The sequence below is a fragment of the Scedosporium apiospermum genome (assembly GCF_000732125.1).
Source record: "Scedosporium apiospermum strain IHEM 14462 chromosome Unknown SEQ_SAPIO_0143, whole genome shotgun sequence".
Classification (NCBI taxonomy): domain Eukaryota; kingdom Fungi; phylum Ascomycota; class Sordariomycetes; order Microascales; family Microascaceae; genus Scedosporium; species Scedosporium apiospermum.
In genome coordinates this window covers 1517517-1627179 of record NW_015971844.1, presented here as the reverse complement: position 1 = coordinate 1627179, position 109663 = coordinate 1517517, and the positions used below count along the sequence as shown (strand labels likewise).

The window sequence follows — 109663 nt, the reverse complement described above, 5'->3', positions numbered from 1 at the left end:
GACGAGATGAACTGCGTCTTGGCGCTAATCCTCCAATGGGGATGCTAGAATACATATTGTCTGGTCTGATTTGGAAAATGTTCTCAGTGGAGAAGGATCCGGATTGTTGCGACCTCGCTGCACGATATTGTTGCTTCAATGTTCCATTGAACCATAGATTGTTCATGGCTTGTCTTGCCTTGCCCGCAGCTTCGGGGGAGTCAGACTGCCAAGTTCTCTAAGTTGGCTGGGCCAATTGATCAATCATGGGGCGTTGGCTTAAATACAGTCCCATGACACCTCTCTCGCCCTGTAATGGTGCTTGTAAGAGGAACCCTAAGAGCTTTCACTCCTTTAGGCTCCCCGTCCCCTTGATAGCTTGATAGCCTCTTCTCTCGCCGCTCGTTTACTAATCGGCCATTGTACATTGTCCACGGAGTCTGAGAGACCTCTACGACCATGCGCAATCTCAAAAGTTCGGTCCTGGTCTTCCTGACCGCGACGGCCAAGCTCATCGCCGCCTGGCCCGTCGTCTCCGAACACGCCCAGCTCCTCACCCGTGCTGAAGAAGTCGCCGACGAGTACGACTACGTCATCGTCGGCGGCGGCACCTCCGGCCTCACGGTCGGCGATCGCCTGACGGAGAACGGCAAGTACACCGTCCTCGTCATTGAGGAGGGCGTCTTCCACGAGAAGACCGGTTTCGACTTCCAGCGCATGTACGACATCACGTCGCAGCCGAGTCCGGGCCTGAATGACCGGACTTTCTTGGTGGGTATTGGGAAGGGTGTTGGTGGCAGCTCGCTCGTCAACGGCCAGGTGTTCCTAAGGGGTACCTCGGAGGAGTATGATGCCTGGAAGACACTTGGTGGATCTGATGCTGCCGATTGGGACTGGAATGGCCTTCTTCCCTTCTTTAGGAAGGTATGGATATATTCATTGATTCCTCCACTAAATCACCGGACTGTACACCGAGGGAAGTTGGTCTCCAGTGTCTAACGGTTCCTGCTAGGCCATGACCCTCAATCCTCCGACCGAAGACCAGGTCGAAAAGTTCAAGATTCTTTATGACTTGGATTATTGGGGTACGGATGCTGAGATTCAAGTCTCGTTCAGCAATGGAAATGCCAGTGACCAGACTAGTATGTGTCCCCTCTTGTCAAGTTGACGTCTCCATTCCTTTCCGTCGCATCTTTGACTTACACGCCTGCCCCCAAAAGTGATTCTTTACGATGCCATGTCGAAGGTACCCGGCGTGAACATCCCGGTCGACTCGGGTGCCGGTGAGGCCGGTCTCTATTGGTACCCCATGGCCCAAGACAACGTCAACTTCCAACGATCCTACGCCCGCACTGGCCACTGGGACGGCCTCCAGCGCGACAACTACCAAATGATCGTCGGCGCCAAGGTCTCCACCATCCTCTTTGATGACTCCAACGATGTCCTGACTGCCTCGGCCGTGACTTTCCGTTCCGGAAACGACACGTCCGCCGAGCCCATCACCGTCAAAGCTAAGCGCGAAGTCATCCTCGCCGCCGGCGCCATCCACACCCCCCAGATCCTCATGCTCAGCGGCATCGGACCCGCCTCCCACCTCGCTGAGGCCGGCATCGAGACCAAGCTCGACCTCCCCGGAGTCGGCGCCAATTTCCAGGACCACAGCTACATCCCCATCATCGCCTACGAATGGGGCAAGGCCCCGACCAACGAGACCCCCGTCTACGGCCCCGGCGTCGGGCCTGGAGCTTATCCTAACCTCGCCGCCATGCTGGGTCTCCCCGTCGTGGCGCCCGAGGCCTACGAAGCCCTCGCCGCCGAATACGCCGCGCAGGACCCCGCCGAGTTCCTCCCAGCGGACTACACGCCCGAGCAGATCGAGGGATACCGTCAACAGCAAAAGGTCTTCTCCGAGCTCGTCAGATCGCCCAATGTCGTCTTCAGCGAAATGATGCTCTCCGGTCCGGGCGGTTCGGTGCAGAACCTCCACCCATTCTCTCGTGGGCACGTCCGCCTCAACGCGTCCCACCCAGAGGCCGAGGTTCTTGTTGACTACCGCGCGGGCTCGAACCCGCTCGATCTCCGCGTCATGGTCGAGATCGTCAAGTTCATGCGCCGCTTCATGACGACGGGGGAACTTGCGCAGTACGAAGCCGTTGAGTCGAGCCCTGGCCCGGAGGTTGAGACTGATGAGCAGCTCCTCGCGTGGGTCAAGGATAACGTTATTCCTTCCGTCTTCCACCCCATCGGTACCACGGCCAAGATGCCCCAGGAGTGGGGTGGCGTCGTCGACGAGGACCTGTTCGTCTACGGCACCAAGAAGTTAAGGATTATTGATAGTGGCATCCAGCCTACTTTGATTGGTGCTACTACTTGCGAGACGGTCTACGCCGTTGCGGAAAAGATTGCGGAGATTATCCTGGCGCAGGCTGGTGGGGAAGAGCCTGAGCCTGAGCCTCCCCTTTGCAAACGTGGGCTGAAGCGAGCCCGCAAGGCTCAGAAGAGCAAGAAGAAATAAGGAAAATTGAATGTAAGAGGTTGGATCGTAATATGGGCTGATCTATTCACGAGACTAGGGGTAGGCAGATCAGTAATGTATGAGGGATCGTTTGCATGAGATTTTGGGTCATGCGCGCATATACTTTCCATCTTCTCTGTAATACCTCTTGATAGGTTTTCCACCAAAAACCCAATGCGCATTTTCCTTTCTTCTCATGATGATTTTCTCAAATCGTTTGAGGGGTATAAATAATATACATGTTCAGTGAACAACCACTCATCGGCCTAGCCAATCCTCCCGGCCCGACCTGGGCAATTACGCCGTGTCCACACTAGCCTAGTCCGCCATTCCCTCTCGCTTCTCGCCTCTTGCCTCTCAGCAGAAACCCGCCTTTCCTTTAAAATATATAAGATGATGATGAGCTGGCGCAGCAGGGGGATAGACTGACCATTCCGCATGTCTATCAATCAAGAGGGTCATTAACCTGTAAATCATCACGCGCCCTCGTCCTCGCCGTCCTCGCCGTCCTCGCCGTCCTCATCCTCGTCTTCGTCTTCGCCGTCGAGCAAGTCCATATCCTCATCGTCGTCTTCATCCTCATCCTCATCCTCTTCATCGAAGCCCTGCCACCCGGTGGGGCTTGGAGGCGGCACGATAACGTTATCCCTAACATCTCGCGCGAATTTAGAAAAGTTGGACCCATGATGCTCACAAACGGCAACGCTTGGCGGCTCCTTTCCCTCTTCTGATGCTTCGGCGCGGAAGGAGACGTGTCTTCTGGAGGCACCCTCCGTCAAGTAACCGGCTTTGAAGCGCGTGAGTTTTGCGAGATGAGGGTTCTTGGAAAGCTGGGTGAAGACGTATTTCCACTGAGGGTTTCCAGCGAGCTCCGAATATCGCGGTACCGCGTCGTCGTCGTCATCAACCGGTGCGGTCTCGCGGCTAATGTAGAGGCCGATGCGAAATAATTCAAGAGCCGTGAGGGAAGGTGCGAATGCGTTGATGATGCGGACCATGGACTCTGGTGAGATCATCATCTTGCCGAGCTGCAGCTCCTTGACGGTGGATAAATTAGGGAGAGCAGGGCGGAACATGGATTGCATGAGCCTGTACGATAGGTGAGGGTTGCCGCGGTCGAGGTTGAGGCGAAGGAACTCGAGGTTGCGGAAGATGGCCAGGAATTGCGTGAGGAGCGTGTCCCTGGGCTGATGGTCTGGGAAGAGGGAGAGGGAGAGGTGCTTGATGCCCTGAAGGGGTGGATAGAAGCTCGGGCGGAGGAACTCTGGGATGAAGAGACCGCTGATGGCGAGGCCCCCACCAGTCCCGCCGCTCTGGTCAAGATTAAGAGCCTGAAGGGTCGTTCCTGTTCTGGAGAGAGCCGCAACGATAACGCGGAACATGCGAACGTCGAAGGTGAAGAGACGCCGCGCCGCGCCGTCGAAGCGAATGGTGATGGCGCGCAGACTAGGTAAGTTGGAGAATGCGGTTTCGAGCATGTCCCGATCCAGGCCGATGTCAAAGGCGGCATAGTCATCGTCGAGGACGGGTACAGGAATGAAATGGATGCTCTCAGTTGGGGGAGAGAGCCTCGAGGACAAGGATGCTTCACTTAGGTGACGCAGGGACTTGGCGCTGTAGCGGACATAGCGGTGGGTGAAGAAGCGTTTGCGGAATATGGAGAAGGTGACGCGCTCAAGGTCGTGGCAGACTAGTCGGAGGTTGAGGAGGGAGGGTGTGTCCATGAGCTCGGTGAGACGGAGGAGGAGCTCAAGGGGGAATTTTGTCTTGAGGACGTGGATGAGGTGGGACTCATGCTGAGGGTCTGAGACTGAGATGGGGATGGAGATGGAGATGTCGACATCCATGATGTGCGGTCTATGTTTCTTCTTCTCGTTGGGAGAGAAGAAAAGTGCCAGAGATGTCGGGGGGATCTAAGAAGCAAAGGAGAGTATCATGGGTTTTGTAATGAAGAGGTAGTTCAGGTATTTTGAGGTATTAAGAGGTGTTGTTGTTGTTATTGTTGCTGTTGTTATTGTTATTGCTGAGAGGCTGTGACTGATGTCTATATAGGAAGGAGCAGGGAGGGAGGGGGAGGGGCTGCGATTGGGAATTGATTTTGCGCCAAGTTGGGAGTTGGTAGAGTGAAAGAAAGGGTCAATGGATGATTCAGTCGAGGTCAAGACAAAATTCTCAAGTGTAAGAGCAGAGGTGTGTTTAAATAGAAGGGTTGGATGAGGATCTCGAATGAGACTAAGATGGAGCTGGTCTCGGTATGGTATGACGATTTCGACAGTGATGATGCTGGCTGGTGCTGGTGATAGCTTCAGGCACCTGCTGCTGCCTAGTGCCCAATAGACAAGGGAAAGTGACAACGTTGAATTGACATCAGCAGCTTTGTCACTAGTGGTACAAACAAAGGTAGCGACTGCCCTTTGTGCTTGTCAAGTGTCAACCCTCTGCCAACTGCCTGGCACCGGTCGAGCGGACTGGTTGGCGCCAATGCTTCTTTGTTTTCCAGAGGGGGACCAAACTCGACCCTCCTTGTCGGCGTCGAAGAGAAGACAACAGCAATGAAAACCATATCCAACAGGCGACACATCAAGTTTCAAGTCAAGTCATTAAATCGTTGAATCGCGGCGATATACAGGAATATAAGAAAACGGCTAAAGAAGCTAGCTATGACAGTTGATACAATAATGTCGAAATAGAATCCATCAATCTTCCTCTCTCCCCTCATAAATCAAAAGGTCCTCTGGCATGCTGAGGTATTGATCTAACCTCCGCATCCTCCACATCCACCGCACCCACCGCCATCACCGCCGCCTCCATCACCGCCACCACCACCATCGCCGCCGCCGCCACTTCCACAGCTTCCACATGGTGCCCCTCCATCATCGCAACCCCCGGGACCACTGCACCCTCCGGCTGCCACGCCCTCGCTACAAGTCCCGGCAGCGCAACCACCACCACCGCCCGATCCTCCGCCTGAACTTGCTGTCCCAGGACTTCCACCATAGTACAATGGTGGGTAGAAGTACATGGGATAGACGTATGGTCCGTACAAGAGATACGTAGTCCTACAATCTCGAATTAGCGCCTTCTTACGCTCATCTTCCTGCATCCGCCGAAGAGGATGTGTGTACCAGATTGGGGCATTTTTCTGGTCAGACGGAAGAGTGATTTACTGGTTTACTTACCCCCAGTGGTCGTAGTACTCCCGCTTAGACGGGATCGACCGGCCCTTCTGGTGCGCTCGCTTCTGCGCCTTGAGGAACTGCTTTGCTAGCTCCCTGTTGAACCTCTCTTGCGCAGCGGCCGAGACGGCTGTCCGCACCGAGTTGTGCGCCGAAATGTGCGCCGAGTTGTCCGAAGGGCAGAATCGCGCTGCGCCAGATTGGTGGAAGTTCTCGGCGACTGTTTTTAAGAGAGGGTATAAAGTTAGTTATCTTTCCCTCGAGAAAAGAAAATACGAAAAAAAAAAAAAAACTCACTCCTCTCCTGCCCCGACATCCCCAATGTGCTACCAATGGACGAGATATGCCCAACCCTCAACGTCTCGCAGTACCAGCACGTACACTCCGAATACACCTCGCCGTACTTCTTCTGGTAAACTTTCGACGTCCACTCGAAGCCGCCCTGCAACACCGACGTCTCGATCTTGTCGTCGTGGTTGACAAACTTGAGACACTTGGGAACCGTGTAGGCGTAGTACGTGCTGGGGCTCAGCTGCGCCGTGTGCCACGCGAGGTCGATGTCGAGGGTCGGCACGGCGAGGTTGTTGCGGTTGCGGGCCATGATGGTGAGGAAGCGGTTGTATTTGACGATGAGGCGTTCCATGGTGGCCCTGGCTGATGGGCTGTGTAGCCAGTCAATCTAATATCAATAGTAGATTAGAGAAAGGGAGTAAAGAAAAAGCGAACCCCTATGCAACTACGTGGAGGGGGAGCGACAAAGACAAACCTTGTGCATCTTGTCGATAAAGATTCCCTGCCTCAGCACAGCGCTCACGAGGTCCAGGGCAAATATCGAGCAATTCCCGTTATACCTGCTGAGCATCTTCCGAATCGCCATCCTCCCCTGTTTCGGGAGGAAAAACTTGCCAGTCTGAGTCCCAGCAATGCGCGCAATATTGGCCTTATCATCCAGGCTCTTCCCGAATATCTTCCTGACAGGATCTAGATCCTGCGGCTGGTCCCGAGAGTCCCACCCCATCCCTGGAGGGCGGAACAGTTCCAGCAGCGGCGTGCGGAGAGAGTCGCGAATGAGATAGTTGGGAAATGCGTGCAGCGCCGGCTTCGACGGCTCACCGACGGTAGGCACCCCGGTTCCGAGGTCGAGCTGCGTGCCGGGCATGGCGATCTGGTACAGGACCAAGTTCTTGACGTCGTTGATGAACCTGCCGAGGGAGAGACGGTCCTTGGTGAGGGCCATGCTGCAAGCGACGTTGGGACACCACATGAACAGCATGCCGTCGCCGTAGCCTTTCCCCTCGAAGTGCACGTCGGCCGGTTCTTGGAGGCCCTCGGGCCACGAGGTCCAGGGGACGTGGCAGAGGCCGTTGCAGGCGGGACACTGGATGACCTTGACCATGGGGTCGTAGGCATTGTCCCACTGTCGACCCGTTCGGGCCGTCCATAGCCTCTTGGCTTCGTCGGAGACGCGGTAGTTGAAGTCCGTGTCGATGGCCTCGTTGACGATTTTCCATGGTAGGCCGGAGAACCAGAGGCTGCGGAGGCCGGCGCGCATGCAGTCTTCGAGATAGCTTCGAGGATTGAGCATGTGCGTGTGCCAAACCATGAGAACATCTGTGCCCGGACATGTTAACAAACAAGGGATCAAACTAAAAGGAAGGAAAGAAAGAAAGGTGGAAAAGAACAAGAAAAAAAAAAAGAAACGACGATAGAAAGCCTACCCAGAGGAATCATCATCACCTCGTCCCACCGCAACCTTGCCGAATCACCATCGGTAGGAAACCACAAATAGGCAGCACTGTCCTTAGCCTCCATATCCGTCATCGTCAACGGCCTCCCCCCGAAACTCTTCCACCAAGCCTCATACCGATCCACAGCCCTAGCGAGGAAAATAGCCCACCTCTTCTCCCTCAGCCTACTCAGCAGCCTTGCATCCGGAACCCCAAAAGCCGGATCGGGATCCTTGATGCCCCACAGCCCATCCGAATACCCGACATCATCCTTCAGGTTCCGAAAAGCATACAGCAGTTTGAGGTGCGCGAGGCACGTTTGGGCCGTAGGGAAGGCGGGGGGTTCGTTGCTCAGCTGGAGCGAATCAAAGGCCGCCGTGATGCTGACGGGCAGGGGAGGCGAACGGGTTAGGCGCTCTGGCGGTGCGGTTGGCGCGACGGTGTAAGCAGGGAGAGTGTCGGCCGGGTTGTTGCTGGAGGTTCTCTCGAGGAGCTGCTCGAGGGGGAGATTGGCGAGGGATGGGTCGATTTGGGATTTGTCTTTGGAAAGCCGTCGCATCTTTGGCGAGAGTGTTGGGGGATTGCGACGAGAGGCGATGCCCGGAAAATGAGTATAGTGTCCTCGATAACTCTGTACCTCCTCTAGGACCCAAGCTGGGGAGCGAGAGAACTGGGAATCCTGGGAACCAGTTGGACTATATAGCTTAACGCAAAAGGGCTAGCGGAAAATAAGGCACATATTCTCTACACAATTCAAGGTGGAGGGGAGGAAATTGATGGCGCGTGGTTCAGCATTCCTATTTATTTACAAAAAATGAGGGTGCTAATCGGGCGATGCTGAAGATCGCGAGATATCAAATGGAACCGGTGGACATGGCCTCACATACATTGATGCAAGCTTCATTTTTTGGTCGATGCTTGTCTCTCTTCACTGCCTCGGCGTCGGTGGAAGGAAAGATGACGGTGAATCTCCCGCCGCCGCCCCGACCTCGTGCAGACGCCCTGGATCCGTCAATGCATCAACCAAATCGTGCTACTCGCCTGCGCCTCCTGCAACCCTTCCCGCTGTCATCTCGTTGATGTTAGGCTTCCCAGTCAGCCAGGCAAAACAGGGCTAGAGCCAGGGTTAATTTTAGATTGTCCGGGAACTTGGGGCGGAGATTGATTAATTGATAAAGCTGTCCTTGTCTTGTCGTCTCAAACCGTCTGAACTATCAAAGAACCAAGGGTCCATCGAAATCGTCGGGAACCGGATTTTCTGGATGGTTACCTCGATATTTCCCGTGGGGCCGAGCAAGACACTACGCTAAAATAGTAAAGTAGTAACTACTAGAAAGCAGAAGCACCCTGGACTTCCAAGATCTCCCGCAATGTTGATGTCATGGATGATCGCCGACCTACCCGAGCTGAGCTGACTTTGGGAGGCTATGGCAAGCGAGCCATCCACATTCCACCGCGTCTTTATTGTCTGGGCCTCAAAGGTTGTCTCCACTCCTCCCGGCTTCCATGGTCTTCACCGTTATTTTCCCCATCTTCTCATCTCTCATCTTCGATGTAGGATAGTGTCAAAGTACTTGTAGGACTGTAGATTAGGAACCAAATCAGCTCGAAAGAAAAGAGTTCTTGTACCAAGGTACAGGTAGAAACTGTGATGAGAAGAGCAGCAGGAATTATGGCTGAGATATGCTGGTGACACAGACACTCGTGTCTCTGTCCAAGACGCCCCAGTGACCCGACGATGATCGCGATCGTGATCGCACTCGAATACAATAAAGGGTGTTCAACGAGTCCCCGAGCTGTTACCAGCATCAATTGACCCTACCCTAAACATCAATGTTGTGTTTACATTGAATGTTTACAATGCTCTAGCTCAACTTGTTGTGAATCCATAACTTAGTAGAACCATATACCTTCAGCATAACAGCGTTGAATACCCACAATCCCAGAGTCGAATAAAATAAATAGTTAGCTAGGGAGAGCTTCCCCAATGGAAGAAAAAAAAAAGAAAAAAAAGTCGAGGGGTGTGATATGGGCCTGCTGATCCTCGAGGCCATTGGACCTTGGAAAACAAGCGTCAAATGCTTTGTTGGGACTCGTCCAGGCACACACCACTGCGCAAGGATAGAAGGATCGGGTGTAAGTGTGATGATGCTTTAGATTTGATCCAAGCCGACTTCGTAGTTTTCGGAGCGCGCTTAGCCGCCCGAGCACATTAATGTGCTTCGTCGAGTGCCTGGCTAGTGTGCTTGGCGAAGGAAAATACTCCCAAGATCGCCGGTCCGATGGGGAAATCAGAGAAAGTGCGCTGGGCCGAAGGCCGAGAGACCTTGAAGCCTGGAAACGTGCTCTGGTTCCTGGTTGGGATAGGTCCTCGATCTGCAGTGTGCTGGAGAGAGGCTTGGACCCAAAGGATTAAATGAGACCACCGCTGGGGTTCCACCCCGACTTTCTCCACAGACCGGTGCGGAATCGCGATTCCTCGAGGGGTTCTGGATGTCTGTGCTAATTCCGCAGGTGGCATTAGCGCGGCCCACGGCTGCACTCAGTGCACTGCCTCAAGCACCTGACTCGGGGATGGTGGACAAAGTGCAATCTGTGCCTGTCGATGCCGGCTTGGCTGAAGTCTGGCGTTAGATTTAATCTCTCCCTGTATTGTGGAAGATCGGACGAAAACACTTGGAAAATATACCAAACAAATTTTTCATTCATGAAGAACCACACGCTATGAAGACCAAGAAACGTACAAATCCTGTATAGATAGATCCCTAACCTAAATACGACCCGAACCGCGGTATCTCTCTATGTTGACCGGTATCCAGCGAAGTGTTTAAACCCAAGAGATCATCCATGCCCTGTAAAACTGAGTCAAAACCAAAAAAAAGACCAAGCATAGACGGCACATGCGAGCGAGACATCACTAAAAAGCGAGGCATGAGGGTAGAAACGACCCTCTAGATGATGGACAGAAAAAAAAAGAAAAAAAGAGAGAGAAACAAAGGCGGGTATCAAGACCGTGCTAAGCTGCAACTCACTCCGCATGTCACTCGACCTGTAGCAAGTTGCGCTGAATCAATCCCACAAAGAACCGTTCCAGATCCTTCGTCCAGCTAAGTAGAACGACCATGGTATATGTTAATGCTGAACAAGACAATGCAAAAAAAATGAAGTGGGAAAAGGGGGAGGAAACAGAAAGCAAAAAACAAGAACACAGAAATGGGCCCAGCCTCTATGCCCCATTACTACCACTTACACCAAACCCTGCTGCCGTATAAAGTCCATGGCAATCTTATCACCCCCTTGATCCGCCGTCTGCATCCAATGCCAGGCAACGCACATAAGCGCCGGATCACTCCGCACATCCTCGCCAGTGCCCTCATCCCCACCCCCGTGCTGCGCCCCGCCACCCGACGCCCTCGCCCTCTCCCTGTCGCCCGGGTGCGATCTCACACCGGACCCGCCCCTGCCTGTGCCGCCGCCGTACTTCTCCATGATGGCCTGCTTGAACACCTCGCGCGGCTTGGACAGCGGCATCGTCACGCGATCGATGAGTTCCGGGTGCGAGAGATAGAAGAGGCCCAGCTCGCGCTGCGAGGCCGCGTGGCCCTCCTTAGCCGTGATGATCACCATCCTCACGGCGTCGGCGAGCGTGTATTTGCTCGTGATGGGCGGAGGGGATGCCGACGAAGCCGGCTGCTCCGATCCGTCGCTTTTTGACGTGAGTGTGTCGGCCGCCTGCTTGCGCTTGCTCGTGTAGTGCTCTACCACGTTGTCGCTCACTTTGATCATGGTCTGGCAAACTTCTTGCTTCAGCCGCATCGCGGCGATGCCGGCGTCCCAGAACGACTTGCCACGGTCCGTCTTGTCTAGGACGGAAGGCGGCACAAAGGCGGCGATAAACTGCAGGTCGCGGAACAGCGTCTTTGGCCGGATCCCGGCGTCTTTAAAGAGTGATAGTAGAACCTCCATCACCACAGAATCCATACTAACCCCGTTGGCGGCCGTAGACCCCTTGCCATCCAAACCGGTAGTACTGAATTGTCCTCCGGCGGACGAGGTGGGTCCCGCCGGTTGAATCGTCGACTGCGATCTTCTCTCCTTCATGTTGTCAATAGCATCTTCGAGCGGGATCTGCCGCACTCCTTGCTCCTCCATTGCCGCGGCCGCAGCCGCTTGTAGCTCCGAGCGCGCCAAGGCAAGCCGACTTCTCTTAGAGCCGCCCAAGGTCAGGGATGAGAGAATGAGATGCTTGAGCTCGTGAAGAGTATTAAGCTTCACGTAAGGGTTGGGGTGGATGGCGAACATGCGAAGGAGCCTCTGATATGCTTTCTTGTATGGGAAGTCAGGTCCACCACCCCGGTTAGACGTCCCGCTCCGCGCGGTAAGTGTATCGCTCGCGCTCGCCGTGGAGCTCTCGTGTCCTTGACTTTGAGCTTGAACTTGCCTTGGCAGGGTCTCCGTGCCAGTGCTTTCACTTCCGCCCTTTCCACTTCCAGATGTCTCGCCCGCTCCTCGTAAATTACCAAAGCTCTTTTTCTTCTCGATAACCCTGGGACGCGGGGATGGTCCGGCTGATTTATCCTTCTTCGAAGACGGAGTAGAAGCTGCCGAAGAATTGGCAGCAGCTGCAGCAGCCGCTGCCGCAGCTCTCCTCGCTTTTCTGTCTGTCGACTCTTGCAAGTCGATACATTGTTGGCCAAGATCATCGAACCAAGCGTCTGTCTCGGAACCCCGCACAAACACTAGGTTTCCGAGATCGGACAGCAAGAGACTCGTGAGTGTCTGTCGAAGCTCCGCCAAGAACTTCGACTTCTCCTCGGATAGCCGCTGTTGATACACTGTCTCGTTCGAAGAGGTCGCAGTCCCTGGTCTGCCGGTACCGGTGGAATGACTAGTAATAGATGGTAAGGGGTTGTGGTATTGATGGGAAAATGTACTAGAGAGATTGGTGACACTAGAGGTCGGAGAGTGTGCCCGGGACGTTGCGTTGCTCGGAGACATAGTCGACTGGAACGGCGACCAGAATGTGGTCGAAGGGTCAATGGTATGCACCGGTGAGGAGGCGCCGAAATAATCCTGGCCGTCAAGGATATCCGACAGGTTAGCACTGACTCGCGAGAAGCTGAATCGTGATGAGTCAAACGATTGCTGGCTCGAGTTGAAACCCGATAGATTGCGTAGATCTCGCAGGGTCGTTAATGGTCGGGTTCCAGTGCCGAACCTCCTCTCAGAATCCGAGAGGATGCTAGAGGTATCATCTCCGCCCCAGAAGGAGTCCCTGTCGCGTCCCCCGGCGCCCTTGTTGCTTTCGAGGATCTTCCTATCCCGCAAAAATAATTCACTAGACCAGAGAACCGGCGCGTCGACCATACTCTCCCCAATCAGCTTACCAATGCAGTTGTCCACCTCAAGACAGAATCGGTGGATGCGCTCCTCGCCCCGGCAGAACCAAGACTCGATTCCATACTGCTGCAGCCACCTCATCGTCTTTTCTGCCTGATCGTCGCTCAACTTGTTGGGGCCGCCCTGTTCTTCCGTCGCCGCGAGGAGTTCCATGATCTGTGATTCTGTCCGGTAGATGTACGTCGTCGCGCTGGAGCCCCGGGCGTTGTTGGCCTTCATCCGCCATCGCCGCGGCAGGCCCATAGTTTTCAGGGCCACGCAAATGTTGCGGCTGTGCTCGTAGGGCGCCGAGTTGTGCACGTCGGTGACGTACCACATCTTGTCCCTAAGCGCACGCAGCCGCTTCGACATGCCATCGAGGTGGCCTTCCAGGCGTTCCTGGTTTTGTTTCAACCAGACTAGCCAAGCGTCGTAATCCTCAATAGCAGCAGCCGACCGGCGGATGGAGTCCTTGGGGCCCCAAGAGAAAATGTTAAGAAGATGGGCGAAACCGTTTTGGCGAAGACTTGGGGACTTTAGTGAGCTGAGCTGCTGAAGAGTCTTCCAGTATAAGTGCGCAGACACGAAATCAGATTGGGCCTTCGACTGAGAAGAGGCAGCCTTAAGCATGGCCACTAGAGTTGAGGATTCCTGGTCTTCAGCTTCAGGGTTCCCAAGTGGCCCGGCAGCACCGTCTGCCTCGAGAGACCTCGCTTGGGCGTCTGTGCTCTCGCTCCGTTGGTAATAGGGATTTCGGCTACGAGTAGAATTCTCCGATGTGATGATCTTGTTCTTGTGCCGGTACTTCTTGATTCCTGTGGCGCGGTTGCTAAGCTGAGTCCTACTTCCTTCTGGAGCCATGGTCCGGGGGATCTCGTAATCTTGAACTAATTTGATAATGGAATCCCTGAGCTGAGAATACTCCTTGTCGAGCTCGAGTCCTTCTTCTTCTTCATCCTCGTCGGTATCTGTAGTAGAAGAGCTTTCATCCTCGTCAGGATCATCGTCAGGATCAAATGTCATCTGGGAGGAAAGGCGGCTTCCATCGGACGAGATAAACAAAACGGCCCATCGCTCAGCGCAAGGGTGGCAGGATCCATTCATGACTTCAAGCCCTAATGCTTGTGACATTTCATGCAAGGCTAGCCTCAGCCGGTATCCGTCGTCTTCGTAGGTGCTTGTTCGATTAGAGTTGAGAGGGTCGGCCACTGGTGGGGTGTAGCGTAGAGGAGTTCCCGTCCGCTGGTCGAGGCTCGATGGTTCCCTGGAGCTAGCGGCATCACTCATTACGGAAGATACACTATTGCTGAGGACGGATGCAGTATCAAAGCTGCTGCTAATGTTGTTGCTGTTGTTATTGTTGTTGCCAGTGTTGTTGCGAGACGCTATCGAGACAGGCTGGGAAATGGTAGAGAAACCAGAGATAGATGGCGCCCCAGATCGGAAGCTACTCGAAGCACGAGACTGGGGTCGCTGCTCAGGATACAAGGCGTTGACCATGGTTAGCAGGTCCGCAGGGCTGATGACCAGGTAAGGGTGGACTTCCACCGTCTCCCGGAGAGAAGTCACAGACCGGGCAGGCAATAGCTTGGCAGCAGGGGTATAGGAACGTGAACCACGAAGCTTGTTGAAGATGTTTTCGATATGCATTTGAATCTTGGAAGGGATGGAGAGCGGGGCCTTCTTGGTCCAGGACGAAAATTCGGCAACATACTGCATAGCTCTCATGGCCACCTGCCACAGGATCTTTTGTCGTCCATATTCGGTGATGTGGTACTCTGCCATCATGCCATGGCTCTCTGGATGAATGACGGCACGGAGAAGGAAAGTCTGGAAGAGCCATTTACAAACCAAGAATCTCCTGGTACTGTCCGCAAGCTGGGGATCCAGCTGCTTGATGATTTCGTTTCCTAGCTCCAGGAAGCCTTCTGGAATTCCCGTGGCATCATCATCGTCGACTACTGCAAAAAGATCACCCACGGCTCGCTGGTAAAAATCCTCGGCTGCTGTGTTCCCTTCACGCGCCCACCCGGAAATATGGAATCTCGTCCCATGTTGGTCTTCGGCGCGAGCAAGCAAAAAGGCACCATCCTCCAGAATCTTCATGAGATACCACTCCATGTTGGATCTCCCGGACCAGTCCCGCATAGACGACCAGGTATTCAAAACAGAAAGCAAGAAAGGTTCCAAACCGGACTTGGCTTCCGAGATGAGTCTTGAGCACGCGGCGGCCCAAATCTGGGTCCTCCTTCTATCCTCGGCGCTATCGGGGCCAGCAGAGTTCGCGAAGCAAGTATGGATCAGGGCGGAAAGGGGATCGTGTCTTTGGAAGGAGAGCAGGCGGCCCACCGTATTCGTGGTATGAGCAGGGTTACGGTTCGCAGTACTTGTGTTTCCACGGGGCGCAGGAGGTCGGCTAAGATGGGAGGGCAGCACAGATTCGATGGGTTCCAACCCCTGATGGAAGCTTGTGAGAGCTGTCAGTTCAGAGCTAGAGAGAGAGCATAATCTCGCGGCTAAAAAATCCTGGTTCGCTCGGATCTGGGTCAAGAAATTCAAGAAAACCTCCCGGGCAGAAGCGGAGATGTCATTCAAAAACGGGACAAGAGAGCTGGGGGCACCGGGGTCTGGCACGGGATTGTTAGTAGCACTCAGATTCTCGGCGGAGTTGAATGCAGATGAGTTCAGTGAGTCCATCTCGGGTTCCAATAGGGTGTACCGCCGCAGCTCATCACAGCTCTTTCTCACGTCATGGATGGCATTGTACAGGGTCGCAAAAGTCTTCTTGTCATCGGTCCGGAAGCAGTCCACCAGGTTCCTATGCGCCATCTCCCCGCAGCGCGTCAGCCTTGCGGAGAGAGCTGCAGATATCAAACTCCTTTGTAGCCTTATCCTAGTGTTTGCGCGCTTGCGCTCCTGATATTTGCTTAGCCTCACTAGATGGGCAAGCTCTTCCAAAGTGGTCGTATCATTGTCTGGAACGGGATCGGGGTTCGTGTAGAGTGATAGATCGGGCAGGAGGGTGCTCGCAAGGGACGGTGGCGCCTTTTCTCGGTCGTGGTCGTCGGGGACCGACTCTGGGGTCTCGGCAGGCATGGTGGCTTCTTGGGACGGTGGAGTGGACGGGCGAGGGGGAATGGCGGGTTGGGCTATAATGGGCCGCCAGGAGGTAGTCGAAGGGTTCGGCGGCTGCAGGGAGAGAGGTCTCTTCGAGCCATCATCGCTCCGGCGTGTCGTCGAGGGAGGGGCTGCGGTAGTGGTGATAGTGTCGGACGGCGCACGGCTCGGGCTCCGCGACCCGAATCGCGGTTGCGACCGCCGTGGCGCATCGAGAGTATCGTCGATCAGTGGCGGGGTGGGCGATCTAGCAGCTTGAGGTCCAGAGTTCGACGCGTCGGAAGGCTCTACAGGCATCGAGCTCGAATCAGCATTACAGTTCCCTTTGATCTGGCCAGGATCGCAAGAAATCCAATCCTCCTCTTCCATCAAACGTACGCGAGGACGACTGAATGCAGACGGGCGAGGACAATGAACGCTGCATCGAAATCATAATGCGCCCATGGAGTAGTAAGTGGTGGGGAGCGGCGTGATGTTGGGAGTGTGCCTTGCGCTAGAGGCCCGAAGCTAGAGGATAAGGTTTAGCTCTCCTGGCGCGAAGGAGCAGTTGATCAACGGCGTCAACCGAAAGGTTATATGCGCTTGATTGAGAGCATACCAGCTTTCGGGAAAGGATTGAAGAAAGGGGGGGCCAAGAAGGCAGAAAAGGCGTTGGGCTCGAGAATGTTTTGTTAGTGGAGCACAAAGCTGGGTAACCTGAGTGCTGGGGTTATTCGGATTCCTGCCCCCCAGTCGCTCTGTGGGGAGGGGAAGGGGCCGGGATTGGGGCGCCAGGGCAGGAACGTGGAAGCACTGAGGGGTAGAAGAGGTTGGCCTGGCTCAGGTGAGCCAGCAGGAGGGAGAGAGTTGGCACAAAAGGTGCGAGAACAAGTTGCTCATGTCAGTTGTCTAAACCCCACTAGGACAATTACTGGGGTCAAGGAGAAAAAAAGAAGAATAGAATATCTCGGTGAGGGTAGAGAAATGGACGAGAAAGAGAGATCTGCATGTAGATGTAGTTCGAGAGCCAAGGCGGCAAGAGCGAGTTGGGGTTGTCTTGCTGTACCAGAGCAGTGAGTTACAAGCTACGAGGTACTTCCCCCGCCCATGTCGCTAGCGATGCTCCCAAATAAGAACGGAAGAACCGAAGAAGGGAAGTACAATTGTAAGACAACACAGTTCAAGGTCCAAGCATGTCGCGACGATACGACGGATGAGCTGCTGTGCTGGCTGCAGCTAGGGCCCATTAGCACTCGGAATTATATGCCAGCGTCAAGCAGCAAGGGCGCCAAATGAGTTGGCAAGTCGCACGCCACTGCCCTTTTCTACACTCTTCCGGCGTATCGATGATGCAGGGCAATTAAATGGGAATGAAGGGAGCGATCGAATTGTCAATTTCATGCCGGTACGTATCAGTTTGGTTCCATAGTTTGGTATTCGATGGCATTCTCATTGCTTGACAGTACAAGGTGAGATCCAGCAGCCTGGCAAGACGAGGGTTCATAAGGACCAGAAGAAGATCAGGATCCTGACTGGTTCTGATCTTTGTGATGGTTGCGGGGTACATCACCGCCTCGGCTTCTTGGTCTGATCAAGTCTCTATTATAAAGCAACGTGGGAAACATCCATAAAGGATGACGATGCCTACTCTCCTCTACTCCCTCTCCTCTCTCGCCTCTCTGGAGAAGCTGAGACAAGACGAAGGAGATAAAAAATGAAGCGTTGCCACCGACGCCCGGCCTCCCGGCTCCTCTGAGTTGTCCTTGCATGGCAGGGGACAAAACCACGTCCAGTGGCGGCTTGACAAGACAAGGACCCAGCCTGGCCAGGCGACCCCATCCGCCATCCCAGGCGAGACCCATACGAAAGGCCGTCCAATCTCCATCGTCCACGCCTGCCCGCCAACTCACACAGGCAGCACCCAATCATGCCTGTCCTATTTTTCCAATCTCCCCCACCACCTTTTCCCTCTTTCTCTCTTCACTCGCCTCAACCGCGACCGCAACACCCGAGTCTGGACCTGGGCGGACCGCATAGCTGGCCATTAGAGTCTTGTATCTGAAGCGAACGCTCTTCTCTTGTCTCACCCTCCCGACAAATAACTGGGACTTGGCAAGATTAACCCACACCCCCCAAAATCGTCGTGCGATGGTTTTTGGGAAATCCATCACGTGTGTACTGCTCTTCTGCGGGTCGGATCGATGAGCATCCATGCATCCAGGAGCTCTTGGTAGGCGGTCCTATCTTCCGTTGAGATACCCGTTGGGATGCTAGACGATTTCAGCTCATCGACACAGCCCCGCCGAGATCTGTTCCGGAATCTCCCTGATGATTGGAGAGAGAAAGGGAGAGAAAGAGAGCCCGCCTACAGCTCACCGTCGTACCGGCCCAAAGGCACTTTCTGGCATCTCGACAGTTGGGTCAAGTGACCCGGCCACCTGAAAATTGCCTTTGCTGCTTCGTTCTTAATGGCTGTTTGTGGGAGATGTGCTGGGCGCTGACAACTCGAGTCGTACCATGATCTCGGCCAGGTTGCAGGGCTCTTCTTGTGCCCACACTCTGGGCTGAAGTTTACACATCGCTCTGATGAGCTACTCCATATATCCTCGAGACCAGCTTCAGTCCTTCTTTCCTTTCACCCTCTTATGTTTCCCCCAATCTCTCAGCAACATGTCCTCTCTATCTAAGCTCAGTATTCCCGGAGAGCTGTCACATCCTCTGCCATGCCACCAAGCCTAGCACTGCCCATTGCACACAACCTCCACCGCCGTATAAGCTATCCCCATCGTGCCGTGTCACCTCTCCTCGCTCTCGTGTTCTGGAGAACGCACTGCTGGCCCACACCCCCAATAGCCACGGCGCTACTGTAGGTACGGCTGACGGCCATGTGTTCTCCCGTCTATGGAGACCCTCACCTCCCCTCCTACGTCAACGCCTGTAGAGAATATATTCGGGACCCCCCCCCCCCCCCCCCTTTCCTCTGTGGCTACACAAGAGACACATCTACACTATGTATCAAGGATTATGTGCATGATCAGCTAGCTGTGCGAAATAAGGTAGCATTTCATAACGGCTCTGCTTATATCCCACGGACAGAGCTGGAGAGGAGCATAGATGACGTAGGAAGACGTGATGAGTTTTGTTATAGGCCACACCTCCTGAAATACGATCATGCTCACGCGTCGGCAGCGGAAGAAATAGTAATAGCTCGAGGGCGAGGATTTAACAGGAAGATGAAGAATGTACAAAACAAAAGGTATACATTCAATGCGCACAAGATTGATACAGAAGGGTAGCACCAAGTGCTCCCGTTTATACATGTTGTAATGACTATATAGTTAAAAACCTTCGCTGAGACACCAGACCACGCTCTCAACGTAAAGGGTGTTTCGCTAATGTTTCTTCCAGTGACAATAGCCGCATCATGCACCGCCGCCAGCCCGCCGAACCCGTAAAAATAAAAACAAAGAAAGAAAGAAACACGAAATGCTATCAAAAACTCTGCAGTAACTTTTCTATGACCCGACCCGAAGCATGCCCCTGTCAACCCGATTCCCTTACAAAGCAAACACCCTCCAGCACCCCTTCGCCACCCCCTTGCCAGTTGCGCCGCTTACTGCTTGTTGGCACGGAACCTAACATCTAGAAACTTGAGTGTCGTCATGATACTAGCCGCATCAATCTCGACGGCCGGCCGCCCTGGAGGCGTGCTTTCATCTTGGCGCTTGACAACCTTCAGCTTGGGAAGCCATGTTCCAATCTCCTCGAACGCTTGGCCAAAGTTACGGTGGCTCGCGAGCGTCTTGTAGGTATCGGCACAGCTAATGGAGATAGGTTGGCTCTTGGTGGTGGCATTGCTGGCGCCGCCGCCGTTGCTATTCGACTTGCAACAGCCGCCACCGGGACCGGCACCGCCGCAGCAGCCGCCGCCGCTCTTGGACTTGCCTGCGCTGTTAATAGCTGCAAGTGTCCTACAAAACAGCCCAGACTGCGGGTCGGCCAAACATTGCGCACAAGTGCCAGGCCCTCCAGGTCCGCACTTCGACGAAGTCGTCGAAGCGCTGCTCGGAAGCTTTTGCCTCTGACGCAGCTTGATAGCGCCGGTTGAGGTGACCTCCATCGCCATGGGCGGCAGTAGAGTTTCGGGCTCAGGTGGAGGCGACAGACCTTGCGTCGGTTGCGTCACTTGACTTTCCTGGGAGAAAATGGAGGGGAGAGAGCTCGAAGAGTCGTTGCTCTCACCTAGGGAAGAGCCTGAGATGGCTGCCTCTGCACAGACGCAATACGTCCCGTCCTCGCAGAAACCACATGAATCCCTAGGAGGGATAGTAATCCGAGGCGTAAAATCTATCGATAGTTGGCTTGGAAGTTGAGATGGCCTATTGATTACGGGTTCTAAAGGTTCCTTCTTCTTGAAAGCGTTTGTAAAATCCGTCTCGATAGAAGTAATCGGTGTTGCCGAGGGAGCCGCCCGCAAACGCTTACCCGAAGGCCCTGAATTAGACGGCGAAGATGATCGCTTAGGTTGTTGCTGTTGCTGTGGCGGTGGGAGAGATGAAGCGTCGAGGGTCTGGAGGGTCTCCTCCATGCACTGGCAGGTTGTCCCGAGGGTACATTTTCCGCAAGTAGGTTCCTGGACGGATCGTAGCGCCTCCTCTACGCAAGCACAGGGACCGTCGGGCTGGCAGTTTCCGCAGGTAAGGTCCGTTGGATTGCTGAGAGGGTCTGAAGGATCAGGAGGGGAGATGATTTGCGAAATGGCAAAGGCCTGCATGGCCGTCCGGGTCACGGTCCGGCTCTCGCTAGGTGAGCTGACTGCAGCGAGTGGCATTTGGGGAGTTTGGTTATATGGAAGGGTGCCACCGGCCATGAATCTCGACGTGTGCTGGATGCTGGGGAGATTATTGCCGCGGTTGTGGTTATTAGAGAAAGTGGATTCCGAGCGCCGGCGAAGTGTTTCTGCCTCGCTCTCGACACGGATACGCTCCTGTCGCTCGCGCTCGAGCAGATTCTCGAGCAGAGAGCATTTCGAACGGAAAGATTGGAGATCAAGTTCGAGAACTCGGATCTTCTCCTTGAGCTCGCGCTCAGTCTTGTCACGTTCTTCACGTTGCTCTTCGAGCTGCTCTTCGAGCTCGCCGACGCGGGCGGCACGGCGCTCCCGAAATGCTCGTTGCGCTGCGCGGTTCTGGGCCTTCCTCTTCGTCGGCGGGGTATCCGTGGCGGGCTTCCTTCCGGGTTTAGGTCTCGGAGGCACCACCCATTCTTTCGTGGTCATGGAGACCTTCGGAATGAGCTGCGGCGGAGGCGTCGGATCCGGGCTTATGACAGAGGCCATCGACATTTTGTTAATGCGTGCATTGGACGGCGATGCAGTTGTCGGCGAAGAAGAAGTCGAAGTTAGCGGACTTGGTCGGATGGATACCCGCGGGAGGAGTCCAGTCGAAAGCGTTCGGCTGGGTTTGATAGGAGGAGGTTGTGAAATATTGCGGTTTGGAGCGGTGGTGGCGGTGGTAATAGTGGCCTGAGAAAGGTTTTGCTGGGGTGGACCGCCATTAAGTGAGGGGTTTCGGGGGCTCGGCTCAATCTTGGCCTGTGGTGGGTGTGGGCGGGCGGTGTCGTCGGAGAATGCCGCAGCCATTGTGGTGCTTCTACCCACTGCTTTTGCAGAGAGCCCCCAAAGGTCAACACCCGCCTCCGATTCGCCACAGAATTCGGTCTTCATGCACTTAAGACCCCCTCTCAAACGGGGGGATAAATACTGGTATATTTGATATTTCTCTTCTTTTTCTTCCCGTGGTCTGAGTGCTTGCGGCGGGCGTAAGCACGTTGGTATGGGATATATGTGCAGATGTGGATGTACAATCCAGGTAAGGTCTCGGATGGCACGTCAAGACCCGTTCGGGGTTAAAGAAAAATGAGAGATGACAGTCGAATAGACGACAGGGCCCGTTATCTTCTTCTTGAGTCAAACGGCTAGGGTATTTTGGTGATGACAAGTGTTGGAGTGGTGGTAACGAAAAAGAGACGAAACCAAACAGCAAGGACCCAAAGGTCGGAAGGAAAGAAAAGAGTATTTAATGGTTGAGCGAGAAGTCCCAGCAGGAAAGTCGGTTCTGCTGTGGGGGAAGAAAATTCTGGCTTGTGCCGAAGTGGTCTCAAAGCCCGCCTTTTCAAACTTAGCCCTCAAAGTCTTGGTTCTGTCACCGCAGATGGATCGATGGGTCGATAATCTGACAGCTTCAGTGCTCTCTCCAAGCTCCGAATTGGGCTGACGCAACGCAGAATATAGATCGGCACAATGCAAGCATAAACGAAGTTGACGACGATGAGTGCGACCAAAGGCACAGATGGAATTTCATTTCAAAATTGGCATTTCAAAATTGGGGTGTTGGTTGTAATTGTATCTTGAACAAGAGGCTCCGATCAAGGAGTCAACAGGGAACGACGACGGGGACGTGATCGGGTTGGGGGGGTCCTCGACTGATTGATCAGATTGATAAGATTAACCAGCATCATCCAGGATAAGCCGGGTGGAGTGGCGCCGCATCTGATTGGCTCCAGACTGGTCCAGCCCCAGAATGCTGCTCCATCGTCGGGAGCCGACCTGGAAAAAAAATTGCCCACACACTTCAACGTTCCAACATTGGCCCACCCCAACCTTTCACCGAACCCTCCAATCGCTGATGCTGCAAAAGACCACCCACGTTATTATTACTTAGGCTTGTCTTGATTGCCTCTGCTGGCACTTTACGCGTTTGAAATAACTTTGCGTGCGAAGGAGTGTCATGTAGTGCGTTGTGTGGGAGCGAGGTACAGTACGTTACAGCACAGATCAGATCTTATCCGGGATTGGGCGCATGGAAGTTCCCTTTTTCTGTTCTCAGTTTGGGGGGACCTGCTCTGGAGCTCATCCTTGAGCCCATCGGTGGCATTGAGGGCCCCCATTACTGTCTTCAAACTTAGTTCATGGAATCGACGTGGGAGGCGGGTCCTAACTTTCGACTGCTGCAAGGTTCTCCTTCTGTTCGCTCGTCTTCTTGCTCTTGTGACGGAACGGAACGAAAGAATTTTTTTCTCGCATGAGCTCGGAAGCTCGGAGCTCGGTGATGCGAGCTCCACTCCACCGGCAAGGTACACGACTCTAGACGCGGAGGACTCATCCCAGTCACAATGTGCGATTGCCCCCAAGCGACCCACACACCTTGGCCCTTGTTGAAGCGAGCCACCATCCACAATAAAGTATGCTGGTAGATCCTCGTCCTATAGCCCCTCCAAACTCTTGTGAGCTATCCACGACCTGATCGTCTCCGCGGGGTTTTTATTGGCCTTAGAAGCCCCAATTAGGCAACGGTTTGTCACAGGCCCTCGATCTGAAGACCCCAATTTTTGCGGGATGAGAATCCTTCTCATGGTTCAGGGTAGGTGGCGTTCAGCCAATACCAACCGATGTGACTCGTATCCTATCTATAGCCCGTTCCTGACGGGCAGGGAAATCAATCCAACCCATGCTTTTCGCCCTCCTCGCGAGGGGGCGCACATAAATTGTCAATAAATCGCCAAGGTGGCTTGAGAAAGGATGAGAGCATTAGCAAGCGGAGATGAGGGATCTCGGCAGGCGGCTGTTGTCTAAAACATAAATGATGGTCGTACCAGGTGGGGGTCCCTCGCCATGAGTCCTCACTGCTGTGCTGAGTTCTCAGCGAGCCCACCATTCTACGATGTACGAAGTACTAGATTCGTCCCCCCATGGAATATGGCGTTGCCGATATCGCACCTTGATGGATAGTTTCTTGGCATTCGTTTTCGGCCGGAGCACGTGAGGCTTTTTCGTCTATTTATACATTTCACCAGCAACGCATAACATGCAATTATACGATATATGATATATGATGTAATGGAGACTGGCCCACAAGGAGCCAGAGTTGGCAGTGAGCTTCCAGCTCATCTCAAGAAGCCCATCAGGACGGTATATCTGCAATCTGGATGCATCTGAATCGTACGCGAAGTCCATATTTTCGCAACAAGGGCATTATCGCCCTAGTCTTGGAAGCGCCCCAGTGAATGCGGGTATCTGGACGCATATAGTATAGCCCCAGAATCCAAGATGTCGGGCCTCAAAATATCTACCGGCTTCAACTTACCATCGTCATCATCCTCTGAGGATGAGGATGCCCCTCTGCCATTCCCAACTGCCCTTCCCAGGTCCGACTTCCTCACAACGGACTTCCAACCAGCAGAATACTTGTCGTCTCTCCCACAACGGCACCAGACGCTTGAAGACCTTCGCGCCGAATTGCGCGAGAGAAGCGCCGCCATCAGCGCAGAACTTCTGGAGCTCGTAAACAACAACTACACCTCCTTCCTATCTCTCGGCAACGAGTTACGCGGAGGAAACGAAAAGGTCGAGGATGTCAAGGTGGCATTATTAGGTTTTCGACGAGCCGTGGAGGAAGTCAAATCGAAGGTCGGCGCGCGGGGTCGGGAAGTGGAGGCGTTGAACGCAGACCTTGGAGAAGTACGAAACCAGATCGAGACCGGCAGGTGCATGCTAGAGCTTGACGAACGTTTGTCGGATCTCGAGCATCTGTTAGCCATAAACTCCCCTTCCGGAAACCCCAAAGGCGATACCAATAGTCATTTATTCAACTCAAGCGACGAGGAGGAGGAGGAAGATAGTGATGATGAGGACGACAGCGATTTGGAACCCCTTGTCGGAACCAGCCCCACCAAACTTACCGCCTATGTCCGAGATCTCATCATCATTGAACGGCTCGCAGACACTATCGGGCGGGAGACGCCATTTGTGACCCGAGCTGAAGAACGGGTCCTCAAGTGCCGGAACACAATCCTGATAGATCTCGGAAACGCATTAAGAGCAGCAAAGTCGACAGGCCCACGCGCTCAGTCTAGGCTTCTCAAATACCTAGGCTTATATCGGAACCTGGGGGCTGCGCAGGAGGCTGTGGTAGCTCTCAGAAGCTCCAAATGAAAGTGGTGCAAGAAAGGAACCGGGGAAAACCTTAATGACTAGATGGAGAGACACGTCTATTTTGCTTTTATGAGATACCAATAAATAGATAATCTTCAGAGTGATATGACATGGCTAATAGTGTTACAATGAATGTACAGTTCCCAACGCAGATTACATGACTCCCGCCAAGTCCTCCTCCTTCACATTTGGATCCGTCGACTGGAACTTTCCGTTCAAGTTGAATCCGGGTCCGTGTGTAGAGCTCAAAACCACCTCGCTAACGGCCTTCTCAGTAAGATCCTCCAGAGCAGTGCATCGAGACTTGATTTCCTTAACCATGGCGGCGACGTTGTCCGCAACCATTCGAGGCGTGAAGCCAACCTCCCCAACGACCATTCGAACGACGCCCACACGCTCACGGTACTCGCTAGCCCCGGATGTCATGGTCTTGCGGATGTTGTTCGTGATCGTGCCAAGCTTGCGACTAGGCATCAAACCCTTGGGACCGAGGAGCCTGCCCAGATTCGCCTGCTTGAGGGCATTCTCACTGTCTTCGTGACAGAGGAGACGCTCGAACGGCATATCGCCGTTCCTTATTCTCTCGAAGACTGATTCTTCGCCGGCGACGGTGGCTCCTGCTTGGAGAGCCTGCACGGCTATCTCACTGCCCTCGGGACAGATAACGCCGAATCGTTCGCCCGATGTGATGGGATGAGGGAGCTTGATCGTATCTCGGACAACGGGACCGTTTCGCATGGTCTTAAGACGAATTGAGAGCTCGTACTTAACGCCGAGCGGCCTCTTGCCAACCTCGTAGGCTCGAAGGTATCTTGGAGATGAAATGTTAGGGTCTCATGGGAAGAGATGGTTCGAGGAATTCCCCAGTATCAGACTCACCGGATAGCATCGCATAGGGAAAATTGAGGGTATTCAGTAGGGTCAAAAGACTTGAAGTGCTTTGGCAACTTCTTCTTCTCGGCTTTTTTGCTGCTTCCCGCTTTGCTTGCCGTCTTCTTCTTGGACTTTCCGCTCGCATACCGGACCTGGGTGATGGATGGTATGAGAGTCTGGCGAACCTGGGTGGCGAGAGGACGTTGTGTGCTCGAAATCGTGAGCCTTGCCATCGAGGCAAGGCATTGGTGTCCAGACGCCATCGTTCGGGTACGTGAGGTTGGCGTTAGAGGGCGTGGTACATATTCAACCGAGATCTTCAAAAAGCTCTTGGTGGTCTGCTGGTCGCGTTTTCGAAGAAATAATTCCTCACTCCTTAAATCTCAGGCGGAAATTTTCTTATCTTATCGGTGCTGACAACACCTCGATTGACTTTTCCCTTGTACCTTGCCCAATTTACCCCGCCATCCATGAGCAACAACTTTGACTCGAAAACGAGCACCCCACTCGCAAAAATTCCCATTCAGTGTGTGATACGAAGGTGATTATTGAGTCATTGACCGTTTCAATTCCGAAATTCCCGACCTTCAAAGCTATATATTGAAGTCGAAGATCGTCTACGGTTCATTTCCGCTCACTTTCATCTCAGAATAGGTTCGGATTGAGTCATGACCCCAGACGAGCTCCAAGCCCTTGTCCCCTCCCTAGCGGGGGACTTCAAGTCCATTGATGCCCACCTTCGTGCACTCGACAAGCATCTTACCCTCCGCTCATACATCGATGGATACACTCTAGGGGACATCGACACCAAGATCTGGCTTGCGCTTCGAAGCAACCGGGCTGCCCTCGGATTCGTTCGCAAGGGATCGCTCGCCAATCTGTCGCGATGGTTCACCTTCGTCGAGAAGAACCATCCCGAAATTCAGGAAGAGATCAAGTCTGCCGAGGCGGCGAAGGCCGCAAAACAGGCTGCTGCTGGAAAGGCCGGCGGTAGCTACAACATCACTCTTCCGGATGCAGAGAAGGGTGTCGTTACTCGATTCCTGCCCGAGCCATCGTCCGTCCTAACCCATCCCAACCCATTCTTCCTCGTCGTCCCTTGAGATTCCGAGGCTAACAGTAGCAGTGGATATCTTCATATCGGACACGCCAAGGCCGCTCTCCTCTGCGACTACTTCGCCCACCGCTTATATGACGGCAAGCTCCGTCTTCGACTCGACGATACCAACCCCGCGAAGGAAAGCGAGGAGTTCCAGGATGCCATCATTGAGGACTTGCGCCTAATGGGCATCAAGGCCGACTCTCTGTCTTACACCTCGGACTACTTTGATTACCTTTACGACGAGTGCAAGAGGCTCATTAGCGAGGGCCATGCGTACGCAGATGATACCGACACTGAGACGATGCAGAAGCAGCGGTTCGACGGTATCGAATCTCAGCGCCGAAACCGATCTGTCGAGGAGAACTTGCGTATCTTCGAGGAGATGAAGGCAGGCTCGGAGGAGGGGCTCAAGAACTGTATCCGTGCGAAGATTTCAATCGACAACCCGAACAAGGCCCTGCGAGACCCCGTGGTCTACCGGTGCAACCCCAGCGACATCCATCACCGAACCGGCAATAAATGGAAGATTTATCCCACATACGATTTCGCGTGCCCGGTTGTAGACAGCCTCGAAGGAATCACGCACGCGCTAAGGGCCACCGAGTACACGGACCGCAACCCTCAATACCAATGGTTCATTGACACCTTGAAACTTCGCACGATTCATCTTTGGGACTTCTCACGACTCAACTTTATCAAGACCTTCCTTTCCAAGCGCAAGCTTGCGAAGCTCGTAGATACCGGCAAGGTTTGGGGATGGGATGACCCCCGTATGCCAACCATCAGGGGTATCCGCCGTCGTGGTATGACCATTGCTGCTCTTCGAGATTTCATTATCAGGCAAGGGCCGAGTCGCAACATCTCTCTCCAGGATTGGAAGTCGTTCTGGGCCACCAACATCAAGGAAATTGACCCTGTGGCCCCTCGTCACACCGCTGTCCTGAAGAAGGATATCGTCAAGGTAACGCTTACCGGCAAGGAAGCGCCCGCGGAGCCCTTCAAGCAGGACAAGCCCAAGCACCCCAAGAACCCGGAAGTTGGCACCAAGAAGGTCACGTACTCTTCGCATATCGTTCTTGACCAGGCCGATGCCAAGTCCTTTAAGAAGGACGAGGAAATTACTCTCATGTCCTGGGGTAATGCGTTTGTTCGAGAGATCGACCCAAGCGATCCCATCAAGACTCTTACTTGTGAGCTGAACTTGGCTGGAGATTTCAAGTCTACCGAGAAGAAGATTACTTGGCTGTCCAGTGAGGGTACAAACCTCGTCCCGGCCGAGCTCTGGGAGTTCGATTACCTTATTACCAAGGATAAGTTGGAGCCGGATGACGAGTTGGAGGACTGCCTCAACCCAGTGACCGAGTCTATGGAGGAGGCGTTGTGTGATGAGGGTGTAGCTCTCCTTAAGAAGGATGATATCATCCAACTCGAGCGCCGGGGCTTCTACCGGGTTGACAAGGGCCTTGCTGACTGGAAGGAGGGTGAGGCCAAGCGCGTGGTTCTTTTCGCAATTCCCTCCGGAAAGTCGAAATAGATAGGAATCACGCCCTTTCGAGATTTGCAGCATCTCGCCCGGTCGCTTAACTTATCGCTCGTGTTCGACTACTGTACCCTGTCTGGTACTACGGATAGTCCTGGGATTGTTGGAAGTAGTTTGGTCTAGATTAGAGGACCGGCCCTGCATACGAAGGTACCTCTACTCCTTTGCAATATGAGGCTTAGCCGATTCGTGGCAACGGCCATCTCTTTGAGATACCTCCGGACCCGAAGTCCAGTAAGAAGTATGCGGAACCGTCGAAATCACGTCCAGCCAGACTAATTTTGCGTGGCACATGGCTTCCATGCGACGGAAATTATTTACAAAGATGTAAATAGAAGAGAGAGAAAAAAAATAGCCATCCCTTTTAAGCTCAATAATCTGAGTACAACATCTAGGCAAGACTACGAAAGTGTTTGATAGTCCCATGATCCTGGTCCTGATGGCGCTTCTGAGAACTTGAAGCTCTCCTATCTGCTAGGACAGACTAAACCTCGACATAAGTCTCTGGTCCCCCAGGACCATCGGTGAAACCCCCGTCTATTTTTTTTTTTTTCTTTTTTTTTTCTTTTTTTTTTCTTTTTTTTTCCCCCCTTCTTAGGATTCAGCGGCTATAGTTAGTTCCCGGGTACGACCCAGCAGGACGATGGGCGTAAGGGTCGATAAATCGGACGGAGAAACGAACCTCCGTCGCTTGTGCGATAGCTTATATTATTTGGCCATTTCGTCCGCCGATACGAAAAGAGGTCGCCACCGCGGGCGGAAAGTAAGAAAAGAATCGAACGAGCAGAACGCTCGATCATGACGGACCTGCCGGGCCATGTCACCTTCGGTTAAGAGAACGCTCAGGAGGAGTAAACAGTTGACGGCTGTAAGATCATGGTGGGAGAGGAGAGTCCTGACGCAGGCACTCGGCTAATGAATCGGTGAAGGCTAATCCGGTCTTATATCAATATCATTCCGGGTTCCTGGATTGGCAAGCGAACCGGGCGGCAGCTTTATCGATTCTGATTCTAATGTTAGTGAACCCCAGCGATACCTTTCAGCTTTACCATTGAGATATATGCCATATGGGTGGTCATTGAAGTGAAACCGCTCTTGCCAACTCTGAATTAACTCAACATTCGAGGCGAGTCCTGGGCTTGGTATCTTACAAAATCACCCAACTTTTTTGAGCCCAACTCGGATGACATGAAGCCCAGTCCCGGGGTATGAGAGCAACCTATCTCGTCGGGAAGCTCCTGGAATAGGTGCCCTATCAAGCAATATCTACTTACAGCTCGTATCAGCAACTAGCACCTGCAATCCTTCATTAGGCAATAGAGATATGGAATTCGAGAACGAGCCAAAACCTGTATTGTCGAGCCCACTCATGGCTATCCTTCCTGTCCCGTCCCGGCTCACGACATGGCTAAAAGCGGGTGTAAATTCCTGATTCAACACGGGAGGCTTATAGCGGGAATTCTATGTAGCCATTGGGACGAGCCGACGCAAAGAAAAAGGGACTGCTTAGGTTCGGGCGGAGCTCAGGCGATGAGAATAACGAGCATGTTTGCCTAGGCGCCGCTTCGAAGGATTGACACAACGGTCCCGACTTAGAACTCCTTTGACTCGCGTCCTATGGGTTCAGAAAACCTAGACGAACTAACCAGAACTGAAGAGACGGAGTCCAAACAAAAAGAAGTTGGGAAACTTAAAGATGAATATGGGGCCATTTTCCGAGGTTGGCTGAGCAGCGATGGAGAAAAAAAGCGTAACACCTCGAATTACTCAGACAAATCAAACATTCTCCATCACCCAGAACCTTGGTACGACAGACGTATATCAAGGTATTATGGTGCTAAGGGTGGTTGAATTCAATATTAGGCTCGGGATTGACTATAAATAGGGAACAACAAAAACGATAACTGCCATCGACACCGACAGCCGGGATTGGCCGCATGGCTCTGGTGGAATCGTATTTACCCTGAAAGCAGCATCCCGTGTGGGTATATACCAGCATGAAAAGCCGGGTCGACTTGGAGGGTTGCCTTGAGGTTCAAGAGGCTCAGGAGCTATCGGCAGGTTTATCCGGACCACATCCAGCCTCATGCTTGAGCTGATGTGAACAACACTGCTTCTTCGTTCCTCCTTGGCCACTCCGAGGGGCCGGCGATACCGCGTACCTTGCATGATTGCAACGGCATGTAGCTCCGTGTTCAGTGTAACTGGAAGGTCAGTGATGATGCGATGGCTGCTATCCACATATAAAAGTGAGAGCTGAGCGTCTTGCGGCCAGTCTAGCAGGTCAAAGGACTACTAAACATCCGACACGCCTGTGCTTGATTTATGTATATGGTCTGATTAGTTGAGAGAGCCAAAAATCCTGATTCTTGGGAGGAATTCACGGACATGATATCAGGGGCACGTAGCCCTCCGATTCTAACGGCGTCAATTGGTTTCTGTGGAGGAGTACAAGACCTGTGCTGCTTCATGTGATCCCTGTCGTCTAGTCTGCTTCTCGACGCAAAAATCTCTGAAAATAATTTGAGCTCCTGCCATCGAGGCCATGCACCGGGTCCGGGCTATTTCCTTCCTGACAGATGCATGTACTTAGTTCGGGCATACACACACGCACATGCGACGGCGGGTGGTAAAATAGCTATATATTGAGACGTGGCTACTGACGACGTCCCGGCAACCTGCACTAGTGTTCCTGCGTGTTGCGATGTCCCTATGGATCTCCGACCCTCCTTGAGCAAGATTGACTGGGTCTCTAAGACGGCGTCATGCCCTTTCGGGGAATGATCACGAAACGATAAGGCGTATTGCTACCAGGGAAGAGCAGGAAGAATCAGCATCTCGACTAGGACGGAATATCCGGCGAGTGATCCCACTCTTCCTCCCGTAAACCAGTCCAGTCCGGCTCACACCCACTCCATGACTTTTCATGCTCTAGTCTTGGAAATCCAGTCTAAGAAAAGCCTCCTACAGATGACTTGGCCGCGGCACAATATAGCAAAAAGGATATTGGGGCAATATACACATCCAGAATTTCAGACGGCGCGCGGTCTTGGCGAGAGATACGCTCCTTGCAAACGAGGGACTCTAAGTGGACTGAGTGCTATTTTCGTCATCGGTCAAGCCTGGTCATCCTTTGGGGCCCGATCCCGAAAGAGGCAACGACCTGGTTAGCCGAGGGAAGTGCTCTCAACCAGGAATCGGGCCAGGGAAGGGAACGTCGGGGCGATGAGAGACTTGAGCACTTTACCGATGTATATATAAGTCTCGATTCACAATACATCCCGAAAGGTGCGGGCAGCTACCCCTTTCCTCTTGGATTTTCCATTATTACAATTTCCTTCCTAACAAGAGACCAACTCTTGCTTCACTCGTTCCCTTCTCCCTCAAAGTTTCTTTCCGTCTTAGCCAGAACGCATAACATAATAGTAATACTTCATATTTCTTCTACTAAGTCCCAACAACATGAAGACCAACACCCTTATCCTCACGGCCGCTGCAGCCTTATTTTCCCAAGTATCTGCTGAGCCAGGAAGGACACTAACAAACTGGGACTGGTAAGGAGGAGACCCGGTAATCCTCCCACAACCTTGGCCGTCAGAGCTGACAGGATTCTAGCTGCAAACCCGCCTGTGCATGGAGGAGCCTTCTCACGGGAGGTGTTAGGTAGGTTCTTCCAGTCCATTGACTAGACCCGTTTGCGGCAATCTACCTTCGTCACCTCACTAAACAAACAACGTAGTGGCCAAGTAATGGTCTGCAACAAGGACGACCAGCCCTTCAGCAACGACCTCTCCAACTCGGTCCCTTCCTCCTGTGGTGATACTGCGGGCTCCAACCAGGGCTATCTCTGCTCTGACTACCAGCCGCGTCCTGTGGCCGAAAACCTGGCGTATGGCTTCGCCATCACGGACGGTATCGAGAACTGCTGCAAGTGCTATGAGCTTCAGTGGACCGAGGGCCCTGCTGCCGGCAAGCGGATGCAGGTGCAGGTTATTAATGAGGGCGGGAGCGTTACGGATGGCAGGAGGGAGTTTATTATTCTAACCCCCGGTGGTGGTGTTGGACCTAACGCCCAGGGATGCGAGTCCCAATTCGGCTTGGACTGGTATGTCTTGCTCTTGTCACTATTCTCTTTGGGGTGTATGTGGCAATATGGCAATAAAGCGACTAACATGAACCGCTAAAATAACAGGGGCCGACAATGGGGCGGCGTCAGCCAAGCCTCGGACTGTGAATCTATCCCCGAGAGGATGCAAGCCGGTTGCTACTGGAGGTGGAACTGGGCTCGAGGCGACGTCAACACTTGGGGCATCGACTATCATGAGATCTCCTGTCCCGATGCTCTCACTAGCATCTCTGGCTGCCGTGCCTGAACATTTGGACATCTACACGGAAGATGGCTATTAGTTTTTTTCGTTCCTTTTCCTTTGCTCATTTATTTGCAATAAAAAGTAATACTGGGTGGAAGATTTGGATGGGATAATTGGATGCGTGTAAGTGGGCTTCGGCTTAAGTTTTGATTTTCATCGTGAGAGCTTAGTTTAGGCGAGTATTAGTTACAACAAAACCATTGGAAATTATGTCAAAACAAGGAGTTTATTCTTTATTCCAGAGAATCGTATCGTCATTGTTGCGCTGTAAGGGGAGCTCGCTGTCACAAATCTTGAGAGGTGGGGGACGCCTGTGCTAGTCCGGCTTGTTCACTGCATGAGGGTATGGTTAGTTGGGAGGTCTTCGTAGAGTTATGTAGACTTAATTTTCCAGCATAATCCAGGGGAAAAAAAAGGAAAAAAAAAAAGAAACCTTCCGGAGAAATATTTGAATTTCCTCCTAAATGCAGTAGTTGCCAGAATGTTTCACCTGTGCCTCTTGCGCCGTCTCGCGGTTGAGGTTCGGTGAGCTCGGTGTAAACACACTCACCGCCTTCCGTTTTCATGTGCCCCGCTAGGAACAATTAATTTTCTGCCAATTGCCAGAGAAAATTTCCGTCCACCGCCCGCGATTCGACAACTTGGAGCGGAACCAACCTTTTGATACTCCTCCCTTCACATCTTCGACACCAATCGAGAACCAAGGGTTAAAAAACACAAAATGGCGGCGAAACCCACAAAAAAGCGCGGTCTCGACGGCGCCGCAGCCCAGCCGATGAAAAAACGAAAGAAGCAACCCGCCCCAGAGAGCGAATCCGAAGCGTCGGACGAACCCCAAGATTTCGACGCCGTCAACCTCCTCGACTCAGAAGATGACATTGAGAATGCAAAAGTCGACGACGGCGCCGCTACGGACTCGGACGCTTCATCCGACGGAGAACCCCCGAAGAATAAGAAGAAGCAACGTCCCGCGAAGAAAGTAGCGTCTAGGCAAAACAAGGACGACTCGGATTCCGATTCTATCGACGATTGGGGCGACGAGCCCGACGTCTCGGACGATGAAATACCGACGATGGCTCGCGAGAAGAAGCCCTCGAAACGAAATGATCCGTCCGCCTTCGCCACGTCCCTCTCGAAAATTCTATCCACGAAACTCTCGACGACGAAGCGTCAAGACCCCGTGCTCGCCCGCAGCGCGGAAGCTCAATCGGCATCTCGCGCCGCCGCGGACTCGGCGCTCGAGATCAAGGCGAAGAAGCATCTCAAAGAGGAAAAGTTAAAGGCCTTGGAGAAGGGTCGCATACGGGACATCATGGCGCCCGATGAAGGCAGTGGCGCCACGGTGGCCGATGTGTTGGATGAGGAGAGGAGGTTGAGAAAGGTAGCGCAGAGGGGCGTTGTTAAGCTGTTTAACGCTGTGCGGGCTGCGCAGGTCAAAGCCGCTGAGGCAGAGAAGAAGAGCAGGGATGACGGTGTTATCGGAATGAATAGGCGGGAAGAGAAGGTGAATGAGATGAGCAAAAAGGGATTTTTGGACTTGATTGCTTCGGGAGGAGGGAAGTTGAAGAAGGGTCCGCTTCAGGAGGCCTAATGCGGAGCTGCTTTTTATTTTTATTTTTTATTTTTCCTTCTTTTATGTGGGTTTTCGTTCTCTGGATGCGAGTTACAGACTTTTGCATGCTACGGCGTTCAAGGATCTTGTTTTTGGGGGAGATGGCGAGAGAGAAAAGTTATGAACAGTGGAGTATTCGTGGTATATTCATCCGCTCCTTGCACTCCGGTATGCGAGCCGTCTATTTTGATTCCCCCTTGATTTCATAATGTAGTGTACAAGTATATGCCAGGCCGTAAGAAACCGTCACGGCATCCATGATGAGAGTTTTTATGATACATTCCAATCTTCTGGATATGATATAAAGGCCACTCCACTTGGCTTGCTCTCATGGCGCGCTCCCTTAGATTCATTAAAGGATGAGCATGTTCGTGGTGGAGTTTAGTTGAAGTCACTGGCCTGAAGGTTACGGGTCATGGCCGGGAGCTTGACTTTGAGACCGTCTAGCTCCTTGGTCATCTTGACCTGGCACCCTAGCCTGCTTGTCTCGGTAAGGCCGAAGGCGAGGTCCAGCATGTCGTTCTCGTCATCGTCGGGTTCGGGCATGCGGTCGTAGTACTCTTCGTCCAAAACAATGACATGGCACGTAGAGCATGCGCAAGAGCCTCCACAGGCGCCTATTTACCAAAACCCCAGAAGTCAGAGAAGTTCCAAACCAAAAGTCCGAGTCATCGGGAGCGGAGAAAAAGCCGAGGCCGTGGCGGGGAATCGGAGGAGCGGACGGAGATAGCTCAACGGGGCTGACTCACCTTCCATTTCGAGATCGTGCGCTTGGGCGATGTCAAGGAGGTTGTCGCCTTCGCAAACAGCAAGCTTGACTTCCGTTCCATCTTTGTCGATAAAGGTCACATAGAGCCTAGTAAATCGTGAGTACATTCGCTCAAGAGGGTATACAGCCGAGAGCGCCGGTTTAAGAGATGGCGCGGGACGTACTCCTCGCCGGGCTTGGGGGGCGTTATATGGCCATGCGAAAGGGAACTAGACGTTGAGAAGCCTCTAGTGTTCCGGAATGTTGAGCGCTGAGTGTGCCTCTGGAATGCGTGCTGGGGAAGTTGGGGCGTCCGGGAGCTCCACATCGTCGCGGATTGAGCTTGGAGCTGTTTGGAAATTGGTGACCTCGCGCGGGCAATCGAGGAGGACGTGAAGAGTCGCTTCCCCCCGAGACGGGGGGCGAGAGTTCGTAGGGAGGGCATCTGTATGGTATCGAGTCAAGGAGATGGCGATGTCGGAAGTAGAGGGGTATCAATAGATTGGGTTGGAGGAGATGCGAAAGGTACAAAATACAACCAACTCTGTCATCTGGGGTACGGGTTCAAGGGGGTTAAAGAAGCGAGGAGAAATGCGAACCTAAAAAGAAGAAGAAAAAGATAAAAAGATATAAACAAGACGACAGAAGTATAAAGAAGAGCCGAGTTCAGTACTGGCCTAGGCTGAGGAGAAGGCAAGGGATGCTCTTCCTTGAGCTCGAGGAAGGTGCCAGCTTGGGGATTAAAGTATTTTGACGAGACTGGATCGCCGCGGAAAGAAAAAAAAAAAAAAGTTCAATTCCAATCGCAAGGAATCCTACTGGCCTGCGAGTCCCCGTTGGAGAGCTGGAAAGACTGAAAAGTCACTGTAATCACCGAGTGTTTTCTCGCACTGTAGTCCCCTCCGCAGGGCGAGTCCCGACCAGGGGAGTATTCTTGCTGTTTTATTGGCTGGAATGGAGTTGGGAAGGCAAACTTCTGTGGAATGGAACATTTTCATCACCGACCGCATGAATTAATATCAGCACAACGCACTGTGTCACTCTCAGCGGGCTCCAAGTGGCGTGTGCCAATGACGCGTGCTTGCCAGGTGGATTTGATCAATAATTGTACCTCGAAATTTGGGAGGAAAGAGCCATTCTCTCTCTTATCCATGTCGTGATATCTGCAATCCTAAAATCGTCCCAACCGGGAAACACGGGAATGACCCATCCAAGCATGCCATGTTAAACTAGCCGATTCTCCAAAATGTCTTCTTCATGGTCCCTGGGCGAGGAGGAATACTCCGCGAGGCCCTACGTCAAGGCCGCCCGACGCTCTCTCCAGATACCTGATTTAAAAACCGCCTCCACCTCCTCGATACGCGATGATTTCTCGGCCCCATGGAAAAAGTACGAAGATTACTTAGACAAAGAATCCTCGACACTAGGAAACGTGCAGCAGTTGATTGATCGGCTGTTATGGAAGTACCTTTCTGTCCTGACGGCGCAGCCCTTCGAGGTCGCCAAGGTTCTGCTGCAAGCGAAGCTGGGTGATGATCCGGGATCGCTGGCCGTACCCAAGCCGGCCCCGGTGCAGCCCGCCGCCAAAATTGTAAATGTAGAAACCGTCGAACCGCGTTAACCCTCAGATCGAGTATACTCATTGGTTCTCTCTTTAGTATCCCGAATCTGATCCAGGCTCCGACTCCGATGGCGAGCCCGCATACTTCACCACCAACTTCCCATCTACCCCGTCCACATCCAAGGGTCGAAACACTTCCCCCAAGAGACGCCCGTCTACTCCAACCACGCCATCACCACCACCCCGACCTCCGCAACATCAACTTCAAATTTCCAGCTCAGACTCTGTCCTCGATGTTATAGCTAAGAATTGGAACAAGGAGGGAGTCTGGGGCACGTGGAAGGGCACCAATGCCACTTTCCTCTACACGGTTCTTCAGTCGTGGATAGAGAACTGGTCGCGCAGCGCCCTGGCGGCGATGCTTAGTGTGCCCGATATTGGGGTGGAGGAGGACATGCTAGATGCCTTTACGAGATCACCACATCCGTGGACGACGCTCGGTGTTGCGGCGGCGGCGGCGGTGATTACGGGATTACTCCTGGCGCCGCTGGATTTGGTTCGCATAAGGTAAGGCTTGAAACGTCACGTACTGCCTTGAAATTCTGCTGCAGCGGGGACTAATGATTTGTGTTTGTGAAGGCACATTCTGACGCCCGCGTCACGTCGAACTCGCGGCTTATGGGCAACCCTGAAATCTTTGCCCTCCTACATGTGCCCCTCAACCCTATTTTTACCGACTGTCCTGCATTCGCTCGTCCACCCAGTCCTCACCATCCTCGCCCCCGTCGTCGTGCAATCCAAGTTCAAGCTCGACCTGAAGCTCACTCCCGTCGCATTTTCCATTTCCAAATTCTGCTCCGCCTCCGCCGCCCTCTTCGTTCGCCTTCCCCTCGAGACAGCCCTCCGTCGGGCTCAGATTTCGGTGCTATCCGCGAGACCATACCTTGCGCCATTTGATGCCAAGGAAACGTCGCTCCAAACAGTCGTGCCTGTAGGCCCGTACTACGGAATCCTGGGCACCATCTACCATATCGCCGTCGAGGAAGGATCGCGGGCACTTCCTCCTCGCGTGACCGCTGCCGCGACTAAGCGCCGCCGGCCAATAGCCGAGACGGTGTACAAGCAAGGACAAGGCCTCGCGGGTCTTACGCGCGGATGGAAGATTAGCTTTGTTGGTCTTGTCGGTCTCTGGAGCGCCAGCGTCCTCAGTAATAGTGAGGACGAGTTCTTTTGAAGGGAGAAAAGAAACTTAAACCATCTTAGACCGCAGGAGGGGAATGGAGAGTGATGTGTAACTGATTTTGTGTGAGGGAGCATAGAATAGAGAGGCAAAAAAGGAACGGTCATGACTCTTATGTGTTGTATAATACGAGCAGAATACTGCTGCTGTCTTTCGAGTCCCAAGATTTTGAGCGGCTGGTTTCTTTCGACGGCGTCTATGGAATAACTGGGCTTTGATGGCAGTCTCCTCTCTTTTTCTCTCTCTCCCTCTTTTTGCTCTTTTCTTTCGTTTTATCTCTGCTCAGAGATTATTTTCTCTCCATCTTAGCAACGCAATGATATCCCTCTTCTTGGAATTATTTTGGGCATCGCCTGCGTCTGCTTCGATCCTCGCCATATAATCTAGAGTCGATGTGTTGCATTTCTTCTTGGCGTCATCCTCATCTCGTATTTGAATGCTTTGGAAAGAGATGTCCTTGGCCCAAGCATCAACCAGTAACCCCGAGGCACTGATGAGGTCGCAGTATATAAATGCTGGTTTTCTTGGCACGTCACAGCCCGGCCTCAATGACGGTTGGGGACGTTCAGGTTGGTTGGAGGCAGTACCGCACTTTAAGATTGCAAGGAGCCTCTTACCGGGGTAGAGATTGGCCGTATTACGATCGTCCCTATCTTGGTCACATTTGCGAGCGAATCCTCCTTGACGTAATTTTTCAATATTCCAATTGAATATTCAGGAGAGTATCGCGAATACCTGATTTCCTAAAGTTCGATTTCCCAAGATTCATCCAGTGCATATCCGTCAATTACATTGTCCGCCGGCACTCGAGATCGCGCATCTTCAAGCCAACAACCGACCGAGCAAACCGAAGCCACGATGGCACCACCGCTAATACACCAGGCCTTCCTCCTCTTAACCCTCCTCTCACCCCTCACAACCGCGAATCCTCTCCAAGACGCCCGCGTCCGCGACAACCAAGCACCATCGCGACCCAACATCCGCCAAATAGCCCCAAGCCCCCGCGCCCTCCTGCCCCGCCAAAACGCAGCCAGCACCTCCTCGACACGAACGACATCCACGCGCTCGACCAGCACAAGCCTCGTCCCCGAACGCGTCACCGTCGCCGACTACTCTTACCTCGGCTGCTTCCAGGATGGCAGCAACCACATCCTCACCGTGACGTCGGAGTTCGACACAGGCATGACGCCCGAGCTCTGTCGCAACTTTTGCCTCGTGGCAGAGTGCGGCATCTTCGGGCTCAAGGACCAGTATAGCTGCTTATGCGGGCGGCAGGTTGAGCCGTTCGCCGCGACCGCGCCAGAGGCGGAGTGTTCGGAGGGGTGTAGGGGCGCGAAGGGCGCGCTTTGTGGGGCGAGTGCGCGGATGAATGTGTATTCGGCGACGGTGGCGCTTGCGGAGGTTGACCGTATGTCTCTTGTGTTGTCTTTTTGTTCTCTGATTATTTTCTTCTTTCTCTTCATTCTCCTTGGTCGTTGCCTTTTCACCCGAAGCTGCATATCTTGCATGAAAACTAACTACAGGATAGGAGGCGCGGTACCAACATCAGGAGGAGATGCCGGCGATGGGTCTGGCGACAACTCTAACGGTCAAAACGATGGAGACAATGACAACAACAGTAACAGCAACAGCAACGGAGGAGGAGGGGGAGGGGGAGGAGTTAACCTCTCTGGCGGAGCCATAGCAGGCATTGTCATCGGCACCGCCGCCTTCGTCGCCCTCGTCGCGGGCCTCGTTGCCTATTTATTTTTCCGACGCCTCATAAACCGGTTGAAGCCGGAACCTCAACTGGGAGCATCGGACCCCTCCTCGCCCTCGCCAGCCACCGGCGCAGCTGCACTTGCTGGAACCAAAGAACAGACCCCCGAACAGGCCCCTGAACAGGCCGCCGCTATGAAATCAGAGTTTGAGCAACAGCAGCAAGGTGGTCATTTAGCTTACATACCGCCAGCTGCTGCCCAAGAGCCGGGTAGCTTGTATGCAGGGAGCGCGGCGTACGATCCGTCATCTGCGTTTATGAGCCCTGTGGCGCAGACTGGGTCGCCGGCTGGAGGCGTGGCGATTGGGCAAGTACCTGAGGCACATGGGCAGCCTGTTCACGAGGCGCCCGGGATTATTGCGTATGAGATGCCGGGGGATGGGTTCGTTAGGCAGGATGGGTTGGCTGAGCAGCCGCACTTACAACAACAGCACCAGCAGACGTGGTCGCCTCCCCCACAGCCAAGTTGAAAGAACGGTGGAGCGCAGCGAACTTGGCGAGGAGGGGAGGTCGGTTCTCGTTGACGTGACTTATTCGTTGGCCTTAGGAGGTGTTGGGTTGCAATCGAGTGGTGAATCACGGTTGAATACGTCGGGGTTCTATTGCATCTCCGTCTCTATATTCTTAATCGATACCATTTTTTTTTCTTCTCCTTTCTTTCCACCGGAGGGATAATGTAGGCTGTTGGGTTGTCTCGTTGTCCAGTAACCAATATATAGTATATACTCTCGAAGTTCAAATTTCGGGACTCGCACATTGATATCCTCTCCCTCGGGACTGGGAAATCCAGGATCGACTTGGACCAGGACATAAAGTCTCCATTAATATATACAATAATATATACACTAATATATACCAAGTCGGATCTCCCGCAGCGAGATCTTGGTAAAGTCTCTTGAACCTCCGAGGCAGCAGGCTCCACCCTTCCGCTCCCTCTGAAACAAGGAGTCTGGGGCTGAGAAGAAGGAGGAAGAGGAGAGAGGGGGTTACCAGCACACACACTCTCTCACTCGCCATCTAACCCCCATTCTCCATTCTCCACAAGGATTTCCCAGGCGGCACTTGCAAAACGTCAAGCATGCCGGTTATGGGATTTAATACCGTGCCGCCAGAGGCCATGCGGAGATTGATATATTGACATGAAGAACCTCAGCCGGACACCGTGGTATTGAGCTATGCGACTACGACGACGACGATGATTGAGCTGGGTTCTTGATTAGGCATAGCATCTATTCGCCCCCCACCCTCAACCTCGGACGGATGTTCTGAGGGGCATCGGACAACAGCCGGTCGCCTCCCACGACTTTTTATCCTGATCACACCCAGCGGGGTGGCGTTCTTGGATCATGCGGGTCCCAGGATGGTAACCTTGCAGCTGGATTCTTCTTTGCAGAGTCCCCGCCTACTAGCCCATGTAGTATCCTCAGGCGCTTTCAAGGGCCGTATTCCGAATGCCAGGACAGATGGTATGTAACGTGGAGACGGGTGGTGATTTCCCACTGGTAGTGCGGGGTGGTATTGGCGTGGGCAAGATCGGTCGTCCTGGGGTGGATGTCGACGGTGATCTAAATATCCGATATTAGCACAATACTTCCATCAACCAACGATGCGTGGTTTCCCTAAAACTAGCAGAAAATTAAATTCAGACATATAAAACAGATAAAAAACGGAGCAGGATAATCAAGCCCCCGTATTAAGACAGTTCCTATTTTTATTTGGTCTTTTTTTCATCATATTCTTCTTCTTCTTCTTCTTCTTTTTTTTTTTTTTTTTTTTTTTTTTTTTTTTTCTACTGGTGTTGTTTGACGATGATTCGCGGGACTCCGTTGATGCCGTCAAATCTTAATGCGCCCCACATCGGAAGCGTGAACCGGGATTTTCGGAGGCGGCCGAGAAACTCCGCCAATCGCCGGGTCCGGGGCCAGGACCGCGAACCACGCTGAAACCCACCGTTACATTTTCAGATTCCGACCTGTCTAGATCTATCCCCAGACTGTCAAAAATTCGCCCCTTTCAAAAATGGTCAGGGCATGATACCTGCCAATTCTCACAGTCCTAGGTTGTCTCGTGATTTTTATTGCGCCTCCCTCTCCCGACCCCGGCGAATTCTGTTTACGTTGACTTGCTGCGTACATCTATCTTCCTGATCTTTCTTTTCACGTCTACTCCGCCATGGGGTGCTTTCTAAGCCCTGGGTTTGGGATATAGGGTTATGGAGGGCATATGATGGGCGACGAGATTCTGTTCATCTCACTGGCCTTCGAGATCGGAGTCAGGCACTAGCCCATGCACCCTTAGTATACTTCATAGTTTGGGAAACCCGCAGGAAGCCTATGACTGTATTTCGTAAGTTCTTGACAATCGAATCTCTCGGCATTTACCTTAGTTTCTTGCCAGGCGCCTCTGTGTCTCTCTGGTAGCGAATGTGGGAGCTGTGCTATGGTTTCCACGTGCGAACCGGAGTTTTGAAGATTCGTGCCGGCAAGAAAATGGAGAGCTCCCCCGTGGGGAAGTAGGAAAGCCGCGAATACAGAACGCCCACCCATTCTTCCACATATGCAAGTACAAAAAAGGACAACCAGGCGCCAAGAATACGCCAGAGCGATATCCAAATATTGCAACGCACCCGGCGCTAGAGCCTCTTTTGAGAAGAACATTGGGTAACGTCGTACCTCTTCTCCCGGCTACTCATTTCGTCCAACCCGATACAGCGTGAGAGGGCGCATTGGTCCCAACTCCATGATGCTACCCTACCGTCTCCTTGGATTTTATGGTGCGTGGAAGTACTGTTGTCATTGTGACGGTGGAACAGAATTCGCGGAATACACAAAATACTCTTAACTAAATCGGCATAGTGGCCAAACCCTTTTCGCATGAAGATTGAGACAAGGGTCAACTTGCTTCGTGAGATACCATGGACATGGATATATAAACTCACGGTCGCTCCCAGCTCCTTTGCCTCGATATCCAGATCTCTCCCTAGGGTTCCTCAAGGCTCATAACTTCCATTCTCATTTCTTTCCTTGTTCATCTTTAAAACCCCGTTAAAAGACACGACAAACTTGTCGAAAATGGTCAGCGCAAAGTTTTCCTCTATCGTTGGCGCCCTCGCGTCTGCCGCCGTTGTCTCGGCACACGGATATGTCGACCACATCATCGTCAACGGCGTAAAATACCCCGGCTTCAACCCCACCACCCACCCTTACATGAGCAACCCTCCGGCGGTCGTCGGTTGGTCTGCCGACCAGCCTGATCTCGGTTTCGTCTCTCCCAGCGCCTACGGAACCTCCGATATCATCTGCCACAAGAAGGGTGCCCCCGCCAAGGGCCACGCCCAGGTCAGGGCCGGCGACACCATCACCTTCCAGTGGACCACCTGGCCCGAGAGCCACCACGGTCCCGTCATTGACTGGCTCGCTCCCTGCAACGGGCCCTGCCAGAACGTCAGGAAGGAAGACCTTAGGTTCTTCAAGATTGATGGCTTGGGTCTCATCACCCCGGGCGCCGCCGGATATTACGCGGCCAACAAGCTCATGGACAACAACGACCGCTGGGTCCTGAAGATCCCTGAGAACATCAAGCCTGGTCACTACGTTCTCCGCCACGAGATCATTGCCCTGCACGGCTCGTCCGCCTATGATGGTGCCCAGAGCTACCCTCAGTGCTTCAACCTCGAGATCGTCGGCTCTGGTACCGCCGAGTTCCCTGGTGTCCCAGGCACTCAGCTCTACGGCGACAGGGATCCTGGTATCCTCGTCAACACTTACGATGCCACGCTCAACTATATCGTTCCCGGCGGTGATATCATCCCCGGAGGTGTCTCCTCCGCTCCTCAGAACCCGCAGGCCGCCACCGCTACGGGCACTCCCACCACCATTGGCGGCGGTAGCAACCCCTCTCCTACCACGACCACCAAGGCCCAGACTACTAGCGCTCCGGCCCCATCCTCCAGCTCCACCACTCTCGTCACGAGGACCTCTTCCGCTAGTGGTGCCGCCCAGACTCCTTACGGCCAGTGCGGTGGTATTGGCTGGACTGGCCCTACCACTTGTGCTAATGGCGTCAAGTGCGTCGTCCTCAACGACTGGTACCACCAGTGCCAGCCATAAATGGTTTTTAACAATATGAAAACAACGTGAGGTTTCTTGTTTGGGTGAGAGGAGGTGGCTGTTTTGAGATGTGCACATGAGGCCAGTGATTGTACATATATCGATGTCCCGATGGCACATTTTCTCTTACTGGAAAGTATTTTTTCATGTATATAGTTCTTAAGCATCTCGCCCTTTCAATGGTAATTCGAATATGAGCCGAACTGAATCTTCATCATTTCGTGTAAGTGAGAACTGCTTCCGTAAGTGATACTGCTTCTGTAAGAGAAACTGGCGCGGGGATGTGAACCATAAATCTTACCGCGGCCTTTCCCCGTCCGGCCTTTAACCTGATGGGTTTTGCCCCGCCAGCTTGCAGCTCTTTGCCTACGGGAATGGGGGAGTCGGTCGGACTTGTGAGAAGCAACCGTGCCGTAAACTATATAGGACTATTACGGCCACACTGTGAAGAGAATATCCAAGTTCTGAAGATGGAACTACTATCACCATCCACAATACCTGTGTATACCGGGAGAATATTGCGTTAGAGAAGAAGTTGTATTAGATTCCAACATGCATCAACCCAGTTGAAAGAGAAGACCCAATCTATCACGTGACTAAAACGCCACTTTCTAAAGGATGCAGCGCCACATCATTGTGTGGCGAGAAATTGCGCCAGGGGTTCTGGTTTGGGTCGAGAGCACAGCTTCAGTGGGGGGCCTGCCTTCGCTGTCAAGGCCGCCACATTATCCCATTGACGACACCGTCTCTCGATGAGCCGCCTCATATATCGCCAATCCTCCTTTCCCCAGTAGAGGCCGGTCACAACGCCCCCTGCGGTCTCGATCTCGCAAGTAAATCATCTTATTCCTCAGCATCACTGATCTCTACGAATTACCGCCCTTAAGAGCTCCCCCACCTCCCACCTCCTATCTCCCATTCAAGATGGCGTCTGCCGTCTTCTTCCTCGACTTGAAGGGCAAGGTAGGCTATTTATGGGATTGATTTCGCTCTGGGTATTGCTTGTGCTAACTGAGCCCTCCTGGAAGACCCTTCTTGCCCGGAATTATAGGGGCGATATCCCCATGTCAGCCGTCGAGAAGTTCCCCATACTGTTAAGCGAAGCGGAAGAGGAATCGTCAGCGGTCCCTCCCTGCTTCTCCCACGAAGGCATCAACGTACGTGGTAGCCCGGCGTATTGCACTACCGTCGTTGGAGCTCTTGGGAGTATCTAATATCACTTGTTTTTAGTACCTTTACATCCGACATAATAACCTTTATCTCCTCGCCCTTACCAAACGAAACACAAACGCCGCCGAGATCCTGCTATTCCTACACAAGGTTGTCGAAGTCTTTACCGAATACTTCAAAGTTCTAGAGGAGGAATCCATCCGCGACAACTTTGTCATCATCTACGAACTTCTCGACGAGATGATGGACTTTGGCTACCCCCAGACCACCGAATCCAAGATCCTGCAAGAGTACATTACGCAAGAGTCGCACAAGCTCGAGATCCAAGCCCGCCCTCCTATTGCCGTTACCAATGCAGTATCCTGGCGTTCCGAAGGTATCCGATACCGGAAGAACGAGGTCTTCCTCGACGTCATCGAGAGTCTCAACCTCTTGGTCTCTTCCAACGGCAGCGTCTTGCGGTCGGAGATTCTTGGCGCTATCAAGATGAAGTGCTACCTCAGCGGCATGCCCGAGCTAAGGTTAGGTCTTAACGACAAGGTCATGTTCGAGACTACGGGGCGAACGACCAGAGGGAAGGCCATCGAGATGGAAGACGTCAAGTTCCACCAGTGTGTGCGACTCTCACGCTTCGAAAACGACCGCACCATCTCCTTTATTCCTCCAGACGGCGAGTTCGAACTCATGAGTTATCGTCTAAACACACAGGTCAAACCCTTGATTTGGGTTGAATGTGTAGTCGAGTCGCATAGCGGTTCCCGCATCGAGTACATGCTCAAGGCCAGGGCGCAATTCAAGCGCCGCAGCACCGCAAACAACGTCGAGATCATAGTTCCCGTACCAGACGATGCCGACTCACCCCGCTTCAGAACGAACATCGGATCGGTGCACTACGCACCGGAGCAGAGCGCTATTGTATGGAAGATTAAACAATTTGGTGGTTCCAAGGAGTTCCTCATGAGGGCGGAGCTAGGCCTACCCTCTGTGAGGGGAGATGATGAGCATGGCGGCGGTATGACCGGTGGTTTCGGAGGTAGTATGGGTGGCGTTGGTGGCGGTAAAGGCGCGAAGAGGCCGATTCAGGTTAAGTTCGAGATTCCATATTTCACGACGAGCGGTATCCAAGTGCGGTATCTAAAGATTACGGAACCCAAGGTAAGTCCTTTTTTCGCCCTTCTCCAATTTCCTCTCATACAAGCCATATCTAACGCCGCGTAATCTAGTTACAATACCCGTCTCTTCCCTGGGTGAGGTACATTACGCAGTCTGGGGATATAGCCGTCAGACTCCCTGATGCTGTATGAAAGTCGAGTTTAAGAGGTGGTTTTATAGCGTGTTTAATGAAAATGGGAGGCTTTAAAAAAGTTGTCTCTTGTGTATTTCTTGAACCGGCTAAGCATTCTGTGTGTGTGTGTGTGTGAAGCATTTTGAGATTTGCGAGAAAAAGAAAAAGGAAACTCGAATATGGACATTGGTGTTTTGGCAAAACATGGCAGGAGAAATATCAACTATTGGTTGATCCTGCCTTTGACACCGCAATTTCTCAGGCCCGGGCCGCACCTCCTGTCTATCCCCTATAACACAAGACTGGCTGCTGAGTGCTAGGCGCTCCTGAAGAAATGCGCATGTCTCCGGTCCTTGAACCTTTAGCGAGGAGACGAATGGCGCTACTAGTGGTAAGGGTAATGTCCCGAGACGTCCCCCGAGATGTCCGGGACGATTGGGTGCTCTCGTTCAAGCCTACGCAATGCTTCTTTTGTCGAGTAAGGATTCTCGTAGTCGTCAAGGCTAACATGGACGAGAAAGCCTCGCGGTGTTTCTTCAATGGTGGGATCTAGGTCAAGAAGTATCTCTCAGAACCCTGACATCTGATAAGAAGGAAAAGAAAAGGGGAGAGGTGGCTACGCCATTTCTTAGGGAAACGGGGAAAGTGATAGGGAAGGATTTCCTTACATCCTCTTGGTTCGTCTCTGCGTGTCCATACCCCATCACGCCAGTGCGAATCGTGCCCGTAGAACGTGTTTTGCATCCGGACTTGGTGATTATCCCACCAATCGTCCCAGAAAGCCATGAGTCCCAACACGAGAGGCACATCACCACTGAGACCCCTCGATTGTTGCAGCCGGTATTGCGATCGGTTCCGGAACGTATGTGGGACGAGGCTCGGCATCCAAGTTGGGTTACTGCCTACTACGTACGTGCTGCCTTCCGCGTTGCCATTGGCGAAGGAGGTGGCCGGAAACTCTGGCCTGCACTTAAAATGGAGGAGATGCCACTTCCTGGCATCGATGTCGCGATCGCTGACTTCAACCGTCGGGTCAAAATTGCCAACGACAATAGGGAGGTGCGGATTGCAGGAGAATACCGTCTGTTCCTTGTACTTCGTAGTACGGCGTGTCCCAACAATGCTGCCCGCGGTCCCCCATCCACCTTCCCGGTCCCAGCGATAACCCGAAGCTGGGGTTACGCGACCGTCCATATAACGCATCACGACGCTTTCTTTCTCATCAGCGAAGCCATTGCTGTCTTTGGGGGGAATAACATTTCCCCACGCATCAGGGTGTGGCTGCGTCGACGTTATGTCTAGTCGGTTGACGACGAAGAGGAAGCTAATCCCGGTGCCAACGGTGCTCGTACTGCCAGCATTATAGTCGCTGCTAGCAAAATATCCTCGCTGTGAGTACTTGTGAAAGGAATGTCAATTAGTTTCATGGCAGCAGCTGTCAGGTAGAGACTTAGGACTCGTACCATATTGATATCAATGGAGCGTTTTGGGAAATAATAGGACGTATTGGACGAATGTGGGATTGTAAGATGGGTATCATAGGCAGTTTGCATATTAGTGCTAGAGGTAACATGCCCTTGAGCATGGGAAAGGCTCAGGCTGGGAGATAGGCAAGATATAGCTTGAGCGGAGCAGGCAAGGAAGACGACACAAAGAGTGAGACGGTGGGCGAGATGGGACGGCACCACGACTGCTGGTTCCCAAGGTCTCGTCTCCGGGGACTAGAATGAGGCCCATACTCCATGGTTCGTACCAGGCGGCGCAGAGCCTCATTTCCCCCCGGGTTCCGCAGTCGGAAAGGGCTTGCGGAGCGCACAGCACACCAACTCTTCCAACCCGGCCAATACACAAACACCGTGGGAGCCGCGTTCCTTCACCGCCGGAAGGGAGGGGCTACACACCATCTGACGTGATGAGCAGAGCCTTGCAATGAAAGCGATTCGGCAGGGTGTCTGTCTGTCATATCACCCAGGGGAGAGTACCAGCGCCGAACAGGTCCGAGAGACCGGATCAATCGAAAACCCGGCCGCAATTGGCAGATCACATTCCTTTTCCAACATCATTTTGGGAGGTCATGACTTAGGAGGAAGGACCATATCAGGCTCTGTTGCGTGGTGGTGTTGGAGTGGGAAAGGCGGGGAAGGGGGGGCGGGTGAACCCTCTTGGGGACTTACTTCCTGGCAGCCATCGTGGTCCGCATTTATATCAAGGACATTTTCTATTCGCCCTAATGCAAGACGAAATGCGCATAAGGGAGTGTTGTCTCTGACGTCAAACTGTCTGGATGAGGGAGCTGTGGGCTAGATGCCGCAACGCATCACTCGCTCGAAGCCCGGATTCTGATTCATTGTTGGCTCGCTTTGGATGGGAGGATATGTACGGGATATGTTCAATGCCATCTCGTTACCCATTAGCACGGTTAAGCCATCGCTACTTTCATCTCGCAAGGCTATTGGTTTTGGAGACCTTCTCACCGGAGTAGCCCAATCGCCTCGGTATCTTTAACAGGCAAAGGTTAGGAAGAATATATAAGATTTCGACTTAATTGGACCGGGAGTGACACCTATTCTCGCCGCCAGAGTCATGAATACCCTCACAGCAGTAGAAAGGCCAAGACTCGGGTCTGGGACCAGGCTGTGGAGTTGGAGGTGCCGCAAGCGAAGGGAAATGCACGGGGTCTTCCTCCAACAAATATAGCCAACCATCCCCCTCAATCGTAGCAGGGGCGGTGGATTGGAAATCCGGGACATTGGGCAGCCATCATGACGAATGTGGTGGGCATTGATGCAAGTCGCGACAGGTTGAAGCCAGTTTCACACAACGTGGTTACAGTAAGGCCGGCTCGGTAGGTCAAGTGAAAGAGAAGAGATAAATGACATCTTACTTCTTATCTCGATCCCAAAGCCCGTTTTACTTTCTATTGATCAAAGAGAGGGAGGGGGGACGGGAGAGGAGGGAGGGTGGTCAGGCTCTCGGGAGCAGCCGCAATAGGCCATTGAGATCGAAATCAAGCAATATATCCTCTCGCAAATTGAATCGCAGAGACCAATGAAGGATATCATCGTTTGGGTTGTTTCCACAGAATTGTGTTACTATCGGCCAACTCCGTACGTCGGCGAGTCCGTATGTTTCTACATTCATTCCGAGGATGGAAATTGCGGCCGTTTGTTCCATGGCTTCACTGCGTGCGTTCAAATGCGGGTGTGACAGGCAGCCTTGCGAATAATGTTCTGGCTTTAGCTCGAGTGCCGCATGCGAACCCAACCCGCTTCCGAGGGAGCCCAACCTGAATCTTGGGTTGTGGAGAGAGGACGATCTGGCGCCGGGGTGCGTAGAGATGAAAACGAAGGACTTCGTTGATTGGAAGGCCGAGGACTTCGGTAAGCAAAACCTGGCCTCCCGAAGGCAGGCTCACATGGGAAACTCTCCTCCGAATCAACCACAAGTGACGACGACCACGTCCCCGGAGCTTGCGTCGACAAAGTCGGTGGAACAATATAGAGTTTACCACTATATTCAGAATTTAGAATAGACTGCTGAAACAAACAAACACCGAGGCCCGTAGAGAGAGGAAAACAAAAAAAGTTAAAGAACCTTTGTCTTCTTATTTGGCCTGTCGCTCCCGTTTTGATTCGCGTCAGCATCTGACGACGCAGAAGCCGCCGCCAAGGCGAGAGCCTCATGCAGAAGTCTCTTTTCTCCAGCCCGCACCTCGACCGCCATGCGTAATCGTCCGGCGGTCTGAGGATCGGCGAGTACTAGCTCGTCATCGGCAACTGAGGTTTGGTACTCTGCTAGCCTCGTTGAGAGAATCAAGGGTAGGACTCCTCTGCAGGTTTCTTCCCTCTTGCGCTTATCGGGAACAACAGAGGCCGATACTTTCCGGAAAGATTTGAGGATAGTCGTCGTTGCTTCTTCTAGTTCCGAGAGTAACCTATCTGTCCGAATTGGGGCTATTAGAGTCCCATCTGAGTTTGGTTCACCAGAATCCCGCTCCAGGACAATGGACTCTTCTACGTCATCGCCAAGGAAGGACATCTGCAAAGAGATGTCACTCCACGTCAGTATTTAGGAGGATTGCGCCATAGCATCGGAAGGCTTACCGCTTTCTCCTTGAAGGCCTCAGATACCCCAAGCGCCATCTGGACATGAGCAGCAACCATGGAGCGGGGGATCTCCACAACATCATATCGGCGATGGAGATTGCTGACATAGCCATAACGCCGGAGAAGATCTGAGTTCGCCAGAGGTCCATAGTAGTTGAGGATCTCTTCTCCTTCTCTGATGGTCCGTAACGAAGTTACCGTCACAACGTTATCGTCGTGGTCAACATGTGCCTACCGCGAGAGTTAGTTATCGATGCATTTGATGAGGGCTCAAATTGGGGAAATTGAAGGAGAAGAACAGACGTTGAATTCAGCGTCAGAGTTGAGAATATCTGCCATGGGGACCATTCCGAGCATAGACGTCTCCTTATCCTCGACCCATTCATCGTCGGAGTCTCCCTCTGGCAGTCCCTCATCATCATCTTTGTCAAGGTCGAAGGCATAAGCCATGATGATACTGGCCATCCGATGCGAGAGAGCCAGTAGCTCCGCTTCATTTAACGTGGTACGACCCTCGGGATAAAAGACACTAGTGTGGGTGTTGACGCACGGGATGACTTTCGTGATAAACATAGAGTCGGCCTTCTCTTTGCCGATCTTAGATCGTAATGAGCTGGACTGTAACTGATCTAGTTCCTCTTCTGTCCAAAACATGGGAGTATCAAACTCCTCCGGAAAGACATCAAAGTAGGGCTTCCAGGGTGAGTGCTCTCCCTGTAGGTATTCGTAGATGAGAACCAAGATTAAGCCGATCCATGGATCCGGATCTGAGGAGTTAGGTCCGTCGCTGGAGCCATCAGGTAAAACGGCACCATCCTTGGTCAGAATATGTGGTAGTTTCTCCGCCAGAGAAGATGTTGAAGCCGTAATGACAGCTGATCGTGGTATTGTAAAGAGAATGGTGTTTGCTGGAATGTCTACCTTTGCAACTATGGAAATTATGAGTAACGGAATAGTAAATCACCGAGCCCATCTACTACATATGTAAAGTGGTGAGCACAAGTAGTTGCCAAACTCACCCAATCCTCGACCTGCATTACGACTCCTGAGATCAGCCATGCTGAGATCATTGTGAAAAGTCGACCCCGGGATGGCCTTGAACCAAGAGAGAAAATGCTCGCTCGCTGACACGAAGTCCTGGCGATCCATATTGACCAATATCTTCTCCGAGTAATCGGCTTCACTGAAAAAAAAAAATAATAATAATAATAATGGTGCTGATATTGAAAACTCGAGGTCGTGAAGGACGAGTATTCGGGTCTTTCGTGACTTATACAACTGAGAGTGTCAAATTCTGCTTGTGGTCACTCCGTCACAACGCCTGTTATGAAAATGAGATCTGCCCTCAAAAAATACCGGACGAAATCGTTCCCTTGAGGGACCTTAATGACACGAGACCCTCGTCGTATTTCGAAGCACAATAATATTCGACCTCTTGGATCTTTTGAAACCCGTTCATCAGGTCTAGTGGAGGAACGAGAAGTGCGACATCGTGCAAACCAAATCGCAAAATTACCTAATCAGGTAATATCACGTGACCAAACATTGCCCAGCAGAGGCATTGAAATTCGAAAATTCGCAGCAGAAAAAAAAATTCTTTTGAAACTTCTCAACCAACGCGTCCATTAGACAGTGCAGCGCATTGCGTACCACACAACAAGGCACAGCATTCTGCTGAAAGTTCTGACCGTGTGCCATCGATGTAAACTGCGATTTCGTGACGCGAAGAAGGAGTTATGGTTCATTTAAGAGCCGGTCGGGCATTTCTTATTGCTTGGACGGCGTCAGAGGAGCCACACATGTATTCGCTCGGAACGTTCTGTGTGAGTAAAACACATTGCGTCTATCGATTAGACAATGAAGTGTCAGTATCGTACTATCTCGGTGTGCCTAAGTGAAAGGGAACGTCGAGTTTTTCATTGTCAGGATCGCTTTTGCGCCTCCCGCCTTCGAAAGTAATCGATGCCGACAACTGTGTCAAGGCACCCAGCAAATGGATAAATTCAAGCAACACAAAGGTACGTCCGGTAATAGTTGTTCCCAAGCTCCAGGGGCTTCTTCAGGTTCTTAGCCCTATTATCTGGAACAGGAGTACTCAGTACAGAGGTACCATGCCTGTCAAGCTGGCTACTGCCCACGCATCGTTTTCCACTACGAGGTATATTACGAAGGATTTCCCCTGTGCTGGAACCTGGGGAAGGCGCAACAGGCTGATAGCAAGAAAAATCCTTCAAATTGCTCAGGAGCTGATGCTCGGACGGCAGAGAAGAGCCGAATGCCGACTAGGCGGCTTGGCAGCCCAGCAAAGTTGGCATGTGTCAAAGGTCCTTGTCTCTGCTGTTAAGACCAAAAGCCAATACTCCGCAAAACTACTAACAGGAAGTCTGGGGCAACTTAAGCTCGCTTCATCACATGCAAGACGGGACCCTGATAACCCTGTCTGGAGGAAAGCAAACATGGGGCAACGGATCTAAACCCCGGCTCTGACACGTGAACAGACTCTGTTTGTTCGGTCTCCGTACGTACGCTGGTCAGGTCGGGTATGAAAGTGCACAAGCATCCGTGCCACGCTGCCCACGCTCTACGGAGTACTTGCCATGCCACGCTCAACGACGCACTAGTCTTATTGACGCTACGCTTTTGCTCTAAAGTTTTTTGCTGCCATAAGACCTCGTAAAGGGGTGTTGGAGGTAAGCTAAGCTTTTCAACAATATTTGGATATGGGTAACGTAGCCTCTCATACTAGGATGTTGCTCAAAACATGACGCAAGCGGCATTAGACTTGGATCTATCATGACGCATGACCGGGTCCAACAACAATAAGAGGTTCGAAGTCGGCTTCCATCTGAATTCCATTTCCAGCTACTTTTCGCGTACATCAGGAAAACAGTAAAGTGACCGAGGTGGAAACCCTTTCCTCGTCTCGTCCCGACTTTCCTACTTCGTACTTGGTGCAGCCTCTTCGTATTATTACTTCAAGAAGTGGCACTGTCCCCAATGTGACGGCCTGTGATGGGTTGCAAGAGTGACTAGGCTCTCCATATTATGGCTGACTGGTCATTTGCCGTCCGGCGTCGGTGACCTCGATCCAGTTCATGAAAGTAGTGTACTTCGGGGACCGAAGACGGTAACATGCTTTCAACGACAACTCAAGGGATCGGATCTAGCAATTGGCCACCTACTACCCACCTCACCACAGGATGTTGTTCTCCTGCTCCTTTCGAGAACTTCTCATGAGTCGAGTTTGTTTGGATGCCTCGGACCAGAAGAAAACTAGAGCGGCTATTAGTCAGGAGAAAGAGACGACTTTTGCACTATCCTGTTGCATATGCCAATTCCCGGACAGCAATCGAAGGTCTCAGTTCTAGCGATGGAGAAGATAAGGCGAAGCGACAAACACGAGAGAAGAAACCAGGCCCGAACATCGTGTGGCAAGTGCCCACTGACGAAGGAAAACAGAACTCATCCGACTTCCGAGCAAACTCGGTCTCTCGAGGCTGAGAAGTGTACCTGTTTACCTGCGAGACTCATGGGGGAACCTGACAGGATCAGCTTCTGTTGTGTTCTGCTGTGATTTCGGCTACCTAAACCCCGCAATACGCCGGCTCTGCCCGCTAAAAACCGTAAGAAAAGTCGGGCTCTGGCGTAGCACAATTACAAGATGTAGCGTGTCGAATAGTGCATGTGGACGGGACTAAGATATTAGTTGGTCCAAGGATGAAGGATCCAATCGATCCATCAAGATTGACGTTTGATAATTGATGCTCGGGGCAGTGGATTGATTTTGATGGTGAAGGAGTGGATACGAAGTACCAATTGATGCAAGTACCAAGACTCGTCGGAAGTGCGAAGTACACTTCAAAGTCGCATTGATCAATACACTGCGATGTACACTACTCAACGAGAAAGAAGCAAAATTGGTCCCCCACACACCCCTCACATCGCCTAAAAACTCCATTCTCGTTCCCAGTCCAGTCTTGTCCCTCCCTCCATGTCCTTGTCCTTGTCCATGTCAATGTCCCATCGCCCCATGCACATGCTTTGAGGTTTACCATTTTTACCATGTGCCCGTCGCCGCTTCCACCCCGTCATCACACCATTTGACCGCCCGCCTGCCCCTGCGTCTGCTAAAGACCTAGCATAACCCCCCTCTACTTGTAGCCTTGACGTCTCCCAATTTTCGGCTTCGTGATTTCAACTCCTCCCCTGCGAAAAAGTCATCGGTTCCTTCTTTTCCTGTTGTCGCCGGAAATTTCGAAGTTATCACCACTTGAGCCCTTGGCGGGCGGTCCGATCTTGAATTTCAGATTAACACCACCGTAATCCAACCCTGAGACTTTCACCAAGTCTTCGGCTCTCTCAATCGTTGCGAATGGAGCAGAATCACATGCTCCCTCGAACCCTCGAGCCCCGGAGCCACTCCGCCGACTCACCAGAGCCATGGACAAATCCCATCAACTCCCACACCCACACCCATAATACTGGTTATCACATTTCCCAGCAGGGACCCCTCCAATCCCACGATCCTGCGTTGCTCAAGTTTCCGGATGTCCCTACCACCGAGCTCCCGCCGATCCAGTCGCCCTCCCCCGCGAACCGGCAGGAAGGCGGCAACACCCTGCCCTCTCTGTCGAGCGTAACCGGAGAATACCGCCGCGCCTCGTCGCAGGTAACAGACTGCTCGACTAACCGTCAAACCTCTGTGGGCCCTCAGCCATGGTCGGCGTTAAGCCCCCTCTCCAACCATTATTCACGGCTCGCCGACTCCCCTGCCCGGATGGATATCGACGGAAGCAGCAACAGTGTAGTTAGCGCAGCTTCCCCAGACTATTTCCGTGATGGCAGGGCGAGTAGTGTGAGCCTAGATGACCCCGACGTCCGTCTAGCCGCAGAGGCTCTGGGCGATTTGCGCGCAGGTACGTGAAGATGGATTTTAGCGACGACTAGTTGGGGGGCCCTCTAGCCACTAGTAGTAGCCCCTTGTCTACGCGAACGTGAACGTGGATGCTGACCGTGACCGTTTAGATTTCTTATCTTCTCCTCCGAACTCGCACGCGTCTCTCCCTATGCAGTCTCCATCCCACAGCTCGACATCCTCGCAGGCTCGTGCGCAGCAACACAACGCCCAACCGGAGCCCTTGTTATCACTTCTTACTACATCCCACCCTTTGCTTGCGACAACCATCGGCGGTGCTGCATCGGCTTATAATAGCTCGAAGAACTACTCACCGCGTTTCAAATCTGGCGCGGAGTACGTCGAGGGCTACCTGACCCCGATCGCAAATACCGTGGGTTCGGTCGGCCGCGTTACGGGCGTGGAGGGTTCCGTGCGATGGTTTCTTGGCCGCAAGAAGTCGCAAAGACCTGACGTCGAGTCGGGAGCTACTATCTCCCACAAGCGACGGAAAGTAGCAGAACACACGAGCAGGAATCTACCCATAGACTCTGATGAAAAGAATGAGAAAGCATTGGAAGCCTACGGCTTCAAAGCTGATCGTCGATTATCGCAAGCGAGCACGATCGACACTCTCCCGGCCTACGAGAGCTACGAGAAGTCACCCGCGTACACCGAGACCGCTGAAGACGCCGGGACCAAGCGCGATTCGGCAAATGCGCCATGGCAATCGCGGTTGATTATGTCTACATCCGGACTAAGTATAGCAATGAGGGAGGAAAGCTTGCGCAGCTTGAAATATTGCCTGACCTGGCTGAGATGGGCCAATGATCATATTGCCAAGGTTATCAGCTCGTTGAAAGCTGCCTTGGAGCAGTATGAACAGGTGGAGCAAACCGAGAGTGACTCTGCATCTAGAAATGGCTCGGAGAAGACGGCTGCGACGGATGCCCAGGCCAACCGTAGACAGCTAGCCGCCCGAATAGCCTCGCTTCGGGACGATGTCCTGAAGACGCTTCGAGACGTTGTTGAGACCATTTCCAAATATACAGGAGGAGCGCTGCCGGAGAATGCCAGGGTTCTTGTCCGACGTCATCTGACTAGCTTGCCCCGGAAGTGGCAGCTGGCCATGGCTATGGACTCTCAGCAGCACCAACAACAGCAGCAGCAACGACAGGAGCAGGGGCAGCAATCAGCAGATGGCGAAGACGGCGGCAGGCCTCGCGAGAAGAATGTCAAGGAAGGTGCACAGCGGGTCCTCGTCCTGGCCAAGGAGGGTCTCGACATGATGGCCCAGATTAGTGATGTGCTGGATGGTACCATCGTCAGCGCTGAGGAATGGTGCGAACGATTAGGGAAGAAGAGAAGAAGAGAGGGTAGGGATGGCTCTGATCCCCAAATCCAGATGAAGACCGAGGCCCCACCACGAGGTCCTCCCCCGGGCCCCGACGGCGATGTCAACATGTCTTGACATTTTTCCCTTCCCTTCACCGCAATTTGACGAATTTTGACCGATGACCCCATAACATTACATTACTCACAATTTGCTCACTCTATTACTACCATCCAAGTTCCGTGAGCCGTTCCAGGATCCCCCTGGCGGCCCCAACTCAACTCACCTTGAACTGATCAGTTTTCCCTTTTGTACCTCGAACGGAATATCAACACATGCCTCACTTTCGACCGATTTTGTCACTCTCTTACATTTCCTTGTTTTTGTCTTTAATGTTGTCTTTCCTTTTTCTTTTTTTATTTTTCCCTTAACCCGGCCTCGCTTTGTTCGATGGCAAGGAACTTTTACTTGGTTGTATACGGTCTATTTTTGGGGGGCGTTTTGAAAGAGAAAAGACGGCATATCTTTACAACTTCTCGAGAATCCGAACACTTGGCACTGCCATGAACGGATCGAATCAAAATATGAAAAAGAAAGTCTGAAAAAGAAAAAAAATTTGGGACGGGTGGGAAGGAAAGGAAGCCATGTTTCCAGGAGGATATACCTTAGCACAAACAAGCGATATTAGCGGGATTGTGTTTATTATTTGAATCTGGACGGTGTTTAGTTCCGGGCGACGGTTGGGCTGAAGGAGTAAAATATCATACCGCCGATACTGTTTTCTCGCGTCTGCGCGTCCGTTTTGTCAGGTTCCTACTTTTGTCTTTCAAACGTAAACTTCATCTAAGTAGTCGATCGGGAGATATTTCGACGTCAACCATGAAGATGCGTGTACGAGGTCACTAAGAACGTATATATATAACATGCACTCAAGGGATACGTTATCCCTTGACTAGAACGCCGAACCCTAGACCCTAGAACGCCCGACTTCCATGGCACCATGTGCCTTAAACACGCAAGAAGCAGCCACCAAACTCCGAGGAGTGAGTCTAAACCGGAAAATAGAGAAAGAAAATAACGCACATTGCCACTCTCCATCACATCTTTAACGTCCCAAACACCCTATCCAACTCAGCCCCCTCATCCGTCGCCATCTCGCTCACACCCGCCGGCGGTTCCGCAGCGCCCTCTCCCGATGCCTTACCCTCCTCACCGACATGTTTCCTCTCAGGCTCCAACACCCTAACATCGCTATCAAGCCAACCAGGAGCAATCCTCCGTTTCTCAGCGAGTTCGATCTGGCGAATCTTCTCCTTCAGCTCCGCGAGCTCGCGCTCAGCGTCGCTGCGCATCTTGTCGAGATGGGACTGCATCTCGCGGCATGAGGCGATGATGTCCTGGGGGTGGGCGGCGTGGCCAGAGTTGGAGACGACGTAGCGCGGTTTGGGGGTGGATGGACTGGGGGATGCCGCGGTGGAGGAGTTGGCGTCGGCGGTGGCGCCGGTGGAGGACGGCGGGGGGGTGAGGATCGAGTGGGGCAGGGTCGAGGGCATTGGTTGGTAGTTGTATGGGAGGGTTGGGGCTGTTGGAAGGGCGACGAAGGGGGAGACTGTTAGAGGGACTTGTTGGAGGAGAGGATGGGGGCCTAGGAGGCAAGAAGATTAGTATTCTCTTGGTTTGGTAAAGAAAGGATATTGTTGGAGGAAAGGTGGGCGTACGACTGTTGTACATGGTGGTATTGCACGCAATGAACTCGATGATTAGAATGTGGAGGAGAAAGATGGTGTTAATGCCGTCGGTAACTGGGAAATAAGTTCCTTTGCCATCAATGTTAAGTGTTGATGGTTGAAACGGTCGGTGGTTAGAAACGGCGGAAACAGTACGAAGTAGTGTAAATAAGTGGCTCAGGAACCGAATGACGTCCCCGTCGACTCTCAATGCATCAATCCATTGTTTTAAGGTTCTCAGGCTATTTCGAGGTGGCGGCGGGGTTCTCTGCATGAGGCACGTGAAGATAGCGATAAGCATTGCCTGGAACAGCAGCGATCAGAGCTCATAGCAAGCTGCACCAAGGTGGAGGGGCAACAATGAAGCTTCAACACAGCAGTTGTCCCGTCGATCCTGATCTTTCAAACTAGCTCGCTAAGGTCTATTGCTAATCCCCACTATTACATATCCCCAGCTATTCCCTCGATAATTCCTCTCCATTTTACATCTACAGTCCCAAGAATAAAAAAAAAAAGGCATGCCCACAACAACAATTCGAACCCCGCCATTGGCGGAAGACTTCACTCCCCTCGCCGAATACCAGGCTCAAACTCCAGAGACTTTTTTCGGTGGGAAGCCCGTGCTACACTACCATGCGAAGGGCGCAAAGTCCTGGATCTCCAAGGATCAGTGTGGCATTCTGCCCGTTTTCCCTACCGATTCATCCTCAACCTCACCTTCTGGCCCAGAGGCGGCTGCCTTGGGAGCAGGCGGCGAGGAATTGACAGAGCAGAAGCTCGACATTTGGGTAAACACTGAGTAAGTACCTCTCACGGATACCAGGCAAACCTCTAGAAACCATAGGTACATGTCCCTAACTTTAAGATAGGAACTTTACGCTTTTCCACCAGGAGGCGCAAGTAGGAGTGACCATTCCCTACCCAATCATTTCGATCCACGCGCTCAAAGCCATCGGAAGCGGCTCAGACCAAGTTCACGCCGTCTGGCTGCAGATGGAGCTTGGCGATGGAGGCACGGGTGACGACGACTTCAACACCTTTGAGCTCACCATCATCCCTCCAGTCACGGGCGAGCAGACGTCACAGGGAGAAGCTAAAAGGTTATTCGAGGCCATCTCCGCCTGCTCCAACCTCCATCCCGACGCAGTCGAAGAAGGCGATGAAGACGAGGATGAGGACGACCGTATAGTATTTGAGAGCAGCCACGAGTTCGAGGCGCTTGCCGGCTTCACTGGTGTTATGAGGGGCACGAGCAACGGCGGCCTTCCGCCTCCAATGCCTGGCAGTTCGGGCTGGATCACGGCGGAGAATGTCCACGAGTACTTTGACGAGGAGGGAAACTGGATTGGAGAGGAAGGGGTTAGTGGCGAATTAGGAGACGGCGCTGGAAGAGTTCGGAATCGGGAGGAGGCGGATGTCGATAATATCAATGGGCAGGGCACTGAGGAAGACTCGGAAAATAAACGGCCACGGGTCGTGTAAAACCTACGCGACAGTACCTAATACAATTGGCAATTGGCGAATGTGCGCCCCTCGGCTAGGAGGGCCATAACCGTCACAATAAGTAAGTCGCAACTATCTTGACTTAATAAGGCTGGGTACACAGAAACAGCGACTAACAAAATGCAGTTGCCCACGTGGTAATGCTGAGACGATTACGAAGTACAATACACAGATAATTCGAACTAAATGTAAGGCAACTGACTAACTCCGTGGTCTATTTTACTCATTATGTGTACAAGCAGGATAGGGCATGCCTCCCATCGGCCCGTAAATACTTTCTCTTAATGCTTTATCATGCCGTAGTAGGCCTTGTTACCCGGAGCGAAATTCATGGTCTTGGAGCGGATTGACCCCCCTGGACTCTGTCAACATGCCGGGATTCTGGATCCTCCCCATAGGGTGTATAAGTCGTGGGTGCTGAAAGCGATCTCTCCCTCAAACTCTGTCTCAGCGCAGAGTCGACCGGGTCCGACCAAAGAGGCTTCGGCGAGCCGGCCGAATACTGAAGAGACTCATTCTGGTCCGTTGAGCTTGACCCTGGTGGCCACGATATTCTTCGACTGTGGAGTTGACCCAAGGCCACCGGCCTCAACACCTGAGATATAATTCTTGGTGGTAATAAGGGAGGGATTGCTTTTGCGAAAGAAAACCCCTTTTCTAGGTTCGATCTCGCGGGAGTAGTTTGAGCGCTTGTTCAAGTGCTATACTCCTCTCCTTCCTCGCTACAGGGCGTGAGCGGGGAAGAAACCACGCTTTCTGTTGATGTGCTTGCTCTAGGTTTATTTTCCAGTAATAGTTGGATCCCAGGAGGCGATACAGATGTCGATATCGTTGGGAGAGGAGAAGAGGAGCGTAGCTGGGGGTTGCTGGTGGTGAGTCCGGAGACACCTGTTGTAGCATCCTTGGCCCGAAGGGCATGACGCGCACTGGACTTGGTCGGGGTGTTCTGCCGACGTACGATATCTAGGGGCTTGTCACTACAAGTCCCCGTCGCCAGGCGTTGGGCGGTAGATTCAAGGATCTCATCGAGCTCCGCGTCGGTAACGTCGCGCCGGGTTCGCGCCAGGGGAGGAACCCTTAGAAAGTAGGAGGCGCCGCCGTGTCCGAAATCGGAATCGGCCTGGTTAGGAACATACATATGCGGTGGCCACGGTGGTACTCGCCCCGGACGGCTTAGATGTGCTGGAAGACCGGGAAATGGGTGTGGTGGAGATGTTGGGGTCCGTTGTGCCCAGGCTTGCTGGTACTGACTTCGGGCATGTGGACGCGTTTTCCTTGGGTCGAGCGTAAGTGCCGCTACGCCCGCCATCATGGGCGACCGTAATACGCCCCCATCCTGAAAGTCATCGACCTCCAGCATCTGCGGTATGGTCTGCGTCCCACGAGAAGCATTTCCGACGAGACTCTCTCTGTCTTCATCATTATGGCCGTCGTCCACACCACTCCGCCTTCTAATCCGATATCTGGCCGACGTTATGCTCCACGGAGAAGAGGTCCTCGCATCATCCGAAAGCCGTCTGGGAATAAGATGTGGCCGTAGCGATGTCCTCCTTCCTCGATGGCCCCGAATACCAACGAGGACTAATCCGATTGCGAGGAACAAGAGCGTGCTGCCACTTAGAGCCATGGCGAGTATACTCTCTGGAGAGAGATTCCTTCCTCCGTTGTTATCTCTGGGAAGGGGAGACATTGTTTGCCGAAGTCTTGAAGCCACGGAGTAAGAAACGGTGATCTCTACCTCCCTTCACCACGCCATGACGCGAGTGAGGTCTATCTTATCGTGATATGCGAGGACGGCAAAAGGCCGATAACCGAGAAGGTAGAGAGAGAAAAAGAGGAGGCAAGAAGACATAAGCGATGGTTGGTGTTAGTCTTTTCATCCCAAAAACAAACTACAGAAGAACTCGCTTCCGCATCGAGATGCAGACCAGCCTCCATATAAATGGCACTCACCCCATTCACATTTCTACACCAACCCTCCATCCCGGGAATTCGCAGAGCGAGAAGGCCATTACGATCTGATCACAGCTCTCGACCCTCATCTCCCGAGGAATGCGTTACTCGCGTACGACTTAGCCGACCTGCATATATGCGACATTCCAATCTGCGCCCACCCTCCATCCAAACCTGGAACCAGGGCCGCAGGGCGTTGATCCTTTGGAAAGGGACGGCGCAGGAGACACGGCACTTACTATGTGCGTATATTAATATATTCCTGTCGTGGGACGAAGCGCCTTATCTCATTGCCAATACATTCGAGCAATTGAGGGTTCCGTCCGTATCCCTTGACTACCAACTTAATCCTCACGGATGACGTCCACAAGGTAAAAAAGTAGTAACATTACAACACATAAAATCGAGGATAGACCATGAAATAGACCCCTTTAGCTCTGAAGGCCGATGAAAAATAGTGTGTGGGGTGATAGAAGCGGGCAAGTCCAGGTTCGTTTATGCGATATTCATGGCTGCGCTCGGCCAAGCGAGGAAAAGAACATGACGCATAGATTCCTCCAAGCGTAGAGTGGAGGGGAAGAAAAAAAAGGATCGACCGGCGCAGCCCTGTTTGCTGAGGCGATTTGCAACAGCCGAGAAATGCGTTGCCTTCAGGGCATGATGCTTTTGATTGTTTCGTCGTACCTCCAGTCACGTTCAATGCAGCGAAGAAGGTCAGCGGACAGCCGGGGGGTTTTACATGTTAATGGGGAAGAGGAAGTCAAGAATTGCCGAGTCGTCGGGGTGTTTGCCCTTCGTTAAACGAGTCCTTTTATCATTTCAGAAGCGAGCGGGAAAGCACGCGGAACCATCAAGAGAAAATAGACTGCTTCGAATTTCTCATTTCATACTGGTCTTGTCTGACGTGGTGGATTGCCCTGAATCTACCTAGAGTCTTTCGAAGTCATGCATTACTTCATCGGCAATTCGTTTATGTATAAATGGTTGGTATTGATGGACGGGAAAAAGAAGCCGTCTATGATGTTCTAGCACCGCCACTTGAGCGGCATTTTCAAAATAAGAAGATCCTATTTTTTGTTAAAGCTAGAAAAACTAAACAAAATTCTTTCGTTGCCCACCATCAAACGCCATGCAAAACCCCCGTCCAGAGTTTGGACTGCAATGGGTATCCTTCCTCCACGTATGAACCCCGCACTTGAGAAGATAAAATCCTTAAAGAGATGAAATTTAATAGTACAGGAAAGCAAGAAGCAAGCGACCTGGCTCATCGATAGCCGGACATATCATCGGGTCCGCTGGCTGGTTTAGTGGCGGTGGCGGAGATGTCCATGCAGGTGAAGATGCGACCGTCTGTTCTTTCGCGCGGGTGCACTGGGGGTAACAGTGACAACTTCGGCGTCCGAGGCGACCTCTGTGACATAGACGACCTCCTGGACCCAGAGAATCTTGCTCAAAACGTTGCCATTCCTGATGTAATCGGTGCTGTAAAACTCATCATTGTCTTCCTCGGTGACGGCCACGGGAGGTGGGGTGACGACAGGCTCGGGAGTTGGCTCCGGCTCCGGCTCCGGCTCCGGCTCGGGTTCAGGTTCAGGTTCAGGTGCGGGTTCAGGTGTGGGTTCCGGTTCCGGTTCAGGCTCGGGCTCTGGCTCGGGCTCGGGTTCCTGCGAAGAAGCATTAATCGGGCTGGGATCCTCCTTAAAGATACCTCCGTTGGAGGCCGAGTCTTGCGAATCACCACCCCCGAGAGCATCAACAACCCCACTAACGATGTCTCCGAGACCCGGAAGGGATGCCATAGGACCGAAGACATTGTCAGCCGAAAGGAGGCTAGGGGTGTTGAGGTTGCACTGCGAAGCCTCATCCTGGCTTTGGAGCTGGAAAACAGGACAGTCATCAATCCTTCCACTCAAGTTGGTACACTGGTTAACAGCTTGTCTCAGTGTCTCTTCGTCCCAACCAGAGATGAAATCTCCGTGGTAACCAAAGCCTAGGTAAAAGGGGGGGAAATGTTAGTCTTTACCTCAGTACATTCAGGAAAACATAAATGCTAAGAGGGCCGGGGGGGAGGCGTTACCTTCGGTGTCGCCATTGGAAATGACGAAGGCGCCAGCGCGGTCTTTGAATTCGGGAGTATTATAGAAACTCTCAAACATCAGGCCCGGGAGACGGACGGGGAAGCCAGAAGGACAAGGGCCGTCTAAGACGGTATCGGGGTAGGCGACGTGGTCCTTGTGGTTAGCGCTCTCAAGGACGCCGTTGCCAACCCAGCAGGATGGGAACATGAGTTCGAATCGGATGCCGTCGGGGCAGTTGGCATCAAGAAAAGCCTTGTCGGGGAGGTAGTGGCGCATCAAAGTCGGCTCTCCGGGCTTGTTATAGTTAAGACAATTGACGCCGATGGCCAACTGTCGAAGGATGGACTGGTCAACATAGCCCTGCGACCTCCAAGTAGACTTCTCCGGGTCGGGACCGGTGTAATCCCAAGGGGCGGTAAAGTCACGTCGGTTGTTGTCACCAGCAATCATCCTGAAGCCAGGAGGGAAGGGCTGAATATTCTCGCCATTGAGGAAGTAGTAGCTTCAGTTTGTTAAAACCGTTTTATTCTTTCTTGGACGAAGAAGGGAGACCACTTACGCAAGCATGCCTCCGAGAGGCTTCACCTCCTCATATTCGCCAGTGGCAGCATCCTTGAAATAGAGTTGAGGGTGCCAATATGCGGACTTGTCCTGCTTGACACGGCAAGATGTACAATCACCAGCGGCAAGATCCTGGAAGCCGGAGCTGACTCCGAAGCCTTCGATGGCGTTCGTGTTAGTGTTGGTATTAAACTAGACGCGAACTTGAAGGGATGCTCTCGCGCAAGATCTGGCGACATACCGTTAGAACCATAGATGGCATGGGCATGCGCGGAAGCAACGCCCGGGTTGACCAAAGGGTCAATTCGAGCGAGACCAAGTCGGTGAGGGCATTCCATACGCCAGAACGCATCGACGCCAACGGCGCCGAGGAGAGCAGCGCCAAGGGCAGCCTTACTCAGCATTTTAATAGTCGGTCGGAGTGAAATTCGACGTTGACTTTGAAATCTGGGGCCGGTGCAGCTAGGGTTTTGTTGGACCTCACTTTCCTCCACACGAGATCAGATCTAAGTCTGGTCGTTTGTCAAGGTGATTGGGGCTCTGTGGCTACAGATTCATATACTTCCTTCGAGGAGAATGAAGTTGAGATCGGAAATGAGGAGCAAACTCCGTCGTGTCCGTCACTTGGGCTCCGTGAGTGGATTGCGTTGGTATCGGAGCCGATGTGGGATGGGTCGAGGTTCGGGGCGACCAGCGTGTAAGTCGGCGGCTATGGGGCACCGGGATTTCTATATCGAGCAAAGTGTCGCAAAACGTAGTAAAATCGGATCCCGGTGATATTCTCGTGTCTTCCTCTATCTGGACCAAAGAAGCGAATGTGATCAACACAAGATTTTGATTGTGCAAAGCAATGAGCGAAACGAGGGTCGAATTCCTCAAAAAAATGAGAGCGACAGCAAGCAAATGAGCGTTTAGAAAAGGAGTGTTTGCAAAAGAGTGACTGACAAGCGGCCCAAGATCAACTGATGAGGTTGAGAAGAGGCTCGCAAGCTTGAAGGGAGGAATCCACCAGCGAAGGAAGGAGGTGAGGAAGGAAAGGTGAAGACCAAAAAGAAGAAGGAAGAACCAGAGACGATAATATGAAGAGCGCCAGAGAGTGGGAAGGGGCGCCACTGGCGAGGTGTGATCGTGCCTTGGCTGGGTCCAAGTACAAAGGTAGACGCTGTGTGGAGGTACCTCGGATACACAGTGGGAGCAGCGCTCTAATTAGTTTGGGGGGGCTTTACGGGGCTTCCCTGCCGCGCTTGATTCTGCGACGAGGAGCAATTGAACTAGCCAATCCACGGCGGGGACGTCGAGCCTGTTAATTAGCCAGGGACTTTGATAACGCCTGGGAATGTGTCCAAGCCATCAATTGACGATTGACGAGGGTGGGAGTGAGGGGTGCCGGGCCAGGGTAAATTGAGCACGAGCCCTGGTCGCTTCGACTTAGACCAGAACGGTCTCGCGACTTCATCGCCAGCCTGTCGTCACAACGCTGACTTCTAGTAGACTGAGGGAAATCAATCAAGTCGTCCTTAGGGACTGATATACCCGTGAGGATACTGCGGAGGACAAAAATAGTTCTTTGGGACAGCTATCAGCTTCATTCACGTCTGATTATTGGGAGCCGATGGCGAACCCCTGGAAAAAGCGCTTGAGAGATCCTTCCCGGGGCTAGACTATAAATGAATGCGCGGGATGAGATCGTGCCTGGCATTCCAGGGAACAGGCTTAGACTCATTTCCCTTTCTCCACCTTCGGTATTGCAAGGCTTCACGAGAAACCTCACTAACACGCCGTGAAACGAAGGGCAGAGCTAAAAGAAAATGAGAGGCCAGAACGGCCGCAAGGGTTAGACGAACAGCACGCCCGATGCCATCTTGGCTCCAGATTCTGGATGATGAGGATAATGATGAGTCGCTTCTCATCATGGAGCAAGAGGCTACCACAGGCAGTACAGTTAGATATCCCTCGTAGTACACGTTCGTGAGTAACAACTCGCCTGCCCAGCGTTGAACAAACAGTTGGGTAATAACGGGAAAGACCCATCTCTAGCATGTGGATTTCATAGTATGGGCACAAATTGACCACTTGAAGGACCTCAACGGAATTAGTACCACGAACCTGGGGGAGTGCCCGCCAGGCTAGGTAGTTCATAAAGGGGTGTGGGAAGTTGGAGGGCAATATGAAGCTGGTCAACATTCTCTTCGGTCCAAGATCGCCCCTAGGATCGCCCAGATCCAGTCATCCCGGGAAAGGGGGTCTCTCTCCCAGGTTTTCCAACCCACGTCACAAGGGTCATTGATCCTGGCTGATCCTTCCCCTCAGTTCGAACTCTCCCAAGTTGTCAGACCTCGACTTTGTACGTCGACATTCTGGTGGGACGGCATGAGGATTCGCATCGGCGGAACCCGGGCTCGAGACTTAACTTGCATCCCCAGGCAAAGCAACCACGATACAGCAGCAGACATTTTAAACCGCCAATTCTTTGATACTTTGCGTGACCGGATTAGTTTCTCTAGAAGGATATGAGTTACCCAGCAGCTAAAACATAACTCCTGAGATCAGTCTGGCCAGGCGCCTTAGGCCTCACATTCTTCGTCACACTCGGCACGATTATTCGTGGCGCATTGGTGTTTCGACCATATGTAGTGTCCCGCTGGGCAGAATTTGAACACCTTGAACAGCAGAGTTTCCAAAAGCTTCAACTTGTACAAGTAGTGTCGTGTCGTGTTGTGGTGATGTTGCACCTTTTGTGTCGGCGTGGACTGGACATGATCAATTGATCCATGGCTTGGCTCTGTCGTCAGTGGCGTCATATGCCGTTCACTTGGGTCTCCTCGCCTCCGAAATAGCCCTCAATGGCACTTCGTACAAGGAGGTATCTCCCCAGGATAGAATCCCAACAAAATACGACATCAACATCGATTCTATGAATCTGGAAAGGCTCAATCGACGGTTACGCCCGGGTCCTGGAGACTATCCACTCCTTGCCACCATGGGGTGCCAATGATCTCTATCCACTCATAATCCATGCCTTATAGAGGATGTTGATGGCAGCTTTAATCTTATCGATGGGCTAGACCATTGCGAGTTTCCACGACCAAGGCCAGCGAAATTACTTGCCTGTGCCCGGCATGCCTGGCAAGGGGTATTAGTGCCTTGGAGTGTACTGAGGTACAACGAGATCACAGTGTGCGACTCTGATAATTACTGTCAAGTGTAATCTGAAATGGGAAAGTGGGCGTCGCGGATTGGGCCGGGCATGCATCTTGGAATTGACTTGAAACGGGTTTCAGGGTCCCAGAAAGACAAGGGACAGTCTGAAGACCAATCAGTTGCCAGACATTCCTGACCCCAGAACGCCACAGATCATGGGATGCAGAGCGCTAACCAAGTCGAGGACTTGAGATGAACAATCTCAAGAGTTTAATATCATCTCTCCCCCAGATGCGAGGAGATTGATCCTTCGAAGACAATACTTGCACATCGGCTCTGTTTCTCCTGGGGCCCAATAAAGGAAATTCCTTATTGGTGAGGTCATGAATAGCTTCCATGCCATTCAATCCCGCCCCCTTCGAGGCGCCGTGTTGCCACCCATCGCATAATTTTGCTTCTTCAGAGGGACTAGCCCAAAAACCCTCAATCGCCCCTGCAATGTTGGAATATTATTGACTGGTGAGTTAGCGGGTTACTAGGTATCTTTTGGCTGAAGAGGTGAAACACGGCGGGAGAAACTAATAGGACGAGGGGAAATTGGATCAATCGTCCCTTGGGAACAAACCAGTCATTCAACTGTCACCGCCATGTCGGCAATGCGGAATGCAGGTAGCACGAGATCTCACTATTTGGGGAGCAGCAGATTCTGTGTTTCTCGGTATGAAGCTGGGAGAGGAATCAGATCTTCAGTAAGTCGGAATGAAGAGTTCTTAGCCAATGATCGCTACGGTGATCACCCGGCAGCAGCCGATTTCGCCTCCATGAGGTGCGCCTGTTGATAGAATCCTAAGGCGATCAATTTGATTTCTTGTAAGTTGGGTTCGCGGGTTGGTCTTCTGACTTAGAAAATCCATTTCATGTTTGGCTGTTGGCTCTTATTTGCGGGAACTTGAAAAAGTTCAGAGGCAAGCATGAATCAAGACAATAATACCGTTATAAACGGGTGGTGACATAAGGCCCATGATGACTGAGCCAAATTTTCCATGTGCAGCTGTTGACAATTGCTACCAAATTAGCGCCTCTTCGTTTGGTGGATAATATTCAGGGAGCTAAAGCCTCTAATATCGCCATCACAGCTTGGGGCATCAATCGATCGATCCACCAAGAACACCAACTCCTCTATCCTTCTCCTTTTCCCTGGCCGCAAAACCCTCATAATGATCCAATGACTCTAGGAGGATACCAGTTTATTCTCGTAATTCCTTTCTTCCTAAATTAACAACACCATGGATGACCTTGCCGGCCTGAACTGGAACGCCTCCAGTACCCAAAGCTCCAAACCCGCGAACCCCACACCCACCGCCCCGATCGGCTCCTATCCATCCCTGCGCCCTTCGCCCTCCCCCTTCGCCTCGGGGAGGAATACTCCGCTCTCCACACAGGGCTCAGGCTCCTCTAGACCAAAACCTGCTGCTGCGAAGGCGACCGAGGACAGCTTCAGCAACCTCTTTAGTTTCGGCCCCTCGAAACTCAATGCGAATCTCAGCCTAAAGGAGCAACAGGAGCGACTCGAGGCTGAGAAGCGCAGGAAGGAAGAAGAGCGCCGAAAGAACGCCGAGTCGCAGTTCGGTAGCCATTTTCTCGATTCCCTAGGCTCGGGCGCCACGTCACGAACATCCTCTCCCGCCATTCCTCCACCTTCCACCGCATCGAAACCCAACGGCGATGACGACGACCTCTTCGCGGCTTTCCGAGCCGATACTAAAGTAGACAACGCAAGCCACTACCCGCCGCCTCCTGAGTCCAGCAAGCCCACACCCCCACCTGGCCTCGATTTGAGCAACCCAGCGTCGTGGAACCCGAGCCCTGGCGCCGACAATGCTGCATTCGCGGAGGACGACGACGATCCCTTCGGTCTGAGCAACTTGCCGAAGCGGAAGCCCGCAGAACGGGCAAGCGCACCAGTTGCGGTTGCCAGCGAAGATGACGACTTTCTAGGTGACCTCGGCCGGCCTGTTGAGGAAATTCGGAAAAGGCAGGAGGTAGCGCAGCGGGCGGCGCAGCAACCAGAGCCTGGAAAGCCGATAGAACTGGACGAATCCGATTCTGAAGATGAGGTAGATGCTCCTCAATCTCCCCGAACTCGAACCCCCCGAGGTGAAGTCGATCCATTCGACAAAGCGGTTGCTCAATTAGTAGATTATGGATTCACCGATGAAGACGCGCGGCGCGGCTTGACGGAGAGCGGGGCGGGTCTGAACGTCCAGGTTGCTGTGAACTGGCTGCTGGATGACGCTCACAGGAGATCCAAGGAGAAGGCTAAGGGAAGCGCCCCCCAGCGTCCCACCAGAAATACACGGGATGCCTCTCCAGGTCAATCACAACCGCCGTGGGCTCGAGACGGTCCCTCTGGCCCCGAAAACCGACCTCAGGCTAGTGGCGATAACGACCTAGCTAAGACTGCAGCTGCGATGGGGACAAGTTTCTTAAAAACGGCCAACTCGCTCTGGAAAACTGGCCAGAAGAAGGTTCAGAAAGCCGTGGCAGATTTCCAGTACGAAGGAGACCCAAACCAGCCGAAGTGGATGCGCACAGCGCAGCAGGACAGAATGCATGCATCCGAGAAGCAGCCCGATGCTACTGATGAAGCCATGATGCTTGATTCTGGAATGCGACCAGACCGTCGCCCGGCTCGCGGCCAGCAACCTTCCTCGCGCGAACGATCGCCTGCCGTACCGCCGCCCCAGTCCCATCGACAAAGCCCAGGACCACCCAAATGGCAGCAACAACAATCCCGCCCTCTTGACGCGCGATCGCGCTTGAACAGGCTTGCTGCCGAGGATGATGATGTGTCGACGTATGTGAGTCCAAACCGAAGACGAAAGGCGACGCCGGTGGAGTCGCCCAAGCCACCTCCCTCCGAGGAGCCGGACCTTCTTTTTGGCACCACTTCTACACCATCCACCACTACTACCACCCTTCCCCAACGGCCGGCACAAAAGACACCAGCCGCGGCGCCCAAACGAGCTACTCCGCCCATGCCCAAGCCAACACCGCGCCCGACGCGCCAAATCCCCGCCATTACGCCCATCGCTCTTCAAACTTCCACGAAGCACCGACTCGAAGGAACGGCGCATTTCAAGCGTGGCGACTTCGCATCGGCGCATGAATCTTACTCATCTTCCCTCCTCGCCATCCCAGCTACCCACCCACTTAGTATCATCCTCCTTACAAACCGTGCCTTGACGAGCCTCAAGACCGGCGAGGCCAAGCAGGCGCTCGAAGATGCGGACCAGGCCATCAAGCTCATCGGTCCTAGTCTCGGCCAGGGTGAGACGGTGGCAGTCGTGGTTGAGAGCGGCGGCGAGGAGCACCGCGACATGAAGGATCTGTACGGCAAGGCGCTCAGCCGAAAGGCCGAGGCGCTGGAGCAAATGGAACGGTGGGCCGACGCGGGCACGGTCTGGCAGTCGTGCGTCGAGGCGGGTGTCGGCGGCTCAGCCGCTATCGCCGGCCGACAGCGATGTCAAAAAGCCATAGCCCCCAAGCCCAAGCCGACTCCCCGTCCTGCTGCGATCCCCAAGCCGAAACCCCGTACCTCGGCGCTGTCCGATCTCGGCCCCCAGAAGAATTCCGAAGCCGTGGAGAGGCTACGGGCGGCGAACCAGGCCGCCGCGCGCGAGGACGAGGAGAAGTTTGTCATTTCGGAGCGCGTCGATGCGCGGGTTGGGGCATGGCGTGACGGGAAGAGGGAGAACCTGCGGGCGCTGCTTAGCAGCCTCGATCAGGTGCTCTGGGAGGGTAGTGGATGGAAGAAGGTCGGGCTCCATGAGCTTGTGATGGCGAATAGGGTCAAGGTGATTTACATGAAGGCGATTGCCAAGACGCATCCGGACAAGGTATGTTGAGGCCCATCCCCCTTGTTTTACTCTAGCGTTGCACAATAGAACCTAAACTAACCAAACTTCTGTATAGCTACCACAGGATGCCTCGACCGAGGTGCGGCTAATCGCGGGAACGGTGTTTAGCACGCTCAATGAGAGCTGGGACAAGTTTAAGGCGGAGAATGGACTGTAGATTTGGAATTCGTTCCATCCGGTAACCCTAGAAGCTGACGGTGTTATTAGACGACAATGATCGCATAATGATAGAGGATGATTATATTTTGAAAGTTTTCAGTGTGTGTTTTTGTATTATTTCTACATGCCAACTGAAGCGACCGTGATGAACGTGAACACCATGCAATGCAAAACGCGAAATCAAAAAAAAAAAAAAAATCTATCATAATACCCATCTCCCCCCAAAACAGAATACAACCGCAAAGCCGGTCATTCCGCTATGCCTCAAATTACCCCCGCTTGTTCCGAATCTCTCTCTTACAAGCCCAGCATCTTCCTGACATCATCCCTCACCTTCTTCTCGTAGTCCTCCCTCCTCTCCCTCCACATCTTAGCGGCTTCGACGTTGGCGGGACTCTCGTCGTTGGGCTCGGCGAGCATGCTCATGACGCTGATGAGGATCTTCTCGACGGATTGGATGGGGGACCAGCGCTCGGAGGCGTGCTCGTAGTGGTTTGGGTCGTCGCCGGGGGCGTGGAGGATGGAAATGCAGACGAGGCCGCTCGTGTAGACTGAATTTCGTTAGTCATTTTTCCCTCTCTTATTTTTTCTTCTATAGAATATTGAGAGCAAAGAGAGACAACGTACTATTGGGATGCCATATGTCTGTCAGGAAGCGCATAGTAGGCGGGGCAAGCGGATAGTCCTTGGGGAACTTGAGCTCCGCGGGGAAGACGCCGCCTTCAAAGGGGGTTCCCTCGGGCCCTTGGATTAGCGCCTCCCAGTGGAGGAGGTCATCTTCTGAGACGGGGCCGGCGGTGATGCCGTCGGGGGGGTTGTTGGTGAGGGCGCGGTACTCTTGGAGGAGGCGGCGGTGGGCGGTGGATTGGGCCATGGTGGGAGGGGGACCGGACTCTGCGGGTTTCGGGGAGGGGTCGGGTGCGGGGACGAGTATAGTATTTTCTAGGGGCCAGAAAATCGGGATCCTTTTTCCCTCTTCCTCTCTATTCGTGGCGGGCAAAATGCGTGTTTGTCGTCGGGTTGCGTCGTTAGAAAGAGAGGCTGCACAAGGACGCAGTTGCTTGAAGGTGAGGTTGATGGTGGGGCAAAGCCAGTGGCGGAGGCAACGGCACAATCGCTTGGGGAAGAAGAATGCGGCGGGTACCGGAGTACATGCGCAGGGCAGCGCGGTGGGGCTTGGGTCAGGTCGGGAGGGGACAAATGGAAGGAAGCAATCAGAAAGGAACAATGGCGAACATCTCAGGTTTTCCATTTGTCGTCTCTCAAGCCACTCGATCACATTACTGGCCAGACGACTGTCGCTAAAATTCAAAACACCTTCCGGAAGCCACTCTCCGGTTCCTTACAGGCAAACCGGCTTCACTTTCATCGCGATCACAACATTCTTCCACGTTGCCGCGAGACGCAAAAACCACTGAGGGATGGCAAGCACGGCATTGGTGATTATCGACGGTCCCAGTCGCATATGGAATTTCGTTTCCATAAAATCCATTTTACTTCGTAGGGACTCAGCTTTCTCTGCCACGTACTAACACACAAAACCACACACCCCTCCAAATCACCTGCCGGGATTCCTTCTTCAACGAATCAACGCCGCCTTTGGATGCAAGTTGATCAGAGACATGAACATCAGCCCATGATATTCCACGACCTCAAGACTTACATGTCAGGCACCATCCGAATGTTGCAGACTAAAACTTTGGGGGGGTGGCCGTGTGGTGTGCAGGCAGCACTCGTGCTAGTCCCCGACTAAAACTCACAATTCCCTCTTCCGATCAATACCCTTCTACCAATGACAGCTCCCTCGTCATCCGTGCAGGAATTCCAAAGTAATGCCGTCTTCGTTCTGCAGGACATAGAAGCCGATATCCTGGCGACGCTGGCTATGCCATGCATCTTGCTATTCGTTGAAGATTGTGCGTTCGACCCGGATAGCGTGGGAGCCTAAGAGGACGCAGCATCCTTTGGCCAGATGCCATGATTAACATGAACCTCTTTTTCGGGTCTGCCAATCATCGCTTCTGTAGCTTTTTGTCTTTTTTTCCTTTCTCTTTCTCCTTTCTTTTCTTTTTACAATTTCATTGAAAAAGACTGGTCACTGTAAATATCGAGATGCGTCGAAGGTCGAGTAAAGTTCCAAACCTGATGTCGTTACATGTAGCTGTGATGATATATCTTGACCCTCTTCCTCGCTCAACTCGATCTCGGCCTACGTTATTATGCCAAACCATTGCAAACCTCACATACTTTCCCAACATAAAGCCCTTCCCTCTCTCATCACTCTATTCACCCTATACGTGACGAACCTGACCCCGTTTGAAAATGATTGTCGAGGCGTTAGATCGATGTCCCCTCTGCAACAACAAGTCCCATTGCTCCTGCTGGGGCCCACCGTCAGATTACAAGTATTACATTTACAGAGTGAAGCTGGGGTCCCAATGCCCCGCCTGCGGCCATAGGAAATGTCAATGTTCCGAGCTGTGGTGCTTCGAGGGAAACTACTTCGACAACAGAGATGTTAGAGCTTCTTTTCAAAAGCAGCGGAAGAGCCATAACAGGAAGAGTGCGCAGAGCCAAGAATTCCCGGGAGAAGAGCCAACGGAGTCACCACAATCACAGCTGCAAGAGGTTTCAACACAATTTCCGCTTGCGCCAGTGCCGTTCCCTCATCGTTGGTCAGTCGCATGGGTGTCTCACCACCTTGTGCGCAGTGTGTTTTATAAGTGTCGAATTTGGTCTGATGGTAAGTATTCGACAGAATTGCCCTTTCGCCGGGTTTCATATATGACTGATGTTGTTCTAACAACACACTCTCTGTCATCAGGAACACATGAATACCTCCTGGATAGGTCTGACGTCTGCGAGTACGAATCTCTGTTCTTGGTGCCCGTAGCGCCATCTCAAGTTACTGAGGAGGAGGGGTCATCAGGTCATCATGTAAAGAAGAGATCGACAATACCCTGGCAACTGAAACTTTGCGAAGTATTTGCAAGACCAGCGGCGAGCAGACCCTACTACTTCAAGCGGATGTGAGGAAGACATAGCCGCGACGCCAATGCGAGAGGAAATCGGAAGGGCCAACGTGAGGCCCAAGTCTAAGGGGAAGCAGGAGAGGTGGAATTTCTGAAGAGCGAAGAGCGAAGGGGGAGAAAGCCGAGAAGAGAGTCGCCCAAGCTTGGGCTACTTTCTCCGAGAATATCGTGACGGTTGGATTCAGTGTAAGCTTTTGGAGTAAGATAAGAAGGCCTGTTTGTATAGAGAATCATAATTTTGTAGGATAATGAGACAACTCAATGCCAAGGGCACGGATTTCATGTGCTCCCCATCCTCGATTCCGCTGAGGCGACAAGCGAGCTGCAGAACAAGTGAAGATTGATTAAAAAAAAAAAAAAGGTTAACTGTCCCTTCCTAGAGAGTAGCCGTATTTCGCAATTGGAGCATGGTTGTTGCCTACAATAATGAAAGCGACTCATATTCTTCAATCGTATTCGATCCTCTGAAGACTCTGGAGACTCACCGAGGATGATGTTGGCGGCTGCCCAATCCATCTCTCAGAGACAAATTGAGACCTTGCATGCTTACCTAATCAACAACCACCTCGAGATTTCCCAAGCAGACTCCAAGCACAATTGACCAAGCTCCAATTGTGACGCCTTTGAATCGCATCACATCCCAGTTTCCCAGCTCCACCACAACTCCCTTCAGGCCGATTTAAGACACCTCTAGCGCGCCTGTCCCGTATCCCGCCCAAGATGACTTCTACGATCGGAATCCCCATCAAGCTTCTCAATGAAGCTCAGGTACGTTACACTTCCAGCCGACCCCTCAGGAAGGCAGCTTGAGCGGTAGGATAGCCGGCGCGCAGGAAGGCTAACAGGAAGCTCGTGAACTAGGGCCATATCGTGACCCTAGAGATTACCTCTGGCCAAACCTACCGTGGCAAGCTAATAGAAGGTACGTTCTACTCTTTACCCGTCCCCGCCAATTGTTCCCGTTCTCCATGGCCATCTCGCCGCCTCCCAAGTTGCCTAGCTAACTCTTTAACTCTCTCGTGCCCCGAATCCAGCCGAAGACAACATGAACGTCCAGTTAAAAGACATAACCGTTACCGCCCGCGACGGCCGCGTCAGCCATCTCGACCAAGTCTACATCCGAGGCTCTCACGTGCGCTTCTTCATCGTACCAGACATGCTGCGCAACGCCCCCATGTTCAAGAGTAGGAATGTGCGCGGTAGAGGTGTTGGTCTCGCGAGAGGTAGGGCTACGGTTAGCAGGGCGCGTGCGAGCGCGAGGGGTGGGAGGTGATGAATGGGGTTGTTTTTTCCTTCGTGGTGGTCGGGGGGTTGTCGGTTATGATAAGTAGGAGGGGAAGATATCGAGATTTGGAGATTTGAAGCATCTTTTTTTTTTTTCCCTGTTGTTTCTGTCGGAGAGGGAGGGGCTTGGCACGGGTTTTCGGTGTCATTCATGTTGATAATGGCGTCAAGGGATTCAAAAACAAAATGAGCAATACATGTTGGGATAGCAAACCATGAAAAGAATAGGTATTGGTCCAGCAGATACGACTGTCCTCTCGGAGCGTTTTGGTAGAAACCATGAGAAACCATGACCAAACTGTTGCATTCCTTTCTAAGAGTTGAGGGATTCCGATTCCTATTAGAGACTTGGTAGCTCTTTCCGTCTATCATGATATTTACACCCAATAGTACTACATGTTTTATATACATTTCCAAACAACAAATGAAAAGAGACTTGAGACGCTTTTGCTTTGTTTCTATGCCTCTCACTTCATCCGAGCAAGCGCATCCTCAGCCTTCGCCACAAGCTCCCGCACCTTCTCAAACTCTTCCTCTCCCTCTATGACGCCCTTTGAACGGGACTCACCCTCTAGGGCCTCAGCCATACTCTCTTCAGCCGCCCTCACGGCCTTCCTCCCCTCCTCACGCACCTCCCCCTCCCAAAAGTCCCGCGCAGCCCCCCACTTCTTCTGCAACCTTCGCAGGCTCCAAACGGCACCCAGAGCCGCCACGGCACCGGCCTCGTAGATGCTCGACGTCCAAGTAGAAACGTAGAGAAGGCCGGCCAGCGACGTGGTGAGACCACACGTCGTGTAGCACTGGAGGACGAGCTTCTGCGCGAGGGCTTGAAGAGCGGGGATGGTCTCCTCCTGGAGGTATCGGCGGGTGAAGGAGACGTGGGTCGGCCACCTGGTTTCCCTGCGGAGCGGCACGACGGCGGAGGAAGAAGGGGTTGGTTGGGGGTAGATCAGCACGGCGGAGGGTGCGGCGGCCGCTATGGCTCCGCGCACCTGGCCGGAGAGGTAGACGAGGTTCTTCTCGGCTGTAGGGAGGAATTGCTGGTTGAGCATGTCATTGGTAAGCATGGTCACGTCGTCGACGCGCCAGAAGAGTTTCCACCAGCCTAGCTTCCTCCAGCGCTGGCCGGTGAAGGCGAGATCAAGCTGTTCCTGCAGTTCGCCGTGGGCGCTTTGAGCCCATTGAGACAGGCTCCGTTGCAGTGCGATGGTTGAGGGCGATTGAGTCGCCAATCGCAGTCTGCCTCCGAGGAGGCGCGACTCGGCAGCTTCAACTGAAGAGGCCGTCTCTTGGAGGACTGAGGCGATGAGCTGTCGCACAGCAGGCTTCGTCGTGCCGGGTTGCTGCTCGATGCCCGTCTTCAGCCAGTCAGCAATGGCAGGAAGGTTGCTCTGGAACCAGAGCCGTTCGTAGTCCATGGCATGCTTCAGATCCTTGCGGAACAATTCGACGCCTTCCTGAGCTTGAGTGACGTCGATAGGTTGGAAAGGAAGGTCGGCGTCTTTAGGAGGGTTATACCTGGGAATGTTGATCGCTGAATGAATCACACTATTCTCATCGTTGGCCGGTATGGACGTCACGGATCGTACCCCAGTTATACCGTCTGCCACAAGCAGCGCCTTGTGAACAGGCGTCATGATGGGGCTGAACTTTCCCGTGTTGGAAGCGATATCCACGGGCAAGTTAAGAAGCTGCTCCTCAATAGAAGCGTCCTCCTCCGCTGACGGCGCATTCACATCCATCAACAGAAGCTCCAGATTATACCCATCGTAAACGGGTGAAGAGACGTGCACCTCTTCAAACATGCCCTTCCGCTCAATCACCCCAGTACCAGGCACATCCCTCCGTCCAACCTTGACGATGACGGGTAAGCCCGGCCGGCGCTGTGCCAATTGCCTCTCCCACTCTTCTTTTTCCTTCAACGGATCCACGAGCAACAGCTCCAGGACCGATTTGGCAGTATTTCCCGAGCGGTTGCCGTTGGCGACCCCGAGCACGGCGACGCGGATGGATTCCTCGCCTGCGGGCTGGCTGAGGCCCAGGAGCGCGAGGTGCAATCGCGAGAGGTTGACGTAGTTCGCCGCGTGCTTCTTGAGGTCTTGGAGGGTTTGCTCGAGCTCGAGTCGCGCGTCAATCGATGGCTCTATCGTTGGAGGCGCGGTCGCTGGTAGGTTAGTTGGCGTGACGTAGCTCCGTCGAGCTGTGGGACTCTGGAAAGTCACCTGAGCTAGGCGGTGACGATACAGGCATGATGACGGCCGATTGAATGCGTTAATTAGGGATTTCGATCGTAGGCCCGCGAGGGGCCGCAGGGATCGCGGCGGTGGCATGGCCAGAGGTGGTTGTTGGGGTGGGAGGAGTTGAGGAGATCAATCAGATTTACTGCAGTCGAGGTGGGGAGCTACTTTTTTTTCTTTTGCAGGTGCCGAACCACGCCGCGCCTCTAAACATTAATCACGGCTCCATTACAGAAAGAGTGCGCAGATTCGATATCCTTCACCCAGCCTACTAGGTAAAATAAATTCGAGAAATCTTTCTTCGCCAATTGAAGTCTAATAAAAACAGTTCGAGTTTATAGTCCCGCAGGTTCACATCCATCATAATACATACACCGGAAATCAAGTCATGAGTGGCCTGTGCCTGCGCTCACACTCCTGCCGATAAACGAGACAACAGATCATTGCAAGACACATCAATCATCAAATGGTTGACCTCCAAAAACGCCGAATGCAATGCCCATGATGCCAGGAATGCTATGCGTCCTACGTCTATTCAGGTTTTCCCTTTTTCTGCTTCTTCTTGCTTGCGTGGAGTTCCCTCTTCATGTTCTTCCTCGTGATCTTGTCAAGGGAACCTATAACACCCGTCTCCTGGCCACATGGCCAATTGGCTAAGGCCTCGGCTTCTTGCTCCTCAGACCACTCTCGGGGTAAGATAGCGAAGACGAGATAGGATGTATGCGTCTTCAGCTCCACTTCAGGCCGATGAACAAGTCGACCGTCGATCCAAGGTTTTGACGTGGTGGGAGCGTCGAGGTCGGCCCCCTCGAAATCCCCGTTCTCATTCATGTTTTCGTCTTTGATATCGTCTTCAGTGGAAGTTCTCCCTGATTTAGAATGGTATTCCGCCGCCCGCTCGTTTATGGACTTTAATCGCGTGACGGCTTCAAGTACGTCACTAGGCGCCTGGAAAGTTCCTCTCTCCGCTGGGATGTTGAGGCCTATTCTTTCTCGTGTGACATGTAGCTTCTTCTGGGCGATCTCCGCCATTTCAATGTCGACCCAACCCAGTTCGCGCAGCTTTTCTATGGTCCGGGTAACCTGCTCGATGCAAGGCGAGAATGTGCAGAGATATGCGCTTTGGTCTGGGTCCAGAGGAGAGACCCATGGATCAGAGTTTGTGCCGTTCGTAGCCGTGTCTGGGCCGTTCGAGCTCGGTCGCTGGCGCGATAGGTGGTGCAATGCTTCCCACGGTGCTGGTAAATCCAGAAAGATGGCGCTGGCTTTGGGGCTCTTGCCGTCGATGTTGAATCCGTGGTTGTAGACGTCACGATGGGTGATTTGGACGATTCCATCGAGGCCATGGTCCGATATCTCCTGCTTCATCTTCTCGAATCGTTGTTGATGGAATTCGAAACTGTAGACCTTACCCTTCTTATCCCCAGGGCTCGAAGGAAAGCCATTGAAAACGGCACGCGATGACGCATGTGTAAAACTTCCACTACCAGCACCGGCCTCGATGAGGGTCTTGCCAGGGAAGGCCCGAATTCGTTGGAGGACGTAGCTGTAATCTGGCGTATAGACTACTTGGGTCCTATGGGGGAGGGATATTGTCCAGAGTTCGGGAGACGGCTTCAGTATGTGTACGAAACCACTCGCGGCTGTGACAGCAGGCTGGACCTGGGGGGCAGCAGCACCGCTGTTTGAACCAGACCCATTGGCCAATTGCTTTTGCCTCTTCACCTCTGCCTCGCTGGCAGAAGGGTCCTCTACACCGTCCCTCTCCTCCCTCTTTCGCTTCAAGATGGACGAGCCAGGATTTTCAGAAGCGGTGCTATCGTCGGGTGTGGCAGTAGCAAGAGCCAGTTTCTTTTTTCGCCCTCCCCTCGAGCCGGTGTCAACAGTCGAAGCGCGAATCTGAGAGCCCCAGGGAACATCGATAAGGGTTGAATGGGGAAATGAGCCAAAGCGACTGTTGAGCACCGCGCCCTCGGCATAGCCCTCATTTGCGGTCGCGGGGTCTTGGAGGATGACTGGAACGAGGTTATCGCGGGAAAGGTGGATAATGGCCAAGGAGTTGGCCCGACTCCGTGTTGTCGAGTAAAGGAAGGGCGATGACGCCGACATTGCAGCGAAAGAAGGGAAGTCGGTGACGGTTGGGACAGAAGCGGTTGCGAGACGAGACTACGAAGTCGCAGTTGAGAGGTTGAGGGCTGGAAGTTGCTTTGCGCCTAAAAAAAATTCTTATCCACGATAAGAATTTGACTTGGCGTTGAATTGGATCTCGAAGCTAGGCGGGGTGTTCAGTGGTCTCTGCTAGGCTTTAGTGGGGAAGGCGGTGAAAAAAAATTGTAAGGGACGCGGGGCAGTTCCTGGATCAATCAAGGACGCGCTGGCTGAAATAATAATGCCCGGCAGAATCCCGAAATTATCAGTTTCTCCATGAATCATCAAAGTCATAGCCTTGGGCGGTGAACATCAAACGGACGGAATCACTCCCTCTCTTACTCTCACTCTACCCTCTCCAATGATCCCATTCCCCCAAAAGCGACTGACACAGGACACTTGACCATAATCAAATTCCGTCATCTACATTCGCTTTAGTTGATCAATAATCGTTTCCTGAGCTACCCCAACCCCATCCCTTTCCCTCTCTCCATCCTCCGTTCCCGCTCCCGCCTCTGCCCTACGGGTAGTCTGTTTTCCTTCCTTACACCTGCGCCATACCTCACTTTCGTCGTTTATGGGCTTTTAACCCCAAACAGCCGGGCGGTGAGTCGCAAATTCGAGGATCGCGTCTTGGTGGGTGAATGTGATTCGTCCCGCTCGCCGTGTGTCACAGTCCTTCTTTCCGTTTTCGTCCCCTCCTCTTCACTTGATTCATACTCGTTTCTGGATGACTCTTTTGTCTCGATCCCTGCGCTTTTCAACTTTGTCCCTCAGACTTAGTCTACGACCCGCTTTACCAACACAAACACGAAGCCTAGTTCGTCTTCACCATCTCTCGCTTCAAGGAAATCGGCGCTTTTCCACCAGAATGGCCGACTCTCGAGACAGCCTGAGAGTCTACAACTCTCTCAAGCCCGGCGGCCCTGTCAGCTTTGACCCCAAAGACCCGGGCAAGGTGACGTGGTATGCCTGCGGACCGACGGTCTACGACAAGAGCCATCTCGGCCACGCAAGGAACTATGTCTCCACGGACATCATCCGGCGCATCATGATGCACTACTTTAACCTCGACGTAAATTTCGTCATGAACATCACCGACATCGATGACAAGGTATATGCGGTTCTCTTTTAGTTTCACTCGTGCCGTCCGTCTACACTTTTCTTCTTGCTAATACTGAGCTGGACGTCATAGATTATTATCAGGGCTAGGCGTCGTCGTCTCCTAGAACTAGAAAAGAGGAAGGCTCATTCAAAAGAGAAGCTCCAGGAACTTGCCCTTGATGCATTCCGCGCCTATGCCAAGAGCAGCCTTCCCGCCCTCGTAGATGACGGTTCTGAGCTTGACCCATCCAACTATGAGACGAAGAGGGATGTAGCCTATGGGAAGGTCCTTGCTGGTGGAGCTTTGACCGAGGACGGCAAGCCCGGAGAGGCCGAAGCTAAGATCAGGATGCATATCTCCAACATGGACGCTGCCGCAAAAGCAATTAAGGATGGTCAAATATTCCCGGGAGCCGAAGAAGTCCTTCTCCCTTATCTAGATTCTCTGTACAAGGAGACTTTCGATACCACCGATCAGTCTGTCTTCACCGAACTAACACAGACCATGGAGGACCTCTTCTTTGCCGACATGAAGGCCCTCAACGTCCTCCCCCCGGACGTTATTACGAGAGTCACCGCGTTCGTCCCCCAGATTGCCAAGTTTGTCGAGCGCATTGTGGACAAGGGCTTCGCCTACGAAGCCGAAGGATCAGTCTACTTCGACATCGCTGCGTTCGAAAAGGCCGGAAACCGGTATGCGCGATTGCGCCCTGAGAGCCGAAACGACAAGTCGCTGCAGGAGGAAGGCGAAGGGTCTCTCTCGAAGAACCTCGGTGGTAAGCGGAGCCCTAGCGACTTTGCACTCTGGAAGAAGTCCAAGGCTGGAGAGCCGTTCTGGCCCAGCCCGTGGGGTAACGGCAGGCCTGGATGGCACATAGAATGCTCCGTCATGGCTTCCGAAATCCTCGGCTCTTCGATGGATGTCCACTCAGGTGGTATCGACCTTGCTTTCCCCCACCATGACAACGAGCTTGCCCAGAGCGAAGCCTACTTCTTTGAGCCCGACAAGGGAGAGCATACTTGGGTCCGATACTTCCTTCATATGGGACATCTCTCCATAGCTGGATCGAAAATGTCCAAGTCTCTTAAGAACTTCGAGACAATTGAGGATGCTCTCGCTACCACATACACTTCGAGAAGTCTACGAACCGTCTTCTTGCTCGGAAAGTGGCATGATGGTGTGGAAATCTCTCCAGAGATGCGATCTCATGCTGATAGCTGGGAGGCTACTGTGAATGTTCGTATACAACTACCTACTACCACCCCCTTCATTTCGTTACGAATGACCCATGTTCCTTATACTAACAAATTTAGAACTTTTTCACAAACACGAAGTCCCTACTTGCAGAGGCTGCAGCCAAGCCCGCAAGTTCAGGGGTAGCAGCTCTTTCCCTCAATGACCAGACAAGCAAGTCAGATATCGCCACCCAATTCGAACAAGCAAAGAAAGACTTCCATGCAGCTCTTTGCAACTCCTTTGATACCCCCCAAGCTATGCAAGTGATTGCGGGCATAATCAAGGATGCAAACATTCATCTCAAGACCTCCAAGGACCAGCCCGACCTTGCCACTATCGAGGCTATTGCCAGGTGGATCACGAAGATCGTAGGCATCTTCGGATTGGACGAAAACGCCGCACCCCCTTACGATGGCCTAGGTTGGGCGTCTGCTAAGGTCGCCGCCGACCAGGACCCAGCAGTTGCAATCAAGCCATACACCTCTGTCCTGGAGAGCGTCTCTGCTGCTGTACAAGAACTCCAACTCAACTCCGATTCTATCAAGGTGCTCCTTGAGAAGGTCCCCGATGCCGAGTTCCAAGCTCTTGTTGACGGCGGAGTCCGCGATATAGAGCAGCTTGCTCTTCCATATCTTCGCTCAGTGTCCAGCCTACGTGACGAGCTTCGCAAGCTTGTCGGCACTGTTACTCCGGAAGTTAAGAAGAGCATCCTTGCCCTCACTGACAGGATACGCGATGTTGACCTCACCAATCTCGGCGTCTACCTCGATGACAGGCCAGACGGGCAGCCCTCCTTGATCAAGTTCGTCCCTGCCGCAGAACTCATCGCTGCGCGAGAGGAGAAGGCGGCGCGGGAGAGGGAACGCATCCGCCAGAAGGAAGAGGCTAGAATAGCGAGGGAAAAGGCCGAGCAGGAGAAGCTGGCTAAGGCGCGTGTGAACCCCAAGGACATGTTCAAGGATGATAGGTTTTCGGCCTGGGATGACAACGGTCTCCCAACAAAGATGAAAGATGGAAGCGATGTGCCGAAGAGCCAGCTGAAGAAGCTGCAGAAGGAGCACCAGAAACAAACGAAACTTTACCAGGAGGTTGTAGGCAAGGGGTCGTGAACATCTCCCCACTCAGCTATTACGTGGACGGGCTAAGCTAGACTATACTGGCCCACTCGATCCTAATTAGACACAGGGATAACAGGATGTGAATCTTGCGGAACCACCTCCACCGTGCTAAATACACACAAGTCGATGAGATGAATTATGCATTCATGGAACCAACTGTGGCTTGGAAACGGGGCCGAACTCGTCGCCTGATATTAGGATCCCCTTGCTTTCCGAGCCACTTATCCCCCTGCAAGTAATACCCGAGTTCGAACTTCTCTTCGTTGGGCCCATTCACAAGGTCTAAGAAGGCTGGCTGTTTCTATCTCGATAGACTATAAAGCATGCACGTACAGCCGTCCAGGTCTTGAGCATCCCAGGAAGCCATCCCTTGCAGAAGAAAATGTTCAGCTTTAACAGTTCAGGGCAAGGAACACGCTGTCCCCAGCCTCAAGGTGTCACAACATGTTTGTTGGAGATGGTGCGTAGGAGTTTTTACCACGGGGTCTAGACATACTCGTAGAGGAGGTGGTGAAGAGCCCCTGTACCATTCCCGTGATGACTATGAAGACGAAGTGTCCATTCATCTTTACTCAAGACCAGTTGATCGATAGATAGTGCAAAACCCGCCTGACTGAGAGCTACCACATGCATTTGCTGGTCGTCACTTGGCACCCTCGAGGAGGAAAATCCATCCCCGCCTTAGATCGTCATACTTTAGAAACGCAGGCGAGGACCAGCCCCATGTCGGTTAATCCACTCAGAACGGCAGACGTTTATCGATACGAGGTTGTCGAGAGCTGAAGCACGCATAATCTGCCTCCATCAAATTTCCGGGCACTACAGTGCAAGGCATGCTACAAGTGAGAGTGTGCATTTGGGGGCCGCTATGGGGAATGTAGGCTTTTCAGAAGAGAACCCACTCCAGTCCTGATAATTTGTTTTGTGGAACTTGAAGGGGCCGGAGTTTGAGGAATACGGTTTGGGCTGCTCCCAATAATATTATTTGGTGCGGTTACCCATATTAAAAAGATCAATGGCCTTGAGACATGGAAGTTTGTGGAGAAGAGCACATCGAAATGTGTCCATCTTCCTATCAATGTTGGCACTCTGTCGTTCTGCTGCGCCCCGAGGGTCTTAAAAAGCACTGCCTCGTAGTGGAGCATTTTCATCCACTACCAGCAGTGAAACAGCTCCTTGTACAAAGGTAGAGAGGTCTTGAGAAATGGCCCCAATAATCAAAGCATGGAATCCTTCTGGGGGCCGGGGAACGTAGCCCCCGAAGGAAACGCATCCTTTGTACGAGCGGAAGGCGAAACGGATCCATGAGAGGAGGTTGATAATATCGATGAGGTACTTCGTGTACGAAGTAGATCTGCTCAGCTCAACATAGCATTCCTCGAGGAGGTCATCGCTTTTCATTGCATTTAGGAGAACAGTCGGGGACATGCAGGTCAGCCAAGAGCCTGCCTCAAGCAGAAGAGCTTGCGGGGAGACTGTCCTTTCGTCGGGTTAGAGATGGAACGGGTTGGGTCCCAGTCTCGACCAGCCAGCTCGTCGCACGAGGTTGGAGTAATACTGCATCTGCATAGTGGGGACAGCCTTTGTGTGCGTATTATCGCCCACGTCGCTGAAGATGACAATTCCTGTTAAAGCATCGGTGCCAGAATCTAGGTGACGCAGAGTCTGGAATGACAAAGTTTGATCGGACATGTCTTTCATGTCTTAATCCTCGTGAGTCGAGAACGAGTCGGGTTGATGAACTGGCTGGCGGCCGGAAGATATGATATCCCCAGTTGCGCCGGACTAGTTTCTCATCGAATATCTCAATCAATAAAGAGATCGGGTTCCATTCCCCGTTTGGCTTCTGTCGTCGTCGTCGTCTCTGAGGACGGTGATTGGTGCCGAGTGCATTTATCCAATCCTACGAGAAAGCTGCGTCGTTGATAAGCTACGTTGCACACCACATTAGGAAGTACAAAGTGAGAGAACCCAGAACCAATTGGTTCATGTTCTTACTGCCTGTTAGCGGTGCATCAAATGTGTTGTCATCCACGTCTCCGCTGCTTGCGCTACTTGTCCTCGCATGGCATTCTTTACCTGGCGTGGGGCGTCAGGCACCACCCCTCCAGCGGAAATGAAATGCAGGTCCCGGCTCTCTCGATGGATGACCAGCCAACATTGCGAAAGCCTCATTTGCGGATAAGAGATATGAAGTAGCACTAGTGCGTGCCAGACTTGTGTTCCTCTGCAGCATGATACCGCATGTCAAACTCAACTCATTCTACGTGACTCCAAAAGGCATGCTTCTGCACCAGACCGACTTGTGTTGTTCTTCGTACCTCGGTTTTTCGTCTGGCGTTTCAATATTGAAATCAAGTCAATGAATTGAGCGCTGGACTTGCGACATGAGTCTGCCTTGGAACGAGCCGCCTCAGCAACTTGTCTTTCAAACCCATCGGAGATTGGCCCATCATTCCGCGATTGGCCTAAGACTGGCAGGATAGAAGCCCCAAATTCGGATGGAATTAGCAGGGTTCGTCGTTGATCTGAGCTTTTTCTTCCCATGTTGTTGTAACAATGACGACACTTGCTTTGTTCGACCTTCAAGAGGTGCTGGGCCTGGTTGGCAGGGATTTGGACACGATGGTGAGAGGCAGAGCACGACATGGACTTTACTATACGAGGAGATTCTCTGTTTTAAGCAGTAATGTTGCGTCCAGCTCGTATACAATTTTGGACAGAAACAACGATGAAGTACTATTGATGTAGCATTGCTTGTACCTTTTTTGCTCATGGAAATGACAATGTACTGTTTGTACTTCGGACATGACAACGCCAGCGAGTGAGTGTTGTTTTTCTGGTACTGTGTAGAATCTGCAATCAAAGTTATTCAAGCCTACATCGTAGTGCACTACGAAGTACTTGGTACGCAGGTATACTACTGCAAATCTTCAGTGAGTACTTTTGCTACCGGTCTATACAGTATGAAACGGAAATGGGACTTCTCCCGTGCTGAATTACAACATGTACCATGAGCTGTACCCTTTGCCCACCTCGACAGTGATATTTCTCTGCTTATGAAGGAAAGGCACCGCCGAGTACTTCCAAGCTGCCTTCTCGTTGGTCGTCTTCTTTGGAATACGAGGTCGCCTGCAGAATGATCAACCCCAAATTGAAAGAGGTCGATGATAAAAACCAGCTGTGGATTCCAAGACAAACAGGAACGGCAAAGCGGACAAGACTTCCTCGATCCTTTTGGGAAACGAAGATGTGAAGAAAGCCCTGTTCATGTTCACTTCGTTCTCCTTCTCGTCGAATAATGGGTTGAATGGTGAGATCAATCCATTATTCGTGATGCCTATAACCTTCTTCGGGCTAGGCTACAGCCAAGCTCTTAGTACGTACTCCTCATTTCCTCTTATGAAGGACGAAGCAATCCACTCGACAAGCATTCTTTATGGAGAGCATCCCCAGTGGACTGCCATCGTGATGGTCAAGAGGGCAAGGAGTATTTTAGGTCCCCCCTCGTATTTGTTCTCCTGGACTTGTAGTGTACAGGCCCCGTAGTGTATAAGCCTCGAATGTGTGCGTGTCCCGTCAATGAGATCTCTAATAATTACCACTGCTGCCCCATGCCATGCCATGCATGGTCCTTGTCCTCAACGAAGCTTCAATGTTCCCCCACGCCTAAATTAAGACGAATCCGAGAAGTCGTCATCATCAGTGATAAACTGACCATCTGCCCGTGTGCTACGAGGTATTGCCAATATCGATGCGAAGTAAACTGCCTGTGCGAGATTCCGGCCTGGCGTTGCACCAAATAACGACACATCTCAGTATTACCCGCTCCGCTGCACATTCTCGAGACTCGATCGTACTTTCCCGTCCACACTTGGACTGTCACGAAGTACCTCGGTATTCCAGAAGCAGATTGGCGAGTCGCTGTTTCCCCGAAGAAAACGAAGAAATCATCGCGTTAGTCCTTGTCCGTGGACGATTTGTGTGTCTGCGTCAACGTTCAATTCCATCGAGGAATGACAACAAAGACGATCGATTGATTCAAATGACAAGGCACAAGTACCTACGGTAATCGCACAGAAAATCATCACACAATCGACGCCCCAAGAGCCACCCGCTCGGTCTGATTGGTCAATGTGGGCTTGGGTACCCAGCAAGCTTCTCGAGCCTCTCCATTCCCATGCTGCAAGCGAAATTATCCCATCTTCTGCCTGTGTAAGTCATTTCCCGATTGATTCTTAGTGCACGAGTACATTTCCGCCCGAGAAAACTGTTTCTTTTCATTTTATCCTTCCCCTGCCCTGCTCACTAGCATCGCTGGGATTATTGGGCACATCCGCCTTTCCGCCGCTTTCAACTCTTAGCTAGTACGAGGTGACCAGTGCTCATTGCTACGGTACATCGGGCCTAGTGGGCTGAACCCGTACGTTACGAGTCACTCATTTTCCTTGGCTTGCACATTCCCCCCTTGCTAGAGTTCCATTTGCTCTTTTTTTGTCCGAATTTCATATTACCTTTTGTTCCTGAATTCCGTCCTGGGGTCCGCTTTCTCGTCTCTTTCCTCTCTCCCTCTCTCGACCTTTTGACACGAAATCGCCGCGGCACCATGCCATCATCACCAACGTCGGTCTCGCGGCGTGGTTGATGCGACGGAGTCCCTCACAAACTTTCGATTGCGACACGTCTATCCGAAGAGACGACGAAGAAGAAGAAGAAGAAGAAGAAGAGAAGGACGCGAATCTTGGCAAAAGCGAGCAGTTGCCCCGGAAATGGCCTCGGTGTTCCTGTGGATCGAGGTATAATCATCACGGGGGAAAGAGAAGAGAAGGGGAAAAAAGACTTCGTTTGCTTGGCCCTTTCGACATGGATATCGACCTGCATCCATCATCTCGTCTTCCAACGCTTCGTTTCTCGATGCCAACTAGTTTGGCAGCGCACATTCGCACCGTCATTCGCTTGATTTCTTAGTTTCATTCGTCCCGCTCGCAACATTGTAGAGCTAATATCGCAAGCACAAAGCTTAATCCCACCGATCTAGCCACAAAGGCAGCTGCCACCTTCCACTGCTGGTAAAACAGAACCACTCATCATGGCACAGCCAACCGGGGGTCCTTCACTCGTTCAGGACCCCGAACTGGCGACAAACTCAGACGATCATTCCACCGATCCAGATACTACTCTCGCTGAACGTACCAACTCTGACTCGACTTCGGAGAAGCGAGATCTGACCGATTCGAGCGATTCACTCATTACCGAAATCCACCAAACTGTGTCGCTCATTCATGTCGTCCGTCCCGATGGCACCCCCATCGAGATCAAAACCGTCTATTCTCCCCCAACTACACTTCTCGTCGACCCAACGACCGGGAAAGTAGTCGAGGATGTTACAGGTAATGCTGCAGCTGCAGCTGCCGCTGCCGACTCCGTAATACCTACGCCGCCGCTCGTAACTGATTTACCGCCCGGCGACGGCGACCTAATACCCTCCAATATCGAGAGCCTGGTCCCGACCGATCTCAACATCATTTCTCCTCTTTCGAACGATCTCCTTTCCAGTATTATCCCCGAAGAAACGGCTTCCGCCTCTTCGAGCAATGAACTATCGCCCGATACCGCCTCTGCAAGTTCCTCGGCACTGCCTACGATACCGCCCTTGATCGTGCCCAGCGGTAGGTTTTATAACGGCCCCAGGGCGACGCCTAGGGGAAAGGACCTGTGAGTTGCTGATAAGCTATGTTTAGGTTTCCGTAACATTTCCAGCTTCGGCCATTTCAATGAGACCGCATCCTTCCACCACGCGAAATTCCGTTCTACGACGCTTCGATCCTCCGGAACCTCAACTTCCCCAACCCAAGCCCCTACAGTCATCGTCGGCACCGATACGGGAGGAGCCGCCCCGGGTGGCGGTACGGGAGAGGGAGGTTCCTTTGCGGAGGAGTCTAGTTCTAATGGCGATGGACCGACACCGACGAGCACCGTTGTGGGAAGCGTGGTGGGAAGTATTGCAGGGGCTGCTTTAATCATTTTCGTCATCATGGCCCTATTGCGATGGAGGAAGAGACAATCCGGAAGACTCCGACTCGCCGACGGACCACCTTCTACCGACAGTCGCGGGCTCCTACCTGATGCTGGGGGCAGCGGCGGCGATGGAGGGGCAATGGTGCAACGTTCGAATCCTTCGTTCGCAGTCCCCGCTGTACTGGCGACCCTATCATCTTACAAGAACCCGCCGAGCCCCCCGAAGCCGAATCCTCAGGAAACCGGATTTTACCGAATATCTGGAAAGAAGCTCCCCTCCGTGTTACAGTACGGTGGTGATGGGTTTACCGATCCACGAGCGAGCGCTGTTAGCGGCATCTCGTCTGTATATCCGGAGCCGCCCCCGCCGCCGATGACTGATGTCGAAAACGGCAGTACTCCGCGACTGGCCCTCGGAAACCCTATGCGCCCGGTCAGTGGAGTGGCTGTCATGCGGTCGAGCCCGGCCCGGACCCCGGTCACGGAACACAACCCGTTTGTGAACCCTCTGGCCGACCCTTTCGCCGATCCCCGAACTCCGCCTCTACCTCCGCCTCCCAACCAAACCCTACGGCCTGACGCCGTGGGCCGGTCGTTGACAGCCCAAGACGCCTCCCGTGCGTCGTCCTCACGATTTCTAGAGGATGTTTGAGTTTCTACTCATTAAAAGAGTTGCGCCTCGAAGTGATAGAACCTGCTGGATTTCACCCTTCATCACACACCACCATCCGTATACATTTTGTCCAGCCCATGCTGGACTCTTACCTTCCTCTTCTCCTTGCCCGGTTGCGCCGTGCCTTGCACATTTTACAAAACATTCCGAGGGTTGGTGTTGGTTGCATTTCAAGATACATTGGTTCCATTGGACGAACCCCCTCCATCAGACAGCCGCAAAGGCAACGTCTGCCCTATATTTCACTTTGTGTGCTTTCCACTTCTCATCCGTACATATTTGGCCATGAGTAATGGGCTGATTTGGTGTTTTTTTCTTTTCTTTTTCTCTTTTTCGGTCTTGCTTGAATTTCCGATTCCTTAGTACTACACTGGCCAGAACAGGGAAGAAGGGAATTGGGAAAAGGTTTGGAAACGTGCGAGGATCATGGGACGGGACAGGAAAGCCGAAGAAGAACAAGTTTGCATTGATTCAACAGCAAAAGTGTTCATGATCTTTGTATATACCTCGGTAGTTGGTCCCAATATTATATATTTCTCCGGTTGAGAACTTCTTCTCTTTTGTAGAACACTTGACTTCGTTTCTTGAGGTTTGTTTTTCCGCAGTTCACATGCCTTCTCATTTTCTTCTTACTCTGTTTCTTTCTTTTGTCCTTGATTTAAGATGACAGGACCAGATGAAGGAGATCAGGCAGACCTGATCGACCGGATCCGCTGGACAAACCAAGCACAAACCCGAGTTCGCCGGCGTGCTTGACTCTAGATCGGAGTCGCGAATCCGGCTGGCCTTCTCGAACTTCCTTTATGCTCTACCCAGACGTGGAACTGGCGGCCTCCCTTGCTGGCGAGAGATGAAAAAGTGGGCCGATGATCTACTTTGGATTCCATGCCTTGGATCTTTGTCCAAGGGTGGTGGAGTTCTTACTTCTCAAAGGGAGAGTGAGAAGATCACTAAAGTTGGGATTGGAGATCTTCGATGGCTAGATTAGTGAGCTGGACTTCAGGGAATTGGAAACATGGGAGTTGAGATGTCGTCGAGGGGCAATAGCTAAACGGCGAGATGAGAAAGGTTGCTCACTATGGAGACGTGTCTATTAGAACTGCTGTATGGTATTTCTATTGCAGTATTGGCGCTATACAAGCCATCGTCCACATGGTGATATCGTGATGGGCAAGACTGCCTCCCGAAACGGGTGCCCATCTTCATCTTTCGTTCCCCGGATTTCCTCTCCCTCTCAACAACTCCCGTGCCTCTCTACATCGGAACCGGATTTTGGCACAACCCCGAAGGCAAATCGACACTTACGCAATTCGAATTCACAAGGATTTTCTTCTTCTTCTTCTTTTTTCTTTTCTTTTGTCAAAAGCCTGTCTGTCGTCATTTGGAAAACGGGGAGGCAAAGCTGATTCTGAGGAGAGTGATGAGACGTAGATGAAACACGCAGCGGGTGGGTGGAGCCGAAACTCGAGTTTAAAACCCCGTCTTGTACATAACGTCTCGCAATTAACGACAGGGGAAACATGGTTGCTCGAGCCTCCTCCTTCACTTGCTTTGCCTTCGTTTACTTCGGATAACGAGGAAAGAAGGGTTGGGAGAAAAATGACAAATTCAACGCTAGGGGTCGATTGGGCCGAGTGTTTCTTTCTCAGCCCTAGCGGCATCGTAACCCTGACCGATGACATCTACAGCTGTCTTGTTTGGCAGAGCTTGCACTGCCACCGTGGGATGACCGTTGTATTTTAGGGCCAAGAGTTTCTACGAAGAATTGAGAAGAAAAGAAATGTCTACACGTAGTTCGGGATCCTCAGGATGAGCTTGAACTGTTCAAAGCAGAGAACTCGTTGGGGGCTGGAACGGCACGTTTACAGTATAGCTGCGCGGGTACGGCTAAACAGTTATGGACAAGTGTGCTTCATATAGTTGATAGAAGGGTAAGAGAGAAATACAATTAGCCTATCCACCACTGCCGAGGAATCGTGGTCGAAGAGACGCTACCTGGGTCCAAGGATGGCTGGTTTGAGTGAACTTTTTTTGGATGATTGGATTTGATGTCTATTCTATGGAGTAGTGTACTTGAGGCGTGCAATAAGAAGCACCGCTTTGTAGGGAATGATCGACGACTAGGGGGACCCGGAAACAGAACTAGAAACAGTCCGATCTCTGGCCCTCTTCTCTATTCTATGGGGTGGATTTGGCTGGTGGGCTCTGTTCTTCATGCAGATTGAGGCATGAGTCTGGTGAGCAAGGTTCATGAGCTTATTTTACATCAAATGCACAGGACTGATGGTCCTCCCATTTTACTTTGACGCACATCGACGAAGTCCACATCATGGACTACAAGTCTATCAGCATGTGTGTGGGTGTGTGGATCTACTTCGTATGCCATGCCTGTGTGTTCGCTCTTGTCAAGCAGCTTCAGACCCGGGGCAGTTCAGCTTTCGACGGCGAGATATCTCAACATGACCAGGACCAACAATTCAAATACCAGACTCTGCATTGGCGACCCACTGGGCTGGAGACATTCTCAGTATCGTGTTATATGCTAGTGGCCGTTTCCGGGTCCGAACCTAGCCTCCTTGAGGCATAGTCTAGCAGTGAAGGGAACAAACAGGCCCTGTCCCCAGGCCAAAATCTGCAACAGCCAACGCTGTTGCCTAAGCTAGTTGTGTCATTGATGTTTTCCGGGGCATCGGCTCCAGCAAGCCCTACTTCGTACGAAGTAGGCTTCGGCTCCGAAGCTCAAAGTACCAACAATTTGCCAACCCGACCGACAAGGAAGCCAGGTGGATGACAAGTCCGACTACTCCGTACGAAGTAGGCAGGCCGTTCAACTTGACATGCGGTGAGCCCGGGTATTATTCGTAGGAAGGCTTTTTTTCCTTCTTGGAAACCAGGGGTCCTATAACAGTGGACGACGTATTATATGTGGATACAACGGGCATTGTCTCTGACATTAGATGAATGAAGATCATGTTGAGCTGGCTCGGTTGTCGGTAGATGGATGGCCGGTTCCCGTGCCTCCATGATACAAAGGAATCCCTTACAAGTTGCCGATATGCAATGACGCTCTACTTCGTAATGTTCGAGTCTATAGAGAACAAAGCGAGGCTCGATCGGAAAACATGGGTGAACAGCTTTGCATGGCACGACCGGGGACAAGGTGTTAATGCTGATTCCCCGCTGCTGACGACGCTTTTTCTGCTTTGAAATCTAAAGCCAAGACGAGGAGGAGGCATGGGCACCCAATCCACGATCCACTGTCCATCGTGGCCCGATTCTGACGATCTGAAAAAATGCGGAGGAACGCTAGCTAGAACCAAAGGTGGGAGGATGCCGGTCGTAACTTGGACGTGCAAACTCTTCGCGCTTCCAAGACTCGCTTATGGGGATTGAACTTCCTTTGCAAGACTTCGCAACCCAGCCCCGGCACCCCGATTCGGCAGCTTCGAGATCTCTGATGGCGTCTGGGTGTTTGGTGTTAGGGGGAGGCGAGTAGTGATTGGCCGCCCCCACCGCCGCCTACCCCCTGGTCAAACAAAGTTTTAGGAGGGTCCGTTCTCCGCTTGTGTTATTTGTTGCTGGATTCGACGAGAGCCCGTTTATGAGATCTCGATCTGCTATCTACGAAGTACAGACTACTCCGTACCATGCTGAGAGAGGACAAGTCCTACGCTCCACGAACCGGACATAGAATATACTCAGATGTTCTTCATACTCATCAATCAGATTGACCATCTCGAGAGCTTTCTGCCAATCGTCGGGGATCAAAACCTGGGAGACGAGGGGAATCGCATGCCGACACCTCACTTCGTGCATCTCGCGGGTCAAAACGGCGAGTGTCTTTTCGCCGTCCCGAAGGAGTCCGTTGAGCCTGACCAGGCCTCAGGTTGGAGGCAACCGAGGGGAAAGGTTGGGAGCTTGGGCAAACCTGAAATCCCGGGCCTTCCGCCAAGTGTCATCAGACAAGGGGGCTGTTGTAAATCTCTGACGGGGTCCCGCCCGTTCCAAAACTGCGGAGGATTACGGAGAAGTGTGCTTGTCCGAAGTAGTAGTGTTACCCAGTTACTACACTGCTTCGTATGTGAATGCAGTGTGGGTGCACTGCGTTCTGCATCCCCGTTTCTAGAAGCTGTGTCAAGCATCAATCAAATCTCAACTATTGAATGCGTCGGACGCTACATATATTGACGGATTAAATGGAGTTGGGCGGACGAAGCATTGAGAACAGAGCAATCGACCAATCAACAATCAATTGATCAATTGATCCGTTGGCGCTCTCCCATAAACCGCCGCCTGGTCTCTCTCTCATCTGGGATGAAATACCACCGAACCACAGGCGGATGACGTCGCATCAAGATCGACTTAGTCTCTCTTTCGTTGCCGTTGGTGGTTTAGAGGTTCGGGCTCTACACTCGTGTACTCCTGCTGATGCTAGCCTGGCTAGCCACGATCAATGTCAATATCTGTAGTCTGGGCGGCCATAACCACGACGGAAGACCGATGTGTATGAAGTAATATGATACCATTCGATCTCCATTGTCCGGTATTCAATATTGTCTTGACATGACATAGTTTTGGAGTTTAATACGATGATCTTTGTTGTTCCGAGATATCTACAAGTACGGAGTAGGTCCTGGAGTGGAGGTGCTATCAAATGAATGCCGTTAGCTACCCCGGCACAAGATGCCAGCCCTTTAGAAACATCGAGGGAATCCGCAGCGGTGATTGCTTGGACTCGCCGACGGTGGGTTGGACGGGCACCGATAGCTCGAGCACCAAGACAGACAGTCCAGGGGCTCCGCACTGGCAGACCTGGAGCCAGGCTCTGGGCGGCACAAAACGTTGACGGAGGCTTGAAGCAGGTCTGGTCTAATTCCCACTGGTCCTGCAGGCATCGGGCCCCTTCGCCCCTTCAACCCCTGCGACCCATTGATCCCATTTGATCCGATCCACCAAGAGCCTCTTTCGTGAATGTGGAATATGCTTCGTTCCAACCCGTCACAAGGCCCCCGGTGTGTTCTTTCTTATCTTCGTCTCACCATCGGCCTCGCTTCTGCCTCCTTCCCCTACCTGTCCAAGTTCGCTTTTCTTCCCAGGTCGCTGTCTTAAGTCCGTTCTCTCATCCCGAGAAACCAACCACTGGTTTGGTTTAGCAAGATATCCCACTGTTGTGTAGCCTAATTGGGGAAAGTTGCTATGCCCCCTCTGACAACCTCGAAACTCGAAACTCTGACGTTTCCTGCAAGTTGAACCCACTCCAAGTCACACCCTTTCTATTTCATTTCTCTTTCTCTTCTTCTCCTTCGTTTTGGTTTTTTTTTTTTTTTTTTTTTTTTTTTTTTTTTTTCAGTATCAGTCCACATTTGTCGATCTCCATTTGTTCCATCATCGTTTTCCTCGCCTCTTCATCCCAACGTCCTCTGCCGACCACTCCGACTGGAGGCTTCCATTGCAATCCTTTGGTCGTTAGTCGCATTTTCCAACAGACCTTACTCGCCCGAGACGCGGCGAATGGTAGCACCCTTGTTCCAGAAATAAACTTCGAGAAAGCTTGCGCAGTGAAAGACGCCACCCTGCTTCGGCGCCAAAGTTCCATTTTCAGTGTGCTCCGCCACTCCTCGCACCCTTCCCACCCCCCGCGAGCCAGCGAATTAGAAGCCCCCAAGGTTACAGAAAGGTGCCCCGGACCCCGATACAAAAGTACTTCGGTCGTCAACGACTTAATAATACTAAGCTTCATCCCACCTTCCCCAGTCCACCTCAGCACTAAAACCAAGCCCACTACCGCCTTCTTGAATTTGATCCAGGTCGTCACCCATCAATCCACCACAACGCCTCTTCTTACTCCTTACTTCACTCGGCAATATATTTTGTTTTATAACGCCTTGATTAGACGGTTACTCTCTGCAACTAATACGAATCATCTTGCTTCGAACGAGCCTGGTCCATCACAGCCTTTCGACGACATAACGTTCTTCCATCACTGGCTGCCCTAGTTTACCCCGGCTTCGAGATTCTTGCCGTCGCGTCACAACTTATTTTCTCAACTGAGGTCTCATTACCTTCGCAATGGCCCATATGGGTTTTCAGATGCCCCCAATGGGGCATCAGCCTTTAGTCAACCCTCCGCCTCAGATCTTTGGGGCTTATTCTCATGATGGAATGCCCCTGGCTCATCTCCCTCCGGAGCTGGCCGCGCAGATGTTCCCCGACCCCGCAACGCTACTAGACGAAGCCAATGAGGCTAAGAGGAGACGAATCGCTAGGGTAGGTAATCCTCTGAAAGGAGCGCACGCTCTCCTTGCCGGCCTGTACTACGGGGTTGAGGTAGTGAAACTGGTGCGCTGACGAGATGCGGTGTTCCGCTATGCAGGCATGCGACATGTGCCGGAAGAAGAAGATCAAGTGCGATGGCAAGCTGCCTGCCTGTACCCATTGTCTCAACTACAAGACCGATTGCGTTTTCACGCAAGTCGAGAAGAAGAGAAGCCCTCCTAAAGGGTACGTACCGCCACTTAGTGGTGAAGCGCAGGCCTTGAATCTGGCAGAGGCCTACGTGCTCTCTCCGTCTTTCTATAACCCTTTCACTGACAATCGTGTAGCGCTAAATATATCGAGGGTCTTGAGAACCGTCTGGGCCGCATGGAAAGCCTTCTGAGGCTTTCTGGTCTCCTTGGCGATGACGATGGCGCGACCGATCTGGGTACCCTCGAAAAGAGGCTGGCAGAGAAGACCCAGCAAGTCAGGCAGGCTCAGACCACTTCTAACCCTACTTCACCCTCCCAGGCGACCTCCGGTCGGGATACCGGCTCCTCGCCCCAAAGCGCATTGACTTCGCCGGAGCCCATGAAGGAGAAAGATCCCGAAAACCGTAACTCGGTTGCTCCTTCAGAGCCTCCCGAGGAAGAACAGGAAGTCGAGGCTCTCTCTGAGATGATGTGCTCACTCGTAACGAACCAAAGCGGTGAAACGAGATATATCGGTAGGTTTGAAATCAACATTGATTGTTAGGTGGCATGCTGTGAAGGATGTCTTTGTGTATCTAACATTTTCCGGCAAATAGGTTCGTCATCAGGCTTCTCCATCTTCTCGCCAAAGGGAATCCAGTGGGTCAATGAAAAAACCGGAGACGAATCTTTCCAGCAGATGATTTCGGATGTTTCCCTCGACGATCACAAGTGGACCAATTGGAAGCCGGAAATCTTCTGCGACCTCTTCCAACGGCCCATTTTCCGCCCTCTGCCCTCCAAGCCCGAGGCGCTCTCGTTGGTCAGGGACTACTTCGAGAACTTTAACTGCATGTTCCCGCTTTTCCACCAGCCGACGTTTATGCACCTAGTTGAGAGGCAGTATTCCGACAACCCTTACCAAGGATCTGGGTGGTGGGCGAGTTTGAACATCGTTTTTGCCATCGCCCACCGACTTCGTGTTATGAGCAACCTCGTGCCGCAGGAGGAGGATGAAAAGTCCTGGGCCTATCTCAAAAATGCCATGAGCGTGTTCTCCGAGCTGATTATGCGAAACAACGATCTCCTCAGTGTACAGGCTCTACTGGGTATGGCCGCCTTCATGCAAGGCACGCCCAACCCGCAGCCCTCGACCCTGCTGATCGCTACGGCCATCCGCTTGTCGCACAGCATCGGTCTGCACAAGAAGGGTACCGGATTTAACCTTAACCCGATCGAGATTGAGCAACGCAAGCGGGTCTTTTGGATTTCTTACATCTTGGATAAAGATCTCTGCATCCGCTCTGGACGACCCCCGGCGCAAGATGACGATGATATGAATGTAGAATTGCCTAGCGAAGATCCCGAAGACGGTATTGGCAATATCCCACTTGCCGATGGCAAGGGCAAGATGAACCTCTTTAGGGTCATGTGCGAGTTTGCTTGTATCGAGAGCAAGGTCTACAAGCGACTGTATTCGACAATGGCCACAAAGCAGACAGCAGGCGAACTATTGAACACGATCGGCGAATTGGACAAGGAACTTGAGGACTGGAAGGACAAGATTCCCATCGACTTCCGACCCGAGCACGAGATCAAGGCCTCCCACACTCCTTTGATTCTGCACGTTGTCATGCTCCACTTCGCCTACTACAACTGCCTGACCACCATACACCGCATGTCTGTTCACCACGGTTACTGGACCAGCCGTCTGTCGAACTACGCCATCCAGGGCCTCAACTCGAGGCCTCTGAACCCGAGGATCTTCTCCTCCGCCGCACTCTGCACCGCGTCTGCTCGTGCCTCGATTTCTCTGCTGAAGTATATTCCTCAGGGAGACTTCTCTTGCGTCTGGTACGTGAACTTCCTCTCATCATGCCTGATTTTAGGAAAGAAAGAAGACTTCCGAAAGCTAATATGAATGAATCCCTTAAGGCTTATTTTATACTTCCCCGTCTCGGCGCTCATGACACTCTTTGGAAACATTCTCCAGAACCCCCTCGACCCGAGAGCCAAGTCTGACACAAAACTGATGAATCTAGTCGTCAACTTCCTTTCCATGCTTGGTCAGGAGGCGGAGACTGGTGGTGTACACCGCATGTTAGGTGTCTGCTCCGAATTTGAGCGCATCGCTAAAAAGGTTATTGAGAAGGCGGAGAAGGAGCAGCATTCGCGCCGTAAGCGCAAGAGCCACGAACCAACCTCTACCTCAACGGCAAACACACCGACCCCATCGGCGGCAGCACAAACACCGCGAGTTACGAATATGTCGACGCCCACGATGCACGGAACGCCCCTGGCATCGAGTATGGCGAGTCAGAGGTCTCCACCTCCTACGGGAGACATACCTGATAGAAGGGGTGCTAGGAACCTGGCGCCTATGAAGTCGACAGTAGCGAACGAGCCCTCGCCCGGTCTTCCGTCAGCCGGATGGCCCCAGGAGTTCAACCTACCCGAAGGCGATTTCAACTTCAACGACCTAACAGCATTTGCGCCGAACGGTATTCAGTCACCACATATGGGCATACCGTTCCAGCAACCTCTACTGCCACAGGATCTTTACGCGCTTCCGATGTCACTAGATTGGGAATGGGCCGAAATGAGTGGAGGCGCCTATCCTACCGTGGAGAATGGAAACTTTGGAGCGAACCAGAGACCAATGTGACGCGCCCGGTCATAATACCGACATCTATCCTAATATTCGCTATTCAACGACAAAACGAAGAGGCCGCCTAATGGGGAAGAGGGCAAGGCCACCAGAGTGATCAACTTATAGAGCATCGAACTTAAGGGTTGGGAAAATCGGACGGCGAGGGGGCGGCGTTGGAAGATATTTGTGACGACTTGACGATATTTGCGGGCATTTTATTTTCTGATATTTCTTTCCCTTTTTTCCTGTTTTTGGCCTTTTCCTCTTGGAGTTGGGGGAACCTGTGGACACACCTAACTCTTGCTTTCACCCGATGGACCTTAATTTAGATGTGGATACATGGCTATCAATGGGTTCTGGTTTTCAGTTCACTTGTGCTTTCGGTTTCACTACAGATTTGTATCCCCAATGTATCAAGACAACCTCTGGATTTTTACATTTCCTTTGGTCGAAAGATGTTTCAAGCTTGTATGTATCAGTAGGTAGAGATTATGAGGCTTTGCATTCCTGGTCAGCCCGCTTCGAGTTACAGTAAATTAGGGGATCATTCAATCAGATCTTTACTATTGTGAGCAGGCAGTGTGGGGAATCCTTAACCACCAAGACTTTGCAGCTTGGGCGCAGCTTGGGAGACCGGAAGCAAGACGCTGAGAACGAGACCAGCGGCCCCGCTCAAGGTGAGAAGGATTGAGGGCGTTTGTTCCATTATCGATTATTTCAGGCACCCAAAGTGCTGACATCACACGCCGGGAACCCCGGCTTAACCAAGTCACATGATTTATCATTACCAATCATCCCGACATGGGGAAGTTACGGGCAACCCAACCACCGTTGTCCAGCACCTTCCAAAAAAGCTAAGTCCGGGTTGGAAAAAGCTCGGTCAATTGGGAGCTCCGATGCGTCACGATTTTTCCCCTTCCCAATTATTACCATCATTCCACTTTTCACCAACGCTCCATTTCAATCCCAACGCCCGCTCCCCCATATTCTTCTTTTTTGCATCTTGCCGGGCCTCAAGTATACCTCGGCGAGGGATCTTTAAGGGGGGAGAGTTGTACATATCCAATTGGGAGGGTTTTTCCTCCTCTCGTTCCGAATTGACCTCAGTCCATCTTTCTTGATTCGCCTCCCTATATCATCCCCCATCAAACAGAACCACCGATCCAAATGTCGAGATTAATCAGGGCGGGCCAGCTGGCCCGCCTCACGAGGTCATCGACGTTCGCCCTCTCGACATCGCCACTTCGAACATCGTCCGCGTCGTTTGCGAGGATACCGAGGGGCCGGGTGCTCGGCGCGGGTGCGTCGGTGGCGTGCGTGCGCGGTCGGTCTAGATTTTATTCCACCGCTCCTCCCACACCGCCTCCGACTCCCCCTGGAGAGGATGGCAAGAAGCCAGAGGAGAGGAAACGCGGCGAAGAGGGGAAGGATGTAGGACAAAAGCAGGAAAAGACGCCGGAACAGCAGCAACCCGGGGACGGAAAGACAAATACGACCGAGACGCCGAATAAAGAGGGAGAGAACGCGACGACGAGGGAACTTCCCGAAGGGTGGGTACGGTTAACACCGGAGGACAAGGCGGCGCTGGAGAAGGCGGTGGATTATGCGCCGGTCGGGCAGGCTGGTATGCTGAAGTCGCTTATCAATGACTTGGAGAAGTACGGCGCGCCAAAGGAGCTCATCGACATGATACGGGCCCCCAAGGATGGAAAGGGCCCCACGGTGAAGGAGGCCCTCAAGTTTACGCGGCTCATTCACAAGACTGCCATCAAGATCATGGAATTGCAGGCCAAGGAAGAAGAACAGAAAACTAGTGGACCCAATGCGCAGCAGCAGGGAGGTGACAGGCAAAACAAGGACAACAAGGATGGTCAGTCAGACGGCCAGGGAAGCGGCTTCTCTAGGAAGTTTGGCCCTTTCTCGGTCAATGACTACATCATCATGGCTGTCGCCTGGTTCGTCCTGTCGCCTTTCCTCGACAGGCTTGTCTTTGGCGACAGCAAGGAGATAACGTGGCAGGAGCTCCAGCGCATGTTCTTGGACAAGGGCTTGGTCGAGCGCTTCGTCGTCTACGAGAACCGCGTCGAAGTGCAACTAAACCGGGAGGCGGTGAGGTCCGTGTACCAGGGATCTCAGTCTGTTGATCCCAATGTGCAGTACTTCTTCACCATCGGATCTCTTGACTCGTTCGAGAAGCGTCTCGACGCCGCCCAGGATGACCTACAGATCCCCACGTCGGAGCGTATCCCTGTCAAGTACGCCACCAAGAGTCCTTGGCTCAATCTAGTGCTAGCGTTTGGTCCTACGCTCCTCCTCGTCGGTCTCCTCATGTACTCGACGAGGCAGATGGGCGGCCGCGGCGGCAACCAGATGTTTGGATTTGGCAAGAGCCGAGCTAAGCAGTTTAACCACGAGACGGGCGTCAAGGTCAAGTTCTCGGATGTCGCGGGCATGGACGAGGCCAAGGTGGAAATCATGGAGTTTGTCAGCTTCCTCAAGACTCCCGAGAAGTTCCGAAGGCTCGGTGCCAAGATTCCCCGCGGTGCCATTCTGGCTGGTCCCCCCGGTACTGGTAAGACCCTTCTTGCCAAGGCCACGGCCGGCGAGTGCGAGGTCCCCTTCTTCAGCGTCAGCGGGTCGGAATTCGTGGAGATGTTTGTCGGTGTTGGTCCTTCCCGAGTGCGGGACCTGTTCGCGACGGCGCGGAAGAACGCCCCCTGCATCATCTTTATCGACGAAATCGACGCTATTGGCCGAGCCCGTACGGATTCCCGAGTTGGCGGAGGAAACGACGAGCGGGAGGCTACGCTCAACCAGATTCTGACGGAGATGGACGGTTTCAACACGACCGACCAAGTCGTCGTCCTCGCTGGTACTAACCGCGCTGATGTTCTCGACAAGGCCCTCATGCGACCCGGTCGATTCGACAGGCACATCTTCATTGACCGACCTACGCAGAAGGGCCGCGAGGCTATCTTCCAGGTCCATCTCAAGAAGATTGTCACGCATGAGGACAAGGAGCACCTTATGGGTCGTCTTGCTACTCTTACTCCTGGCTTCTCCGGTGCCGATATCGCTTACGTCGTCAACGAAGCCGCCCTTATTGGTATGTTTCTCTGCCTTTTTTCAAACGATTTACCACTATCTATCATTGATCTCGAGCTAACGTAATATTCTATAGCCGCGAGGGCCAACGCCGACTCAGTAACGTTAAAGCACTTCGAGCAGGCTATTGAACGACACGTTGGCGGTCTCGAGAGGAAGTCTCTAGTGCTTCGACCTGAGGAGAAGAAGACGGTCGCTTACCACGAGGCTGGACACGCTATCTGCGGATGGTTCCTCAAGGACGCTGACCCGCTGCTCAAAGTATCCATTATTCCTCGAGGCCAAGGAGCTCTCGGATACGCTCAATACCTCCCTCAGGATGCCTACCTCATGTCTGTCCACCAGCTCATGGACCGCATGGCCATGACGCTTGGTGGACGCGTGTCGGAGGAGATCCACTTCCCTACGGTGACGACGGGTGCCAGCGACGACTTCAAGAAGGTGACGCTCATGGCCACGAAGATGGTGACGCAGTGGGGCATGTCGGACAAGGTCGGCCCTGTGCACTTCGAGAATGAGGGCCAGCAGCTCCAGAAGCCCTTCGCCGAGGAGACAGGCCAGCAGATCGACGCCGAAGTCAAGAGGATAGTGAACGAGGCGTACAAGATGTCCAAGGACCTCTTGCTCGCCAAGAAGAAGGAGATTGGTCTCGTGGCGGAGGAGCTGTTGCGCAAGGAGATGCTCACCCGCGATGATCTCGTGAGGTTATTGGGCCCCCGACCGTTCCCCGACAACCACCAGGAGTTCGAGAAGTACTTTGGCGGCAAGCCCGGGGAGGGGACGCCTCCGTTCCCCACATCGGAGACGGATACTCCTCCGAGCGTGCCTACTCAGAAGGAGGATCCCGCCCCATTGTAAGGTCAGCCAATGACATGGCATACATGGAAAATTTAGCAAACGTGGACGCCGACACTTCGGCGACCATATATACCCAGCCATTCAGCTATGCACGGTGCCCCCGATCAACAAAAGGCGTCCATCCCCTAAGCAACTCTTCGCTCTATTTAAAAAGGAAAAAAAAAGGCCATGAAAATCATCATCATCGACTACTCTAGACATGTTCACCTCGGCTGTTCATACGGTCTGTCGTCTTTCTTTTTGTACTTTTGTTCGGTCATTGTTTCGCATGAGGACTCCCTCTCTCCCTCCCAACTCTTCATGTGCTTAGACTTTTGTATTACTACCTGGGAGAAGGGAGGCTATTTAGTTGGTGTGTTGGGAAAAGGGGCAGGACTGCTTGGCCTGCGCTCTTACTCGAAAGACGCGTGGGGAGGCGAGGTGACGTGCTGGAGGAGCAGATGCAACAGAAAGCGTGTATATGATGCTGCCTCTTTAGCCCGGAGAGGCAGAAAAGGTAGATAGGATCTATTAGACTTGATTGAATCGCATGAATCGGTGACCTGAAAGAGTGAGAGAGTGAGAGAGTGAGCCAGTGTTTAAGACTCTTTGTAGTCAGTCGGCTACATCTACGTCGCCAGCATGGGTCAGAGAGCGATACGCCTAACCCTAACCCTAGGTCTGGAGCTGCGTCTGTATTGTTTGACTATTGTGAGCTCCTTGGAATCTAATGCATCTTGATATTTATTCTGATATTTCCAGCGTTTCTTTTGCGGTGCTAGGTCCAGTTTCTGGCGTTGCATGGGGGTTATTTTTCGGTGGCGGCGAGTAAGTAGGCGAGGTTTTTTACAAGACTTTTCTGCTTACTTTTTGCCCCTTTCTTCACAGCATTGAAGGCAGAATCGGAGAAGGTCCACTTACTTCTGGGCCACGGGTGGAAGGGGTGGTCGATCAAAGTAACTTATCTATTTTGGAAGTTTCTTTCTGCAGCGTGAGGTAAAGGCCGCCTCTAAATGGTCGGCGAGCCTCACCGCCTTGACGGGAAGTCTGTGCCGACGCGGAGTCTTGGTTTGCGGCTACGAAGTACAGTGCATATCAGAATTGCCAGGTTTTGCTTCAATTGTCGCATTAACTCCCTTTGATCAAATCCATCGTCTCTATTCAATTGTTGCTGGAAGCTGAAGTCTCGGGGAATCCTAGCCAAGCACCCGGAAAGTAACCTTTCCAGTTCCTCTCCCCGCCAGGCCGGAGGCCCGTTGTCGGCGTCGATTTGCTGTTTCTCCATCCTTGTTCCTTGACTTCTCGTCTCTGAATTGCCACCGCACCTTGACGATCCAGTTTTTCTTTTCTTTTCGCCGAAACGAAGAAGCAAAGGATATATCTAGAGAAACTAAATGCCGTGTCGCTCTCTAGCTCCCTTCGTCTTCTTGAATTCTCTCTCTTTTTGGTACTTTCTTTCCTAATTTCCCCGAGCCCCTCCTCCGTCATGACCTCCACCGACGAGACCCGGCCGGCCGTGGTCGCCGACCCGCAACCCCGGGACGGTGAACGGGACATCGAGCGTCATGCCAGGCGCCGCACTGCCACCGCGGATCGCGACCGCTGGTGGAAGATTCGTCTTTTCAGCGGCATTGCCAACGATCTCCGCCGCCGTTCTCCCTACTACGCCAGTGACTGGAAAGATGCCTGGGACTATCGTGTTGTGCCTGCCACAATCTACATGTATTTTGCCAAGTATGTAGCCTTGAATGAAGACTCTTTCCCGTCCCGACTTCGCCTTGCCTTACTTTCTCATCTCCATTCCCCTTTGCTTGTATCATCGAAGCCCCCATTTTCTTTCGGAGAACGTCCTCTACCACGGCCTGTCTGGCATGAGTTGTCGTCATTGATGGCTTGTTTTTTTCTTCCTTCCCACGTGGGGGCCGGGATTCTGCTTCTGTGACTCCCAACCATACACAGCCTTTGGTGAGACATGGTCTCAGGCACTGCGTCGTTGGATAAGTCGATCTGTTGATCTACTTACACCCTCTTCCGCATCCCACCCTGCCCCCGATGCTCTTATCCGTCACCCCTTGATCAACCTCGAAGCCTCAAGGAAGTGCTATATGTCCAGTAAATCCCTTCATATCTCGTCATAAGCACCTCGGTCTTCGTAATGGCCTATACATATTTCCCGTCCTTGCACAAAACACTAACCAAGTGTGCGGCCACCACTTCGTAGCATATTACCGGCCCTTGCCTTCTCCCTCGACATGTTTACGAGTACGGATTCCAACTATGGTGTCAACGAAGTCCTGCTGGCCTCCGTTCTAGGCGCCGTTGTCTTCTCTCTCTTTGCAGCCCAACCTTTGGTCATTGTCGGCGTGACGGGTAAGTCACTGTTAACTGTCTGAGAGCCATCTTGAGAGAATAGGCTTCTAATATTCAACCCAGGGCCCATTACCGTCTTCAACTAGTATGACCTCCTTGACCTACGCTGGATCAAACGCGTGGCTGCGATCTAAATCACTTACACAAGGATTTCTAGCACGGTATACGACATAATGAAACCAACTGGAGTGAACTATATGGCTTTCATGTGCTGGATCGGAATGTAAGTGTTCCCTTCTCTAGATATTTCTGGACCAATAAGTCATACGTGACTGTTTTTACTGACTCCCAGGCAGCTGGTCTTTGATCTTCCACTGGATACTTGCAGTAACCAACTCTTGTAACCTTCTCAAATATGTCACCCGCTTCCCCTGCGACATCTTCGGCTTCTACGTCGCCTTTATCTATCTTCAAAAGGGGATCCAAGTTCTCGAGCGTCTCGGCAGCGGCGAGGCCTTCTACCTCTCCATCGTAGCTGCTCTGCTCGTCTTCATGGTCGCCTACCTCTGCGGCGAGCTCGGCGGGAGCAGTCTCTTCACGCACACTCTTCGCGTCTTCCTCAAGGACTATGGCACTCCGCTTACCCTCATTTTCTTCACCGGCTTCGTCCACATCGGTCGGATGAGCGATGTCAAGGATCTAGAGGTCCTTCCTACTGGGGCCGCGTTTATGCCTACGAGTCGCCGCAATTGGGTCGTTGATCCGAGGGATGTCACGGTCGGCCAAGCCTTCCTGGCTGCCCCGTTTGCTATTCTATTGACTATTCTGTTTTGGTTCGACCATAATGGTGAGTAAAGCTATTTCTTCCATTCTCGGGCGGGGGGGCAATTCTCTTTTCCAGACAGAAGCAACTCTCGATTAACGTACAACCTCCGCAGTCTCTTCCCTGATTGCCCAGGGCACCGAGTTTCCTTTGAAGAAGCCCGCCGGCTTCCACTGGGACTTCTTCCTCCTCGGACTCACCACCGGGGTCGCCGGCGTCCTCGGCCTTCCCTTCCCCAACGGCCTGATCCCCCAAGCCCCCTTCCACACCGAATCCCTCTGCGTGACCAGGACCGTCCAGGCCGTCGATGAGAAAGGCGAGCACAAACCCGGACACCTCGTAACAGAAACCACCCACGTCGTCGAACAGCGCTTTTCCAACCTAGCCCAGGGCCTCCTAACCCTCGGCACCATGACGGGGCCGCTGCTCGTCTGTCTGCACCTCGTCCCCCACGGCGTTCTCGCCGGTCTCTTCTTCGTCATGGGCATCCAGGCCCTCGAGGCCAACGGCATCACGAACAAGTTGCTCTTCCTCGGGCGCGACAAGGCCCTCACGCCCCCGAACCACCCGCTCCTCAAGATTCGCCGCCGCCGTGCCGTTTGGTTCTTCGTCGCCGTCGAGCTCGTCGGCTTCGGTGCTACTTTTGCCATCACGCAGACTATCGCCGCCGTGGGGTTCCCTGTATTCATCATGGCGCTCATCCCTGTGCGCACGCTTCTCTTGCCTAGGTGGTTTACCGAGGAGGAGTTGAGTGTCCTTGATGAACCTACAGCTTCCCCGTTTACTATGGAGAGTTGTGGAGGGATTCACGGTCTTGATGCATATGACTCGGATGCCTCGGGTGGTGGTGGTGGTAGGCTTGATAAGAAGGCCTCTGAGTCTCATCATGGTGTGGGAGGACTGTTAGGTAGTGCGGTCCGCCGTGGGTCAGGGCTGCACGAAGAGGGTGTATCTGCTTATCCTGGTGCGTCAAGAAAGAGTCGGGACTCGTTGAGGGAGACGGCAACGAGGCGGAGGCATGCGAGGTCAAACTCGCGGGGGAGAGGGGACGGCGATGATAGTGAAGCTAGACCGAGTCAGGGATAGGGAGGAAGAGTCCTTGACTTTGTTGGGTTTCCCTGACTGCTTTGCTTTTACGACGACTTATGAATACTTTTGGTGTGTAAAACGAGGTCATATCAATGCCTTTAGAGGTTAATTGTCCTAGATGATATGGCAATTCCACACCCTTACTGTAGAAGAGGAGAGATGCAGTCCAGAAGAGAACACACACATATATAGACATGATATTGTGGATAGAGAGAATCGATTGAGTTCCGGAGCAGATTGTCTATCGTCTTTGTTCTATTCTATATTTCTCACGTTGATAGTCTTGATCAGATCCAGACAACTTATATCCCCAACAGTGAACTGAACCAATGTCCGTCTCAAGAAGCTAGTTTTCCAATTCCAGCAGTAGTCCACTTTTGCTAACACGATGGAGAAACTATACAAGAAGCTCCGGGGACGGATATCACTTAGCCTCTTGTGAGGGACGTGAGAGGAGTATATCTAGGTTGCGCCGCATCACCGAATCTCCAGGAATCGTCAAACGCATCAAATGTGCAAACTCAGCCGTTACACATTTGTACTGTAATCTTGGGTCCAAGGCTCAAATCTCATCTTCACCGAGCCTGGTCGAACTTTATCTCCATCGTGTCCCGAGTCTTCGCGATCAACGTAAGAGCCCTTAGAAGTAGGCCAGGAACTTAGACTCACGCTCCCAGTACACTTCATCATTGACCTCGCCGAAACCAGTCCGTTTTCCTCGTATCCATCGTCCTCACAGACTCTACCGCAATTTCGAACTACCAACCGTAACAAACTCTCTCTCTCCTGTAGCCCTGATGTGTTAAACCCGGCCTATATCACCAAGCTTACCCCCAACTACAACTTATCCTAGCCGGGCTTGTTAGCGTGGAAGACATGGCACCGTAAGCCATCTCAGCCGCCCACTCCAGAACATGCATGTACGCAAAAGAGCCTCTGATAATGCCATCTCTTTCAGCCCTGGTCTTCTCCTATCGACTGCAGGCTGTGCTCTGCATGTCTATACCTAGCCGAGTTAACCCTCACCTAAGAGATACACCTCATCCAACCCCCCTCCTACATCGAATGAGCCCACATCCTGGAAGAAACCAGGGTTTCGGGGAGGTCATCCTCACTACACCGCAACGGCCACCACAGACCCCTCGCTTGTTTAACCCTCTACATCATCCTGGGGTACCACGCTGCACGTCATTGCCAACCCCCCTCTCCTCTCTTGTCCACCAGAAGCTACCTACCCCTCTCCCCTCCATTCCCCTCATAACACTAAGCTATCCAACCTCGCATGCATCTGGGATCTGTATACGCCCCCGTCGACTCGCAGTTTGACGGCCCAGTTCGATGCAGAAAACTGTCATGTTCCCTTCCCAACTTTCACTCGCAGCTCCCAACCCCACACAACGAAGCTCTAAACGGGCCGAACAAGACTCCTCGAAAACCAAAATCTCAAAAACCTCCTGCCTTTTTCCCCACTCAACATGCAGTCGGGAGTGTCGTCTGCCGGCCAGAAAACAACTCAATCCCGGACTCCGGGGAGGGTTCGGGCGAGCTCGCCTGCTCTCCGGGCCCTCCGCCCATTTCTTTCCATCATCTCACTCCCCCACCATCCCACATCCGCAGACTCACCGTACTGCATCCCAATCCCATTCTTCTCTGCCGCCTTACAGCTGCTGATCTCATACCCCCCCCAAAAAGGGAAAACCCCCCTTAACTATGATCTACTTTCTTCTTAGGATACACTCCACTATAAAACCACCCCACACTTTAACCCAGGAGGGAGTAAAGGGACAAAATCGTGGGGCTCCTCTTGCCTCCTTCCCTTCTTCGTTGGGTAGGGGTTGGTCTGGAGTACCGAAGCCACCCAGAGGAAATCCTAAAGTGGTGAGCTCCAATTTCATACTCTTAATATGTTAGGAAAGTCCGGGGCAACGAGTAGGAGAATATTCA

At 52.6% G+C, this 109663-nt stretch overlaps 25 protein-coding genes and 6 pseudogenes across 25 annotated transcripts; 18 read left to right on the top strand and 13 right to left on the bottom strand.

Annotated features, from left to right (window-relative positions):
* Positions 1-438: 438 nt before the first annotated feature.
* Positions 439-2494, top strand: SAPIO_CDS9741 (Glucose oxidase; the record flags this gene model as incomplete). Its single annotated transcript, XM_016791065.1, has 3 exons — positions 439-903; positions 992-1121; positions 1200-2494. The coding sequence occupies 3 exons, from the start codon at positions 439-441 to the stop codon at positions 2492-2494; spliced, it is 1890 nt and encodes a 629-aa protein (XP_016639575.1).
* Positions 2495-2970: 476 nt separating this feature from the next.
* Positions 2971-7956, bottom strand: SAPIO_CDS9740 (uncharacterized protein; the record flags this gene model as incomplete). The annotated part of the gene is made up of 7 exons (XM_016791064.1): positions 2971-4407; positions 5255-5470; positions 5582-5591; positions 5674-5890; positions 6052-6349; positions 6437-7281; positions 7389-7956. The coding sequence occupies 7 exons, from the start codon at positions 7954-7956 to the stop codon at positions 2971-2973; spliced, it is 3591 nt and encodes a 1196-aa protein (XP_016639574.1).
* Positions 7957-10437: 2481 nt separating this feature from the next.
* Positions 10438-16190, bottom strand: SAPIO_CDS9739 (uncharacterized protein; the record flags this gene model as incomplete). Its single annotated transcript, XM_016791063.1, has 3 exons — positions 10438-10504; positions 10648-12285; positions 12376-16190. The coding sequence occupies 3 exons, from the start codon at positions 16188-16190 to the stop codon at positions 10438-10440; spliced, it is 5520 nt and encodes a 1839-aa protein (XP_016639573.1).
* A 3295-nt stretch (positions 16191-19485) lies between these two features.
* SAPIO_CDS9738 lies at positions 19486-21513 on the bottom strand (annotated as a pseudogene; the record flags this gene model as incomplete).
* Positions 21514-23979: 2466 nt separating this feature from the next.
* On the top strand, positions 23980-24864 carry SAPIO_CDS9737 (annotated as a pseudogene; the record flags this gene model as incomplete).
* Positions 24865-25017: 153 nt separating this feature from the next.
* On the bottom strand, positions 25018-25970 carry SAPIO_CDS9736 (50s ribosomal protein l1; the record flags this gene model as incomplete). The annotated part of the gene is made up of 2 exons (XM_016791062.1): positions 25018-25675; positions 25744-25970. The coding sequence occupies 2 exons, from the start codon at positions 25968-25970 to the stop codon at positions 25018-25020; spliced, it is 885 nt and encodes a 294-aa protein (XP_016639572.1).
* A 435-nt stretch (positions 25971-26405) lies between these two features.
* On the top strand, positions 26406-28373 carry SAPIO_CDS9735 (putative glutamate--tRNA ligase, cytoplasmic; the record flags this gene model as incomplete). The annotated part of the gene is made up of 2 exons (XM_016791061.1): positions 26406-26794; positions 26864-28373. The coding sequence occupies 2 exons, from the start codon at positions 26406-26408 to the stop codon at positions 28371-28373; spliced, it is 1899 nt and encodes a 632-aa protein (XP_016639571.1).
* A 3468-nt stretch (positions 28374-31841) lies between these two features.
* On the top strand, positions 31842-32752 carry SAPIO_CDS9734 (uncharacterized protein; the record flags this gene model as incomplete). Its single annotated transcript, XM_016791060.1, has 4 exons — positions 31842-31933; positions 31995-32042; positions 32119-32484; positions 32572-32752. 4 exons carry the CDS (start codon positions 31842-31844, stop codon positions 32750-32752), a joined length of 687 nt encoding a protein of 228 aa, XP_016639570.1.
* A 718-nt stretch (positions 32753-33470) lies between these two features.
* Positions 33471-34340, top strand: SAPIO_CDS9733 (annotated as a pseudogene; the record flags this gene model as incomplete).
* Positions 34341-34742: 402 nt separating this feature from the next.
* On the bottom strand, positions 34743-35437 carry SAPIO_CDS9732 (uncharacterized protein; the record flags this gene model as incomplete). Its single annotated transcript, XM_016791059.1, has 3 exons — positions 34743-34978; positions 35111-35217; positions 35295-35437. 3 exons carry the CDS (start codon positions 35435-35437, stop codon positions 34743-34745), a joined length of 486 nt encoding a protein of 161 aa, XP_016639569.1.
* A 918-nt stretch (positions 35438-36355) lies between these two features.
* On the top strand, positions 36356-37904 carry SAPIO_CDS9731 (Uncharacterized protein; the record flags this gene model as incomplete). The annotated part of the gene is made up of 3 exons (XM_016791058.1): positions 36356-36700; positions 36768-37237; positions 37310-37904. The coding sequence occupies 3 exons, from the start codon at positions 36356-36358 to the stop codon at positions 37902-37904; spliced, it is 1410 nt and encodes a 469-aa protein (XP_016639568.1).
* Positions 37905-38768: 864 nt separating this feature from the next.
* SAPIO_CDS9730 (uncharacterized protein) lies at positions 38769-40139 on the top strand (the record flags this gene model as incomplete). Its single annotated transcript, XM_016791057.1, has 2 exons — positions 38769-39318; positions 39439-40139. 2 exons carry the CDS (start codon positions 38769-38771, stop codon positions 40137-40139), a joined length of 1251 nt encoding a protein of 416 aa, XP_016639567.1.
* Positions 40140-42740: 2601 nt separating this feature from the next.
* Positions 42741-43778, top strand: SAPIO_CDS9729 (annotated as a pseudogene; the record flags this gene model as incomplete).
* Positions 43779-44702: 924 nt separating this feature from the next.
* Positions 44703-46252, top strand: SAPIO_CDS9728 (AP-1 complex subunit mu-1; the record flags this gene model as incomplete). Its single annotated transcript, XM_016791056.1, has 4 exons — positions 44703-44741; positions 44807-44935; positions 45009-46103; positions 46172-46252. 4 exons carry the CDS (start codon positions 44703-44705, stop codon positions 46250-46252), a joined length of 1344 nt encoding a protein of 447 aa, XP_016639566.1.
* Positions 46253-46618: 366 nt separating this feature from the next.
* Positions 46619-47699, bottom strand: SAPIO_CDS9727 (uncharacterized protein; the record flags this gene model as incomplete). The annotated part of the gene is made up of 3 exons (XM_016791055.1): positions 46619-46782; positions 46902-47622; positions 47697-47699. 3 exons carry the CDS (start codon positions 47697-47699, stop codon positions 46619-46621), a joined length of 888 nt encoding a protein of 295 aa, XP_016639565.1.
* Positions 47700-49818: 2119 nt separating this feature from the next.
* SAPIO_CDS9726 (SET domain-containing protein) lies at positions 49819-51488 on the bottom strand (the record flags this gene model as incomplete). Its single annotated transcript, XM_016791054.1, has 4 exons — positions 49819-50271; positions 50337-50570; positions 50643-51214; positions 51359-51488. The coding sequence occupies 4 exons, from the start codon at positions 51486-51488 to the stop codon at positions 49819-49821; spliced, it is 1389 nt and encodes a 462-aa protein (XP_016639564.1).
* Positions 51489-54726: 3238 nt separating this feature from the next.
* Positions 54727-56704, top strand: SAPIO_CDS9725 (Uncharacterized protein; the record flags this gene model as incomplete). Its single annotated transcript, XM_016791053.1, has 2 exons — positions 54727-55255; positions 55365-56704. The coding sequence occupies 2 exons, from the start codon at positions 54727-54729 to the stop codon at positions 56702-56704; spliced, it is 1869 nt and encodes a 622-aa protein (XP_016639563.1).
* A 959-nt stretch (positions 56705-57663) lies between these two features.
* SAPIO_CDS9724 (uncharacterized protein) lies at positions 57664-58297 on the bottom strand (the record flags this gene model as incomplete). Its single annotated transcript, XM_016791052.1, has 2 exons — positions 57664-58211; positions 58285-58297. The coding sequence occupies 2 exons, from the start codon at positions 58295-58297 to the stop codon at positions 57664-57666; spliced, it is 561 nt and encodes a 186-aa protein (XP_016639562.1).
* Positions 58298-58811: 514 nt separating this feature from the next.
* Positions 58812-59775, top strand: SAPIO_CDS9723 (Uncharacterized protein; the record flags this gene model as incomplete). The annotated part of the gene is made up of 2 exons (XM_016791051.1): positions 58812-59092; positions 59163-59775. 2 exons carry the CDS (start codon positions 58812-58814, stop codon positions 59773-59775), a joined length of 894 nt encoding a protein of 297 aa, XP_016639561.1.
* A 715-nt stretch (positions 59776-60490) lies between these two features.
* Positions 60491-61486, bottom strand: SAPIO_CDS9722 (annotated as a pseudogene; the record flags this gene model as incomplete).
* Positions 61487-63053: 1567 nt separating this feature from the next.
* SAPIO_CDS9721 (Uncharacterized protein) lies at positions 63054-64792 on the bottom strand (the record flags this gene model as incomplete). Its single annotated transcript, XM_016791050.1, has 4 exons — positions 63054-63739; positions 63827-64329; positions 64387-64546; positions 64630-64792. 4 exons carry the CDS (start codon positions 64790-64792, stop codon positions 63054-63056), a joined length of 1512 nt encoding a protein of 503 aa, XP_016639560.1.
* A 4023-nt stretch (positions 64793-68815) lies between these two features.
* On the top strand, positions 68816-71606 carry SAPIO_CDS9720 (Uncharacterized protein; the record flags this gene model as incomplete). The annotated part of the gene is made up of 2 exons (XM_016791049.1): positions 68816-71428; positions 71505-71606. 2 exons carry the CDS (start codon positions 68816-68818, stop codon positions 71604-71606), a joined length of 2715 nt encoding a protein of 904 aa, XP_016639559.1.
* Positions 71607-71905: 299 nt separating this feature from the next.
* SAPIO_CDS9719 (Ubiquitin-conjugating enzyme E2-18 kDa) lies at positions 71906-72482 on the bottom strand (the record flags this gene model as incomplete). The annotated part of the gene is made up of 2 exons (XM_016791048.1): positions 71906-72159; positions 72236-72482. 2 exons carry the CDS (start codon positions 72480-72482, stop codon positions 71906-71908), a joined length of 501 nt encoding a protein of 166 aa, XP_016639558.1.
* A 2878-nt stretch (positions 72483-75360) lies between these two features.
* On the top strand, positions 75361-75913 carry SAPIO_CDS9718 (uncharacterized protein; the record flags this gene model as incomplete). Its single annotated transcript, XM_016791047.1, has 3 exons — positions 75361-75408; positions 75502-75562; positions 75675-75913. 3 exons carry the CDS (start codon positions 75361-75363, stop codon positions 75911-75913), a joined length of 348 nt encoding a protein of 115 aa, XP_016639557.1.
* A 478-nt stretch (positions 75914-76391) lies between these two features.
* SAPIO_CDS9717 (Uncharacterized protein) lies at positions 76392-78174 on the bottom strand (the record flags this gene model as incomplete). Its single annotated transcript, XM_016791046.1, has 2 exons — positions 76392-78088; positions 78147-78174. 2 exons carry the CDS (start codon positions 78172-78174, stop codon positions 76392-76394), a joined length of 1725 nt encoding a protein of 574 aa, XP_016639556.1.
* A 518-nt stretch (positions 78175-78692) lies between these two features.
* SAPIO_CDS9716 lies at positions 78693-80270 on the bottom strand (annotated as a pseudogene; the record flags this gene model as incomplete).
* Positions 80271-81180: 910 nt separating this feature from the next.
* On the top strand, positions 81181-83759 carry SAPIO_CDS9715 (putative cysteine--tRNA ligase; the record flags this gene model as incomplete). The annotated part of the gene is made up of 3 exons (XM_016791045.1): positions 81181-81423; positions 81505-82650; positions 82728-83759. The coding sequence occupies 3 exons, from the start codon at positions 81181-81183 to the stop codon at positions 83757-83759; spliced, it is 2421 nt and encodes an 806-aa protein (XP_016639555.1).
* Positions 83760-88857: 5098 nt separating this feature from the next.
* SAPIO_CDS9714 (uncharacterized protein) lies at positions 88858-90438 on the top strand (the record flags this gene model as incomplete). The annotated part of the gene is made up of 2 exons (XM_016791044.1): positions 88858-89437; positions 89510-90438. The coding sequence occupies 2 exons, from the start codon at positions 88858-88860 to the stop codon at positions 90436-90438; spliced, it is 1509 nt and encodes a 502-aa protein (XP_016639554.1).
* Positions 90439-96528: 6090 nt separating this feature from the next.
* On the top strand, positions 96529-99570 carry SAPIO_CDS9713 (Fungal specific transcription factor domain-containing protein; the record flags this gene model as incomplete). The annotated part of the gene is made up of 5 exons (XM_016791043.1): positions 96529-96726; positions 96833-96960; positions 97062-97441; positions 97523-98759; positions 98841-99570. 5 exons carry the CDS (start codon positions 96529-96531, stop codon positions 99568-99570), a joined length of 2673 nt encoding a protein of 890 aa, XP_016639553.1.
* Positions 99571-100722: 1152 nt separating this feature from the next.
* On the top strand, positions 100723-103518 carry SAPIO_CDS9712 (ATP-dependent metallopeptidase HflB; the record flags this gene model as incomplete). The annotated part of the gene is made up of 2 exons (XM_016791042.1): positions 100723-102661; positions 102737-103518. 2 exons carry the CDS (start codon positions 100723-100725, stop codon positions 103516-103518), a joined length of 2721 nt encoding a protein of 906 aa, XP_016639552.1.
* A 1465-nt stretch (positions 103519-104983) lies between these two features.
* On the top strand, positions 104984-107716 carry SAPIO_CDS9711 (uncharacterized protein; the record flags this gene model as incomplete). The annotated part of the gene is made up of 6 exons (XM_016791041.1): positions 104984-105231; positions 105719-105867; positions 105931-105952; positions 106025-106090; positions 106164-106654; positions 106746-107716. The coding sequence occupies 6 exons, from the start codon at positions 104984-104986 to the stop codon at positions 107714-107716; spliced, it is 1947 nt and encodes a 648-aa protein (XP_016639551.1).
* Positions 107717-109663: the final 1947 nt, after the last annotated feature.